Raw genomic sequence first — 142,686 nt, forward strand, 5'->3', positions numbered from 1 at the left:
CGCCCACTCACCCAGCCTGTCTATATCCCCTTGCAGGTTTTTTATGTCCTCCTCACTCTCTACTTTCCCTCCCATCTTTGTATCATCTGCAAATTTTGATATGTTGCACTCGGTCCCCTCCTCCAAATCGTTAATATAGATTGTAAAGAGTTGGGGACCCAGCACCGACCCCTGTGGAACACCACTGGTTACTGGTTGCCAGTCCGAAAATGAACCATTTATCCCAACTCTCTGCTTCCTGTTTGATAACCAATCCTCCACCCATGCCAGAATATTACCCCCAATCCCGTGATTTTTTATCTTAAGTAATAATCTTTTATGTGGCACCTTGTCGAATGCCTTCTGGAAGTCTAAATACACTACGTCCACTGGTTCCCCTTTATCCACCCTATACGTTATATCCTCGAAGAACTCAAGCAAATTTGTCAGACATGACTTCCCCTTCATAAAGCCATGCTGACTTTGTCTTATTAAATTATGCTTATCTAAATGTTCCGTTACTGTCTCCTTAATAATAGACTCCAAAATTTTACCCACCACAGATGTTAAGCTAACTGGCCTATAATTTCCAGCCTTCTGCCTACTACCCTTTTTAAATAACGGTGTTACATTAGCAGTTTTCCAATCTGCCGGGACCTCTCCTGAGTCCAGGGAATTTTGGAAAACTATCACCAAAGCATCCACAATCCCTACTGCCACTTCCCTCAAGACCCTAGGATGGAAGCCATCAGGTCCAGGGGATTTATCCGCCTTGAGTCCCATTATTTTACTGAGTACCATCTCTTGAGTGATTTTAATCGTATTTAGCTCCTCCCCCCCGAGAGTCCCCTGTTTGTCCAGTGTTGGGATATTCTTAGTGTCCTCTACTGTAAAGACTGAAACAAAATATTTGTTCAGCATTTTTGCCATCTCCATGTTTCCCACCATTAATTTCCCGGTCTCATCCTCTAAGGGACCTATGTTTGCCTTAGCCACCCTTTTTCTTTTTATATAACTATAGAAACTCTTGCTATCTGTTTTTATATTTTTTGCTAATTTCTTTTCATAATCTAACTTCCCTTTCTTAATCAATCCTTTAGTTACTTTTTGCTGTCTTTTGAAGAATTCCCAATCTTCTATCCTCCCACTAAGTTTGGCTACCTTATATGTCCTTGTTTTTAGTCGGATACTATCCTTGATTTCTTTACTTAGCCACGGGTGGCTGTCATTTCTTTTACACCCTTTTTTCCTCAGTGGAATATATTTATTTTGAAAGTTGTAAAATAACTCCCTAAATGAACACCACTGCTCATGTACCGTCTTACCCTTTAATCTATTTTCCCAGTCCACTTTAATCAATTCCGCTCTCATACCATCATAGTCTCCTTTATTCAAGCTCAGTACGCTTGTTTGAGAATCAACCTTCTCACCCTCTAATTGGATATGGAATTCAACCATGTTGTGGTCGCTCGTTCCAAGGGGATCCTTAACTAGGACATTATTAATTAATCCTGACTCATTACACAGGACCAGGTCCAAGGTTGCCTGCCCCCTTGTAGGATCAGTTACATACTGCTCAAGAAATCCATCCCTGATGCACTCAATGAACTCGTCCTCAAGGCTGCTCTGCCCAATTTGATTTGTCCAGTTAATATGATAATTAAAATCCCCCATAATTATGGCTGTTCCCTTATTACATGCCCCGACTATCTCCTGATTAATACTTCTTCCAGCAGAGTTGCAACTATTAGGAGGCCTATATACTACGCCCACTAATGTTTTTTTTCCCTTATTATTCCTTATCTCCACCCAAACTGTTTCATTATCTTGATGCTTTGTCCCAATATCATTTCTCTGTATTACAGTGATTCCTTCCTTTATTAACATAGCCACCCCACCTCCCCTTCCTTCCTGCCTGTCCTTCCTGATTGTTAAATACCCTGGCATATTTAATTCCCAGTCGTTGTCACCCTGCAGCCATGTTTCTGTAATGGCCACAAGATCATACCCATACGTAGTTATTTGTGCCGTTAACTCGTCCATTTTATTACGAATGCTACGTGCATTCAGATAAAGAACTTTCAAATCTGTTTTGTGACGCTTAGTTCCTGCTTTTTCCTTTTTTAACACTTTACCTATTACTCCATACCTTCTGTCCCTTCCTGTTACGCTTTCCTCTCTCTCCCTGCTCAGGTTCCCAACCCCCTGCCACTTTAGTTTAAACCCTCCCCAACAGCACTAGCAAACACTCCTCCTAGGACAGCGGTCCCGGCCCTGCCCAGGTGCAGACCGTCCGGTTTGTACTGGTCCCACCTCCCCCAGAACCGTTTCCAGTGTCCCAGGAATTTGAATCCCTCCCCCTTGCACCATTCCTCTAGCCACGTATTCATTTGAAATATCCTCCTATTTCTACTCTGACTAGCACGTGGCACTGGCAGCAATCCTGAGATTACTACCTTTGAGGTCCTATTTTTTAATTTACCTCCTAACTCCCTATATTCTGCTTTTAGGACCTCATCCCCTTTTTTACCTATATCGTTGGTGCCTATGTGCACCACGACAGCTGGCTGTTCGCCCTCCCCCTCCAAAATGTTCTGTAGCCGCTCCGAGACATCCTTGATCCTTGCACCAGGGAGGCAACACACCATCCTGGAGTCTCGGTTGCGGCCGCAGAAACGCCTGTCTATTCCCCTTACAATTGAGTCCCCTATCACTATAGCTCTGCCACTCTTTTTCCTCCCAGCCTGTGCAGCAGAGCTACCCGTGGTGCCAGGAAGTTGGCTGCTGCTGCCTTCCCCTGATAAGTCATCCCCCCCAACAGCATCCAAAGTGGCATATCTGTTTGAGAGGGGGATGGCCACAGGGGACCCCTGCACTACCTGCCTGCATCTCTTACTCTTCCTGGTGGTCACCCATTCACTTCCTGCCTGTATACCCTTTACCTGCGGTGTGACCAACTCGCTAAACGTGCTATCCACGAGTTTCTCTGCATCGCGGATGCTCCACAGTGAGTCCACCCGCAGCTCCAGCTCCGAGATACGATCGGTCAGTAGCTGCAGGTGGACACACTTCCCGCACACATGGTCGGCAGGGACACTGGTAGTGTCCATGACTTCCCACATCTTGCAGGAGGAGCATATCACGGGTGCGAGGTCTGCTGCCATGACTTGCCTTAGCTGAGTTGCCCCTTTTAAATTACGTTGGAGGAGGATGGTGTGGTCAACCGTGTCAAAGGCTGCAGACAGTTCGAGAAAGATGAGGTGGGATAGTTTACTACAGTTACAGCCACATGGGATGTCATATGTGACTTTGATAAGGGCCATTTCAGTGCTGTTGCAGGGGCGGAAACCTCATGTAAAGTTGGAAATGTAGTAAACAGTGAGGAGGATAGCTGCAGACTGCAGGAGGACATAAACAGACTGGTGAAATGGGAAGACACATGGGATATGAAATTGAACGCAGAGAAGTGTGAAGTGATGCATTTTGGAAGGAAGAATGAGAAGAGGTAATATAAAGTAAATGTACAATTTTAAAGCGGGTGCAGGAACAGAGAGATCTGTGGCTTCAAATACACAAATCTTTGAAGGTGGCAGGAAAAGTTGATAAAGTTGTTGTAGAAGCATACGGGATCCTGGGCTTTATAAATAGAGACAAAGAAGTTATGCTAAACCTTTATAAATAACTGGTTAGGCCTCAGCTGGATTATTGTATCCAATTGTGGGCACCACAGTTTCGGAGGGATGTCAAGGCCTTGGAGAGGGAGCATTGATTTACTAGAATAGTACCAGGGATAAGGAACTTCAGTCGTGTTGAGAGAACAGAGAAGGTTAAGAGGGGATTTAATAGAGGTGTTCAAAATTATGAAGGGTTTTGTTCGAGTCGGGGACCTGGAGAAGAGATCAGGGTGCCGGGGAGCACATACAGAGAATAAGCATACGACGTAAACTTGTACCCAAGTAAGAATTGTACATAAATAAAAACAGAAAATGCTGGAAATATTCAACAAGTCAGGGTGCATCTGTGGAGAAAGAAAGGGAGTTAACGTTTCAGGACAATGACCCTTCGTCAGAACTGGAAGAAGCTGAAGATTAAACAGTTTTTAAGCAAGTACAGAGCCAGGGAAAGTGGGGGGGAGCGGGGTGGGAGAGGAGGAAAGAACAAAAGGGAAGGTCTCTGATAAGGTGGAGGGCAGGAGTGATTAAATGACAAAGGGATGATGATGCAAGACAAGGAGGGTGGTAATGGGACAAGTAAAGAAACAAAGATGGGTCTCGAGGAGCTGTAAATGGAAACATCAGAACCATGACCAGCACTTGCTGTCCAAAAAAATGGGAGCAGTGGTTATGGTCTGAAATTATTGAAATCAGTGTTGAGTCCAGAAGGTTGTAAAGTGCCTAAACGAAAGATGAGGTGCTGTTCCTCGAGCTTAGGTTGAGCTTCAATGGAACAGTGTAAGAGGCCGAGGACAGAGAGGTCAGAGTGGGAGTGGGACGGGGAATTAAAATGGCAAGCGACCAGCAGGTCAGGGTCACACTTGCAGACTGAGCGGAGGTGTTTAGCAAAGCGATCACCCAGTCTGGGTTTGGTCTCCTCAATGTGGAAGAGACTATAAGACCATAAGACCATAAGAGATTGGAGCAGGAGTAGGCCATTCAACCCCTCGAGCCTGCTCCGCCATTTAATGAGATCATGGCTGATCTGATTTTTACCTCAACTCCACTTTCCCGCCCTTTCCCCATATCCCTTGCTGATCAAAAATCTGTCTAACTCAGCCTTTAATGTATTCAATGACTCAGCCTCCACAGCTTTTTGGGGTAAGAATTCCAAAGATTCATGACCCTCTGGGAGAAGAAATTCCTCCTCATTTCCGTCTTAAATTGGCGACCCCTTATTCTGAGACTATGCCCCCTCGTTTTAGATTCCCCCATGAGGGGTAACATCCTCTCAGCATCTACCCTATCGAGTCCCCTCAGAATCTTGTATGTTTCAACAAGATCTCCTCTCATTCTTCTAAACTCCAATGAGTATCGACCCAACCTGTACAATCTTTCCTCATAAGACAACCCTTCCATACCCGGAATCAACCTAGTGAACCTTCTCTGAACTGCCTCCAGTGTAAGTATGTCCTTCCTTAAATAAGGGCACCAGAACTGTACGCAGTACTCCAGGTGAGACTGCAGTGTGAGCAGCGAATACAGTTTCCTGAATTGAAAGAAGGACAAGTAAATCGCTGTTTCACCTGGAAGGAGTGTTTGGGGCCCTGGGCGGTGGGAATGGAAGAGGTGAAAGGCAGGTCGTGCATCTCCTGCGCTGGCACGGGAAGGTGCCATGGGGAGGAGAGCGGGTGTTGGAAGAGTGGACCAGGGTGTCGCACAGGGAGCGATCCCTTTGGAATGCTGAAAGGAGAGGGGAGGGGAAGATGTATTTGATGGTGGGATCGCGATGGAAATGACGGAAATGGTGGAGGATGATATGTTGAACGTGGAGGCTGGTGGGGAGGAAGGTGAGTATAATTGGTCCCTATCATGGTCTGGGAGGGAGGGGAAGGGGTGAGGGCCGAAGTGCGGGGAATAGGACGGACACGGTCGAGGACCCTGTCAACTACAGTGGAGGGGATTCCTCAGTTGAGGAAAAAGGAAGATGTATCGGAAGCACTGGTGTGGAAGGTGGCATCGTCAGAACAGATGTGACAGAGACAGAGAAGCTTGGAGATGGGAATATAATCCTTACAGGAAGCGGGTTGGGAGGAAGTGTAATGAAGGTAGCTGTGGGAGTCGGTGGGCTTATAATAGATATTGGTTGACAGTCTAACCCCAGAAATGGAGATAAGGAAGTTGAGGAAGGCAAGGGAAGAGTCAGAGATGGACCATGTGAAGGCGAGGGAAGGGTGGAAATTGGAAGCATAGTTGATGAAATTTTCCAGTTCGGGGTAAAAGCATGTAGCTGCTCCGATACAGTCATCAATGTATCGGAAAAAGAGGTGAGGGAGGGGACCTGAGCAGGACTGGAACAAGGAATGTTCCACATATCCCACAAAAAGGCAGGCATAGCTAGGACCCATACGGGTTCCCACAGCGACACCTTTTATTGTACACGTCACTGTAAACCCAGCCTCCACAAAGCTCAGAGCTCATTTACATACCCATAATGTTCTACATAGTACTTTGCAAAAAGGCAAAATAAACTTCAGGTTTGACTGTAGCTTTCACGGAGATTGAAGATTGTCATTACTTTTCCACTTGCTGTGTTGATCTGTGGTAATATGTTTTCTCTGGATCTTAGTTCTAGCGTCTTAGTACAATGTTAAAGAGGTATGTCATCGCTTAGGAGCAATGATCTGAGGTTGAGTCCTTACATTACTCTGTTTTCTCTTCAGATCGTATAAATCTTTCGCCTTTTGCTAAAGATTTCCGTGGAGAGGAGTGTTTGGAGTTTTAAATAATTTTTTGATGCCTTGCTTTTGTAGGGCTGAGTTATTGCTAAAAGAAAGATTTATCTTTAGTTGTGAATATGTAGCAGGTGTGCCCTGATTGTTATTGTGATGAGGTGGCCAAAGGTTCATTACTCAGGCTGGCAAGTGCTTGGGTTTTGGATAAATTCTGGAAGTGCAATATGTTATATATTTACATTTTTGGGACTAAGTCGTGCGTGTCTCAAATAATTGGCGTAGATGGGCTGGGTGGCGGCCTCCTGTGCTGTAAAACTGATTTTAGTAGGGCTGATGCACGAATGGTGGGGCAGAGGGAGAGGGGTGATTCACAGAGATTGGAGTCACAGTGCAGGATGAGATGTGAGGCTGGAGGAGTTATAAAAGTCGAGTGTGGTGATGCTGAGGTGGAGTTTGAAGATGACATTAAATTCTCATCCTCGTGTTCCATGGTCTCGCCCCCTCCCAATCACCATAACTTCCTCCAAATATACAATCCTCCGGGAACTCTGCGTTGCTCCAACTCTGGCCTTTTGCGCTCTGGAATTCTCTCCATAAACCTCTTCAACTCTCTCCTCTTTTAAGGCGCTCCTTTAAACTTACCTCTTTGACCAAGCTTTTGGTCACTTGTCCAATTGTCTCCTTCTTTGACTCGGTGTCTATTATTGTCTGTTTACGCTCCTGCGAAGCCCATAGAGACGTTTTCCTAAGTTAAAGGCACTATATAAATGTAAGTTGTTGTTGTGGTTGAATTTATTGTTTGTTAAGATATTATTTGTTTTAAAAGTGCCTGTATTTCACTCATTGTGAATGAAGATCGGAGGGACGGGAGGAAAATCGGTGGGGGCGTGGAAGAAGGTTGGGGGCCAGGAAGAATATTGATGGGGCCAAGGAGGAAGGTCGTGGGTCGGGAAGAAGGTCGGGGGCCGGGACGAAGGTCGGGGGGCCGGGAAGAAGATTGGGGAGTCAGGATGAAGATCGGAAGGTTGGAAAAGAGATCATACGGGGGGCTGGGTAAAATCCCGGAGGCCGGGAAGAACATTTGGGCGGTCAGGTAGGAGGTCAGGGGGCCGGGGAGGAGATTGGGGGGCTGGGACTTGGAGACCTGAGGCCGCTGGAGGTTGGGTGAAGAGTCTGAGGTCGGTGGGGGTCCACAATGGTGTGGGGGTGGGGCGTGGGGGTTGTCTAGTATCGGGGAGAGGGGGGCTCGTTTGATCACGGGGTTCCAGGTGAGCTTGTTGGGCTTGGATGAAGCATTCCTGCTCCTCCGGGCCCACAAACAGTGCAATAAAGGCACTCACCTCATGGATCCGGCCCTTCTCTCCTGCTTTCAGCTTACGTGTGATTCGGAAGTGATGAGAAACCCGAACAGGTAACGTTAAATTCATTTTAATGTTGTAATACATGATCTATTAAGTACCTCAAGTATCTCAATGAGGTAAAATGCCCTTTTAAGTATCGGTCTGCTGGCTTTAAGTGGCTGGCTTTAAGTGCTGGCTCTATCTAAGTCATTGATAAATACAGTGCATAGTTGAGGTCCCAACACAGATCCCAGTGGGACAACACTAGTCACATCCTGCCAATTTGAGTACCTGCCAATTTTCCCAACTCTCTGTTTCCTGCCCCTCAACCAATTTCCTAATCGGGTCAACAATTTATCCTCAATTCAACGAGCTTCAACTTTAGCTATCAGTCTCTTATGAGGGACTTTATCAAATGCCTTCTGGAAGTCCACATAAACAACATCCATAGACATTCCCCTGTCCACTACTTTAGTCACCTCTTCAAAAAATTGAATCAGGTTCGTCAGGCATGACCCACCCTTCACAAATCCATGCTGGCTCTGTCTGATCAGCTGAAATTTTTCAAGTTGTTAAATCACTCTATCCTTAATTATAGACTCTAGTAATTTCCCGACAACAGATGTTAGGCTAACTGGTCCATAATTCCTTGGTTTCCCTCTCTCACCTTTCTTAAATAGAGGAGTAACATGCAATTTTCCAATCTAAAGGAACAGTACCTGAATCAAGAGGACTTTGGAAGATTATAGTTCGGGCATCTGCAATGTTCTCACCTACTTCCTTTACAATCCTGGGATGGAAAGCACCTGGTCCTTGGGATTTGTCACTCTTTAGTGTCATTATTTTCTTCATTCCTGTCAATTTGCTTACGTTAATTATGGTGAGTCCCCATCCCTGTTTAAAAATTAGTTTCCTTGGGGTATGTGGCATGCTATCCTCTTCCTCTATTGTAAATACTGACGCAAAATAATTACTTAACATGTCCACCATTTCCTTATTTTCATTTACAATATCACCATTATCAGTTTTTGAGGGGCCCACATTGCTCTTGACCACCCTCTTTTTCCTAATATAATTGTAAAAATTCTTTGTGTTGATTTTGATATCCCTTGCAAGTTTCTTTTCATTCTCCCTTTTTGTAGCTCTTACTGTCTGTTTTGTCACCCTTTGATGTTCTTTATATCTCTCCCAGTCACCAGGATCTGTGCTTTTTTTTTCATTTTTGTATGCTTTTTCTTTTAGTTTTATGTTGTCCCTTACCTCTTTTATTGTCCATACCTTTTTTTTGGCAAGTAGAGCTCTTGCCCCTTAAGGGTATAAACTGGGGTTTTGTATCACATTAAATTCTTTTTTTAAATTTCAAAATATACCTTATTTCATGAAATTTAAGGATACACACAGTTCAATGTAAATGCGCAATTACAATTCAAAATAATACAATATGGATCATACAACCTCCGATCCCATCATTACAATTCAAAACAGAGTACATATCTTATAATACATTCTGTACAATACAAGGTGGGGTGGCCTTACACGGTGGCCTTTCCCCATACAGCCTTTGTGTAGGCCTCACCATGCTTCAGTGCATCCCGCAGCATGTACTCCTGGACCTTGGAGTGTGCCAATCGGCAACACTTGTTCTTGGGCAGCTCCTTCAGCTGGAAGACCAACAGGTTTCGGGTGGACCAAAGGGTCTCCTTCACGGAGTTGATGGTCTTCCAGCAGCAGTTGATATCTGTCTCTGTATGTGTTTCGGGGAACAACCCGTAGAACGCAGCGTCGTGTGTTACCAAGCTGTTTGGGATGAACCGGGACAGATACCAATGCATCTCACTCCACACCTTCTGCGCGAAGGGGCAATCCATGAAGACGTGGATGACGCTCTCGACCCTGCCGCAGCCTCGAGGGCGGCTCGCGCTGGCGCTGTGATTCCGTTTGTTTTGGAAAGACCACACTGGGAGGGCCCTTCTCACCACCACCCAAGCTACTGGTGCCTGTTGGTCAGTTCTGGCGACGAGACGTTCTGCCAAATGGCATCGACTGTCTGTTTGGGGAACTGCCCGATCGGATCCACGCTTGGGGTCCACATGCATGACCACTGCCGATAGTTGCTGAGGTGCGGGATTCCACATTCCTGCAAGAACAGCAGGTCCCTCTTGACCCTGGACAGGTAGTTCAGGGTCGCAGCGCATTGCGTAGTCGATTTAACACAATGCATGTTTATGGATGCAAATTTTAAAGCCATTTTAAAAATACTAAAAGGACAAACATTAAGGTCCTATAATTACATTAGTCCGGGTTCGACATTACTCTCCATTTCCATCCATTGGTCCTGATTCTGCATTTGTGTGGTGTGCACGAACTTCTGGACAGACCTAGGGCTGAGGAATGAGGCCTGTCCTCCATTGGAGGAGTGTCCGCACTCGGGGGTTGTCGACGGGGCCTCGTGGGGTGGTGCGTCTGTGAGATCCATGACCAGGTTCGGTTCCTCGGCCTTTGCCGGTTGTTCGTTCTCCGCGACTGTTGTGCTGCTCCTGGTTGCCCAGAGATGGGGGACATTGTTCTCCATGTCGCTTCGCCCTGTTGCCCGGAGTTGGGGGACTTCGCTCTCCATGTCGCTTCTCCCGGCGTCCTGGAGTTGGGGTGTGCTGGGCTCATTGCTGCTCCTGATGCCCTGGAGCTGCCAAATTCCTGGAACTGGAGCCTGCTGTCTGTGTCACTGGTTTCAGTTGTGTTTTGCCTATTCCTTTGAGGGTAGGTGGGACTCTCCCCTTTTCCTTTCTCGTCAGCTGAGGAGCAGCCACTGTCGTCCGTTGGTGGCTCTAAGCACCTGTTGCTGCTGGTTCCACCTTTGGCCGTCAGTTCCCCTGATTTCCGGGACTTCTTTTTCTTTTGCTGTGGATAAGACATAAGGAAAGGGCAAACAAAAAGGCAAAAAATGGCACAGATCCTGGCGAATGGGAAAGATACGAAGATCAACAAAGGGTCACAAAACAGATAGTAAGGGCTACAAAAAGAGAGTATGAAAAGAAACTCGCAAGGAATATCAAAACCAATACGAAGAACTTTTTCAGTTATATTAGGAACTGACCCTGACCTGCCGGTTGCTTGCCATTTTAATTCCCAGTGCTACTGCCACTCTGACCTCTCTGTCATCGGCCTCTTACACTATTCCAATGAAGCTCAACGAACAGCACCTCATCTTTCGATTAGGCACGTTACAACCTGCTGGACTCAACATTGATTTCAATGTATTTTTTTGAAATAAAAAAGAGACTACCCCCCTCCCCCACCAGCTCCTAGAGCTCTCCTCCGGCCTGTTACTATGCTCCCCTTCTCCCGACCTCTAACCCTGATCAAACATCACACCTCGCACCATTTCCCAGCCTCCTACCATGCTCTATACTCCCATTGCCCCTTGGGTGTCTAACCACTCTCTACCCTTTCTCTCCTGAAGTCTGCTACTATCCTCATGCTGTTTACCACATTTCCAAGATTTGTGTCATCTGGAAATTTTGAAATTTTGCCCCCTATACCCAAGCCCAGATAGTGAATTGTGAATGTTGGAAACATGTACGTTTGAAGTATTTTTTATATTTTGGTTTGCTTTATTTCACCCCAAAAGAATAAACGCGCCTTCATTTCTTGCTTTTGGTTATTTCCAAATAAATTCCGTAAATGAAAGTGGAATACAGATATTGAATGGATCAACAGTTAAAATTAACACCACAGATACATCAACAAGTTTAGTTTCTATGGCCAAATATAAATTTCAGTATAAACATTTGAGCACAATGAAATGGATACTAGATTTTGGAGTGGATCCCTCAATTGACTCCTTTCCATGCACGGCTCTGAGCTCTGTCTCTGCTCTCATTAAATCAATGGCTTCCTGTATGAACCAAAATACAGTTTGTTCACGAGCAGAAATTGCTGATTAAAATTTCTCATCTGAAAGTTCAAACACAGAGACAGTATAAACATATGAAGTAAACTTCGACCCAAGTAAGAATTGCACACGTCACTGTCAACCCAGCCTCCACAAAGCTCATAGCTCATTTACATACCCATAATGTTCTACATGGTACTTTGCAAAAAAGCAAAATAAACTTCAGGTTTGACCGTAGCTTTCACGGAGATTGAAGATTGTCATTACTTTTCCACTTGCTGTGTTGATCTTTGGTAATATGTTTTCTCTGGATCTCAGTGCTAGCATCTCAGTACAATGTTAAAGGGGTATGTCATCGCTTAGGAGCAAGGAGCTGAGGTTGAGTCTTTAGATTACTCTGCTTTCTCTTCAGATCGTATAAATCTTTCGCCTTTTACTAAAGATTTCCGTGGAGAGGAGCATTTGGAGTTTTTATATAATTTTTTGATGCCCTGCTTTTGTGGGGCTGATTTATTGCTGAAAGAAAGATTTATCTTTAGTTGTAGATGTGTCTTTAGGTTCATTAGTTAGGTTGCCAAGTGCTTGGGTATTGGATACTCTCTGAAATTGTAATCTGTTAAATATTTAAATTTTGGGGATTAGCTGTTGCGTGTTTCAAATAACTGGCCGAGATGGGCTGGGTGGTGGCCTCTGTGCTGTAAAACTGACTTTAGTAGGGCTCATGTGCCAGTGGTGGGGCAGAGGGAGAGGGGTGATGCACAGAGATTGGAGTCACAGTGCAGGATGAGATGTGAGGCTGGAGGAGTTATGAAAGTAGAGTGTGGTGATGCTGAGGTGGAGTTTGAAGATGACATTAAATTCTCATCCTCGTGTTCCATGGTCTTGCCCCCCTCCCTATCACCATAACTTCCTCCAAATATACAATCCTCCGGGAACTCTGCGTTGCTCCAACTCTGGCCTTTTGCGCTCTGGAATTCTCTCCATAAACCTCTTCAACTCTCTCCTCTTTTAAGGCGCTCCTTTAAACTTACCTCTTTGACCAAGCTTTTGGTCACTTGTCCGAATGTCTCCTTCTTTGACTTGGTGTCTATTATTGTCTGTTTACGCTCCTGCGAAGCCCCTCGAGACGTTTTACTAAGTTAAAGGCACTATATAAATGTAAGTTGTTGTTGTGGTTGAATTTATTGTTTCTTAAGATATTTTTTGTTTTTAAAGTGCCTGTATTTCACTCATTGTGAATGAAGATCGGAGGGACGGGAGGAAAATCGGGGGGGCCGTGGAAGAAGGTTGAGGGGCCAGGTAAGAAGGTTGGGGGCCAGGAAGAATATCGGTGGGGCCAAGGAGGAAGGTCGGGGGCTGGGAAGAAGGTCGGGGGCCGGGGGGAAGATTGGGGGGCCAGGATGAAGATCAGAAGGTTGGAACACAGATCATGCGGGGGGGCCGTGAAAAATCCCGGGGGCCGGGAAGAGCATTTGGGGGGTCAGGTAGGAGATCAGGGGGCCGGGGAGGAGATTGGGGGGCTGTGACTTGGAGACCTGAGGTCGCTGGAGGTTGGGTGAAGAGTCTGAGTTAGGTGGGGGTCCACAATGGTGTGGGGGTGGGGCGTGAGGGTTGACCAGTATCGGGGGTGGGGGGCTCGTTTGATCACGGGGTTCCAGGTGAGCTTGTTGGGCCTGGATGAAGCATTCCTGCTCCTCCGGGCCCACAAGCAGTGCAATAAAGGCACTCACCTCATGGATCCGGCCCTTCTCTCCTGCTTTCAGCTCACGTGATTCAGAAGTGATGACAAACCCGAACAGGTGAGGTTAAATTCATTTTTATGTTGTAATACATAATCTATTAAGTACCTCAAGTATCTCAATGAGGTAAAATGCCCTTTTAAGTATCGGTCTGCTGGCTTTAAGTGGGGGCGGGACTTCCTGGTGTCTGCTGGCTGCACACATCCAAGCCTGCCTGGATTAAACCCGGAAGTGGGCGAGTTCGAACCAGGATGCGGTCGTGCTCCAAAAAACTGTTATTTTAAACTCCCACCCGCCCCCAACCCACCCGTTCTTGGGGGTTAAAATTTACTCCTATATCTCTTTCCTCATAAAAAATTGCAGTTAAATTAGGTTAAAATTATATCACTATCCTAATTCGGAACATAGGAACAGGAGTCGGCCATTTAGCCCCTCGAGCCTGTTCAGCCACTCAATGAGTTCATGGCTGATCTGTGACCTAACTCCATATCCCTTAATACCTTTGGTTAACAAAAATCTATCAATCTCAGATTTAAAATTAACCATTGAGCTACATCGACTGCCACTTGCGGAAGAGAGTTCCAAACTTCTACCACCCTTTGTGTGTAGAAGTGTTTCCTAACTTCACTCCTGCAAGTCCTGGCTCTAATTTTTCGGCTCATTCCCCTAGTCTAAGACTCCCCAACCAGCGCAAATATTTTCTCTCTATCTACCCTATCAGTTCCCCTTAATATCTTGGAAATTTTGCTCAAATCAACCGTTAATCTTCTAAATTCCAGGGAATACAACCCTAGTTTGTGTAATGTCTCCTCGTAATTAAACCATTGGAGTCCAGGTATCATTCTGGTAAATCTACGCTGCACTCCGTCCAAGGCCAATATATCCTTCCTAAAGAGCGTGCCCAGAACTGAACACAGTACTCCAGGTGGTCTAACCAGGGCTTTGTATAACTGTAGCATAACTTCTACCCCCTTGTATTCTAGTCCTTTAGATATAAAGGCCAGCATTCCATTAGCCTTTTCGATTATTTTTTGGACCGGTCCATGGCATTTTAATGATCTGTGTACATGGACCCCGAAGTCTCTTTTGACCTCCACTGTGTCGAGCTGTTCATCATTTAGAAAGTGCTCTGGTCGATCTTTTCGGCCCAAAGTGGATGACCTCACACTTGCCTACATTGAAATCCATTTGCCATAGTTTTGCCCATTCAATTAATCTATTAATATCTCTTTGTAATTTTATGCTTCCATCTAGACTGATTACAATGCCGCCTAACTTTGTGTCATCGGCAAACTTGTTAATGTGGCTCTCTACCCCATCATCTAAGTCATTAATAAATACAGTGCATAGTTGAGGTCCCAACACAGATCCCAGTGGGACACCACTCGTCACATCCTGCCAATTTGAGTACCTGCCAATTTTCCCAACTCTCTGTTTCCTGCCCCTCAACCAATTTCCGAATCGGGTCAACAATTTATCCTCAATTCAACGAGCTTCAACTTTAGCTATCAGTCTCTTATGAGGGACTTTATCGAATGCCTTCTGGAAGTCCACATAAACAACATCCATAGACATTCCCCTGTCCACTACTTTAGTTACGTCTTCAAAAAATTCAATCAGGTTCGTCAGGCATGACCCACCCTTCACAAATCCATGCTGGCTCTGTCTGATCAGCTGAAATTTTTCAAGTTGTTATGTCACTCTATCCTTAATTATAGACTCTAGTAATTTCCTGACAACAGATGTTAGGCTAACTGGTCCATAATTCCTTGGTTTCCCTCTCTCACCTTTCTTAAATAGAGGAGTAACATGCAATTTTCCAATCTAAAGGAACAGTACCTGAATCAAGAGGACTTTGGAAGATTATAGTTCGGGCATCTGCAATGTTCTCACCTACTTCCTTTACAATCCTGGGATGGAAAGCACCTGGTCCTTGGGATTTGTCACTCTTTAGTGTCATTATTTTCTTCATTACTGTTAATTTGCTTACGTTAATTATGGTGAGTTCCCATCCCTGTTTAAAATTAGTTTCCTTGGGGTATGTGGCAAGCTATCCTCTTCCTCTATTGTAAATACTGACGCAAAATAATTATTTAACATGTCCATCATTTCCTTATTTTCATTTACAATATCACCATTATCAGTTTTTGAGGGGCCCACATTGCTCTTGACCACCCTCTTTTTCCTAATATAATTGTAAAAATTCTTTGTGTTGATTTTGATATCCCTTGCAAGTTTCTTTTCATTCTCCCTTTTTGTAGCTATTACTGTCTGTTTTGTCGCCCTTCGATGTTCTTTGTATCTCTCCCAGTCACCAGGATCTGTGCTATTTTTCTTCATTTTTGTATGCTTTTTCTTTTAGTTTTATGTTGTCCCTTACCTCTTTTATCGTCCATGCCTGTTTTTTTTTGCAAGTAGAGCTCTTGCCCCTTAAGGGTATAAACTGGGGTTTTGTATCACATCAAATTCTTTTTCAAATTTCAAAATATACCTTATTTCATGAAATTTAAGGATACACACCGTTCAATGTAAATGCGCAATTACAATTCAAAGTAATGCAATATGGATCATACAACCTCCGATCCCATCATTACAATTCAAAACAGAGTACATATCTTATAATACATTCTGTACAATACAAGGTGGGGTGGCCTTACACGGTGGCCTTTCCCCATACAGCCTTTGTGTAGGCCTCACCATGCTTCAGTGCATCCCGCAGCGTGTACTCCTGGACCTTGGAGTGTGCCAATCGGCAACACTTGTTCTTGGGCAGCTCCTTCAGCTGGAAGACCAACAGGTTTCGGGTGGACCAAAGGGTCTCCTTCACGGAGTTGATGGTCTTCCAGCAGCAGTTGATATCTGTCTCTGTATGTGTTTCGGGGAACAGCCCGTAGAACGCAGCGTCGTGTGTTCCCAAGCTGTTTGGGATGAACCGGGACAGATACCAATGCATCTCACTCCACATCTTCTGCACGAAGGGGCAATCCATGAAGACGTGGATGACGCTCTCGACCCTGCCGCAGCCTCGAGGGCGGTTCGCGGTGGCGCTGTGATTCCGTTTGTTTTGGAACGACCACACTGGGAGGCCCCTTCTCACCAACACCCAAGCTACTGGTGCCTGTTGGTCAGTTCTGGCGACGAGACGTTCTGCCAAATGGCATCGACTGTCTGGTTGGGGAACTGCCCGATCGGATCCACGCTTGGGGTCCACATGCATGACCACTGCCGATAGTTGCTGAGGTGCGGGATTCCACATTCCTGCAAGAACAGCAGGTCCCTCTTGACCCTGGACAGGTAGTTCAGGGTCGCAGCGCATTGCGTAGTCGATTTAACACAATGCATGTTTATGGATGCAAATTTTAAAGCCATTTTAAAAATACTAAAAGGACAAACATTAAGGTCCTATAATTACATTAGTCCGGGTTCACCATTACTCTCCATTTCCATCCATTGGTCCTGATTCTGCATTTGTGGAGTGTGCATGAACTTCTGGACAGTCCAAGGGCTGAGGAATGAGGCCTGTCCTCCGTTGGAGGAGTGTCCGCACTCGGGGGTTGTCGACGGGGCCTCGTGGGGTGGTGCGTCTGTGAGATCCATGACCAGGTTCGGTTCCTCGGCCTTTGCCGGTCGTTCGCTCTCTGCGACTGTTGTGCTGCTCCCGGTTGCCCAGAGATGGGGGACATTGTTCTCCATGTCGCTTCGCCCTGTTGCCCGGAGTTGGGGGACTTCGCTCTCCATGTCGCTTCTCCCGGCGTCCTGGAGTTGCGGTGTGCTGGGCTCATTGCTGCTCTTGATGCCCTGGAGCTGCCAAATTCCTGGAGCTGGAGCCTGCTGTCTGTGTCACTGGTTTCAGTTGTGTATTGCCTATTCCTTTGAGGGTCGGTGGGACTCTCCCCTTTTCCTTTTTCGTCAGCTGAGTAGCATCCACTGTCGTCCGTTGGTGGCTCTCAGCACCTGTTGCTGCTGGTTCCACCTTTGGCCGTCAGTTCCTCTGATTTTCGGGACTTCTTTTTCTTTTGCTGTGATATCCAACTTTCTTCTGCCGCTGGCTCACTTTCCATCGGCTCTGGTGCTCAGGGAGAGTCTCGGGGCTGAGTGTCGGGATTTGGTTGGTTTCCTCAACGCTCACTTCCTGCTCTTTGTCCTCCTCCTTGTCGTTGGCTCCTTCACGGGGTCCACGGCAGTGGGGAGGGATCTGGCCTCCTTTGGGGCAGCCACAACTGCTGCTCTCTTCTCCTTTATCACCTCGCCTCTCGCTGCCTGTGCATAGCTGTGTCTGGTTTGGGCAGGGCTTGTACAAATGAGCAGCCTCTCCAAACAGGTTGCAGCACTTGGCCTCCTGACAGTCCAGTGTCTGATGGCCCTCCTCCCTGCAGTTCCTGCAGATCATCGCCTTGCAGGAGGCCGCCTCATGCCCAGGTTTGCCGCAGGATCGACGCACTCTGGGCTGCCCCTGTTACACCGCGTATCCATGACTCATCCCAATCACGAAACTCGATGGGAAATGAATGATTTTGCCCTTGTCATCCACCCTCAGCATCACCTTGATGCTCCTCTTGCTCGTCCAGATCCTGAACATGTCCGCGATGTCGATGCTCCGATTTGCTCCTTCCGCTTATCTCTTGAGGAACATCAGCACATCAATTACTGGCACATGCGGGTTGAACGTGTGGGCCGTCAGCATCCGTTCCATCCCCTGCGGGAGCGTGAAGAGCATCTCCGCAGTGAGAAGTGACAATGGCGCTTCCTTCCCCTTCTCCTTGAAGGCCTGGAGTATCTTTAGGCATCCTGCGACATCCCTGAAGGTCACGTCGAAGTATCTGTCCTCGGGAAGTCCTGCGGGCAGGAGGTGTCCATGGCCGTGAATCCGCAGGCTTCGAGAAGTACTTTCTTCACGAAGATGTTTCGTTGCCACGGCGAGGTTCCTTCACCCGTCCTTGCGGTCAGCCTGACGGTGTTGCACACCCTGTGCCCAGGTGCTCGGGAAGCTCTGGCCGCTATGTCCGCTGCAAAAAAAAACTTTTTACCCTCCTGGAAAAAGGTGTTAGACCGGTCTCCGGCCAGCCTTAGGATCCAGCTCTACATCAGCAAAGCTCCAACTGGTTATAGCTGATTTTACTTGCTCGTCCTGGGGCCCGACCTTCGTGATCATTGAAGCGACCCTGCTCCCACTTTTTTTGGACAGCAGGTGCTGGTAATGGTTCTGATGATTCCATTTACAGCTCCTCTAGACCCATCTTTTGTTTCTTTACTTGTCCCATTACCACCCTCCTTGTCTTGCACCATCATCCCTTTGTCATTTAATCACTCCTGCCCTCCACCCTATCAGAGACCTTCCCTTTTGTTCTTTCCTCTCCTTCCTCTCCCTCCCCAACTTTCCCTGGCTCTGTACTTGCTTAAAAACTGTTTAATCTTCAACTTCTTCCAATTCTGACGAGGGGTCATCGACCTGAAATGTTAACTCTATTTCTTTCTCCACAGTTGCTGCCTGGCTCCCTGAGTATTTCCAGCATTTTCTGTTTTTATTTCAATCATATTATGATCACTTTTTTTTCAAAAAATATACTTTATTCATAAAATTTGCAGCAGTACATACAATACAGTTCTCATATCACATTCCAAATGTACACAATACAGATTATGCAATTTGCAGGTGACATCAAGTGCAGTTCAATGAAACACATTGCACATAATTACAGTTCATGACATTCTAGGGTGCCTCATTGCATCACAATCAATACAGGTGATTCATTACAGATACATTACAGATTTATTACGGGTACAATGGCGGGAAGGCTCTAAACGGTTGCCTTTCCCCACAGAGCCTTTGCGGCGGACGCACCCATCCTCAGTGCGTCCCTAAGCACTTAGTCCTGGACCTTGGAATGTGCCAGTCTGCAACACTCGGTCGAGGACAGCACCTTGCACTGGAAGACCAGCAAGTTTCGGGCAGACCAAAGGGCGTCTTTCACCGAGTTGATGGTCTTCCAGCAGCAGTTGATGTCCGTCTCAGTGTGCGTCCCCGAGAACAGCCCATAGAGCACAGAATGCTGTGTTACGGAACTGCTCGGGACGAACCTGGACAGATACCACTGCATCTCTCTCCAGACCTTCTTTGCAAAGGCACATTCCAGAAGGAGATGGGTGACGGTCTCGTCTCCACCGCAGCCTCCTCGGGGACAGTGTGCGGTGGTGCTGAGAGTCCAGGAGTGCATGAAAGATCTGACGGGAAGGGCCCTTCTCACCACCAGCCAAGGTCTTGGTGCTTGTTTGAAAGCTCTGGCGATGAGGCGTTCTGCCAAATGACATTGACAGACTGCTTGGGGAATCAACCGACAGGATCCACCATCTCCTTTTCTCGCAGGGTCTCGAGGACGTTATGTGCGGACCACTTGCTGATCACCTTGTGGTCAAAGGTGTTTTTCTGCACAAACTTTTCCACGAAGGACAGGTGGGGTGGACCGGTCCAACTGGACGGAGCGTTCCGTGGCAGTGTGGCCAGGCCCATCCTTCTCAACACCGGGGACAGGTAGAACCTCAGCACGTAGTGACACTATGTGTTTTTTGTACAGAGGGTCTACACACAGCTTGATGCAGCCGCACACAAAGGTGGCCATCAAGATGAGGGCCACGTTGGGCACGCCTTTCCCCCCTTTCTCCGGACATTTGTACATCGTGACCCTGCGGACACGGTCCATTTTTGATCTCCAGATAAAGCGGAAGATGGCTCGGGTGACTGTCACGGCGCAGGAGCGAGGTATGGGCCAGACCTGCACCACGTACAGCAACACCGAGAGCACCTCGCACCTGATGACCAGGCTCTTGCCCACGATCGAGAGGGATTGTCGATCCCACAGTCCCAGTTTCTGCTTAACCTTGGCAATACACTCTTCCCAGTTTTTGGTCCACGGCCCGGTCCCCTCGAACCAGATCCCCAGCACCTTCAGGTATTCCGACTTGACGGTGAAGGGGACAAAGAATTGGTCGGTCCAATTCCCAAAGAACATGGCCTCGTTCTTGGTGCGATTTACCCTGGCCCCCGAGGCCAGTTCGAACTGGTCGCAGATGCTCATCAATCTGTGGACCGACAGCTGATCTGAGCAAAAGACGGCAACGTCGTCCATGTGCAGGGAGGCCTTGACCTGAGTGCCTCCGCTGCCTGGGATCGTCACCCCTCTTATGTCCGCATCCATCCTGATGGACTCAGCAAAGGGCTCAATGCAACACACAAACAAGACGGAGGAGAGAGGACAGCCCTGACTGACTCCAGATTTGATCGGAAAGCTTTCTGATTCCCACCCGTTGATTGAAACGGTGCTACTGATGTTTGTGTAGAGCAGTTGGATCCAATTGCGGATTCCCTCCCCAAACCCCATTTTGGAGAGCATGTCCATCATGTACGTGTGGGATATTCTGTGAAAGGCCTTCTCCTGGTCCAGGCTGATCAGGCAGGTGTTCACCCCCCTGTCCTGTACGTAGGCGATCGTATCCCTGAGTAGCGCCAGGCTATCAGAGATCTTCCTGCCGGGTACGGTGCAGGTCTGATCGGGGTGGATCACCACTCTCCCGCTTGCTGTCGTCTAGAACCTCCGTGATAGACGACAAGAAGGACTGGGAGGCCGCGCTGTCTGTGGGCTTCGCGTCGTAGAGTCCGGCATAAAAGGATTTGCAGATCCTCAGTATGTCGGGCTGCGAGGACGTGACCGAGCCGTCCTCTTCCTTCTGGCTGCTGATCACAGAGCTCTCTCTGTGCACCTTTTGGAAGAAGAAACGCAAGCAAGTCTCGTCCTGCTCCACGGAGCGGACTCTGGACCGGAAAATGATCTTGGAGGCCTCGGAGGTAAAGAGCGAAGCTTGCTGGTCCTTCACCTCTCTGAGTTCCTCCCCGACATCGATCCCCATCGACTGCAGCAGGAGAAGATTCTGCATGCTTTTCTGGAGTCGGGACGTTTCCCTCTGCCTCTCTCTCGCCTTCTGAACACCTTTGAGGATGAAGAACCTCTTGATGATCGCCTTGATGGCTTCCCACCAGTGCACTGGGGAATCAAAGAGGGGCTTCCATGTCCCCCTGCCCACTCTCTGATCGTCCTGTAGGTGACAGTCGGCCAGGAGGAGGCAATGGTCAGAGAAGAACACCGGTGTGACCTTGATGGATCTGACCTTGAGCTTCCGGGACACAAACAGGAAGTCTATCCTGGAACGGATGGACCCATCTGGTCTGGACCAGGTGTATTGATGCGCCGCTCCATCTGCAGGGTTGCTGAAGACGTCGCACAGCTTGGCGTCTTTCACCGCTTCCATCAGGAGTTTGGACGTTGTGTCCAGTTTGTTGTTGGCTCTGCCGGATCGTCCAGCCGCATCGATGATGCAGTTGAAGTCACCGCCGAGAATGACCGGCTTGGACGTCGCCAGCAGCAGTGGGAGCTGCTGGAAGACGGCCAGCCACTCGCTCTTCAGAGCCGGGGCGTACACGTTGATCAGCCGGAGCGGAGCGTTTTTTGTGATCACTATTAGATAAATGTTCACGCACCATAAGGATGTTGACAAAATCTGGCTCATTTCTCATTATTAAATCTAATGTGGCCTGACCCCTTGTTGATTCTAGGGCATATTGTAGCAGAAAGATGTATTTTTTTGAAATAAAAAAGACACTACCCCCATCCCCCACCAGCCTCTAGAGCTGTCCTCCGGCCTGTTACTATGCTCCCCTTCTCCCGGCCTCTAACCCTGATCAAACATCACACCTCACACTATTTTCCAGCCTCCTACCATGCTCTATACTCCCATTGCCCCTTGGGTGTCTAACCACTCTCTACCCTTTCTCTCCTGAAGTCTGCTACTATCCTCATGTTGTTTACCACATTTCAAGATTTGTGTCATCTGGAAATTTTGAAATTTTGCCCCCTATACCCAAGCCCAGATAGTGAATTGTGAATGTTGTAAACATGTACGTTTGAAGTATTTTTAATATTTTGGTTTGCTTTATTTCACCCCAAAAGAATAAACACGCCTTCATTTCTTGCTTTTTGTCGTTTTCAAATATATTCCGTAAATGAAAGTGGAATACAGATATTGAATGGATCAACAGTTAAAATTAACACCACAGATACATCAACAAGTCTAGTTTCTATGTCAAATATACATTTAAATTCAAAAATTTGAGAGCAGTGAAATGGATGCTAGATTTTGGAGTGGATCCCTCAGTTGCCTCCTTTCCATACACGGCTCTGAGCTCTGTCTCTGCTCTCATTGTGTCAGTGGCTTCTTCTATGAACTAAAATACGGTTTGTTCACTAACGGAAACTGCTGATTAAAATTTCTCATCTGAAAGTTCAAACACAGAGAGAGAATAAACATATAAACTAAAGTTGTACCCAAGTGAGAATTGCACACGTCACTGTCAACTCAGCCTCCACAAAGCTCAGAGCTCATTTACATACCCATAATGTTCGACATGGTACTTTCAAAGCAAGCTTCAGGTTTGACTGTAATTTTCACGGAGATTGAAGATTGTCGTTACTTTTCCACTTGCTGTGTTGCTCTGTGATAATATGTTTTCTCTGGATGGTAGGTCTAGCATCTCAGTACAATGTTAAAGAGGTATGTCATCGCTTAGGAGCAATTGGCTGTGGTTATATCACTCTGGTTTCTCTTCAGATCGTATAAATCTTTCGTCTTTTACTAAAGATTTCCGTGGAGAGGAGCATTTGGAGTTTTAAATAATTTTTTGATGCCCTGCTTTTGTGGGGCTCATTTATTACTGAAAGAAAGATTTATCTTTAGTTGTGTATATGGCATAGGTGTGTCTTGGTAGAATTGTATTTGTTGTGATGAGGTGGCCTTATGTGTATTAGTCATGTAAGGAATCTTACAGCACCAGGTTATAGTCCAACAGTTTTTTTTGAAAATCACAAGCTTTCGGAGGCTTTCTCCTTCGTCAGGTGAGTGTCGGGTTCCTTGAAAATTGCTGCATATATAGTCACAGAACAATGCCTGGTGATTACAGATAATCTTTCCAACTGCCCGTTATCAAGGACATCAAATGAATTGAATAGTGTTCAGACAGAGAAACATGAGATACCAGACTACTGAATATACAAACAGCCAGAACCAAAGACAGAGAGGGAGAGAGAGAGAGAAACATCCGAAAGGAAGAGAAAGAGAGAGAATGACCAGTTGTATTAAAAACAGATAACTTTTTTTCCGCTGGTGGGGTTACGCGCAAAATCGTCAAGCAGAAATTGATCGCCAAGTTCCGCACCCATGAGGACGGCCTCAACGGGGATCTTGGGTTCATGTCGCGCTACACGTAACCCCCCCAGCGGAAAAAAAAGTTATCTGTTTTTAATACAACTGGTCATTCTCTCTCTTTCTCTTCCTTTCGGATGTTTCTCTCTCTCTCTCCCTCTCTGTCTGTGGTTCTGGCCGTTTGTATATTCAGTAGTCTGGTATCTAATGTTTCTCTGTCTGAACACTATTCAATTCATTTGATGGCCTTGATAACGGGCAGTTGGAAAGATTATCTGTAATCACAAGGCATTGTTCTGTGACTATATATGCAGTAATTTTCAAGGAACCCGACACTCACCTGACGAAGGAGAAAGCCTCCGAAAGCTTGTGATTTTCAAATAAAACTGTTGGACTATAACCTGGTGTTGTAAGATTCCTTACATTTGTACACCCCAGTCCAACACCGGCATCTCCACATCATGTGTATTAGTCAGGCAGCAAGTGCTTGGATTTTGGATAAATTGTGGAAGTGCAATGTGTGAAATATTTACATTTTTAGGATTAGGCAGTACGTGTTTCAAATAACTGGCACAGATGGGCTGGGTGGCAGCCTCCTGTGCTGTAAAACTGACTTCAGTAGGGCTCATGTACTATTGGTGGGGCAGAGGGAGGGGGGTGATTGGAGTCATAGTGCAGGATGAGATGTGAGGCTGGAGGAGTTGTAAAAGGTGGTGAGGCTGAGGTGGATTTTGAAGATGACATTAAATTCTCATCCTCATCTTTGAATCACTCCATACATTGCCCCCCTCCCTATCACCATAACTTCCTCCAGCCATAAAACCCTCCGAGAACTCTGCTCTGCTCCAACTCTGGCCTTTTTGCATCCATCACTTTCTGCGCCCACCATTGCTGGCCATGCCTCAGCCATCTCGGCCATAAATTCTGGAATTTCCTCCATAAAGCTCTCCACCTCCCTTCTCCTTTATGGCGTTCCTTAGAACCTATCGCTTTGAATAAGCTTTTGGTCACTTGTCCTAATGTCTCCTTCTTTGACTTGGTGTTAATTTTTGTCTGTTTACACTCCTGTAAGCCCATAGGGACGTTTTATTATGTCAAAGGTGCTATAAAAATGTAAGTTGTTGTCCCAAGGCCCTTCACAGGAGCGTTATCAAACAAAATTTGATACCGTATCACATAAGGGGATGTTAAGACAAAGCTTGGTCAAAGAGGTAGGTTTGAAGGAGTGTATTAAAGGAGGAGAAAGAGGCGAAGAGGTCTAGGCAGCTGAAGGCATGGTCACCAATGGTGGAGCGATTAAAATTGGGGATGTGCAAGCGGCTAGAGATGGAGGAGCGCAAAGGTCTTGGAAAGTCAAAGGATTGGAGGAGGTTACAGAGATAAGGAGGGACGAGGGCAAGGAAGGATTTGAAAAGAAGAATGAGAATTTTAAAATCGAGGCCTTGCCGGACTGGGAGCCATTTTAGGTCAGCGCGCACAGGTGTGATGGGTGAAGGGGACTTGGTGCGAGTTACGATACAGGCAGCAGAGTTTTGAATGAGCTCCAGTTTACGGAGGGTGGAATATGGGAGGCTGGCCAGGAGAACATTGGAATAGTCAAGCCTCGAGGTAACAAACGCATGCATGAGGGTTTCAGCAGCGAATGCGGTGAGGTAGTGGAGGAGACGGGCGATGTTACGTAGGTGGAAGTAGGCGGTCTTGGCGATGGAGTGGATCGGGGTTTGGAAGCTCATCTAAGGGTCAAATAGAACATGAAGGTTGCGAACGGTCTGATTCAGCCTGGAACTGTGGCCAGGGAGAGGGACAGAGTTGGTGGCGAGGGAACGGAGTTTGTGGCGGGAACCGAAGACAATTGCTTCGGTCTTGCTAATATTTAGGCTCAATACGAGGTCCTTTGCTTTGTGTGGTATATGGTAACAATTTGGACTTAAACGTAGGGGGCATGATTAAGAAATTTGCGGATGACATAAAGATAGGCCGTGTGGTTGATAGTGAGGAGGAAAGCTGTAGACTGCAGGAAGATTTCAATGGACTGGTCAGATGGGCAGAAAAGTGGCAAATGGAGTTCAATCTGGAGAAGTGTGAGGTCAAGCAGTTGGGGAGAGCAAACAAGGATTACACAATAAATGGGAGGATACTGCGAGGTGCAGACGAAGTGAGGGACCTTGGAGTGCATGTCCACAGATCCCTGAGCTAGCGGGACAGGTAGATAAGGTGTTAAGAAGGCATATGGAATGCTTTCCTTTATTAGCTGAGGCATAGATTATAAAAGCAGGGATGTTATGCTGGAACTGTATAAAACACTAGTTAGGCCACAGCTTGAGTACTGCGCACAGTTCTGGTCACCACATTACAGGAAGGATGTGATTGCACTACAGAGGGTGCAGAGGAGATTTACGAGGATGTTGCCAGGACTGGAGAATTTTAGCTATGATGACAGATTGGATAGGCTGGGATTGTTTTCCTTGGAACAGAGGAGGCTGAGGGGTGATTTGATTGAGGTATACAAAATTATGAGAGGCCTAGATAAAGTGACTAGGAAGGACCTATTTCCCTTACGGGAGGGGTCAATAACCAGGGGGCATCGATTTAAAGTGATTGGTAGAAGGATTAGAGCAGAAATTCGGAAAAAAATTTTCACCCAGAGGGTGGTGGGTGTTTGGAACTCACTGCCTGAGAGGGTGGTAGAGGCAGAAACCCTCAACTCATTTAAAAAATACCTGGATGTGCACCTGAAGAGCCGTGACCTGCAGGGCTACGGACCAAATGCGGGAAAGTGGGATTAGGCTGGGTGGCTCGTTTCTCATCCGGTGCGGACACGATGGGCTGAATGGCCTCCTTCTATGCGTAAATTTTCTATGATTCCATTTAGTTGGAGGAAATTTTTGCTCATCTGGATGTTGGACAAGCAACGTGACAAATCAAAGGCAGTGGGGGGGCGTAGAGCGAGGTGGTGGTGTGGTAGAGCTGGTTGTTGTCAACGTACATGTGGAACCAGACATGTTTTCGGATGATATTGCTGCGAGGCAGCATGTAGATGAGAAATAGGAGGGGGACAAGGATAGATCCTTGGGGGACTCCAGAGGTAACGGTGTGCGAGTGTGAGGAGAAGCCATAGCAGGTGATTCTCTGGCAATGACTGGATAGATAGGAATGGAATCAGGCATAGGCAGTTGAACCCAGATGGCCGATGGAGGAGAGGCGTTGGAGGAGGATGGTGTGGTCAACCGTGTCAAAGGCTGCAGACAGTTCGAGAAAGATGAGGTGGGATAGTTTACTACAGTTACAGCCACATGGGATGTCATATGTGACTTTGATAAGGGCCATTTCAGTGCTGTTGCAGGGGCAGAAACCTCATGTAAACTTGGAAATGTAGTAAACAGTGAGGAGGATAGCTGCAGACTGCAGGAGGACATAAACAGACTGGTGAAATGGGAAGACACATGGGATATGAAATTGAACGCAGAGAAGTGTGAAGTGATGCATTTTGGAAGGAAGAATGGGAAGAGGTAATATAAAGTAAATGTACAATTTTAAAGCGGGTGCAGGAACAGAGAGATCTGTGGCTTCAAATACACAAATCTTTGAAGGTGGCAGGAAAAGTTGATAAAGTTGTTGTAGAAGCATACGGGATCCTGGGCTTTATAAATAGAGACAAAGAAGTTATGCTAAACCTTTATAAATAACTGGTTAGGCCTCAGCTGGATTATTGTATCCAATTGTGGGCACCACAGTTTCGGAGGGATGTCAAGGCCTTGGTGAGGGAGCATTGATTTACTAGAATAGTACCAGGGATAAGGAACTTCAGTCGTGTTGAGAGAACAGAGAAGGTTAAGAGGGGATTTAATAGAGGTGTTCAAAATTATGAAGGGTTTTGTTCGAGTCGGGGACCTGGAGAAGAGATCAGGGTGCCGGGGAGCACATACAGAGAATAAGCATACGACGTAAACTTGTACCCAAGTAAGAATTGTACATAAATAAAAACAGAAAATGCTGGAAATATTCAACAAGTCAGGGTGCATCTGTGGAGAAAGAAAGGGAGTTAACGTTTCAGGACAATGACCCTTCGTCAGAACTGGAAGAAGCTGAAGATTAAACAGTTTTTAAGCAAGTACAGAGCCAGGGAAATTGGGGGGGAGCGGGGTGCGAGGGGAGGAAAGAACAAAAGGGAAGGTCTGTGATAGGGTGGAGGGCAGGAGTGATTAAATGACAAAGGGATGATGATGCAAGACAAGGAGGGTGGTAATGGGACAAGTAAAGAAACAAAGATGGGTCCAGAGGAGCTGTAAATGGAAACATCAGAACCATTACAAGCACTTGCTGTCCAAAAAAATGGGAGCAGTGGTTATGGTCTGAAATTATTGAAATCAGTGTTGAGTCCAGAAGGTTGTAAAGTGCCTAAACGAAAGATGAGGTGCTGTTCCTCGAGCTTAGGTTGAGCTTCAATGGAACAGTGTAAGAGGCCGAGGACAGAGAGGTCAGAGTGGGAGTGGGACGGGGAATTAAAATGGCAAGCGACCAGCAGGTCAGGGTCACACTTGCAGACTGAGCGGAGGTGTTTAGCAAAGCGATCACCCAGTCTGGGTTTAGTCTCCTCAATGTGGAAGAGACTATAAGACCATAAGACCATAAGAGATAGGAGCAGGAGTAGGCCATTCAACCCCTCGAGCCTGCTCCGCCATTTAATGAGATCATGGCTGATCTGATTTTTACCTCAACTCCACTTTCCCGTCCTTTCCCCATATCCCTTGCTGATCAAAAATTTGTCTAACTCAGCCTTTAATGTATTCAATGACTCAGCCTCCACAGCTTTTTGGGGTAAGAATTCCAAAGATTCATGACCCTCTGGGAGAAGAAATTCCTCCTCATTTCCGTCTAAAATGGGCGACCCCTTATTCTGAGACTATGCCCCCTAGTTTTAGATTCCCCCATGAGGGGTAACATCCTCTCAGCATCGACCCTATCGAGTCCCCTCAGAATCTTGTATCTTTCAATAAGATCTCCTCTCATTCTTCTAAACTCCAATGAGTATAGACCCAACCTGTTCAATCTTTCCTCATAAGACACCCCTTCCATACCCGGAATCAACCTAGTGAACCTTCTCTGAACTGCCTCCAGTGCAAGTATGTCCTTCCTTAAATAAGGGCACCAGAACTGTACGCAGTACTCCAGGTGAGACTGCAGCGTGAGCAGCGAATACAGTATATTAAATTGAAAGAAGGACAAGTAAATCGCTGTTTCACCTGGAAGGAGTGTATGGGGCCCTGGGCGGTGGGAATGGAAGAGGTGAAAGGCAGGTGTTGCATCTCCTGCGCTGGCACGGGAAGGTGCCATGGGGAGGAGAGCGGGTGTTGGAAGAGTGGACCAGGGTGTCGCGCAGGGAGCAATCCCTTTGGATTGCTGAAAGGAGAGGGAAGGGGAAGAAATGTTTGATGGTGGGATCGCGCTGGAAATGACGGAAATGGCGGAGGATGATATGTTGAACGTGGAGGCTGGTGGGGAGGAAGGTGAGTATAATTGGTCCCTATCATGGTCTGGGAGGGAGGGGAAGGGGTGAGGGCCGAAGTGCGGGAAATAGGACGGACACGGTCGAGGGCCCTGTCAACTACAGTGGAGGGTATTCCTCAGTTGAGGAAAAAGGAAGATGAATCGGAAGCACTGGTGTGGAAGGTGGCATCGTCAGAACAGATGTGACAGAGACAGAGAAGCTTGGAGATGGGAATATAATCCTTACAGGAAGCGGGTTGGGAGGAAGTGTAATGAAGGTAGCTGTGGCAGTCGGTGGGCTTATAATAGATATTGGTTGACAGTCTAACCCCAGAAATGGAGATAAGGAAGTTGAGGAAGGCAAGGGAAGAGTCAGAGATGGACCATGTGAAGGCGAGGGAAGGGTGGAAATTGGAAGCATGGGTGATGACATTTTCCAGTTCGGGGTAAAAGCATGTAGCTGCTCCGATACAGTCATCAATGTATCGGAAAAAGAGGTGAGGGAGGGGACCTGAGCAGGACTGGAACAAGGAATGTTCCACATATCCCACAAAAAGGCAGGCATAACTAGGACCCATACGGGTTCCCACAGCGACACCTTTTATTGTACACGTCACTGTAAACCCAGCCTCCACAAAGCTCAGAGCTCATTTACATACCCATAATGTTCTACATAGTACTTTGCAAAAAGGCAAAATAAACTTCAGGTTTGACCGTGGTTTTCACCGAGATTGAAGATTGTCATTACTTTTCCACTTGCTGTGTTGATCTGTGGTAATATGTTTTCTCTGGATCTTAGTTCTAGCGTCTTAGTACAATGTTAAAGAGGTATGTCATCGCTTAGGAGCAATGATCTGAGGTTGAGTCCTTACATTACTCTGTTTTCTCTTCAGATCGTATAAATCTTTCGCCTTTTACTAAAGATTTCCGTGGAGAGGAGTGTTTGGAGTTTTAAATAATTTTTTGATGCCTTGCTTTTGTAGGGCTGAGTTATTGCTAAAAGAAAGATTTATCTTTAGTTGTGAATATGTAGTAGGTGTGCCCTGATTGTTATTGTGATGAGGTGGCCAAAGGTTCATTACTCAGGCTGGCAAGTGCTTGGGTTTTGGATAAATTCTGGAAGTTCAATATGTTATATATTTACATTTTTGGGACTAAGTTGTGCGTGTCTCAAATAATTGGCGTAGATGGGCCTGGTGGCGGCCTCCTGTGCTGTAAAACTGATTTTAGTAGGGCTCATGCACGAATGGTGGGGCAGAGGGAGAAGGGTGATACACAAAGGTTGGAGTCATAGTGCAGGATGAGATGTGAGGCTGGAGGAGTTATAAAAGTCGAGTGTGGTGATGCTGAGGTGGAGTTTGAAGATGACATTAAATTCTCATCCTCGTATTCCATGGTCTCGCCCCCTCCCTATCACCATAACTTCCTCCAAATTTTCAATCCTCCGGGAACTCTGCGTTGCTCCAACTCTGGCCTTTTGCGCTCTGGAATTCTCTCCATAAACCACTTCAACTCTCTCCTCTTTTAAGGCGCTCCTTTAAACTTACCTCTTTGACCAAGCTTTTGGTCACTTGTCCAATTGTCTCCTTCTTTGACTTGGTGTCTATTATTGTCTGTTTACGCTCCTGCGAAGCACATAGAGACGTTTTCCTAAGTTAAAGGCACTATATAAATGTAAGTTGTTGTTGTGGTTGAATTCATTGTTTTTTAAGATATGATTTGTTTTAAAAGTGCCTGTATTTCACTCATTGTGAATGAAGATCGGAGGGACGGGAGGAAAATCGGGGGGCCGTGGAAGAAAGTTGGGGGGCCAGGAGGAAGGTCGGTGGGGCCAGTGAAGAAGGTTGGGGGCCAGGAAGAATATCGATGGGGCCAAGGAGGAAGGTCGGGGGCCGGGAAGAAGGTCGGGGGCCGGGAAGAAGATTGGGGAGCCAGGATGAAGATCAGAAGGTTGGAAAAGAGATCATACGGGGGGCCGGGAAAAATCCCGGGCCCGGGAAGAACATTTGGGGGGTCAGGTAGGAGATCAGGGGGCCGGGGAGGAGATTGGGGGGCTGGGACTTGGAGACCTGAGGCCGCTGGAGGTTGGGTGAAGAGTCTGAGTTAGGTGGGGGTCCACAATGGTGCGGGGGTGGGGCGTGGGGGTTGTCCAGTATCGGGGAGAGGGGGGCTCGTTTGATCACGGGGTTCCGGGTGAGCTTGTTGGGCTTGGATGAAGCATTCCTGCTCCTCCGGGCCCACAAACAGTGCAATAAAGGCACTCACCTCATGGATCCAGCCCTTCTCTCCTGCTTTCTGGTCACGTGATTCAGAAGTGATGTGAAACCCGAACAGGTAAGGTTAAATTCATTTTAATGTTGTAATACATGATCTATTAAGTACCTCAAGTATCTCAATGAGGTAAAATGCCCTTTTAAGTATCGGTCTGCTGGCTTTAAGTGGCTGGCTTTAAGTGCTGGCTCTATCCCGTCATCTAAGTCATTGATAAATACAGTGCATAGTTGAGGTCCCAACACAGATCACTGTGGGACAACACCAGTCACATCCTGCCAATTTGAGTACCTGCCAATTTTCCCTACTCTCTGTTTCCTGCCCCTCAACAAATTTCCTAATCGGATCAACAATTTGTCCTCAATTCAACGAGCTTCAACTTCAGCTAACAGTCTCTTATGAGGGACTTTATCGAATGCCTTCTGGAAGTCCACATAAACAACATCCATAGACATTCCCCTGTCCACTACTTTAGTCACCTCTTCAAAAAATTGAATCAGGTTCGTCAGGCACGACCCACCCTTCACAAATCCATGCTGGCTCTGTCTGATCAGCTGAAATTTTTGAAGTTGTTATGTCACTCTATCCTTAATTATACACTCTAGTAATTTCCCGACAACAGATGTTAGGCTAACTGGTCCATAATTCCTTGGTTTCCCTCTCTCACCTTTCTTAAATAGAGGAGTGACATGCAATTTTCCAATCTAAAGGAACAGTACCTGAATCAAGAGGACTTTGGAAGATTATAGTTCGGGCATCTGCAATGTTCTCACCTACTTCCTTTACAATCCTGGGATGGAAAGCACCTGGTCCTTGGGATTTGTCACTTTTTAGTGTCATTCTTTTCTTCATTACTGTTAATTTGCTTACGTTAATTATGGTGAGTCCCCATCCCTGTTTTAAAATTAGTTTCCTTGGGGTATGCGGCATGCTATCCTCTTCCTCTATTGTAAATACTGACGCAAAATAATTATTTAACATGTCCATCATTTCCTTATTTTCATTTACAATATCACCATTATCAGTTTTTAAGGGGCCCACATTGCTCTTGACCACCCTCTTTTTCCTAATATAATTGTAAAAATTCTTTGTGTTGATTTTGATATCCCTTGCAAGTTTCTTTTCATTCTCCCTTTTTGTAGCTCTTACTGTCTGTTTTGTCACCCTTCGATGTTCTTTGTATCTCTCCCAGTCACCAGGATCTGTGCTATTTTTTTCATTTTTGTATGCTTTTTCTTTTAGTTTTATGTTGTCCCTTACCTCTTTTATCGTCCATGCCTGTTTTTTTTTGCAAGTAGAGCTCTTGACCCTTAAGGGTATAAACTGGGGTTTTGCATCACATTAAATTCTTTTTTAAATTTCAAAATATACCTTATTTCATGAAATTTAAGGATACACACCGTTCAATGTAAATGCGCAATTACAATTCAAAATAATACAATATGGATCATACAACCTCCGATCCCATCATTACAATTCAAAACAGAGTACATATCTTATAATACATTCTGTACAATACAAGGTGGGGTGGCCTTACACGGTGGCCTTTCCCCATACAGCCTTTGTGTAGGCCTCACCATGCTTCAGTGCATCCCGCAGCATGTACTCCTGGACCTTGGAGTGTGCCAATCGGCAACACTTGTTCTTGGGCAGCTCCTTCAGCTGGAAGACCAACAGGTTTCGGGTGGACCAAAGGGTCTCCTTCACGGAGTTGATGGTCTTCCAGCAGCAGTTGATATCTGTCTCTGTATGTGTTTCGGGGAACAACCCGTAGAACGCAGCGTCGTGTGTTACCAAGCTGTTTGGGATGAACCGGGACAGATACCAATGCATCTCACTCCACACCTTCTGCGCGAAGGGGCAATCCATGAAGACGTGGATGACGCTCTCGACCCTGCCGCAGCCTCGAGGGCGGCTCGCGGTGGCGCTGTGATTCCGTTTGTTTTGGAAAGACCACACTGGGAGGGCCCTTCTCACCACCACCCAAGCTACTGTTGCCTGTTGGTCAGTTCTGGCGACGAGACGTTCTGCCAAATGGCATCGACTGTCTGGTTGGGGAACTGCCCGATCGGATCCACGCTTGGGGTCCACATGCATGACCACTGCCGATAGTTGCTGAGGTGCGGGATTCCACATTCCTGCAAGAACAGCAGGTCCCTCTTGACCCTGGACAGGTAGTTCAGGGTCGCAGCGCATTGCGTAGTCGATTTAACACAATGCATGTTTATGGATGCAAATTTTAAAGCCATTTTAAAAATACTAAAAGGACAAACATTAAGGTCCTATAATTACATTAGTCCGGGTTCTACATTACTCTCCATTTCCATCCATTGGTCCTGATTCCGCATTTGTGTGGTGTGCACGAACTTCTGGACAGTCCTCGGGCTGAGGAATGAGGCCTGTCCTCCATTGGAGGAGTGTCCGCACTCGGGGGTTGTCGACGGAGTCTCGTGGGGTGGTGCGTCTGTGAGATCCATGACCAGGTTCGGTTCCTCGACCTTTGCCGGTGGTTCGTTCTCCGCGACTGTTGTGCTGCTCCCGGTTGCCCAGAGATGGGGGACATTGTTCTCCATGTCACTTCACCCTGTTGCCCGGAGTTGGGGGACTTCGCTCTCCATGTCGCTTCTCCCGGCGTCCTGGAGTTGGGGTGTGCTGGGCTCATTGCTGCTCCTGATGCCCTGGAGCTGCCAAATTCCTGGAGCTGGAGCCTGCTGTCTGTGTCACTGGTTTCAGTTGTGTTTTGCCTGTTCCTTTGAGGGTAGGTGGGACTCTCCCTTTTCTATTCTCGTCAGCTGAGGAGTAGCCACTGTCGTCCGTTGGTGGCTCGAAGCACCTGTTGCCGCTGGTTCCACCTTTGGCCGTCAGTTCCCCTGATTTCCGGGACTTCTTTTTCTTTTGCTGTGTCTAAGACATAAGGAAAGGGCAAACAAAAAGGCAAAAAATGGCACAGTTGCTGGCAAATGGGAAAGATACAAAGATCAACAAAGGGTCACAAAACAGATAGTAAGGGCTACAAAAAGAGAGTAAGAAAAGAAACTCGCAAGGGATATCAAAACCAATACGAAGAACTTTGTTAGTTATATTAGGAACTGACCCTGACCTGCCGGTTGCTTGCCATTTTAATTCCCAGTGCTACTGCCACTCTGACCTCTCTGTCATCGGCCTCTTACACTATTCCAATGAAGCTCAACGAACAGCACCTCATCTTTCGATTAGGCTCTTTACAACCTGCTGGACTCAACATTGATTTCAATGTATTTTTTTGAAATAAAAAAGACACTACCCCCCCTCCCCCACCAGCTCCTAGAGCTCTCCTCCGGCCTGTTACTATGCTCCCCTTCTCCCGACCTCTAACCCTGATCAAACATCACACCTCACACCATTTCCCAGCCTCCTACCATGCTCTATACTCCCATTGCCCCTTGGGTGTCTAACCACTCTCTACCCTTTCTCTCCTGAAGTCTGCTACTATCCTCATGTTGTTTACCACATTTCCAAGATTTGTGTCATCTGGAAATTTTGAAATTTTGCCCCCTATACCCAAGCCCAGATAGTGAATTGTGAATGTTGTAATCATGTACGTTTGAAGTATTTTTTATATTTTGGTTTGCTTTATTTCACCCCAAAAGAATAAACGCGCCTTAATTTCTTGCTTTTGGTTATTTCCAAATAAATTCCGTAAATGAAAGTGGAATACAGATATTGAATGGATCAACAGTTAAAATTAACACCACAGATACATCAACAAGTCTAGTTTCTATGGCCAAATATAAATTTCAGTATAAACATCTGAGCACAATGAAATGGATACTAGATTTTGGAGTGAATCCCTCAGTTGCCTCCTTTCAATACACGGCTCTGAGCTCTGTCTCTGCTCTCATTAAATCAATGGCTTCCTGTATGAACCAAAATACAGTTTGTTCACTAGCAGAAATTGCTGATTAAAATTTCTCATATGAAAGTTCAAACACAGAGACAGTATAAACATATGAAGTAAACTTCTACCCAAGTAAGAATTGAACACGTCACTGGAAACCCAGCCTCCACAAAGATCAGAGCTCATTTACATACCCATAATGTTCTACATAGTACTTTGCAAAAAAGCAAAATAAACTTCAGGTTTGACCGTAGCTTTCACGGAGATTGAAGATTGTCATTACTTTTCCACTTGCTGTGTTGATCTGTGGTAATATGTTTTCTCTGGATCTTAGTGCGAGCATCTCAGTACAATGTTAAAGAGGTATGTCATCGCTTAGGAGCCATGAGCTGAGGTTGAGTCTTTAGATTTCTCTGCTTTCTCTTCAGATCGTATAAATCTTTCGCCTTTTACTAAAGATTTCCGTGGAGAGGAGCATTTGGAGTTTTTAAATAATTTTTTGATGCCCTGCTTTTGTGGGGCTGATTTATTGCTGAAAGAAAGATTTATCTTTAGTTGTAGATGTGTCTTTAGGTTCATTAGTTAGGCTGCCAAGTGCTTGGGTATTGGATACTCTCTGAAAAGGTAACCTGTTAAATATTTAAATTTTGGGGATTAGGTGTTCCGTGTTTCAAATAACTGGCGTACATGGGCTGGGTGGTGGCCTCTGTGCTGTAAAACTGACTTTAGTAGGGCTCATGTGCCAATGGTGGGGCAGAGGGAGAGGGGTGATGCAGAGAGATTGGAGTCACAGTGCAGGATTAGATGTGAGGCTGGAGGAGTTATGAAAGTAGAGTGTGGTGATGCTGAGGTGGAGTTTGAAGATGACATTAAATTCTCATCCTCGTGTTCCATGGTCTCGTCCCCTCCCTATCACCATAACTTCCTCCAAATATACAATCCTCCGTGATCTCTGCGTTGCTCCAACTCTGGCCTTTTGCGCTCTGGAATTCTCTCCATAAACCTCTTCAACTCTCTCCTCTTTTAAGGCGCTCCTTTAAACTTACCTCTTTGACCAAGCTTTTGGTCACTTGTCCGAATGTCTCCTTCTTTGACTTGGTGTCTATTATTGTCTGTTTACGCTCCTGCGAAGCACATAGTGACGTTTTATAGAATGTTGAGGGGCCGGGAGGAAGGTTGGTGGGGCCAGGTAAGAAGGTTGGGGGCCAGGAAGAATATCGGTGGGGCCAAGGAGGAAGGTCGGGGGCCGGGAAGAAGGTCGGGGGCCGGGAAGAAGATTGGGGAGCCAGGATGAAGATCAGAAGGTTGGAACACAGATCATGCGGGGGGGCCGTGAAAAATCCCGGGGGCCGGGAAGAGCATTTGGGGGGTCAAGTAGGAGATCAGGGGGCCGGGGAGGAGATTGGGGGGCTGGGACTTGGAGACCTGAGGTCGCTGGAGGTTGGGTGAAGAGTCTGAGTTAGGTGGGGGTCTACAATTGTGTGGGGGTGGGGCGTGAGGGTTGACCAGTATCGGGGGGAGGGGGGCTCGTTTGATCACGGGGTTCCAGGTGAGCTTGTTGGGCCTGGATGAAGCATTCCTGCTCCTCCGGGCCCACAAGCAGTGCAATAAAGGCACTCACCTCATGGATCCGGCCCTTCTCTCCTGCTTTCACCTCACGTGATTCAGAAGTGATGACAAACCCGAACAGGTAAGGTTAAATTCATTTTTATGTTGTAATACATAATCTATTAAGTACCTCAAGTATCTCAATGAGGTAAAATGCCCTTTTAAGTATCGGTCTGCTGGCTTTAAGTGGGGGCGGGACTTCCTGGTGTCTGCTGGCTGCACACATACAAGCCTGCCTGGATTAAACCCGGAAGTGGGCGAGTTGGAACCAGGATGTGGTCGTGCTCCAAAAAACTGTTATTTTAAACTCCCACCCGCCCCCAACCCACCCGTTCTTGGGGGTTAAAATTTACTCCTATATCTCTTTCCTCATAAAAAATTGCAGTTAAATTAGGTTAAAATTATATCACTATCCTAATTCGGAACAAAGGAACAGGAGTAGGCCATTTAGCCCCTCGAGCCTGTTCAGCCACTCAATGAGTTCATGGCTGATCTGTGACCTAACTCCATATCCCTTAATTCCTTTGGTTAACAAAAATCTATCAATCTCAGATTTAAAATTAACCATTGAGCTACATCGACTGCCACTTGCGGAAGAGAGTTCCAAACTTCTACCACCCTTTGTGTGTAGAAGTGTTTCCTAACTTCACTCCTGCAAGTCCTGGCTCTAATTTTTAGGCTCATTCCCCTAGTCTAAGACTCCCCAACCAGCGCAAATATTTTCTCTCTATCGACCCTATCAGTTCCCCTTAATATCTTGGAAATTTTGCTCAAATCAACCCTTAATCTTCTAAATTCCAGGGAATACAACCCTAGTTTGTGTAATGTCTCCTCGTAATTAAATCCTTGGAGTCCAGGTATCATTCTGGTAAATCTACGCTGCACTCCGTCCAAGGCCAATATATCCTTCCTAAGGAGCGTGCCCAGAACTGAACACAGTACTCCAGGTGGTCTAACCAGGGCTTTGTACAGCTGTAGCATAACTTCTACCCCCTTGTATTCTAGTCCTTTAGATGTAAAGGCCAGCATTGCATTAGCCTTTTCGATTATTTTCTGTACCTGTCCATGGCATTTTAATGATCTGTGTACATGGACCCTGAAGTCTCTTTTGACCTCCACTGTGTCGAGCTGTTCATCATTTAGAAAGTGCTCTGATCTATCTTTTCGGCCCAAAGTGGATGACCTCACACTTGCCTACATTGAAATCCATTTGCCATAGTTTTGCCCATTCAATTAATCTATTAATATCTCTTTGTAATTTTATGCTTCCATCTACACTGATTACAATGCCGCCTAACTTTGTGTCATCGGAAAACTTGTGAATGTGGCACTCTACCCCATCATCGAAGTCATTAATAAATACAGTGCATAGTTGAGATCCCAACACAGATCCCAGTGGGACACCACGAGTCACATCCTGCCAATTTCAGTACCTGCCATTTTTCCCAACTCTCTGTTTCCTGCCCCTCAACCAATTTCCTAATCGGATCAACAATTTATCCTCAATTCAACGAGCATCAACTTTAGCTATCAGTCTCTTATGAGGGACTTTATCGAATGCCTTCTGGAAGTCCACATAAACAACATCCATAGACATTCCCCTGTCCACTACTTTAGTTACCTCTTCAAAAAATTCAATCAGGTTCGTCAGGCATGACCCACCCTTCACAAATCCATGCTGGCTCTGTCTGATCAGCTGAAATTTTTCAAGTTGTTATGTCACTCTATCCTTAATTATAGACTCTAGTAATTTCCCGACAACAGATGTTCGGCTAACTGGTCCATAATTCCTTGGTTTCCCTCTCTCACCTTTCTTCAATAGAGGAGTAACATGCAATTTTCCAATCTAAAGGAACAGTACCTGAATCAAGAGGACTTTGGAAGATTATAGTTCGGGCATCTGCAATGTTCTCACCTACTTCCTTTACAATCCTGGGATGGAAAGCACCTGGTCCTTGGGATTTGTCACTCTTTAGTGTCATTATTTTCTTCATTCCTGTCAATTTGCTTACGTTAATTATGGTGAGTCCCCATCCCTGTTTTAAAATTAGTTTCCTTGGGGTATGCGGCATGCTATCCTCTTCCTCTATTGTAAATACTGACGCAAAATAATTATTTAACATGTCCATCATTTCCTTATTTTCATTTACAATATCACCATTATCAATTTTTAAGGGGCCCACATTGCTCTTGACCACCCTCTTTTTCCTAATATAATTGTAAAAATTCTTTGTGTTGATTTTGATATCCCTTGCAAGTTTCTTTTCATTCTCCCTTTTTGTAGCTATTACTGTCTGTTTTGTCGCCCTTTGATGTTCTTTGTATCTCTCCCAGTCAACAGGATCTGTGCTATTTTTCTTCATTTTTGTATGCTTTTTCTTTTAGTTTTATGTTGTCCCTTACCTCTTTTATCGTCCATGCCTGTTTTTTTTTGCAAGTAGAGCTCTTGACCCTTAAGGGTATAAACTGGGGTTTTGTATCACGTTAAATTCTTTTTTAAATTTCAAAATATACCTTATTTCATGAAATTTAAGGATACACACAGTTCAATGTAAATGCGCAATTACAATTCAAAATAATACAATATGGATCATACAACCTCCGATCCCATCATTACAATTCAAAACAGAGTACATATCTTATAATACATTCTGTACAATACAAGGTGGGGTGGCCTTACACGGTGGCCTTTCCCCATACAGCCTTTGTGTAGGCCTCACCATGCTTCAGTGCGTCCCGCAGCGTGTACTCCTGGACCTTGGAGTGTGCCAATCGGCAACACTTGTTCTTGGGCAACTCCTTCAGCTGGAAGACCAACAGGTTTCGGGTGGACCAAAGGGTCTCCTTCACGGAGTTGATGGTCTTCCAGCAGCAGTTGATATCTGTCTCTGTATGTGTTTCGGGGAACAACCCGTAGAACGCAGCGTCGTGTGTTCCCAAGCTGTTTGGGATGAACCGGGACAGATACCAATGCATCTCACTCCACACCTTCTGCGCGAAGGGGCAATCCATGAAGACGTGGATGACGCTCTCGACCCTGCCGCAGCCTCGAGGGAGGCTCGCGGTGGCGCTGTGATTCCGTTTGTTTTGGAAAGACCACACTGGGAAGGCCCTTCTCACCACCACCCAAGCTACTGTTGCCTGTTGGTCAGTTCTGGCGACGAGACGTTCTGCCAAATGGCATCGACTGTCTGGTTGGGGAACTGCCCGATCGGATCCACGCTTGGGGTCCACATGCATGACCACTGCCGATAGTTGCTGAGGTGCGGGATTCCACATTCCTGCAAGAACAGCAGGTCCCTCTTGACCCTGGACAGGTAGTTCAGGGTCGCAGCGCATTGCGTAGTCGATTTAACACAATGCATGTTTATGGATGCAAATTTTAAAGCCATTTTAAAAATACTAAAAGGACAAACATTAAGGTCCTATAATTACATTAGTCCGGGTTCTACATTACTCTCCATTTCCATCCATTGGTCCTGATTCTGCATTTGTGTGGTGTGCACGAACTTCTGGACAGTCCAAGGGCTGAGGAATGAGGCCTGTCCTCCGTTGGAGGAGTGTCCGCACTCGGGGGTTGTCGACGGGGCCTCGTGGGGTGGTGCGTCTGTGAGATCCATGACCAGGTTCGGTTCCTCGGCCTTTGCCGGTGGTTCGTTCTCCGCGACTGTTGTGCTGCTCCCGGTTGCCCAGAGATGGGGGACATTGTTCTCCATGTCGCTTCGCCCTGTTGCCCGGAGTTGGGGGACTTCGCTCTCCATGTCGCTTAACCCGGCGTCCTGGAGTTGGGGTGTGCTGGGCTCATTTCTGCTCCTGATGCCCTGGAGCTGCCAAATTCCTGGAGCTGGAGCCTGCTGTCTGTGTCACTGGTTTCAGTTGTGTTTTGCCTATTCCTTTGAGGGTAGGTGGGACTCTCCCCTTTTCCTTTTTCGTCAGCTGAGTAGCAGCCACTGTCATCTGTTGGTGGCTCTAAGCACCTGTTGCTGCTGGTTCCACCTTTGGCCGTCAGTTCCTCTGATTTTCGGGACTTCTTTTTCTTTTGCTGTGCCGTCCAACCTTCTTCTGCCGCTGGCTCACTTTCCATCGGCTCTGGTGCTCAGGGAGAGTCTCGGGGCTGAGTGTCGGGATTTGGTCGGTTTCCTCAACGCTCACTTCCTGCTCTTTGTCCTCTTCCTTGTCGTTGGCTCCTTCACTGGGGTATACGGCAGTGGGGAGGGATCTGGCCTCCTTTGGGGCAGCCACAACTGCTGCTCTCTTCTCTTTTATCACCTCGCCTCTCGCTGCCTGTGCATAGCTGTGTCTGGTTTGGGCAGGGCTTGTACAAATGAGCAGCCTCTCCAAACAGGTTGCAGCACTTGGCCTCCTGACAGTCCAGTGTCTGATGGCCCTCCTCCCTGCAGTTCCTGCAGATCATCGCCTTGCAGGAGGCCGCCTCATGCCCAGGTTTGCCGCAGGATCGACGCACTCTGGGCTGCCCCTGTTACACCGCGTATCCATGACTCATCCCAATCACGAAACTCGATGGGAAATGAATGATTTTTCCCTTGTCATCCACCCTCAGCGTCACCTTGATGCTCCTCTTGCTCGTCGAGATCCTGAACATGTCCGCGATGTCGATGCTCCGATTTGCTCCTTCCGCTTATCTCTTGAGGAGCATCAGCACATCAATTACTGGCACATGCGGGTTGAACGTGTGAGCTGTCAGCATCCGTTCCATCCCCTGTGGGAGCGTGAAGAGCGGCTCCGCAGTGAGAAGTGACAATGGCGCTTCCTTCCCCTTCTCCTTGAAGGCCTGGAGTATCTTTAGGCATCCTGCGACATCCCTGAAGGTCACGTCGAAGTATCTGTCCTTGGGAAGTCCTGCGGGCAGGAGGTGTCCATGGCCGTGAATCCGCAGGCTTCGAGAAGTACTTTCATCACGAAGGTGTTTCATTGCCACGGCGAGGTTCCTTCACCCGTCCTTGCGGTCAGCCTGACGGTGTTGCACACCCCGTGCCCAGGTGCTCGGGAAGCTCTGGCCGCCATGTCTGCTGCAAAAAAATACTTTTTACCCCACTGGAAAAAGGTGTTAGACCGGTCTCCGGCCAGCCTTAGGATCCAGTTCTACATCAGCAAAGCTCCAACTGGTTATAGCTGATTTTACTTGCTCGTCCTGGGGCCCGACCTTCGTGATCATTGAAGCGACCCTGCTCCCACTTTTTTTGGACAGCAGGTGCTGGTAATGGTTCTGATGTTTCCATTTACAGCTCCTCGAGACCCATCTTTTGTTTCTTTACTTGTCCCATTACCACCCTCCTTGTCTTGCACCATCATCCCTTTGTCATTTAATCACTCCTGCCCTCCACCCTATCAGAGACCTTCCCTTTTGTTCTTTCCTCTCCTTCCTCCCCCTCCCCAACTTTCCCTGGCTCTGTACTTGCTTAAAAACTGTTTAATCTTCAACTTCTTCCAATTCTGACGAGGGGTCATCGACCTGAAATGTTAACTCTATTTCTTTCTCCACAGTTGCTGCCTGGCTCCCTGAGTATTTCCAGCATTTTCTGTTTTTATTTCAATCATATTATGATCACTTTTTTTTCAAAAAATATACTTTATTCATAAAATTTGCAGCAGTACATACAATACAGTTCTCATATCACATTCCAAACGTACACAATACAGATTATGCAATTTGCAGGTGACATCAAGTGCAGTTCAATGAAACACATTGCACATAATTACAGTTCATGACATTCTCGGGTGCCTCATTGCATCACAATCAATACAGGTGATTCATTACAGATACATTACAGATTTATTACGGGTACAATGGCGGGAAGGCTCTAAACGGTTGCCTTTCCCCACAGAGCCTTTGCGGCGGACGCACCCATCCTCAGTGCGTCCCGAAGCACTTAGTCCTGGACCTTGGAATGTGCCAGTCTGCAACACTCGGTCGAGGACAGCTCCTTGCACTGGAAGACCAGCAAGTTTCGGGCAGACCAAAGGGCGTCTTTCACCGAGTTGATGGTCTTCCAGCAGCAGTTGATGTCCGTCTCAGTGTGCGTCCCCGGGAACAGCCCATAGAACACAGAATCCTGTGTTACGGAACTGCTCGGGACGAACCCAGACAGAGACCACTGCATCTCTCTCCAGACCTTCTTTGCAAAGGCACATTCCAGAAGGAGATGGGTGACGGTCTCGTCTCCACTGCAGCCTCCTCGGGGACAGTGTGCGGTGGCGCTGAGAGTCCAGGAGTGCATGAAGGATCTGACGGGAAGGGCCCTTCTCACCACCAGCCAAGCTAGGTCATGGTGCTTGTTTGAAAGCTCTGGCGATGAGGCGTTCTGCCAAATGACATTGACAGTCTGCTCGGGGAATCAACCGACAGGATCCACCATCTCCTTTTCCCGCAGGGTCTCGAGGACGTTATGTGCGGACCACTTGCTGATCGCCTTGTGGTCAAAGGTGTTTTTCTGCACAAACGTTTCCACGAAGGACAGGTGGGGCGGAACGATCCAACTGGACGGAGCTTTCCATGGCAGCGTGGCCAGGCCCATCCTTCACAACACCGGGGACAGGTAGAACCTCAGCACGTAGTGACACTATGTGTTTGCGTACCGAGGGTCTATGCACAGCTTGATGCAGCCGCACACAAAGGTGACCATCAGGATGAGGGCCACGTTGGGCACGCCTTTCCCCCCTTTCTCTGGAGATTTGTACATCGTGACCCTGCGGACATGGTCCATTTTTGATCTCCAGATAAAGCGGAAGATGGCTCGGGTGACTGTCGCGGCGCAGGAGTGAGGTATGGGCCAGACCTGCACCACGTACAGCAACACCGAGAGCACCTCGCACCTGATGACCAGGTTCTTGCCCACGATCGAGAGGGATCGTCGATCCCACAGTCCCAGTTTCTGCTTAACCTTGGCAATACACTCTTCCCAGTTTTTGGTGCACGACCCGGTCCCCTCGAACCAGATCCCCAGCACCTTCAGGTATTCCAACTTGACGGTGAAGGGGACAAAGGATCGGTCGGTCCAATTCCCAAAGAACATGGCCTCGTTCTTGGTGCGATTTACCCTGGCCCCCGAGGCCAGTTCGAACTGGTCGCAGATGCTCATCAATCTGTGGACCGACAGCTGATCTGAGCAAAAGACGGCAACGTCGTCCATGTACAGGGAGGCCTTGACCTGAGTGCCTCCGCTGCCTGGGATCGTCACCCCTCTTATGTCCGCAGCCCTCCTGATGGACTCAGCAAAGGGCTCCATGCAACACACAAACAAGACGGAGGAGAGAGGACAGCCCTGACTGACTCCAGATTTGATCGGAAATCTTTCTGATTCCCACCCGTTGATTGAAACGGTGCTACTGATGTTTGTGTAGAGCAGTTGGATCCAATTGCGGATTCCCTCCCCAAACCCCATTTTGGAGAGCACGTCCATCATGTACGTGTGGGATATTCTGTGAAAGGCCTTCTCCTGGTCCAGGCTGATCAGGCAGGTGTTCACCCCCCTGTCCTGTACGTAGGCGATCGTATCCCTGAGTAGCGCCAGGCTATCAGAGATCTTCCTGCCGGGTACGGTGCAGGTCTGATCGGGGTGGATCACCACCTCCAGGGCTGACTTGACCCGATTGGCAATGACCTTGGACAGAATTTTGTAGTCCACGTTAAGTAGTGAGATGGGTCGCCAATTTTTGATTTCTTCCCTCTCCCCCTTCCGCTTGTAGATGAGGGTGATGATACCTTTCCTCATGGCGTCTGACATGCTGCCTGCCAGGAGCATACCCCCGTACACTTCCAGCAGTTCTGGGCCTATCCAGTCCCAGAGAGCCGAGTACAACTCCACCGGTAAGCCGTCGCTTCCGGGAGTCTTACTCTTCTCGAAGGAACGGACGGCCTTTGTCAGTTCGTCCAGAGTTAGCGGGTGATCCAGACTCTCCCGCTTGCTGTCGTCTAGAACCTCCGTGATAGACGACAAGAAGGACTGGGAGGCCGCGCTGTCTGTGGGCTTCGCGTCGTAGAGTCCGGCATAAAAGAATTTGCAGATCCTCAGTATGTCGGGCTGCGAGGACGTGACCGAGCCGTCCTCTTCCTTCAGGCTGTTGATGACAGAGCTCTCTCTGTGCACCTTTTGGAAGAAGAAACGCAAGCAAGTCTCGTCCTGCTCCACGGAGCGGACTCTGGACCGGAAAATGATCTTGGAGGCCTCGGAGGTAAAGAGCGAAGCTTGCTGGTCCTTCACCTCTCTGAGTTCCTCCCCGACATCGATCCCCATCGACTGCAGCAGGAGAAGATTCTGCATGCTTTTCTGGAGTCGGGACGTTTCCCTCTGCCTCTCTCTCGCCTTCTGAACACCTTTGAGGATGAAGAAACTCTTGATGATCGCCTTGATGGCTTCCCACCAGTGCACTGGTGAATCAAAGAGGGGCTTTACGGTTCTCCAACCTTTGTAATCCCTCTTCAGTTCCTCAATGTTTCCCGGGGTCAACAGTTTCACGTTCAGCTTCCATGTCCCCCTGCCCACTCTCTGATCGTCCTGTAGGTGACAGTTGGCCAGGAGGAGGCAATGGTCAGAGAAGAACACCGGTGTGACCTTGATGGATCTGACCTTGAGCTTCCGGGACACAAACAGGAAGTCTATCCTGGAACGGACGGACCCATCTGGTCTGGACCAGGTGTATTGACGCGCCGCTCCATCTGCAGGGTTGCTGAAGACGTCGCACAGCTTGGCGTCTTTCACCGCTTCCATCAGGAGTTTGGACGTTGTGTCCAGTTTGTTGTTGGCTCTGCCGGATCGTCCAGCCACACCGATGATGCAGTTGAAGTCACCGCCGAGAATGACCGGCTTGGACGTCGCCAGCAGCAGTGGGAGCTGCTGGAAGACGGCTAGCCACTCGCTCTTCAGAGCCGGGGCGTACACGTTGATCAGCCGGAGCAGAGCGTTTTTTGTGATCACTATTAGATAAATGTTCACGCACCATAAGGATGTTGACAAAATCTGGCTCATTTCTCATTATTAAATCTAATGTGGCCTGACCCCTTGTTGATTCTAGGGCATATTGTAGCAGAAAGATGTATTTTTTTGAAATAAAAAAGAGACTACCCCCATCCCCCACCAGCCTCCGGAGCTGTCCTCCGGCCTGTTACTATGCTGCCCTCCTCCCGGCCTCTAACCCTGATCAAACATCACACCTCACACCATTTTCCAGCCTCCTACCATGCTCTATACTCCCATTGCCCCTTGGGTGTCTAACCACTCTCTACCCTTTCTCTCCTGTAGTCTGCTACTATCCTCATGCTGTTTACCACATTTCAAGATTTGTGTCATCTGGAAATTTTGCAATTTTGCCCACTATACCCAAGCCCAGATAGTGAATTGTGAATGTTGTAAACATGTACGTTTGAAGTATTTTTAATATTTTGGTTTGCTTTATTTCACCCCAAAAGAATAAACACGCCTTCATTTCTTGCTTTTTGTCGTTTTCAAATATATTCCGTAAATGAAAGTGGAATACAGATGTTGAATGGATCAACAGTTAAAATTAACACCACAGATACATCAACAAGTCTAGTTTCTATGTCAAATATACATTTAAGTTTAAAAATTTGAGCTCAGTGAAATGGATACTAGATTTTGGAGTGAATCCCTCAGTTGCCTCCTTTCCATACACGGCTCTGAGCTCTGTCTCTGCTCTCATTAAATCAATGGCTTCTTGTATGAACCAAAATACGGTTTGTTCACTAACGGAAACTGCTGATTAAAATTTCTCATCTGAAAGTTCAAACACAGAGAGAGAATAAACATCTCAACTAAACTTGTACCCAAGTGAGAATTGCACACGTCACTGTCAACTCAGCCTCCACAAAGCTCAGAGCTCATTTACATACCCATAATGTTCGACATGGTACTTTCAAAGCAAGCTTCAGGTTTGACTGTAATTTTCACGGAGATTGAAGATTGTCATTACTTTTCCACTTGCTGTGTTGCTCTGTGATAATATGTTTTCTCTGGATGGTAGGTCTAGCATCTCAGTACAATGTTAAAGAGGTATGTCATCGCTTAGGAGCAATTGGCTGTGGTTACATCTTTACATCACTCTGGTTTCTCTTCAGATCGTATAAATCTTTCGCCTTTTACTAAAGATTTCCGTGGAGAGGAGCATTTGGAGTTTTAAATAATTTTTTGATGCCCTGCTTTTGTGGGGCTCATTTGTTACTGAAAGAAAGATTTATCTTTAGTTGTGTATATGGCATAGGTGTGTCTTGGTAGAATTGTATTTGTTGTGATGAGGTGGCCTTATGTATATTAGTCATGTAAGGAATCTTACAACACCAGGTTATAGTCCAACAGTTTTTTTTGAAAATCACAAGCTTTCGGAGGCTTTCTCCTTCGTCAGGTGAGTGTCGGGTTCCTTGAAAATTGCTGCATAGATAGTCACAGAACAATGCCCGGTGATTACAGATAATCTTTCTAACTGCCCGTTATCAAGGCCATCAAATGAATTGAATAGTGTTCAGACAGAGAAACATTAGATACCAGACTACTGAATATACAAACAGCCAGAACCAAAGACAGAGAGGGAGAGAGAGAAACATCCGAAAGGAAGAGAAAGAGAGAGAATGACCAGTTGTATTAAAAACAGATAACTTTTTTTCCGCTGGTGGGGTTACGCGCAAAATCGTCAAGCAGAAATTGATCGCCAAGTTCCGCACCCATGAGGACGGCCTCAACGGGGATCTTGGGTTCATGTCGCGCTACACGTAACCCCCCCAGCGGAAAAAAAAAGTTATCTGTTTTTAATACAACTGGTCATTCTCTCTCTTTCTCTTCCTTTCGGATGTTTCTCTCTCTCTCTCCCTCTCTGTCTTTGGTTCTGGCCGTTTGTATATTCAGTAGTCTGGTATCTAATGTTTCTCTGTCTGAACACTATTCAATTCATTTGATGGCCTTGATAACGGGCAGTTGGAAAGATTATCTGGAATCACAAGGCATTGTTCTGTGACTATATATGCAGTAATTTTCAAGGAACCCGACACTCACCTGACGAAGGAGAAAGCCTCCGAAAGCTTGTGATTTTCAAATAAAACTGTTGGACTATAACCTGGTGTTGTAAGATTCCTTACATTTGTACACCCCAGTCCAACACCGGCATCTCCACATCATGTGTATTACTCAGGCAGCAAGTGCTTGGATTTTGGATAAATTATGGAAGTGCAATGTGTGAAATATTTACATTTTTAGGATTAGGCAGTACGTGTTTCAAATAACTGGCACAGATGGGCTGGGTGGCAGCCTCCTGTGCTGTAAAACTGACTTTAGTAGGGCTCATGTACTATTGGTGGGGCAGAGGGAGGGGGGTGATGCACAGAAATTGGAGTCATTGTGCAGGATGAGATGTGAGGCTGGAGGAGTTGTAAAAGGTGGTGAGGCTGAGGTGGATTTTGAAGATGACATTAAATTCTCATCCTCATCTTTGAATCACTCCATACATTGCCCCCCTCCCTATCACCATAACTTCCTCCAGCCATAAAACCCTCCAAGAACTCTGCTCTGCTCCAACTCTGGCCTTTTTGCATTCATCACTTTCTGCGCCCACCATTGCTGGCCATGCCTCAGCCATCTAGGCCGTAAATTCTGGAATTTCCTCCATAAAGCTCTCCACCTCCCTTCTCCTTTATGGCGTTCCTTAGAACCTATCGCTTTGAATAAGCTTTTGGTCACTTGTCCTAATGTCTCCTTCATTGACTTGGTGTTAATTTTTGTCTGTTTACACTCCTGTAAGCCCATAGGGACGTTTTACTATGTTAAAGGTGCTATAAAAATGTAAGTTGTTGTCCCAAGGCCCTTCACAGGAGCGTTATCAAACAAAATTTGATACTGAGTCACATAAGGGGATGTTAAGACAAAGCTTGGTCAAAGAGGTAGGTTTTAAGGAGTGTATTAAAGGAGGAGGAAGAGGCGGAGAGGTCTAGGCAGCTGAAGGCATGGTCACCAATGGTGGAGCGATTAAAATTGGGGATGTGCAAGCGGCTAGAGATGGAGGAGCGCAAAGGTCTTGGAAAGTCGTAGGATTGGAGGAGGTTACAGAGATAAGGAAGGACGAGGGCAAGGAAGGATTTGAAAAGAAGAATGAGAATTTTAAAATCGAGGCCTTGCCGGACTGGGAGCCATTTTAGGTCAGCGAGCACAGGGGTGATGGGTGAAGGGGACTTGGTGCGAGTTACGATACAGGCAGCAGAGTTTTGAATGAGCTCCAGTTTACGGAGGGTGGAATATGGGAGGCCGGCCAGGAGAACATTGGAATAGTCAAGTCCAGAGGTAACAAACGCATGCATGAGGGTTTCAGCAGCGAATGCGGTGAGGGAGCGGAGGAGACGGGCGATGTTACGTAGGTGGAAGTAGGCGGTCTTGGCGATGGAGCGGATAGGGGGTTGGAAGCTCATCTAAGAGTCAAATAGAACATGAAGGTTGCGAACGGTCTGATTCAGCCTGAAACTGTGGCCAGGGAGAGGGACAGAGTTGATGGCTAGGGAACGGAGATTGTGGCGGGAACCGAAGACAATGGCTTCGGTCTTGCTAATATTTAGGCTCAATACTAGTTGCTTTGCTTTTTGTGGTATATGGTAACAATTTGGACTTAAACGTAGGGGTCATGATTAAGAAATTTGCGGATGACATAAAGATAGGCCGTGTGGTTGATAGTGAGGAGGAAAGCTGTAGACTGCAGGAAGATATCAATGGACTGGTCAGATGGGCAGAAAAGTGGCAAATGGAGTTCAATCTGGAGAAGTGTGAGGTCAAGCATTTGGGGAGAGCAAACAAGGCAAGGGATTACACAATAATTGGGAGGATACTGAGAGGTGTAGACGAAGTGAGGGACCTTGGAGTGCATGTCCACAGATCCCTGAGGTAGCGGGACAGGTAGATAAGGTGTTAAGAAGGCATATGGAATGCTTTCCTTTATTAGCTGAGGCATAGATTATAAAAGCAGGGATGTTATGCTGGAACTGTATAAAACATTAGTTAGGCCACAGCTTGAGTACTGCGCACAGTTCTGGTTACCACATTACAGGAAGGATGTAATTGCACGACAGAGGGTGCAGAGGAGATTTACGAGGATGTTGCCAGGACTGGAGAATTTTAGCTATGATGACAGATTGGATAGGCTGGGATTGTTTTCCTTGGAACAGAGGAGGCTGAGGGGTGATTTGATTGAGGTATACAAAATTATGAGAGGCCTAGATAAAGTGGCTAGGAAGGACCTATTTCCCTTACGGGAGGGGTCAATAACCAGGGGGCATCGATTTAAAATGATTGGTAGAAGGATTAGAGCAGAAATGAGGAAACAAATTTTCACCCGGAGGGTGGTGGGAGTTTGGAACTCACTGCCTGAGAGGGTGGTAGAGGCAGAAACCCTCAACTCATTTAAAAAATACCTGGATGTGCACCTGAAGAGCTGTGACCTGCAGGGCTACGGACCAAAAGTGGGAAAGTGGGATTACGCTGGGTGGCTCGTTCCTCATCCGGTGCGGACACGATGGGCTGAATGGCCTCCTTCTATGCGTAAATTTTCTATGATTCTATGATTCCATTTAGTTGGAGGAAATTTTTGCTCATCTGGATGTTGGACAAGCAACGTGACAAATCAAAGGCAGTGGGGGGGGGGGTGGAGCGAGGTGGTGGTGTGGTAGAGCTGGTTGTTGTCAACGTACATGTGGAACCAGACATGTTTTCGGATGATGTTGCTGCGAGGCAGCATGTAGATGAGAAATAGGAGGGGGACAAGGATAGATCCTTGGGGGACTCCAGAGGTAACGGTGTGCGAGTGTGAGGAGAAGCCATAGCAGGTGATTCTCTGGCAATGACTGGATAGATAGGAATGGAATCAGGCAAGGGCAGTTGAACCCAGATGGCCGATGGAGGAGAGGCGTTGGAGGAGGATGGTGTGGTCAACCGTGTCAAAGGCTGCAGACAGTTCGAGAAAGATGAGGTGGGATAGTTTACTACAGTTACAGCCACATGGGATGTCATATGTGACTTTGATAAGGGCCATTTCAGTGCTGTTGCAGGGGCGGAAACCTCATGTAAAGTTGGAAATGTAGTAAACAGTGAGGAGGATAGCTGCAGACTGCAGGAGGACATAAACAGACTGGTGAAATGGGAAGACACATGGGATATGAAATTGAACGCAGAGAAGTGTGAAGTGATGCATTTTGGAAGGAAGAATGGGAAGAGGTAATATAAAGTAAATGTACAATTTTAAAGCGGGTGCAGGAACAGAGAGATCTGTGGCTTCAAATACACAAATCTTTGAAGGTGGCAGGAAAAGTTGATAAAGTTGTTGTAGAAGCATACGGGATCCTGGGCTTTATAAATAGAGACAAAGAAGTTATGCTAAACCTTTATAAATAACTGGTTAGGCCTCAGCTGGATTATTGTATCCAATTGTGGGCACCACAGTTTCGGAGGGATGTCAAGGCCTTGGAGAGGGAGCATTGATTTACTAGAATAGTACCAGGGATAAGGAACTTCAGTCGTGTTGAGAGAACAGAGAAGGTTAAGAGGGGATTTAATAGAGGTGTTCAAAATTATGAAGGGTTTTGTTCGAGTCGGGGACCTGGAGAAGAGATCAGGGTGCCGGGGAGCACATACAGAGAATAAGCATACGACGTAAACTTGTACCCAAGTAAGAATTGTACATAAATAAAAACAGAAAATGCTGGAAATATTCAACAAGTCAGGGTGCATCTGTGGAGAAAGAAAGGGAGTTAACGTTTCAGGACAATGACCCTTCGTCAGAACTGGAAGAAGCTGAAGATTAAACAGTTTTTAAGCAAGTACAGAGCCAGGGAAAGTGGGGGGGAGCGGGGTGGGAGAGGAGGAAAGAACAAAAGGGAAGGTCTCTGATAAGGTGGAGGGCAGGAGTGATTAAATGACAAAGGGATAATGATGCAAGACAAGGAGGGTGGTAATGGGACAAGTAAAGAAACAAAGATGGGTCTCGAGGAGCTGTAAATGGAAACATCAGAACCATGACCAGCACTTGCTGTCCAAAAAAATGGGAGCAGTGGTTATGGTCTGAAATTATTGAAATCAGTGTTGAGTCCAGAAGGTTGTAAAGTGCCTAAACGAAAGATGAGGTGCTGTTCCTCGAGCTTAGGTTGAGCTTCAATGGAACAGTGTAAGAGGCCGAGGACAGAGAGGTCAGAGTGGGAGTGGGACGGGGAATTAAAATGGCAAGCGACCAGCAGGTCAGGGTCACACTTGCAGACTGAGCGGAGGTGTTTAGCAAAGCGATCACCCAGTCTGGGTTTGGTCTCCTCAATGTGGAAGAGACTATAAGACCATAAGACCATAAGAGATTGGAGCAGGAGTAGGCCATTCAACCCCTCGAGCCTGCTCCGCCATTTAATGAGATCATGGCTGATCTGATTTTTACCTCAACTCCACTTTCCCGCCCTTTCCCCATATCCCTTGCTGATCAAAAATTTGTCTAACTCAGCCTTTAATGTATTCAATGACTCAGCCTCCACAGCTTTTTGGGGTAAGAATTCCAAAGATTCATGACCCTCTGGGAGAAGAAATTCCTCCTCATTTCCGTCTTAAATGGGCGACCCCTTATTCTGAGACTATGCCCCCTCGTTTTAGATTCCCCCATGAGGGGTAACATCCTCTCAGCATCTACCCTATCGAGTCCCCTCAGAATCTTGTATGTTTCAACAAGATCTCCTCTCATTCTTCTAAACTCCAATGAGTATAGACCCAACCTGTACAATCTTTCCTCATAAGACAACCCTTCCATACCCGGAATCAACCTAGTGAACCTTCTCTGAACTGCCTCCAGTGTAAGTATGTCCTTCCTTAAATAAGGGCACCAGAACTGTACGCAGTACTCCAGGTGAGACTGCAGTGTGAGCAGCGAATACAGTTTCCTGAATTGAAAGAAGGACAAGTAAATCGCTGTTTCACCTGGAAGGAGTGTTTGGGGCCCTGGGCGGTGAGAATGGAAGAGGTGAAAGGCAGGTGTTGCATCTCCTGCGCTGGCATGGGAAGGTGCCATGGGGAGGAGAGCGGGTGTTGGAAGAGTGGACCAGGGTGTCGCACAGGGAGCGATCCCTTTGGAATGCTGAAAGGAGAGGGGAGGGGAAGATGTGTTTGATGGTGGGATCGTGCTGGAAATGACGGAAATGGTGGAGGATGATATGTTGAACGTGGAGGCTGGTGGGGAGGAAGGTGAGTATAATTGGTCCCTATCATGGTCTGGGAGGGAGGGGAAGGGGTGAGGGCCGAAGTGCGGGAAATAGGACGGACACGGTCGAGGACCCTGTCAACTACAGTGGAGGGGATTCCTCAGTTGAGGAAAAAGGAAGATGTATCGGAAGCACTGGTGTGGAAGGTGGCATCGTCAGAACAGATGTGACAGAGACAGAGAAACTTGGAGATGGGAATATAATCCTTACAGGAAGCGGGTTGGGAGGAAGTGTAATGAAGGTAGCTGTGCGAGTCGGTGGGCTTATAATAGATATTGGTTGACAGTCTAACCCCAGAAATGGAGATAAGGAAGTTGAGGAAGGCAAGGGAAGAGTCAGAGATGGACCATGTGAAGGCGAGGGTAGGGTGGAAATTGGAAGCATAGTTGATGAAATTTTCCAGTTCGGGGTAAAAGCATGTAGCTGCTCCGATACAGTCATCAATGTATCGGAAAAAGAGGTGAGGGAGGGGACCTGAGCAGGACTGGAACAAGGAATGTTCCACATATCCCACAAAAAGGCAGGCATAGCTAGGACCCATACGGGTTCCCACAGCGACACCTTTTATTGTACACGTCACTGTAAACCCAGCCTCCACAAAGCTCAGAGCTCATTTACATACCCATAATGTTCTACATAGTACTTTGCAAAAAGGCAAAATAAACTTCAGGTTTGACTGTAGCTTTCACGGAGATTGAAGATTGTCATTACATTTCCACTTGCTGTGTTGATCTGTGGTAATATGTTTTCTCTGGATCTTAGTTCTAGCGTCTTAGTACAATGTTAAAGAGGTATGTCATCGCTTAGGAGCAATGAGCTGAGGTTGAGTCCTTACATTACTCTGTTTTCTCTTCAGATCGTATAAATCTTTCGCCTTTTACTAAAGATTTCCGTGGAGAGGAGTGTTTGGAGTTTTAAATAATTTTTTGATGCCTTGCTTTTGTAGGGCTGAGTTATTGCTAAAAGAAAGATTTATCTTTAGTTGTGAATATGTCGTAGGTGTGCCCTGATTGTTATTGTGATGAGGTGGCCAAAGGTTCATTACTCAGGCTGGCAAGTGCTTGGGTTTTGGATAAATTCTGGAAGTGCAATATGTTATATATTTACATTTTTGGGACTAAGTCGTGCGTGTCTCAAATAATTGGCGTAGATGGGCTGGGTGGCGGCCTCCTGTGCTGTAAAACTGATTTTAGTAGGGCTGATGCACGAATGGTGGGGCAGAGGGAGAAGGGTGATTCACAAAGGTTGGAGTCACAGTGCAGGATGAGATGTGAGGCTGGAGGAGTTATAAAAGTCGAGTGTGGTGATGCTGAGGTGGAGTTTGAAGATGACATTAAATTCTCATCCTCGCCCACTCCCTATCACCATAACTTCCTCCAAATATACAATCCTCCGGGAACTCTGCGTTGCTCCAACTCTGGCCTTTTGCGCTCTGGAATTCTCTCCATAAACCACTTCAACTCTCTCCTCTTTTAAGGCGCTCCTTTAAACTTACCTCTTTGACCAAGCTTTTGGTCACTTGTCCAATTGTCTCCTTCTTTGACTCGGTGTCTATTATTGTCTGTTTACGCTCCTGCGAAGCCCATAGAGACGTTTTACTAAGTTAAAGGCACTATATAAATGTAAGTTGTTGTTGTGGTTGAATTTATTGTTTGTTAAGATATTATTTGTTTTAAAAGTGCCTGTATTTCACTCATTGTGAATGAAGATCGGAGGGACGGGAGGAAAATCGGTGGGCCGTGGAAGAAGGTTGGGGGCCAGGAAGAATATTGATGGGGCCAAGGAAGAAGGTCGTGGGTCGGGACGAAGGTTGGGGGCTGGAAAGAAGATTGGGGAGTCAGGATGAAGATCAGAAGGTTGGAAAAGAGATCATACGGGGGGCTGGGTAAAATCCCGGAGGCCGGGAAGAACATTTGGGCGGTCAGGTAGGAGGTCAGGGGGCCGGGGAGGAGATTGGGGGGCTGGGACTTGGAGACCTGAGGCCGCTGGAGGTTGGGTGAAGAGTCTGAGGTCGGTGGGGGTCCACAATGGTGCGGGGGTGGGGCGTGGGGGTTGTCTAGTATCGGGGAGAGGGGGGCTCGTTTGATCACGGGGTTCCAGGTGAGCTTGTTGGGCCTGGATGAAGCATTCCTGCTCCTCCGGGCCCACAAACAGTGCAATAAAGGCACTCACCTCATGGATCCGGCCCTTCTCTCCTGCTTTCAGCTTACGTGTGATTCGGAAGTGATGAGAAACCCGAACAGGTAACGTTAAATTCATTTTAATGTTGTAATACATGATCTATTAAGTACCTCAAGTATCTCAATGAGGTAAAATGCCCTTTTAAGTATCGGTCTGCTGGCTTTAAGTGGCTGGCTTTAAGTGCTGGCTCTATCCCATTATCTAAGTCATTGATAAATACAGTGCATAGTTGAGGTCCCAACACAGATCCCAGTGGGACAACACTAGTCACATCCTGCCAATTTGAGTACCTGCCAATTTTCCCAACTCTCTGTTTCCTGCCCCTCAACCAATTTCCTAATCGGGTCAACAATTTATCCTCAATTCAACGAGCTTCAACTTTAGCTATCAGTCTCTTATGAGGGACTTTATCGAATGCCTTCTGGAAGTCCACATAAACAACATCCATAGACATTCCCCTGTCCACTACTTTAGTCACCTCTTCAAAAAATTGAATCAGGTTCGTCAGGCATGACCCACCCTTCACAAATCCATGCTGGCTCTGTCTGATCAGCTGAAATTTTTCAAGTTGTTAAATCACTCTATCCTTAATTATAGACTCTTGTAATTTCCCGACAACAGATGTTAGGCTAACTGGTCCATAATTCCTTGGTTTCCCTCTCTCACCTTTCTTAAATAGAGGAGTAACATGCAATTTTCCAATCTAAAGGAACAGTACCTGAATCAAGAGGACTTTGGAAGATTATAGTTCGGGCATCTGCAATGTTCTCACCTACTTCCTTTACAATCCTGGGATGGAAAGCACCTGGTCCTTGGGATTTGTCACTCTTTAGTGTCATTATTTTCTTCATTCCTGTCAATTTGCTTACGTTAATTATGGTGAGTCCCCATCCCTGTTTAAAAATTAGTTTCCTTGGGGTATGTGGCATGCTATCCTCTTCCTTACTGTAAATACTGACGCAAAATAATTACTGACCATGTCCACCATTTCCTTATTTTCATTTACAATATCACCATTATCAGTTTTTGAGGGGCCCACATTGCTCTTGACCACCCTCTTTTTCCTAATATAATTGTAAAAATTCTTTGTGTTGATTTTGATATCCCTTGCAAGTTTCTTTTCATTCTCCCTTTTTGTAGCTCTTACTGTCTGTTTTGTCACCCTTTGATGTTCTTTATATCTCTCCCAGTCACCAGGATCTGTGCTTTTTTTTTCATTTTTGTATGCTTTTTCTTTTAGTTTTATGTTGTCCCTTACCTCTTTTATTGTCCATACCTTTTTTTTGGCAAGTAGAGCTCTTGCCCCTTAAGGGTATAAACTGGGGTTTTGTATCACATTAAATTCCTTTTTTAAATTTCAAAATATACCTTATTTCATGAAATTTAAGGATACACACCGTTCAATGTAAATGCGCAATTACAATTCAAAATAATACAATATGGATCATAGAACCTCCGATCCCATCATTACAATTCAAAACAGAGTACATATCTTATAATACATTCTGTACAATACAAGGTGGGGTGGCCTTACACGGTGGCCTTTCCCCATACAGCCTTTGTGTAGGCCTCACCATGCTTCAGTGCATCCCGCAGCATGTACTCCTGGACCTTGGAGTGTGCCAATCGGCAACACTTGTTCTTGGGCAGCTCCTTCAGCTGGAAGACCAACAGGTTTCGGGTGGACCAAAGGGTCTCCTTCACGGAGTTGATGGTCTTCCAGCAGCAGTTGATATCTGTCTCTGTATGTGTTTCGGGGAACAGCCCGTAGAACGCAGCGTCGTGTGTTACCGAGCTGTTTGGGATGAACCGGGACAGATACCAATGCATCTCACTCCACACCTTCTGCACGAAGGGGCAATCCATGAAGACGTGGATGACGCTCTCGACCCTGCCGCAGCCTCGAGGGAGGCTCGCGGTGGTGCTGTGATTCCGTTTGTTTTGGAACGACCACACTGGGAGGGCCCTTCTCACCACCACCCAAGCTACTGTTGCCTGTTGGTCAGTTCTGGTGACGAGACGTTCTGCCAAATGGCATCGACTGTCTGGTTGGGGAACTGCCCGATCGGATCCACGCTTGGGGTCCACATGCATGACCACTGCCGATAGTTGCTGAGGTGCAGGATTCCACATTGCTGCAAGAACAGCAGGTCCCTCTTGACCCTGGACAGGTAGTTCAGGGTCGCAGCGCATTGCGTAGTCGATTTAACACAATGCATGTTTATGGATGCAAATTTTAAAGCCATTTTAAAAATACTAAAAGGACAAACATTAAGGTCCTATAATTACATTAGTCCGGGTTCTACATTACTCTCCATTTCCATCCATTGGTCCTGATTCTGCATTTGTGTGGTGTGCACGAACTTCTGGACAGTCCAAGGGCTGAAGAATGAGGTCTGTCCTCCGTTGGAGGAGTGTCCGCGCTCGGGGATTGTCGACGGGGTCTCGTGGGGTGGTGCGTCTGGGAGATCCATGACCAGGTTCGGTTCCTCGGCCTTTGCCGGTGGTTCGTTCTCCGCGACTGTTGTGCTGCTCCCGGTTGCCCAGAGATGGGGGACATTGTTCTCCATGTCGCTTCGCCCTGTTGCCCGGAGTTGGGGGACTTCGCTCTCCATGTCGCTTCTCCCAGCGTCCTGGAGTTGGGGTGTGCTGGGCTCATTGCTGCTCCTGATGCCCTGGAGCTGCCAAATTCCTGGAGCTGGAGCCTGCTGTCTGTGTCATTGGTTACAGTTGTGTTTTGCCTATTCCTTTGAGGGTAGGTGGGACTCTACCTTTTCCTTTTTCGTCAGCTGAGGAGTAGCCACTGTCGTCCGTTGGTGGCTCTAAGCACCTGTTGCTGCTGGTTCCACCTTTGGCCGTCAGTTCCTCTGATTTTCGGGACTTCTTTTTCTTTTGCTGTGCCGTCCAACCTTCTTCTGCCGCTGGCTCACTTTCCATCGGCTCTCGTGCTCAGGGAGAGTCTCGGGGCTGAGTGTCGGGATTTGGTTGGTTTCCTCGACGCTCACTTCCTGTTCTTTGTCCTCCTCCTTGTCGTTGGCTCCTTCACGGGGTCCACGGCAGTGGGGAGGGATCTGGCCTCCTTTGGGGCAGCCACAACTGCTGCTCTCTTCTCCTTTATCACCTCGCCTCTCGCTGCCTGTGCATAGCTGTGTCTGCAGTTTGGGCAGGTACTTTCACTTTAGCATCCTGTATTCACTGCTCACGATGTGGTCTCCACTACATTGGGAAGACCAGACCCATATTGGGTGATTGCTTTGCTGAACACCTTCCCTCAGTCCACAAGCGTGACCCTGACCTGCCGGTTGCTTGCCATTTTAATTCCCTGTCCTACTGCCACTCTGACCTCTCTGTCATTGGCCTCTTACACTATTCCAATGAAGCTCAACGAACAGCACCTCATCTTTCGATGAGGCACTTTACAACCTGCTGGACTCAACATTGATTTCAATGTATTTTTTTGAAATAAAAAAGACACTACCCCCCTCCCCCACCAGCCTCTAGAGCTTTCCTCCGGCCTGTTACTATGCTCCCCTCCTCCCGGCCTCTAACCCTGATCAAACATCACACCTCACACCATTTCCCAGCCTCCTACCATGCTCTATACTCCCATTGCCCCTTGGGTGTCTAACCACTCTCTACCCTTTCTCTCCTGAAGTCTGCTACTGTCCTCACGCTGTTTACCACATTTCCAAGATTTGTGTCATCTGGAAATTTTGCAATTTTGCCCACTATACCCAAGCCCAGATAGTGAATTGTGAATGTTGTAAACATGTACGTTTGAAGTATTTTTTATATTTTGGTTTGCTTTATTTCACCCCAAAAGAATAAATGGCGCCTTCATTTCTTGCTTTTGGTTATTTCCAAATAAATTCCGTAAATGAAAGTGGAATACAGATATTTAATGGATCAACAGTTAAAATTAACACCACAGATACATCAACAAGTCTAGTTTCTATGGCCAAATATAAATTTCAGTATTAACATTTGAGCACAATGAAATGGATACTAGATTTTGGAGTGGATCCCTCAATTGACTCCTTTCCATGCACGGCTCTGAGCTCTGTCTCTGCTCTCATCAAATCAATGGCTTCCTGTATGAACCAAAATACAGTTTGATCACTAGCAGAAATTGCTGATTAAAATTTCTCATCTGAAAGTTCAAACACAGAGACAGTATAAACATACAAACTAAACTTGTACCCAAGTAAGAATTGAACACGTCACTGGAAACCCAGCCTCCACAAAGCTCAGAGCTCATTTACATACCCATAATGTTCTACATGGTACTTTGCAAAAAAGCAAAATAAACTTCAGGTTTGACTGTAGCTTTCATGGAGATTGAAGATTGTCATTACTTTTCCACTTGCTGTGTTGATCTGTGGTAATATGTTTTCTCTGGATCTTAGTGTTAGCATCTCAGTACAATGTTAAAGGGGTATGTCATCGCTAAGGAGCAAGGAGCTGAGGTTGAGTCTTGAGATTACTCTGCTTTCTCTTCAGATCGTATAAATCTTTCGCCTTTTACTAAAGATTTCCGTGGAGAGGAGCATTTGGAGTTTTTAAATAATTTTTTGATGCCCTGCTTTTGTGGGGCTGATTTATTGCTGAAAGAAAGATTTATTTTTTGTTTTAGATGTGTCTTTAGGTTCATTCGTTAGGCTGCCAAGTGCTTGGGTATTGGATACTCTCTGAAGTTGCAATATGTTAGATATTTAAATTTTTGGGATTAGGTGTTCCGTGTTTCAAATAACTGGCGTACATGGGCTGGGTGGTGGCGTCTGTGCTGTAAAACTGACTTGAGTCGGGCTCATGTGCCAGTGGTGGGGCAGAGGGAGAGGGGTGATGCACAGAGATTGGAGTCACAGTGCAGGATGAGATGTGAGGCTGGAGGAGTTATAAAAGTCGAGTGTGGTGATGCTGAGGTGGAGTTTGAAGATGACATTAAATTCTCATCCTCGTGTTCCATGGTCTCGCCCCCTCCCTATCACCATAACTTCCTCCAAATATACAATCCTCCGGGAACTCTGCGTTGCTCCAACTCTGGCCTTTTGCGCTCTGGAATTCTCTCCATAAACCTCTTCAACTCTCTCCTCTTTTAAGGCGCTCCTTTAAACTTACCTCTTTGACCAAGCTTTTGGTCACTTGTCCAATTGTCTCCTTCTTTGACTTGGTGTCTATTATTGTCTGTTTACGCTCCTGCGAAGCACATAGTGACGTTTTACTAAGTTAAAGGCACTATATAAATGTAAGTTGTTGTTGTGGTTGAATTTATTGTTTGTTAAGATATTTTTTGTTTTAAAAGTGCCTGTATTTCACTCATTGTGAATGAAGATCGGAGGGACGGGAGGAAAATCGGGAGGGCCGTGGAAGAAGGTCGGGGGCCGGGAAGAAGGTCGGGGAGTCAGGATGAAGATCAGAAGGTTGCAAAAGAGATCATACAGGGGGCCGGGAAGAACATTTGGGCGGTCAGGTAGGAGATCAGGGTGCCGGGGAGGAGATTGGGGGGCTGGGACTTGGAGACCTGAGGTCGCTGGAGGTTGGGTGAAGAGTCTGAGGTCGGTGGGGGTCCACAATGGTGCGGGGGTGGGGCGTGGGGTTTGTCCAGTATCGGGGGGAGGGGGGCTCGTTTGATGACGGGGTTCCAGGTGAGCTTGTTGGGCCTGGATGAAGCATTCCTGCTCCTTCGGGCCCACAAGCAGTGCAATAAAGGCACTCACCTCATGGATCCGGCCCTTCTCTCCTGCTTTCAGCTCACGTGATTCGAAAGTGATGACAAACCCGAACAGGTGAGGTTAAATTCATTTTAATGTTGTAATACATGATCTATTAAGTACCTCAAGTATCTCAATGAGGTAAAATGCCCTTTTAAGTATCGGTCTGCTGGCTTTAAGTGGGGGCGGGACTTCCTGGTGTCTGCTGGCTGCACACATCCAAGCCTGCCTGGATTAAACCCGGAAGTGGGCGAGTTGGAACCAGGATGTGGTCGTGCTCCAAAAAACTGTTATTTTAAACTCCCACCCGCCCCCAACCCACCCGTTCTTGGGGGTTAAAATTTACTCCTATATCTCTTTCCTCATAAAAAATTGCAGTTAAATTAGGTTAAAATTATATCACTATCCTCATTAGGAACAAAGGAACAGGAGTAGGCCATTTAGCCCCTCGAGCCTGTTTGGCCACTCAATGAGTTCATGGCTGATCTGTGACCTAACTCCATATCCCTTAATGCCTTTGGTTAACAAAAATCTATCAATCTCAGATTTAAAATTAACCATTGAGCGACATCGACTGCCACTTGCGGAAGAGAATTCCAAACTTCCACCACCCTTTGTGTGTAGAAGTGTTTCCTAACTTCACTCCTGCAAGTCCTGGCTCTAATTTTTAGGCTCATTCCCCAACCAGCGCAAATATTTTCTGTCTATCGAACCTATCAGTTCCCCTTAATATCTTGAAAACTTTGATCAAATCACCCCTTAATCTTCTAAATTCCAGGGAATACAACCCTAGTTTGTGTAATCTCTCCTCGGAATTAAATCCTTGGAGTCCAGGTATCATTCTGGTAAATCTACGCTGCACTCCCTCCAAGGCCAATATATCCTTCCTAAGGAGCGTGCCCAGAACTGAACACAGTACTCCAGGTGGTCTAATCAGGGCTTTGTACAGCTGTAGCATAACTTCTACCCCCTTGTATTCTAGTCCTTTAGATATAAAGGCCAGCATTCCATTAGCCTTTTCGATTATTTTCTGTACCTGTCCATGACATTTTAATGATCTGTGTACATGGACCCCTAAGTCTCTTTTGACCTCCACTGTTTCGAGCTGTTCATCACTTAGAAAGTACTCTGACCTATCTTTTTTAGGCCCAAAGTGGATGACCTCATACTTGCCTACATTCAAATCCATTTGGCATAGTTTTGCCAATTCACTTGATCTATTAATATCTCTCTGTAATTTCATGCTTCCATCTACACTGCTTACAATGCCACCTAACTTTGTGTCATCGGCAAACTTGTTAATGTGGCTCTCTATCCTATCATCTAAGTCATTGATAAATACAGTGCATAGTTGAGGTCCCAACACAGATCCCAGTGGGACACCACTGGTCACATCCTGCCAATTCGAGTACCTGCCAATTTTCCCGACTCTCTGTTTCCTGCCCCTCAACAAATTTCCTAATCGGATCAACAATTTGTCCTCAATTCAACGAGCTTCAACTTTAGCTATCAGTCTCTTATGAGGGACTTTATCGAATGCCTTCTGGAAGTCCACATAAACAACATCCATAGACATTCCCCTGCCCACTTCATCAGTCACCTCTTCAAAAAATTCAATCAGGTTCGTCAGGCATGACCCACCCTTCACAAATCCATGCTGGCTCTGTCTGATCAGCTGAAATTTTTCAAGTTGTTAAGTCACTCTATCCTTAATTATAGACTCTAGTAATTTCCTGACAACAGATGTTAGGCTAACTGGTCCATAATTCCTTGGTTTCCCTCTCTCACCTTTCTTAAATAGAGGAGTAACATGCAATTTTCCAATCTAAAGGAACAGTACCTGAATCAAGAGGACTTTGGAAGATTATAGTTCGGGCATCTGCAATGTTCTCACCTACTTCCTTTACAATCCTGGGATGGAAAGCACCTGGTCCTTGGGATTTGTCACTCTTTAGTGTCATTATTTTCTTCATTCCTGTCAATTTGCTTACGTTAATTATGGTGAGTCCCCATCCCTGTTTAAAAATTAGTTTCCTTGGGGTATGTGGCATGCTATCCTCTTCCTTACTGTAAATACTGACGCAAAATAATTACTTAACATGTCCACCATTTCCTTATTTTCATTTACAATATCACCATTATCAGTTTTTGAGGGGCCCACATTGCTCTTGACCACCCTCTTTTTCCTAATATAATTGTAAAAATTCTTTGTGTTGATTTTGATATCCCTTGCAAGTTTCTTTTCATTCTCCCTTTTTGTAGCTCTTACTGTCTGTTTTGTCACCCTTTGATGTTCTTTATATCTCTCCCAGTCACCAGGATCTGTGCTTTTTTTTTCATTTTTGTATGCTTTTTCTTTTAGTTTTATGTTGTCCCTTACCTCTTTTATTGTCCATGCCTTTTTTTTTGGCAAGTAGAACTCTTGCCCCTTAAGGGTATAAACTGGGGTTTTGTATCACATTAAATTCTTTTTTTAAATTTCAAAATATACCTTATTTCATGAAATTTAAGGATACACACAGTTCAATGTAAATGCGCAATTACAATTCAAAATAATGCAATATGGATCATACAACCTCCGATCCCATCATTACAATTCAAAACAGAGTACATATCTTATAATACATTCTGTACAATACAAGGTAGGGTGGCCTTACACGGTGGCCTTTCCCCATACAGCCTTTGTGTAGGCCTCACCATGCTTCAGTGCGTCCCGCAGCGTGTACTCCTGGACGTTGGAGTGTGCCAATCGGCAACACTTGTTCTTGGGCAGCTCCTTCAGCTGGAAGACCAACAGGTTTCGGGTGGACCAAAGGGTCTCCTTCACGGAGTTGATGGTCTTCCAGCAGCAGTTGATATCTGTCTCTGTATGTGTTTCGGGGAACAGCCCGTAGAACGCAGCGTCGTGTGTTACCGAGCTGTTTGGGATGAACCGGGACAGATACCAATGCATCTCACTCCACACCTTCTGCGCGAAGGGGCAATCCATGAAGACGTGGATGACGCTCTCGACCCTGCCGCAGCCTCGAGGGCGGCTCGCGGTGGCGCTGTGATTCCGTTTGTTTTGGAAAGACCACACTGGGAGGGCCCTTCTCACCACCACCCAAGCTACTGGTGCCTGTTGGTCAGTTCTGGCGACGAGACGTTCTGCCAAATGGCATCGACTGTCTGGTTGGGGAACTGCCCGATCGGATCCACGCTTGGGGTCCACATGCATGACCACTGCCGATAGTTGCTGAGGTGCGGGATTCCACATTCCTGCAAGAACAGCAGGTCCCTCTTGACCCTGGACAGGTAGTTCAGGGTCACAGCGCATTGCGTAGTCGATTTAACACAATGCATGTTTATGGATGCAAATTTTAAAGCCATTTTAAAAATACATTAAGGTCCTATAATTACATTAGTCCGGGTTCTACATTACTCTCCATTTCCATCCATTGGTCCTGATTCTGCATTTGTGGAGTGTGCATGAACTTCTGGACAGTCCAAGGGCTGAGGAATGAGGCCTGTCCTCCGTTGGAGGAGTGTCCGCACTCGGGGGTTGTCGACGGGGCCTCGTGGGGTGGTGCGTCTGTGAGATCCATGACCAGGTTCGGTTCCTCGGCCTTTGCCGGTGGTTCGTTCTCCGCGACTGTTGTGCTGCTCCCGGTTGCCCAGAGTTGGGGGACTTCGCTCTCCATGTCGCTTCTCCCGGCGTCCTGGAGTTGGGGTGTGCTGGGCTCATTGCTGCTCTTGATGCCCTGGAGCTGCCAAATTCCTGGAGCTGGAGCCTGCTGTCTGTGTCATTGGTTACAGTTGTGTTTTGCCTATTCCTTTGAGGGTAGGTGGGACTCTCCCCTTTTCCTTTTTCGTCAGCTGAGTAGCAGCCACTGTCGTCTGTTGGTGGCTCTCAGCCCCTGTTGCTGCTGGTTCCACCTTTGGCCGTCAGTTCCTCTGATTTTCGGGACTTCTTTTTCTTTTGCTGTGCCGTCCAACCTTCTTCTGCCGCTGGCTCACTTTCCATCGGCTCTGGTGCTCAGGGAGAGTCTCGGGGCTGAGTGTCGGGATTTGGTCGGTTTCCTCAATGCTCACTTCCTGCTCTTTGTCCTCCTCCTTGTCGTTGGCTCCTTCACGGGGGTCCACGGCAGTGGGGAGGGATCTGGCCTCCTTTGGGGCAGCCACAACTGCTGCTCTCTTCTCCTTTATCACCTCGCCTCTCGCTGCCTGTGCATAGCTGTGTCTGGTTTGGGCAGGGCATGTACAAATGAGTAGCCTCTCCAAACAGGTTGCAGCACTTGGCCTCCTGACAGTCCAGTGTCTGATGGCCCTCCTCCCTGCAGTTCCTGCAGATCATCGCCTTGCAGGAGGCCGCCTCATGCCCAGGTTTGCCGCAGGATCGACGCACTCTGGGCTGCCCCTGTTACACCGCGTATCCATGACTCATCCCAATCACGAAACTCGATGGGAAATGAATGATTTTTCCCTTGTCATCCACCCTCAGCGTCACCTTGATGCTCCTCTTGCTCGTCTAGATCCTGAACATGTCCGCGATGTCGATGCTCCGATTTGCTCCTTCCGCTTATCTCTTGAGGAGCATCAGCACATCAATTACTGGCACATGCGGGTTGAACGTGTGAGCTGTTAGCATCCGTTCCATCCCCGCGGGAGCGTGAAGAGCGGCTCCGCAGTGAGAAGTGACAATGGCGCTTCCTTCCCCTTCTCCTTGAAGGCCTGGAGTATCTTTAGGCATCCTGCGACATCCCTGAAGGTCACGTCGAAGTATCTGTCCTCGGGAAGTCCTGCGGGCAGGAGGTGTCCATGGCCGCAAATCCGCAGGCTTCGAGAAGTACTTTCATCACAAAGATGTTTCGTTGCCACGGCGAGGTTCCTTCACCCGTCCTTGCGGTCAGCCTGACAGTGTTGCACACCCCATGCCCAGGTGCTCGGGAAGCTCTGGCCGCCATGTCTGCTGCAAAAAAATACTTTTTACCCCACTGGAAAAAGGTGTTAGATCGGTCTCCGGCCAGCCTTAGGATCCAGCTCGACATCAGCAAAGCTCCAACTGGTTATAGCTGATTTTACTTGCTCGTCCTGGGGCCCGACCTTCGTGATCATTGAAGCGACCCTGCTCCCACTTTTTTTGGACAGCAGGTGCTGGTAATGGTTCTGATGTTTCCATTTACAGCTCCTCTAGACCCATCTTTTGTTTCTTTACTTGTCCCATTACCACCCTCCTTGTCTTGCACCATCATCCCTTTGTCATTTAATCACTCCTGCCCTCCACCCTATCAGAGACCTTCCCTTTTGTTCTTTCCTCTCCTTCCTCCCCCTCCCCAACTTTCCCTGGCTCTGTACTTGCTTAAAAACTGTTTAATCTTCAACTTCTTCCAATTCTGACGAGGGGTCATCGACCTGAAATGTTAACTCTATTTCTTTCTCCACAGTTGCTGCCTGGCTCGCTGAGTATTTCCAGCATTTTCTGTTTTTATTTCAATCATATTATGATCACTTTTTTTTCAAATAATTTACTTTATTCATAAAATTTGCAGCAGTACATACAATACAGTTCTCATATCACATTCCAAACGTACACAATACAGATTATGCAATTTGCAGGTTACATCAAGTGCAGTTCAATGAAACACATTGAACATAATTACAGTTCATGACATTCTCGGGTGCCTCATTGCATCACAATCAATACAGGTGATTCATTACAGATACATTACAGATTTATTACGGGTACAATGGCGGGAAGGCTCTAAACGGTTGCCTTTCCCCACAGAGCCTTTGCGGCGGACGCACCCATCCTCAGTGCGTCCCTAAGCACTTAGTCCTGGACCTTGGAATGTGCCAGTCTGCAACACTCGGTCGAGGACAGCACCTTGCACTGGAAGACCAGCAAGTTTCGGGCAGACCAAAGGGCGTCTTTCACCGAGTTGATGGTCTTCCAGCAGCAGTTGATGTCCGTCTCAGTGTGCGTCCCCGGGAACAGCCCATAGAGCACAGAATGCTGTGTTACGGAACTGCTCGGGACGAACCCAGACAGATACCACTGCATCTCTCTCCAGACCTTCTTTGCAAAGGCACATTCCAGAAGGAGATGGGTGACGGTCTCGTCTCCACTGCAGCCTCCTCGGGGACAGTGTGCGGTGGTGCTGAGAGTCCAGGAGTGCATGAAGGATCTGACGGGAAGGGCCCTTCTCACCACCAGCCAAGCTAGGTCTTGGTGCTTGTTTGAAAGCTCTGGCGATGAGGCGTTCTGCCAAATGACATTGACAGTCTGCTTGGGGAATCAACCGACAGGATCCACCATCTCCTTTTCCCGCAGGGTCTCGAGGACGTTATGTGCGGACCACTTGCTGATCGCCTTGTGGTCAAAGGTGTTTTTCTGCACAAACGTTTCCACGAAGGACAGGTGGGGCGGAACGGTCCAACTGGACGGAGCGTTCCGTGGCAGCGTGGCCAGGCCCATCCTTCACAACACCGGGGACAGGTAGAACCTCAGCACGTAGTGACACTATGTGTTTGCGTACAGAGGGTCTACACACAGCTTGATGCAGCCGCTCACAAAGGTGACCATCAGGATGAGGGCCACGTTGGGCACGCCTTTCCCCCCTTTCTCTGGAGATTTGTACATCGTGACCCTGCGGACATGGTCCATTTTTGATCTCCAGATAAAGCGGAAGATGGCTCGGGTGACTGTCGCGGCGCAGGAGTGAGGTATGGGCCAGACCTGCACCACGTACAGCAACACCGAGAGCACCTCGCACCTGATGACCAGGTTCTTGCCCACGATCGAGAGGGATCGTCGATCCCACAGTCCCAGTTTCTGCTTAACCTTGGCAATACACTCTTCCCAGTTTTTGGTGCACGCCCCGGTCCCCTCGAACCAGATCCCCAGCACCTTCAGGTATTCCGACTTGACGGTGAAGGGGACAAAGGATCGGTCGGTCCAATTCCCAAAGAACATGGCCTCGTTCTTGGTGCGATTTACCCTGGCCCCCGAGGCCAGTTCGAACTGGTCGCAGATGCTCATCAATCTGTGGACCGACAGCTGATCTGAGCAAAAGACGGCAACGTCGTCCATGTACAGGGAGGCCTTGACCTGAGTGCCTCCGCTGCCTGGGATCGTCACCCCTCTTATGTCCGCATCCCTCTTGATGGACTCAGCAAAGGGCTCGATGCAACACACAAACAAGACGGAGGAGAGAGGACAGCCCTGACTGACTCCAGATTTGATCGGAAATCTTTCTGATTCCCACCCGTTGATTGAAACGGTGCTACTGATGTTTGTGTAGAGCAGTTGGATCCAATTGCGGATTCCCTCCCCAAACCCTATTTTGGAGCATGTCCATCATGTACGTGTGGGATATTCTGTGAAAGGCCTTCTCCTGGTCCAGGCTGATCAGGCAGGTGTTCACCCCCCTGTCCTGTACGTAGGCGATCGTATCCCTGAGTAGCGCCAGGCTATCAGAGATCTTCCTGCCGGGTACGGTGCAGGTCTGATCGGGGTGGATCACCACCTCCAGGGCTGACTTGACCCGATTGGCGATGACCTTGGACAGAATTTTGTAGTCCACGTTAAGTAGTGAGATGGGTCGCCAATTTTTGATTTCTTCCCTCTCCCCCTTCCGCTTGTAGATGAGGGTGATGATGCCTTTCCTCATGGCGTCTGACATGCTGCCTGCCAGGAGCATACCCCCGTACACTTCCAGCAGGTCTGGGCCAATCCAGTCACACAGAGCCGAGCACAACTCCACCGGTAAGCCGTCGCTTCCGGGAGTCTTACTCTTCTCGAAGGAACGGACGGCCTTTGTCAGTTCGTCCAGAGTTAGCGGGTGATCCAGACTCTCCCGCTTGCTGTCGTCTCGAACCTCCGTGATAGACGACAAGAAGGACTGGGAGGCCGCGCTGTCTGTGGGCTTCGCGTCGTAGAGTCCGGCATAAAAGGATTTGCAGATCCTCAGTATGTCGGGCTGCGAGGACGTGACCGAGCCGTCCTCTTCCTTCAGGCTGCTGATGACAGAGCTCTCTCTGTGCACCTTTTGGAAGAAGAAACGCAAGCAAGTCTCGTCCTGCTCCACGGAGCGGACTCTGGACCGGAAAATGATCTTGGAGGCCTCGGAGGTAAAGAGCGAAACTTGCTGGTCCTTCACCTCTCTGAGTTCCTCCCCGACATCGATCCCCATCGACTGCAGCAGGAGAAGATTCTGCATGCTTTTCTGGAGTCGGGACGTTTCCCTCTGCCTCTCTCTCGCCTTCTGAACACCTTTGAGGATGAAGAAACTCTTGATGATCGCCTTGATGGCTTCCCACCAGTGCACTGGGGAATCAAAGAGGGGCTTTACGGTTCTCCAACCTTTGTAATCCCTCTTCAGTTCCTCAATGTTTCCCGGGGTCAACAGTTTCACGTTCAGCTTCCATGTCCCCCTGCCCATTCTCTGATCGTCCTGTAGGTGACAGTCGGCCAGGAGGAGCAATGGTCAGAGAAGAACACCGGTGTGACCTTGATGGATCTGACCTTGAGCTTCCGGGACACAAACAGGAAGTCTATCCTGGAACGGACGGACCCATCTGGTCTGGACCAGGTGTATTGACGCGCCGCTCCATCTGCAGGGTTGCTGAAGACGTCGCACAGCTTGGCGTCTTTCACCGCTTCCATCAGGAGTTTGGACGTTGTGTCCAGTTTGTTGTTGGCTCTGCCGGATCGTCCAGCCGCACCGATGATGCAGTTGAAGTCACCGCCGAGAATGACCGGCTTGGACGTCGCCAGCAGCAGTGGGAGCTGCTGGAAGACGGCCAGCCACTCGCTCTTCAGAGCCGGGGCGTACACGTTGATCAGCCGGAGCGGAGCGTTTTTTGTGATCTCTATTTGATAAATGTTCACGCACCATAAGGATGTTGACAAAATCTGGCTCATTTCTCATTATTAAATCTAATGTGGCCTGACCCCTTGTTGATTCTAGGGCATATTGTAGCAGAAAGATGTATTTTTTTGAAATAAAAAAGAGACTACCCCCATCCCCCACCAGCCTCCAGAGCTGTCCTCCGGCCTGTTACTATGCTGCCCTCCTCCCGGCCTCTAACCCTGATCAAACATCACACCTCACACCATTTTCCAGCCTCCTACCATGCTCTATACTCCCATTGCCCCTTGGGTGTCTAACCACTCTCTACCCTTTCTCTCCTGAAGTCTGCTACTATCCTCACGCTGTTTACCACATTTCAAGATTTGTGTCATCTGGAAATTTTGCAATTTTGCCCACGATACCCAAGCCCAGATAGTGAATTGTGAATGTTGTAAACATGTACGTTTGAAGTATTTTTAATATTTTGGTTTGCTTTATTTCACCCCAAAAGAATAAACACGCCTTCATTTCTTGCTCTTTGTCGTTTTCAAATATATTCCGTAAATGAAAGTGGAATACAGATGTTGAATGGATCAACAGTTAAAATTAACACCACAGATACATCAACAAGTCTAGTTTCTATGTCAAATATACATTTAAGTTTAAAAATTTGAGCGCAGTGAAATGGATACTAGATTTTGGAGTGAATCCCTCAGTTGCCTCCTTTCCATACACGGCTCTGAGCTCTGTCTCTGCTCTCATTAAATCAATGGCTTCTTGTATGAACTAAAATACGGTTTGTTCACTCACGGAAACTGCTGATTAAAATTTCTCATCTGAAAGTTCAAACACAGAGAGAGAATAAACATATAAACTAAACTTGTACACAAGTGAGAATTGCACACGTCACTGTCAACCCAGCCTCCACAAAGCTCAGAGCTCATTTACATACCCATAATGTTCGACATGGTACTTTCAAAGCAAGCTTCAGGTTTGACTGTAATTTTCACGGAGATTGAAGATTGTCGTTACTTTTCCACTTGCTGTGTTGCTCTGTGATAATATGTTTTCTCTGGATGGTAGGTCTAGCATCTCAGTACAATGTTAAAGAGGTATGTCATCGCTTAGGAGCAATTGGCTGTGGTTACATCTTTACATCACTCTGGTTTCTCTTCAGATCGTATAAATCTTTCGCCTTTTACTAAAGATTTCCGTGGAGAGGAGCATTTGGAGTTTTAACTCATTTTTTGATGCCCTGCTTTTGTGGCGCTCATTTATTACTGAAAGAAAGATTTATCTTTAGTTGTGTATATGGCATAAGTGTGTCTTGGTAGAATTGTATTTGTTGTGATGAGGTGGCCTTATGTGTATTAGTCATGTAAGGAATCTTACAGCACCAGGTTATAGTCCAAAAGTTTTTTTTGAAAATCACAAGCTTTCGGAGGCTTTCTCCTTCGTCAGGTGAGTGTCGGGTTCCTTGAAAATTGCTGCATAAGATAGTCACAGAACAATGCCCGGTGATTACAGATAATCTTTCCAACTGCCTGTTATCAAGGCCATCATATGAATTGAATAGTGTTCAGACAGAGAAACATGAGATACCAGACTACTGAATATACAAACAGCCAGAACCAAAGACAGAGAGGGAGAGAGAGAAACATCCGAAAGGAAGAGAAAGAGAGAGAATGACCAGTTGTATTAAAAACAGATAACTTTTTTTCCGCTGGTGGGGTTACGCGCAAAATCGTCAAGCAGAAATTGATCGCCAAGTTCCGCACCCATGAGGACGGCCTCAACTGGGATCTTGGGTTCATGTCGCGCTACACGTAACCCCCCCAGCGGAAAAAAAAGTTATCTGTTTTTAATACAACTGGTCATTCTCTCTCTTTCTCTTCCTTTCGGATGTTTCTCTCTCTCTCTCCCTCTCTGTCTTTGGTTCTGGCCGTTTGTATATTCAGTAGTCTGGTATCTAATGTTTCTCTGTCTGAACACTATTCAATTCATTTGATGGCCTTGATAACGGGCAGTTGGAAAGATTATCTGTAATCACAAGGCATTGTTCTGTGACTATATATGCAGTAATTTTCAAGGAACCCGACACTCACCTGACGAAGGAGAAAGCCTCCGAAAGCTTGTGATTTTCAAATAAAACTGTTGGACTATAACCTGGTGTTGTAAGATTCCTTACATTTGTACACCCCAGTCCAACACCGGCATCTCCACATCATGTGTATTAGTCAGGCAGCAAGTGCTTGGATTTTGGATAAATTGTGGAAGTGCAATGTGTGAAATATTTACATTTTTAAGATTAGGCAGTACGTGTTTCAAATAACTGGCACAGATGGGCTGGGTGGCAGCCTCCTGTGCTGTAAAACTGACTTTAGTAGGGCTCATGTACTATTGGTGGGGCAGAGGGAGGGGGGTGATGCACAGAGATTGGAGTCATAGTGCAGGATGAGATGTGAGGCTGGAGGAGTTGTAAAAGGTGGTGAGGCTGAGGTGGATTTTGAAGATGACATTAAATTCTCATCCTCATCTTTGAATCACTCCATACATTGCCCCCCTCCCTATCACCATAACTTCCTCCAGCCATAAAACCCTCCGAGAACTCTGCTCTGCTCCAACTCTGGCCTTTTTGCATCCATCACTTTCTGCGCCCACCATTGCTGGCCATGCCTCAGCCATCTAGGCCGTAAACTCTGGAATTTCCTCCATAAAGCTCTCCACCTCCCTTCTCCTTTATGGCGTTCCTTAGAACCTATTGCTTTGAATAAGCTTTTGGTCACTTGTCCTAATGTCTCCTTCATTGACTTGGTGTTAATTTTTGTCTGTTTACACTCCTGTAAGCCCATAGGGACGTTTTACTATGTTAAAGGTGCTATAAAAATGTAAGTTGTTGTCCCAAGGCCTTTCAGAGGAGCATTATCAAACAAAATTTGATACCGAGTCACATAAGGGGATGTTAAGACAAAGCTTGGTCAAAGAGGTAGGTTTTAAGGAGTGTATTAAAGGAGGAGAAAGAGGCGGAGAGGTCCAGGGAGAGAATTCCAGAACTTACTGCCGAGGCAGCTGAAGGCATGGTCACCAATGGTGGAGCGATTAAAATTGGGGATGTGCAAGCGGCTCGAGATAGAGGAGCGCAAAGGTCTTGGAAAGTCGTAGGATTGGAGGAGGTTTCAGAGATAAGGAGGGACGAGGGCAAGGAAGGATTTGAAAAGAAGAATGAGAATTTTAAAATCGAGGCCTTGCCGGACTGGGAGCCATTTTAGGTCAGCGAGCACATGGGTGATGGGTGAAGGTGACTTGGTGCGAGTTACGATACAGGCAGCAGAGTTTTGAATGAGCTCCAGTTTACGGAGGGTGGAATATGGGAGGCCGGCCAGGAGAACATTGGAATAGTCAAGTCTGGAGGTAACAAACGCATGCATGAGGGTTTCAGCAGCGAATGCGGTGAGGTAGCGGAGGAGACGGGCGATGTTACGTAGGTGGAAGTAGGCGGTCTTGGCGATGGAGCGGATAGGGGGTTGGAAGCTCATCTAAGAGTCAAATAGAACATGAAGGTTGTGAACGGTCTGATTCAGCCTGAAACTGTGGCCAGGGAGAGGGACAGAGTTGGTGGCTAGGGAACGGAGTTTGTGGCGGGAACCGAAGACAATGGCTTCGGTCTTGCTAATATTTAGGCTCAATACGAGGTCCTTTGCTTTTTGTGGTATATGGTAACAATTTGGACTTAAACGTAGGGGGCATGATTAAGAAATTTGCGGATGACATAAAGATAGGCCGTGTGGTTGATAGTGAGGAGGAAAGCTGTAGACTGCAGGAAGATATCAATGGACTGGTCAGATGGGCAGAAAAGTGGCAAATGGAGTTCAATCTGGAGAAGTGTGAGGTCAAGCATTTGGGGAGAGCAAACAAGGCAAGGGATTACACAATAATTGGGAGGATACTGAGAGGTGTAGACGAAGTGAGGGACCTTGGAGTGCATGTCCACAGATCCCTGAGGTAGCGGGACAGAGAGATAAGGTGTTAAGAAGGCATATGGAATGCTTTCCTTTATTAGCTGAGGCATAGATTATAAAAGCAGGGATGTTATGCTGGAACTGTACAAAACACTAGTTAGGCCACAGCTTGAGTACTGCGCACAGTTCTGGTCACCACATTACAGGAAGGATGTGATTGCACTACAGAGGGTGCAGAAGAGATTTACGAGCATGTTGCCAGGACTGGAGAATTTTAGCTGTGATGACAGATTGGATAGGCTGGGATTGTTTTCCTTGGAACAGAGGAGGCTGAGGGGTGATTTGATTGAGGTATACAAAATTATGAGAGGCCTAGATAAAGTGGCGAGGAAGGACCTATTTCCCTTACAGGAGGGGTCAATAACCAGGGGGCATCGATTTAAAGTGATTGGTAGAAGGATTAGAGCAGAAATGAGGAAAAGAATTTTCACCCGGAGGGTGGTGGGAGTTTGGAACTCACTGCCTGAGAGGGTGGTAGAGGCAGAAACCCTCAACTCATTTAAAAAATACCTGGATGTGCACCTGAAGAGCTGTGACCTGCAGGGCTACGGACCAAATGTGGGAAAGTGGGATTAGGCTGGGTGGCTCGTTTCTCATCCGGTGCGGACACGATGGGCTGAATGGCCTCCTTCTATGCGTAAATTTTCTATGATTCTATGATTCCATTTAGTTGGAGGAAATTTTTGCTCATCTGGATGTTGGACAAGCAACGTGACAATTCAAAGGCAGTGGGGGGGGGGGTGGAGCGAGGTGGTGGTGTGGTAGAGCTGGTTGTTGTCAACGTACATGTGGAACCAGACATGTTTTCGGATGATGTTGCTGCGAGGCAGCATGTAGATGAGAAATAGGAGGGGGACAAGGATAGATCCTTGGGGGACTCCAGAGGTAACGGTGTGCGAGTGTGAGGAGAAGCCATAGCAGGTGATTCTCTGGCAATGACTGGATAGATAGGAATGGAATCAGGCAAGGGCAGTTGAACCCAGATGGACGATGGAGGAGAGGCGTTGGAGGAGGATGGTGTGGTCAACCGTGTCAAAGGCTGCAGACAGTTCGAGAAAGATGAGGTGGGATAGTTTACTACAGTTACAGCCACATGGGATGTCATATGTGACTTTGATAAGGGCCATTTCAGTGCTGTTGCAGGGGCAGAAACCTCATGTAAACTTGGAAATGTCGTAAACAGTGAGGAGGATAGCTGCAGACTGCAGGAGGACATAAACAGACTGGTGAAATGGGAAGACACATGGGATATGAAATTGAACGCAGAGAAGTGTGAAGTGATGCATTTTGGAAGGAAGAATGAGAAGAGGTAATATAAAGTAAATGTACAATTTTAAAGCGGGTGCAGGAACAGAGAGATCTGTGGCTTCAAATACACAAATCTTTGAAGGTGGCAGGAAAAGTTGATAAAGTTGTTGTAGAAGCATACGGGATCCTGGGCTTTATAAATAGAGACAAAGAAGTTATGCTAAACCTTTATAAATAACTGGTTAGGCCTCAGCTGGATTATTGTATCCAATTGTGGGCACCACAGTTTCGGAGGGATGTCAAGGCCTTGGAGAGGGAGCATTGATTTACTAGAATAGTACCAGGGATAAGGAACTTCAGTCGTGTTGAGAGAACAGAGAAGGTTAAGAGGGGATTTAATAGAGGTGTTCAAAATTATGAAGGGTTTTGTTCGAGTCGGGGACCTGGGGAAGAGATCAGGGTGCCGGGGAGCACATACAGAGAATAAGCATACGACGTAAACTTGTACCCAAGTAAGAATTGTACATAAATAAAAACAGAAAATGCTGGAAATATTCAACAAGTCAGGGTGCATCTGTGGAGAAAGAAAGGGAGTTAACGTTTCAGGACAATGACCCTTCGTCAGAACTGGAAGAAGCTGAAGATTAAACAGTTTTTAAGCAAGTACAGAGCCAGGGAAAGTGGGGGGGAGCGGGTTGGGAGAGGAGGAAAGAACAAAAGGGAAGGTCTCTGATAGGGTGGAGGGCAGGAGTGATTAAATGACATAGGGATGATGATGCAAGACAAGGAGGGTGGTAATGGGACAAGTAAAGAAACAAAGATGGGTCTCGAGGAGCTGTAAATGGAAACATCAGAACCATGACCAGCACTTGCTGTCCAAAAAAATGGGAGCAGTGGTTATGGTCTGAAATTATTGAAATCAGTGTTGAGTCCAGAAGGTTGTAAAGTGCCTAAACGAAAGATGAGGTGCTGTTCCTCGAGCTTAGGTTGAGCTTCAATGGAACAGTGTAAGAGGCCGAGGACAGAGAGGTCAGAGTGGGAGTGGGACGGGGAATTAAAATGGCAAGCGACCAGCAGGTCAGGGTCACACTTGCAGACTGAGCGGAGGTGTTTAGCAAAGCGATCACCCAGTCTGGGTTTGGTCTCCTCAATGTGGAAGAGACTATAAGACCATAAGACCATAAGAGATAGGAGCAGGAGTAGGACATTCAACCCCTCGAGCCTGCTCCGCCATTTCATGAGATCATGGCTGATCTGATTTTTACCTCAACTCCACTTTCCCGTCCTTTCCCCATATCCCTTGCTGATCAAAAATTTGTCTAACTCAGCCTTTAATGTATTCAATGACTCAGCCTCCACAGCTTTTTGGGTAAGAATTCCAAAGATTCATGACCCTCTGGGAGAAGAAATTCCTCCTCATTTCCGTCTAAAATGGGCGACCCCTTATTCTGAGACTATGCCCCCTAGTTTTAGATTCCCCCATGAGGGGTAACATCCTCTCAGCATCTACCCTATCGAGTCCCCTCAGAATCTTGTATCTTTCAATAAGATCTCCTCTCATTCTTCTAAACTCCAATGAGTATCGACCCAACCTGTTCAATCTTTCCTCATAAGACAACCCTTCCATACCCGGAATCAACCTAGTGAACCTTCTCTGAACTGCCTCCAGTGCAAGTATGTCCTTCCTTAAATAAGGGCACCAGAACTGTACGCAGTACTCCAGGTGAGACTGCAGCGTGAGCAGCGAATACAGTATATTAAATTGAAAGAAGGACAAGTAAATCGCTGTTTCACCTGGAAGGAGTGTTTGGGACCCTGGGCAGTGAGAATGGAAGAGGTGAAAGGCAGGTGTTGCATCTCCTGCGCTGGCACGGGAAGGTGCCATGGGGAGGAGAGCGGGTGTTGGAAGAGTGGACCAGGGTGTCGCGCAGGGAGCAATCCCTTTGGATTGCTGAAAGGAGAGGGGAGGGGAAGAAATGTTTGATGGTGGGATCGCGCTGGAAATGACGGAAATGGCGGAGGATGATATGTTGAACGTGGAGGCTGGTGGGGAGGAAGGTGAGTATAATTGGTCCCTATCATGGTCTGGGAGGGAGGGGAAGGGGTGAGGGCCGAAGTGCGGGAAATAGGACGGACACGGTCGAGGGCCCTGTCAACTACAGTGGAGGGTATTCCTCAGTTGAGGAAAAAGGAAGATGTATCGGAAGCACTGGTGTGGAAGGTGGCATCGTCAGAACAGATGTGACAGAGACAGAGAAGCTTGGAGATGGGAATATAATCCTTACAGGAAGCGGGTTGGGAGGAAGTGTAATGAAGGTAGCTGTTGCAGTCGGTGGGCTTATAATAGATATTGGTTGACAGTCCAACCCCAGAAATGGAGATAAGGAAGTTGAGGAAGGCAAGGGAAGAGTCAGAGATGGACCATGTGAAGGCGAGGTAAGGGTGGAAATTGGAAGCATGGGTGATGAAATTTTCCAGTTCGGGGTAAAAGCATGTAGCTGCTCCAATACAGTCATCAATGTATCGGAAAAAGAGGTGAGGGAGGGGACCTGAGCAGGACTGGAACAAGGAATGTTCCACATATCCCACAAAAAGGCAGGCATAACTAGGACCCATACGGGTTCCCACAGCGACACCTTTTATTGTACACGTCACTGTAAACCCAGCCTCCACAAAGCTCAGAGCTCATTTACATACCCATAATGTTCTACATAGTACTTTGCAAAAAGGCAAAATAAACTTCAGGTTTGACCGTGGTTTTCACCGAGATTGAAGATTGTCATTACTTTTCCACTTGCTGTGTTGATCTGTGGTAATATGTTTTCTCTGGATCTTAGTTCTAGCGTCTTAGTACAATGTTAAAGAGGTATGTCATCGCTTAGGAGCAATGAGCTGAGGTTGAGTCCTTACATTACTCTATTTTCTCTTCAGATCGTATAAATCTTTCGCCTTTTACTAAAGATTTCCGTGGAGAGGAGTGTTTGGAGTTTTAAATAATTTTTTGATGCCTTGCTTTTGTAGGGCTGAGTTATTGCTAAAAGAAAGATTTATCTTTGACCAAGCTTTTGGTCACTTGTCCAATTGTCTCCTTCTTTGACTTGGTGTCTATTATTGTCTGTTTACGCTCCTGGGAAGCACATAGAGACGTTTTCCTAAGTTAAAGGCACTATATAAATGTAAGTTGTTGTTGTGGTTGAATTTATTGTTTTTTAAGATATGATTTGTTTTAAAAGTGCCTGTATTTCACTCATTGTGAATGAAGATCGGAGGGACGGGAGGAAAATCTGGCGGGCGTGGAAAAAGTTTGGGGGGCCAGGAGGAAGGTCGGTGGGGCCAGGGAAGAAGGTTAGGGGCCAGGAAGAATATCGATGGGGCCAAGGAGGAAGGTCGGGGGCCGGGAAGAAGGTCAGGGGCCGGGAAGAAGGTCGGGGGCCGGGAAGAAGATTGGGGGCCGGGAAGAAGATTGGGGGCCGGGAAGAAGATTGGGGAGCCAGGATGAAGATCAGAAGGTTGGAAAAGAGATCATACGGGGGGCCGGGAAAAATCCCGGGGGCCGGGAAGAACACTTCGGGGGGTCAGGTAGGAGATCAGGGGGCCGGGGAGGAGATTGGGGGGCTGGGACTTGGAGACCTGAGGCCGCTGGAGGTTGGGTGAAGAGTCTGAGTTAGGTGGGGGTCCACAATGGTGCGGGGGTGGGGCGTGGGGGTTGTCCAGTATCGGGGGGAGGGGGCTCGTTTGATCACGGGGTTCCGGGTGAGCTTGTTGGGCTTGGATGAAGCATTCCTGCTCCTCCGGGCCCACAAACAGTGCAATAAAGGCACTCACCTCATGGATCCAGCCCTTCTCTCCTGCTTTCTGGTCACGTGTTTCGGAAGTGATGCGAAACCCGAACAGGTAAGGTTAAATTCATTTTAATGTTGTAATACATGATCTATTAAGTACCTCAAGTATTTCAATGAGGTCAAATGCCCTTTTAAGTATCGGTCTGCTGGCTTTAAGTGGCTGGCTTTAAGTGCTGGCTCTATCCCGTCATCTAAGTCATTGATAAATACAGTGCATAGTTGAGGTCCCAACACAGATTACTGTGGGACAACACCAGTCACATCCTGCCAATTTGAGTACCTGCCAATTTTCCCTACTCTCTGTTTCCTGCCCCTCAACAAATTTCCTAATCGGATCAACAATTTGTCCTCAATTCAACGAGCTTCAACTTCAGCTAACAGTCTCTTATGAGGGACTTTATCGAATGCCTTCTGGAAGTCCACATAAACAACATCCATAGACATTCCCCTGCCCACTTCATCAGTCACCTCTTCAAAAAATTCAATCAGGTTCGTCAGGCATGACCCACCCTTCACAAATCCATGCTGGCTCTGTCTGATCAGCTGAAATTTTTCAAGTTGTTAAATTACTCTATCCTTAATTATAGACTCTAGTAATTTCCCGACAACAGATGTTAGGCTAACTGGTCCATAATTCCTTGGTTTCCCTCTCTCACCTTTCTTAAATAGAGGAGTAACATGCAATTTTCCAATCTAAAGGAACAGTACCTGAATCAAGAGGACTTTGGAAGATTATAGTTCGGGCATCTGCAATGTTCTCACCTACTTCCTTTACAATCCTGGGATGGAAAGCACCTGGTCCTTGGGATTTGTCACTTTTTAGTGTCATTATTTTCTTCATTCCTGTCAATTTGCTTATGTTAATAATGGTGAGTCCCCATCCCTGTTTAAAAATTAGTTTCCTTGGGGTACGTGGCATGCTATCCTCTTCCTTACTGTAAATACTGACGCAAAATAATTACTTAACATGTCCACCATTTCCTTATTTTCATTTACAATATCACCATTATCAGTTTTTGAGGGGCCCACATTGCTCTTGACCACCCTCTTTTTCCTAATATAATTGTAAAAATTCTTTGTGTTGATTTTGATATCCCTTGCAAGTTTCTTTTCATTCTCCCTTTTTGTAGCTTTTACTGTCTGTTTTGTCACCCTTTGATGTTCTTTGTATCTCTCCCAGTCACCAGGATCTGTGCTTTTTTTTTCATTTTTGTATGCTTTTTCTTTTAGTTTTATGTTGTCCCTTACCTCTTTTATCGTCCATGCCTTTTTTTTTGGCAAGTAGAGCTCATGCCCCTCAAGGGTATAAACTGGGGTTTTGTATCACATTAAATTCTTTTTTTAAATTTCAAAATATACCTTATTTCATGAAATTTAAGGATACACACAGTTCAATGTAAATGCGCAATTACAATTCAAAATAATACAATATGGATCATACAACCTCCGATCCCATCATTACAATTCAAAACAGAGTACATATCTTATAATACATTCTGTACAATACAAGGTGGGGTGGCCTTACACGGAGGCCTTTCCCCATACAGCCTTTGTGTAGGCCTCACCATGCTTCAGTGCGTCCCGCAGCGTGTACTCCTGGACCTTGGAGTGTGCCAATCGGCAACACTTGTTCTTGGGCAGCTCCTTCAGCTGGAAGACCAACAGGTTTCGGGTGGACCAAAGGGTCTCCTTCACGGAGTTGATGGTCTTCCAGCAGCAGGTGATATCTGTCTCTGTATGTGTTTCGGGGAACAGCCCGTAGAACGCAGCGTCGTGTGTTACCAAGCTGTTTGGGATGAACCGGGACAGATACCAATGCATCTCACTCCACACCTTCTGTGCGAAGGGGCAATCCATGAAGACGTGGATGACGCTCTCGACCCTGCCGCAGCCTCGAGGGCGGCTCGCGGTGGCGCTGTGATTCCGTTTGTTTTGGAAAGACCACACTGGGAGGGCCCTTCTCACCACCACCCAAGCTACTGGTGCCTGTTGGTCAGTTCTGGCGACGAGACGTTCTGCCAAATGGCATCGACTGTCTGGTTGGGGAACTGCCCGATCGGATCCACGCTTGGGGTCCACATGCATGACCACTGCCGATAGTTGCTGAGGTGCGGGATTCCACATTCCTGCAAGAACAGCAGGTCCCTCTTGACCCTGGACAGGTAGTTCAGGGTCGCCGCGCATTGCGTAGTCGATTTAACACAATGCATGTTTGTGGATGCAAATTTTAAAGCCATTTTAAAAATACTAAAAGGACAAACATTAAGGTCCTATAATTACATTAGTCCGGGTTCTACATTACTCTCCATTTCCATCCATTGGTCCTGATTCTGCATTTGTGTGGTGTGCACGAACTTCTGGACAGTCCTAGGGCTGAGGAATGAGGCCTGTCCTCCATTGGCGGAGTGTCCGCACTCGGGGGTTGTCGACGGGGTCTCGTGGGGTGGTGCGTCTGTGAGATCCATGACCAGGTTCGGTTCCTCGGCCTTTGCCGGTGGTTCGTTCTCCGCGACTGTTGTGCTGCTCCCGGTTGCCCAGAGATGGAGGACATTGTTCTCCATGTCGCTTCGCCCTGTTGCCCGGAGTTGGGGGACTTCGCTCTCCATGTCGCTTCTCCCAGCGTCCTGGAGTTGCGGTGTGCTGGGCTCATTGCTGCTCCTGATGCCCTGGAGCTGCCAAATTCCTGGAACTGGAGCCTGCTGTCTGTGTCATTGGTTCCAGTTGTGTTTTTCCTATTCCTTTGAGGGTAGGTGGGACTCTCCCCTTTTCCTTTCTCATCAGCTGAGGAGCAGCCACTGTCGTCCGTTGGTATCTCTCAGCACCTGTTGACGCTGGTTCCACCTTTGGCCGTCAGTTCCTCTGATTTCCGGGACTTCTTTTTCTTTTGCTGTGCATAAGACATAAGGAAAGGGCAAACAAAAATGCAAAAAATGGCACAGATCCTGGCGAATGGGAAAGATACGAAGATCAACAAAGGGTCACAAAACAGATAGTAAGGGCTACAAAAAGAGAGTATGAAAAGAAACTCGCAAGGGATATCAAAACCAATCCGAAGAACTTTTTTAGTTATATTAGGAACTGACCCTGACCTGCTGGTTGCTTGCCATTTTAATTCCCAGTTCTACTGCCACTCTGACCTCTCTGTCATCGGCCTCTTACACTATTCCAATGAAGCTCAACGAACAGCACCTCATCTTTCGATTAGGCTCTCGCTTCTCGGCCTTTTGGCTAAGATCAAGTGTGTTCCTTTTCGGGCTTATTTGGATCTGAGCGGACTGGAACGCTGGCCGCGACCTCGTGCGCTCGCAAAGTGCGGACTTTGCTGTGATTGGTCGTTTGTGTGCTGGCTCCGCCCCTAAATTTGCATAAGGACCACATCAACACTGCAATGGCAGGGAAGGGCACCCGGGCAGTCGGCCATGGTGTGCCAAACACCGTCAGGGTGACGGTAACCACAGTCGAATGTGTTTCGCCGGTGGATCGGGAGCTTTTCGTCAAACGCGTTCTGCTCGACTGCTGTGGATTCAAAGCGACGGACATCTTCTGCCTCCAGGATTTCCCTCGAAGCGGACATTTTGACGTCACCTTCAAGACCGTCGCTGGATGCCAGAAGCTTCTTCAAGTCTTCAAGGAGAAGGGGAGCGTCGGACTGCTAGCCATGCTCGCTGCGGAGCCGCTTTTCACCCTCCCAACGCAGAGGAATCGCAAGCTCATTGTACACATGTACAACCCACACGTCCCGGTCGCCGATGTGCTGACGTTCCTCGCCAGATACGTCGACGGGGCGCAGAACAGCGTCGACGTCACCGACCAGTTTGGGATCTGGACCAGCAAGAGGGAGGTCACGGCAACGTTGAGACTGGACGCCCACGGCAACATCGTCCACCCCCCCTCCAGCTTCGCCATCGGAGGAAGTCGAGGATACATCACGTACGTGGGGCAGCCCAGAGTCTGTCGCACCTGCGGCAAATCCGGCCATTTGGCGAACACCTGCACTGCAACCGTCTGCAAGAACTGCAAGCAGGAAGGACACCAGACTAAGGACTGCAAGGAGAGCAAGCGCTGCAACCTGTGCGGGCTGGAAGGCCATCTCTACAGGGTCTGCCCCGAACGCAACCTCAGCTACGCCCAGGCGGCCAAGAACAACACAGCGGAGGAGGAGGGGGCAACAAGCAAGGATGCCCCAAAGAAGGCCAAGAGTCAGCGCCCGGCCGCGACCTCCTCCAAGAAGCCCCTAGCCCAGGAAAACAATGAACGAGGAAAGGGTCAAGCCGAAAACTGCCAGACCCCGACACCCAGCTCCGAGCCTCCCCAACAGACGACAGAGTCCATGGACGAGGAGGCAGCAGAGGGAGGATGGCAGCTGGTGGTCAATAAAACCAAAAAGAAGAAGCCAGAGAAAAGGAAACAAGCCCCTGCCGACACTACACCAGGGGCCAAAAGAGCACTCGAGTCGCAGTCGGACTGCAACGACTACCCCGAGTCTGACGAGGAGGGACGACAGGAGCGAAGTGGTCAGCCGTCCCACCGAAAGCGGCAAAATACCCAAGGTGACCCCGACGCGATCGGCAGCCCCCATCTCCAGAACACTGGGAGCGACAACGCCTCCAGTGCCCTCCAGCTCCGGGAAGCCGGCAGCATCGTAGTGCCCAGCGCACACCAGCTCCGAGACACCGGGAGCAGCACTGCAGAGAGCGAAGACCAGCTCCGGGAAACCGGGAGAAGCGACAACGAGGAGCCCCAACCGATCGAGGATCGCACGGACTCTTCACCCGACACCAGGCCGCCGATGTCACCCCGGCGGAACGACGACCCCCTCTCTGAGGCAGAACAGAACTCGTACCTCAGCTCAGGGATCGTGGAACACTTTACACAGATCACCTATATGCAGAAACACGGCCAAGAGCTGGAAACAGCAAACGGACTGACGGGTGAGACTTTAAACAGTTGTTAAAATGGGTCTGAAAGTCGCATCCATTAACGTGCGTAGCGTTAAAAGCACTACGCGATGTGTGTCGACCTTGGACTACCTGGCCAAGGTCAAGAGCGACCTGCTGTTCTCACAGGAGTGCGGCCTGCCGCATCTCAGCAATTACAGGCAATGGTCGCAGCGCTGGGCCCACGGGCCGTCTATCTGGTCGGGAGGCAACGATAACCGTGCCTCCGGCCTGGGAATTCTGCTGCGGGGGGGCAACTTCACCATCACCGAAGTAAAGGAGGTGGTGGGGGGCCGTCTCCTCGTAGCAGATGTAATGTACAAAAACGCTCCGCTCCGGCTGATCAACGTGTACGCCCCGGCTCTGAAGAGCGAGTGGCTGGCCGTCTTCCAGCAGCTCCCACTGCTGCTGGCGACGTCCAAGCCGGTCATTCTCGGCGGTGACTTCAACTGCATCATCGATGCGGCTGGACGATCCGGCAGAGCCGACAGCAAACTGGACGCCACGTCCAAACTCCTGATGGAAGCGGTGAAAGACGCCAAGCTGTGCGACGTCTTCAGCAACCCTGCAGACGGAGCGGCGCGTCAATACACCTGGTCCAGACCAGACGGGTCCGTCCGTTCCAGGATAGACTTCTTGTTTGTATCCCCGAAGCTCAAGGTCAGATCCACCAAGGTCACACCGGTGTTCTTCTCTGACCACTGCCTCCTCCTGGCCGACTGTCACCTACAGGACGATCAGAGAGTGGGCAGGGGGACATGGAAGCTGAACGTGAAACTGTTGACCCCGGGAAACATTGAGGAACTGACGAGGGATTACAAAGGTTGGAGAACCGTAAAGCCCCTCTTTGACTCCCCAATGCACTGGTGGGAAGCCATCAAGGCGAACATCAAGAGGTTCTTCATCCTCAAAGGTGTTCAGAAGGCGAGAGAGAGGCAGAGGGAAACGTCCCGACTCCAGAAAAGCATGCAGAATCTTCTCCTGCTGCAGTCGATGGGGATCGATGTCGGGGAGGAACTCAGAGAGGTGAAGGACCAGCAAGCCTCGCTCTTTGCCTCCGAGGCCTCCAAGATCATCTTCCGGTCCAGAGTCCGCTCCGTGGAGCAGGACGAGACTTGCTCGCGCTTCTTCTTCCGAAAGGTGCACAGAGAGAGCTCTGTGATCAACAGCCTGAAGGAAGAGAAAGGCTCGGTCACGTCCTCGCAGCCCGACATACTGAGGATCTGCAAATCCTTTTATGCCGGACTGTACGACGCGAAGCCCACAGACAGCGCGGCCTCCCAGTCCTTCTTGTCGTCTATCACGGAGGTTCTAGACGACAGCAAGCGGGAGAGTCTGGATCACCCGCTAACTCTGGACGAACTGACAAAGGCCGTCCGATCCTTCGAGAAGAGTAAGACTCCCGGAAGCGACGGCTTACCGATGGAGTTGTACTCGGCTCTGTGGGACTGGATAGGCCCAGACCTGCTGGAAGTGTACGGGGGTATGCTTCTGGCAGGCAGCATGTCAGACTCCATGAGGAAAGGCATCATCACCCTCATCTACAAACGGAAGGGGGAGAGGGAAGAAATCAAAAATTGGCGACCCATCTCACTACTTAACGTGGACTACAAAATTCTGTCCAAGGTCATCGCCAATCGGGTCAAGTCAGCCCTGGAGGTGGTGATCCACCCCGATCAGACCTGCGCCGTACCCGGCAGGAAGATCTCTGACAGCCTGGCGCGACTCAGGGATACGATTGCCTACGTACAGGACAGGGGGGTGAACACCTGCCTGATCAGCCTGGACCAGGAGAAGGCCTTTGACAGAATATCCCACACGTACATGATGGACGTGCTCTCCAAAATGGGGTTTGGGGAGGGAATCCGCAATTGGATCCAACTGCTCTACACAAACATCAGTAGCGCAGTTTCAATCAACGGGTGGGAATCAGAAAGCTTTCCGATCAAATCTGGAGTCAGGCAGGGCTGTCCTCTCTCCTCCGTCTTGTTCGTGTGTTGCATCGAACCCTTTGCCGAGTCCATCAGGAGGGATGCGGGCATAAGAGGGGTGACGATCCCAGGCAGCGGAGGCACTCAGGTCAAGGCCTCCCTGTACATGGATGACGTCGCCGTCTTTTGCTCGGATCAGCTGTCGGTCCGCAGATTGATGAGCATCTGCGACCGTTTCGAACTGGCCTCGGGGGCCAGGGTAAATCGTAGCAAGAGCGAGGCCATGTTCTTTGGGAACTGGACCGACCGATCCTTTGTCCCCTTCACTGTCAGGTCGGATTACCTGAAGGTGCTGGGGATCTGGTTCGGGGGGGCCGGGGCGTGCACCAAAAACTGGGAGGAGCGTATCTCCAAGGTTAAGCAGAAACTGGGACTGTGGCATCAACGATCCCTCTCGATCGTGGGCAAGAACCTGGTCATCAGGTGCGAGGTGCTCTCGGTGTTGCTGTACGTGGCGCAGGTCTGGCCCATACCTCGCTCCTGCGCCGCGACAGTCACCCGAGCCATCTTCCACTTTGTCTGGAGATCAAAAATGGACCGTGTCCGCAGGGTCACGATGTACAAATCTCCAGAGAAAGGAGGGAAAGGCGTGCCCAACGTGGCCCTCATCCTGATGGCCACCTTTGTGTGCGGCTGCATCAAGCTGTGCATAGACCCTCAGTACGCAAACACAAAGTGTCACTACGTGCTGAGGTTCTACCTGTCCCCGGTGTTGAGAAGGATGGGCCTGGCCACGCTGCCACGGAACGCTCCGTCCAGTTGGACCGTTCCGCCCCACCTGTCCTTCGTGGAAAGGTTTGTGCAGGAAAACACCTTTGACCACAAGGCGATCAGCAAGTGGTCCGCACGTAACGTCCTCGAGACCCTGAGGGAAAAGGAGATGGTGGATCCTGTCGGTTGGTTCCCCGAGCAGACTGTCAATGTCATTTGGCAGAACGCCTCATCGCCAGAGCTTTCAAACAAGCACCAAGACCTAGCTTGGCTGGTGGTGAGAAGGGCCCTTCCCGTCAGATCCTTCATGCACTCCTGGACTCTCAGCGCCACCGCACACTGTCCCCGAGGAGGCTGCGGTGGAGACGAGACCGTCACCCATCTCCTTATGGAATGTGCCTTTGCAAAGAAGGTCTGGAGAGAGATGCAGTGGTATCTGTCCAGGTTCGTCCCGAGCAGTTCCGTAACACAGGTTTCTGTGCTCTACGGGCTGTTCCCGGGGACGCACACTGAGACGGACATCAGCTGCTGCTGGAAGACCATCAACTCGGTGAAAGACGCCCTTTGGTCTGCCCGAAACTTGCTGGTCTTCCAGCACAAGGAGCTGTCCTCGACCGAGTGTTGCAGACTGGCACATTCCAAGGTCCAGGACTACGTGCTGAGGGATGCACTGAGGATGGGTGCGGCCGTCGCAAAGGCCCTGTGGGGAAAGGCAACCGTTTAGAGCCTTCCCGCCATTGAAAACCGAGGGGCTGCAATCAGGGAAAAACCCCCTCGGGCAGAATGTAAAATTCAAATTGCTGTAATGTACCTGTAATGAATCTGAAATGAATCTGTAAGCAATAATCTGTGTTGAGTATGATGCAATGAGACACCCAAGAGTGTCATAAACTGTAATTATGTCCAATGTGTTCATTGAACTGTACTTGACGTAACCTGCAAATTGTATAATCTGTATTGTGTACGTTTGGAAAGTGATATGACAACTGTATTGTATGTACTGCTGCAAATTTTATGAATAAAGTATATTTTTTGAAAAAAAAAACCAACAGCACCTCATCTTTCGATTAGGCACTTTACAACCTGCTGGACTCAACATTGATTTCAATGTATTTTTTTGAAATAAAAAAGACACTACCGCCCTCCCCCACCAGCTCCTAGAGCTCTCCTCCGGCCTGTTACTATGCTCCCCTCCTCCCGGCCTCTTACCCTGATCAAACATCACACCTCACACCATTTCCCAGCCTCCTACCATGCTCTATACTCCCATTGCCCCTTGGGTGTCTAACCACTCTCTACCCTTTCTCTCCTGAAGTCTGCTACTATCCTCATGCTGTTTACTACATTTCCAAGGTTTGTGTCATCTGGAAATTTTGAAATTTTGCCCACTATACCCAAGCCCAGATAGTGAATTGTGAATGTTGTAAACATGTACGTTTGAAGTATTTTTAATATTTTGGTTTGCTTTATTTCACCCCAAAAGAATAAACGCGCCTTCCTTTCTTGCTTTTAGTTGTTTCCAAATAAATTCCGTAAATGAAAGTGGAATACAGATATTGAATGGATCAACAGTTAAAATTAACACCACAGTTACATCAACAAGTCTAGTTTCTATGGCCAAATATAAATTTCAGTATAAACATTTGAGCACAATGAAATGGATACTAGATTTTGGAGTGAATCCCTCAATTGACTCCTTTCCATGCACGGCTCTGAGCTCTGTCTCTGCTCTCATTAAATCAATGGCTTCCTGTATGAACCAAAATACACTGTGTTCACTAGCAGAAATTGCTGATTAAAATTTCTCATCTGAAAGTTCAAACACAGAGACAGTATAAACATATGAAGTAAACTTCTCCCCAAGTAAGAATTGAACACGTCACTGGAAACCCAGCCTCCACAAAGCTCAGAGCTCATTTACATACCCATAATGTTCGGTATGGTACTTTGCAAAAAAGCAAAATAAACTTCAGGTTTGACCGTAGCTTTCACGGAGATTGAAGATTGTCATTACTTTTCCACTTGCTGTGTTGATCTGTGGTAATATGTTTTCTCTGGATCTCAGTGCTCGCATCTCAGTACAATGTTAAAGAGGTATGTCATCGCTTAGGAGCAAGGAGCTGAGGTTGAGTCTTTAGATTACTCTGCTTTCTCTTCAGATCGTATAAATCTTTCGCCTTTTACTAAAGATTTCCGTGGAGAGGAGCATTTGGAGTTTTTATATAATTTTTTGATGCCCTGCTTTTGTGGGGCTGATTTATTGCTGAAAGAAAGATTTATCTTTAGTTGTCGATGTGTCTTTAGGTTCATTTGTTCGGCTGCCAAGTGCTTGGGTATTGGATACTCTCTGAAATTGTAATCTGTTAAATATTTAAATTTTGGGGATCAGGTGTTACGTGTTTCAAATAACTGGCGCACATGGGCTGGGTGGTGGCCTCTGTGCTGTAAAACTGACTTTAGTAGGGCTCATTTCCAGTGGTGGGGCAGAGGGAGAGGGGTGATGCACAGAGATTGGAGTCACAGTGCAGGATGAGATGTGAGGCTGGAGGAGTTATGAAAGTAGAGTGTGGTGATGCTGAGGTGGAGTTTGAAGATGACATTAAATTCTCATCCTCGTGTTCCATGGTCTCGCCCCCTCCCTATCACGATAATTTCCTCCAAATATACAATCCTCCGGGAACTCTGCGTTGCTCCAACTCTGGCCTTTTGCGCTCTGGAATTCTCTCCATAAACCTCTTCAACTCTCTCCTCTTTTAAGGCGCTCCTTTAAACTTACCTCTTTGACCAAGCTTTTGGTCACTTGTCCGAATGTCTCCTTCTTTGACTTGGTGTCTATTATTGTCTGTTTACGCTCCTGCGAAGCACATAGTGACGTTTTACTAAGTTAAAGGCACTATATAAATGTAAGTTGTTGTTGTGGTTGAATTTATTGTTTCTTAAGATATTTTTTGTTTTAAAAGTGCCTGTATTTCACTCATTGTGAATGAAGATCGGAGGGACGGGAGGAAAATCGGGGGGCCGTGGAAGAAGGTTGAGGGGTCAGGTAAGAAGGTTGGGGGCCAGGAAGAATATCGGTGGGGCCAAGGAGGAAGGTCGGGGGCTGGGAAGAAGGTCGGGGGTCGGGAAGAAGATTGGGGAGCCAGGATGAAGATCAGAAGGTTGGAACACAGATCATGCGGGGGGGCCGTGAAAAATCCCGGGGGCCGGGAAGAGCATTAGGGGGGTCAGGTAGGAGATCAGGGGGCCGGGGAGGAGATTGGGGGGCTGGGACTTGGAGACCTGAGGTCGCTGCAGGTTGGGTGAAGAGTCTGAGGTAGGTGGGGGTCCACAATGGTGTGGGGGTGGGGCGTGAGGGTTGACCAGTATCGGGGGGAGGGGGGCTCGTTTGATCACGGGGTTCCAGGTGAGCTTGTTGGGCCTGGATGAAGCATTCCTGCTCCTCCGGGCCCACAAGCAGTGCAATAAAGGCACTCACCTCATGGATCCGGCCCTTCTCTCCTGCTTTCAGCTCACGTGATTCAGAAGTGATGACAAACCCGAACAGGTAAGGTTAAATTCATTTTTATGTTGTAATACATAATCTATTAAGTACCTCAAGTATCTCAATGAGGTAAAATGCCCTTTTAAGTATCGGTCTGCTGGCTTTAAGTGGGGGCGGGACTTCCTGGTGTCTGCTGGCTGCACACATACAAGCCTGCCTGGATTAAACCCGGAAGTGGGCGAGTTGGAACCAGGATGTGGTCGTGCTCCAAAAAACTGTTATTTTAAACTCCCACCCGCCCCCAACCCACCCGTTCTTGGGGGTTAAAATTTACTCCTATATCTCTTTCCTCATAAAAAATTGCAGTTAAATTAGGTTAAAATTATATTACTATCCTAATTCGGAACATAGGAACAGGAGTAGGCCATTTAGCCCCTCGAGCCTGTTCGGCCACTCAATGAGTTCATGGCTGATCTGTGACCTAACTCCATATCCCTTAATTCCTTTGGTTAACAAAAATCTATCAATCTCAGATTTAAAATTAACCATTGAGCTACATCGACTGCCACTTGCGGAAGAGAGTTCCAAACTTCTACCACCCTTTGTGTGTAGAAGTGTTTCCTAACTTCACTCCTGCAAGTCCTGGCTCTAATTTTTAGGCTCATTCCCCTAGTCTTAGACTCCCCAAACAGCGCAAATATTTTCTCTCTATCTACCCTATCAGTTCCCCTTAATATCTTGGAAATTTTGCTCAAATCAACCCTTAATCTTCTAAATTCCAGGGAATACAACCCTAGTTTGTGTAATGTCTCCTCGTAATTAAATCCTTGGAGTCCAGGTATCATTCTGGTAAATCTACGCTGCACTCCGTCCAAGGCCAATATATCCTTCCTAAGGAGCGTGCCCAGAACTGAACACAGTACTCCAGGTGGTCTAACCAGGGCTTTGTATAGCTGTAGCATAACTTCTACCCCCTTGTATTCTAGTCCTTTAGATATAAAGGCCAGCATTCCATTAGCCTTTTCGATTATTTTCTGTACCTGTCCATGGCATTTTAATGATCTGTGTACATGGACCCCTAAGTCTCTTTTGACCTCCACTGTGTCGAGCTGTTCATCATTTAGAAAGTACTGTGATCTATCTTTTCGGCCCAAAGTGGATGACCTCACACTTGCCTACATTGAAATCCATTTGCCATAGTTTTGCCCATTCAATTAATCTATTAATATCTCTTTGTAATTTTATGCTTCCATCTACACTGATTACAATGCCGCCTAACTTTGTGTCATCGGAAAACTTGTTAATGTGGCACTCTACCCCATCATCTAAGTCATTAATAAATACAGTGCATAGTTGAGATCCCAACACAGATCCCAGTGGGACACCACTAGTCACATCCTGCCAATTCGAGTACCTGCCAATTTTCCCAACTCTCTGTTTCCTGCCCCTCAACCAATTTCCTAATCGGGTCAACAATTTATCCTCAATTCAACGAGCATCAACTTTAGCTATCAGTCTCTTATGAGGGACTTTATCGAATGCCTTCTGGAAGTCCACATAAACAACATCCACAGACATTCCCCTGCCCACTACTTTAGTTACCTCTTCAAAAAATTCAATCAGGTTCGTCAGGCATGACCCACCCTTCACAAATCCATGCTGGCTCTGTCTGATCAGCTGAAATTTTTCAAGTTGTTATGTCACTCTATCCTTAATTATAGACTCTAGTAATTTCCCGACAACAGATGTTAGGCTAACTGGTCCATAATTCCTTGGTTTCCCTCTCTCACCTTTCTTCAATAGAGGAGTAACATGCAATTTTCCAATCTAAAGGAACAGTACCTGAATCAAGAGGACTTTGGAAGATTATAGTTCGGGCATCTGCAATGTTCTCACCTACTTCCTTTACAATCCTGGGATGGAAAGCACCTGGTCCTTGGGATTTGTCACTCTTTAGTGTCATTATTTTCTTCATTACTGTTAATTTGCTTACGTTAATTATGGTGAGTCCCCATCCCTGTTTTAAAATTAGTTTCCTTGGGGTATGCGGCATGCTATCCTCTTCCTCTATTGTAAATACTGACGCAAAATAATTATTTAACATGTCCATCATTTCCTTATTTTCATTTACAATATCACCATTATCAATTTTTAAGGGGCCCACATTGCTCTTGACCACCCTCTTTTTCCTAATATAATTGTAAAAATTCTTTGTGTTGATTTTGATATCCCTTGCAAGTTTCTTTTCATTCTCCCTTTTTGTAGCTCTTACTGTCTGTTTTGTCACCCTTTGATGTTCTTTGTATCTCTCCCAGTGACCAGGATCTGTGCTATTTTTCTTCATTTTTGTATGCTTTTTCTTTTAGTTTTATGTTGTCCCTTACCTCTTTTATCGTCCATGCCTGTTTTTTTTTGCAAGTAGAGCTCTTGCCCCTTAAGGGTATAAACTGGGGTTTTGTATCACGTTAAATTCTTTTTTAAATTTCAAAATATACCTTATTTCATGAAATTTAAGGATACACACCGTTCAATGTAAATGCGCAATTACAATTCAAAATAATACAATATGGATCATACAACCTCCGATCCCATCATTACAATTCAAAACAGAGTACATATCTTATAATACATTCTGTACAATACAAGGTGGGGTGGCCTTACACGGTGGCCTTTCCCCATACAGCCTTTGTGTAGGCCTCACCATGCTTCAGTGCATCCCGCAGCATGTACTCCTGGACCTTGGAGTGTGCCAATCGGCAACACTTGTTCTTGGGCAGCTCCTTCAGCTGGAAGACCAACAGGTTTCGGGTGGACCAAAGGGTCTCCTTCACGGAGTTGATGGTCTTCCAGCAGCAGTTGATATCTGTCTCTGTATGTGTTTCGGGGAACAGCCCGTAGAACGCAGCGTTGTGTGTTACCGAGCTGTTTGGGATGAACCGGGACAGATACCAATGCATCTCACTCCACACCTTCTGTGTGAAGGGGCAATCCATGAAGACGTGGATGACGCTCTCGACCCTGCCGCAGCCTAGAGGGAGGCTCGCGGTGGCGCTGTGATTCCGTTTGTTTTGGAAAGACCACACTGGGAGGGCCCTTCTCACCACCACCCAAGCTACTGGTGCCTGTTGGTCAGTTCTGGCGACGAGACGTTCTGCCAAATGGCATCGACTGTCTGGTTGGGGAACTGCCCGATCGGATCCACGCTTGGGGTCCACATGCATGACCACTGCCGATAGTTGCTGAGGTGCGGGATTCCACATTCCTGCAAGAACAGCAGGTCCCTCTTGACCCTGGACAGGTAGTTCAGGGTCGCAGCGCATTGCGTAGTCGATTTAACACAATGCATGTTTATGGATGCAAATTTTAAAGCCATTTTAAAAATACTAAAAGGACAAACATTAAGGTCCTATAATTACATTAGTCCGGGTTCTACATTACTCTCCATTTCCATCCATTGGTCCTGATTCTGCATTTGTGTGGTGTGCACGAACTTCTGGACAGTCCAAGGGCTGAGGAATGAGGCCTGTCCTCCGTTGGAGGAGTGTCCGCACTCGGGGGTTGTCGACGGGGCCTCGTGGGGTGGTGCGTCTGTGAGATCCATGACCAGGTTCGGTTCCTCGGCCTTTGCCGGTGGTTCGTTCTCCGCGACTGTTGTGCTGCTCCCGGTTGCCCAGAGATGGGGGACATTGTTCTCCATGTCGCTTCGCCCTGTTGCCCGGAGTTGGGGGACTTCGCTCTCCATGTCGCTTAACCCGGCGTCCTGGAGTTGGGGTGTGCTGGGCTCATTTCTGCTCCTGATGCCCTGGAGCTGCCAAATTCCTGGAGCTGGAGCCTGCTGTCTGTGTCACTGGTTTCAGTTGTGTTTTGCCTATTCCTTTGAGGGTAGGTGGGACTCTCCCCTTTTCCTTTTTCGTCAGCTGAGTAGCAGCCACTGTCGTCTGTTGGTGGCTCTCAGCACCTGTTGCTGCTGGTTCCACCTTTGGCCGTCAGTTCCTCTGATTTTCGGGACTTCTTTTTCTTTTGCTGTGCCGTCCAACCTTCTTCTGCCGCTGGCTCACTTTCCATCGGCTCTGGTGCTCAGGGAGAGTCTCGGGGCTGAGTGTCGGGATTTGGTCGGTTTCCTCAATGCTCACTTCCTGCTCTTTGTCCTCCTCCTTGTCGTTGGCTCCTTCACGGGGGTCCACGGCAGTGGGGAGGGATCTGGCCTCCTTTGGGGCAGCCACAACTGCTGCTCTCTTCTCCTTTATCACCTCGCCTCTCGCTGCCTGTGCATAGCTGTGTCTGGTTTGGGCAGGGCATGTACAAATGAGTAGCCTCTCCAAACAGGTTGCAGCACTTGGCCTCCTGACAGTCCAGTGTCTGATGGCCCTCCTCCCTGCAGTTCCTGCAGATCATCGCCTTGCAGGAGGCCGCCTCATGCCCAGGTTTGCCGCAGGATCGACGCACTCTGGGCTGCCCCTGTTACACCGCGTATCCATGACTCATCCCAATCACGAAACTCGATGGGAAATGAATGATTTTTCCCTTGTCATCCACCCTCAGCGTCACCTTGATGCTCATCTTGCTCGTCTAGATCCTGAACATGTCCACGATGTCGATGCTCCGATTTGCTCCTTCCGCTTATCTCTTGAGGAGCATCAGCACATCAATTACTGGCACATGCGGGTTGAACGTGTGGGCCGTCAGCATCCGTTCCATCCCCTGCGGGAGCGTGCAGAGCATCTCCGCAGTGAGAAGTGACAATGGCGCTTCCTTCCCCTTCTCCTTGAAGGCCTGGAGTATCTTTAGGCATCCTGCGACATCCCTGAAGGTCACGTCGAAGTATCTGTCCTCGGGAAGTCCTGCGGGCAGGAGGTGTCCAATGCCGCAAATCCGCAGGCTTCGAGAAGTACTTTCATCACAAAGATGTTTCGTTGCCACGGCGAGGTTCCTTCACCCGTCCTTGCGGTCAGCCTGACGGTGTTGCACACCCCGTGCCCAGGTGCTCGGGAAGCTCTGGCCGCCATGTCTGCTGCAAAAAAATACTTTTTACCCCACTGAAAAAAGGTGTTAGACCGGTCTCCGGCCAGCCTTAGGATCCAGCTCTACATCAGCAAAGCTCCAACTGGTTATAGCTGATTTTACTTGCTCGTCCTGGGGCCCGACCTTCATGATCATTGAAGCGACCCTGCTCCCACTTTTTTTGGACAGCAGGTGCTGGTAATGGTTCTGATGTTTCCATTTACAGCTCCTCTAGACCCATCTTTTGTTTCTTTACTTGTCCCATTACCACCCTCCTTGTCTTGCACCATCATCCCTTTGTCATTTAATCACTCCTGCCCTCCACCCTATCAGAGACCTTCCCTTTTGTTCTTTCCTCTCCTTCCTCTCCCTCCCCAACTTTCCCTGGCTCTGTACTTGCTTAAAAACTGTTTAATCTTCAACTTCTTCCAATTCTGACGAGGGGTCATCGACCTGAAATGTTAACTCTATTTCTTTCTCCACAGTTGCTGCCTGGCTCGCTGAGTATTTCCAGCATTTTCTGTTTTTATTTCAATCATATTATGATCACTTTTTTTTCAAAAAATATGCTTTATTCATAAAATTTGCAGCAGTACATACAATACAGTTCTCATATCACATTCCAAACGTACACAATACAGATTATGCAATTTGCAGGTGACATCAAGTGCAGTTCAATGAAACACATTGAACATAATTACAGTTCATGACATTCTAGGGTGCCTCATTGCATCACAATCAATACAGGTGATTCATTGCAGATACATTACAGATTTATTACGGGTACAATGGCGGGAAGGCTCTAAACGGTTGCCTTTCCCCACAGAGCCTTTGCGGCGGACGCACCCATCCTCAGTGCGTCCCTAAGCACTTAGTCCTGGACCTTGGAATGTGCCAGTCTGCAACACTCGGTCGAGGACAGCTCCTTGCACTGGAAGACCAGCAAGTTTCGGGCAGACCAAAGGGCGTCTTTCACCGAGTTGATGGTCTTCCAGCAGCAGTTGATGTCCGTCTCAGTGTGCGTCCCCGGGAACAGCCCATAGAACACAGAATCCTGTGTTACGGAACTGCTCGGGACGAACCCAGACAGAGACCACTGCATCTCTCTCCAGACCTTCTTTGCAAAGGCACATTCCAGAAGGAGATGGGTGACGGTCTCGTCTCCACTGCAGCCTCCTCGGGGACAGTGTGCGGTGGCGCTGAGAGTCCAGGAGTGCATGAAGGATCTGACGGGAAGGGCCCTTCTCACCACCAGCCAAGCTAGGTCTTGGTGCTTGTTTGAAAGCTCTGGCGATGAGGCGTTCTGCCAAATGACATTGACAGTCTGCTTGGGGAATCAACCGACAGGATCCACCATCTCCTTTTCCCGCAGGGTCTCGAGGACGTTATGTGCGGACCACTTGCTGATCGCCTTGTGGTCAAAGGTGTTTTTCTGCACAAACGTTTCCACGAAGGACAGGTGGGGCGGAACGATCCAACTGGACGGAGCTTTCCGTGGCAGCGTGGCCAGGCCCATCCTTCACAACACCGGGGACAGGTAGAACCTCAGCACGTAGTGACACTATGTGTTTGCGTACCGAGGGTCTATGCACAGCTTGATGCAGCCGCACACAAAGGTGACCATCAGGATGAGGGCCACGTTGGGCACGCCTTTCCCCCCTTTCTCTGGAGATTTGTACATCGTGACCCTGCGGACATGGTCCATTTTTGATCTCCAGATAAAGCGGAAGATGGCTCGGGTGACTGTCGCGGCGCAGGAGTGAGGTATGGGCCAGACCTGCACCACGTACAGCAACACCGAGAGCACCTCGCACCTGATGACCAGGTTCTTGCCCACGATCGAGAGGGATCGTCGATCCCACAGTCCCAGTTTCTGCTTAACCTTGGCAATACACTCTTCCCAGTTTTTGGTGCACGACCCGGTCCCCTCGAACCAGATCCCCAGCACCTTCAGGTATTCCAACTTGACGGTGAAGGGGACAAAGGATCGGGCGGTCCAATTCCCAAAGAACATGGCCTCGTTCTTGGTGCGATTTACCCTGGCCCCCGAGGCCAGTTCGAACTGGTCGCAGATGCTCATCAATCTGTGGACCGACAGCTGATCTGAGCAAAAGACGGCAACGTCGTCCATGTACAGGGAGGCCTTGACCTGAGTGCCTCCGCTGCCTGGGATCGTCACCCCTCTTATGTCCGCATCCCTCCTGATGGACTCAGCAAAGGGCTCCATGCAACACACAAACAAGACGGAGGAGAGAGGACAGCCCTGACTGACTCCAGATTTGATCGGAAAGCTTTCTGATTCCCACCCGTTGATTGAAACGGTGCTACTGATGTTTGTGTAGAGCAGTTGGATCCAATTGCGGATTCCCTCCCCAAACCCCATTTTGGAGAGCATGTTCATCATGTACGTGTGGGATATTCTGTGAAAGGCCTTCTCCTGGTCCAGGCTGATCAGGCAGGTGTTCACCCCCCTGTCCTGTACGTAGGCGATCGTATCCCTGAGTAGCGCCAGGCTATCAGAGATCTTCCTGCCGGGTACGGTGCAGGTCTGATCGGGGTGGATCACCACCTCCAGGGCTGACTTGACCCGATTGGCGATGACCTTGGACAGAATTTTGTAGTCCACGTTAAGTAGTGAGATGGGTCGCCAATTTTTGATTTCTTCCCTCACCCCCTTCCGCTTGTAGATGAGGGTGATGATGCCTTTCCTCATGGCGTCTGACATGCTGCCTGCCAGGAGCATACCCCCATACACTTCCAGCAGGTCTGGGCCTATCCAGTCCCACAGAGCCGAGTACAACTCCACCGGTAAGCCGTCGCTTCCGGGAGTCTTACTCTTCTCGAAGGAACGGACGGCCTTTGTCAGTTCGTCCAGAGTTAGCGGGTGATCCAGACTCTCCCGCTTGCTGTCGTCTAGAACCTCCGTGATAGACGACAAGAAGGACTGGGAGGCCGCGCTGTCTGTGGGCTTCGCGTCGTAGAGTCCGGCATAAAAGAATTTGCAGATCCTCAGTATGTCGGGCTGCGAGGACGTGACCGAGCCGTCCTCTTCCTTCAGGCTGTTGATGACAGAGCTCTCTCTGTGCACCTTTTGGAAGAAGAAACGCAAGCAAGTCTCGTCCTGCTCCACGGAGCGGACTCTGGACCGGAAAATGATCTTGGAGGCCTCGGAGGTAAAGAGCGAAGCTTGCTGGTCCTTCACCTCTCTGTGTTCCTCCCCGACATCGATCCCCATCGACTGCAGCAGGAGAAGATTCTGCATGCTTTTCTGGAGTCGGGACGTTTCCCTCTGCCTCTCTCTCGCCTTCTGAACACCTTTGAGGATGAAGAAACTCTTGATGATCGCCTTGATGGCTTCCCACCAGTGCACTGGTGAATCAAAGAGGGGCTTTACGGTTCTCCAACCTTTGTAATCCCTCTTCAGTTCCTCAATGTTTCCCGGGGTCAACAGTTTCACGTTCAGCTTCCATGTCCCCCTGCCCACTCTCTGATCGTCCTGTAGGTGACAGTTGGCCAGGAGGAGGCAATGGTCAGAGAAGAACACTGGTGTGACCTTGATGGATCTGACCTTGAGCTTCCGGGACACAAACAGGAAGTCTATCCTGGAACGGACGGACCCATCTGGTCTGGACCAGGTGTATTGACGCGCCGCTCCATCTGCAGGGTTGCTGAAGACGTCGCACAGCTTGGCGTCTTTCACCGCTTCCATCAGGAGTTTGGACGTTGTGTCCAGTTTGTTGTTGGCTCTGCCGGATCGTCCAGCCGCACCGATGATGCAGTTGAAGTCACCGCCGAGAATGACCGGCTTGGACGTCGCCAGCAGCAGTGGGAGCTGCTGGAAGACGGCCAGCCACTCGCTCTTCAGAGCCGGGGCGTACACGTTGATCAGCCGGAGCAGAGCGTTTTTTGTGATCACTATTAGATAAATGTTCACGCACCATAAGGATGTTGACAAAATCTGGCTCATTTCTCATTATTAAATCTAATGTGGCCTGACCCCTTGTTGATTCTAGGGCATATTGTAGCAGAAAGATGTATTTTTTTGAAATAAAAAAGAGACTACCCCCATCCCCCACCAGCCTCGAGAGCTGTCCTCCGGCCTGTTACTATGCTCCCCTCCTCCCGGCCTCTGACCCTGATCAAACATCACACCTCACACTATTTTCCAGACTCCTACCATGCTCTATACTCCCATTGCCCCTTGGGTGTCTAACCACTCTCTACCCTTTCTCTCCTGAAGTCTGCTACTATCCTCATGCTGTTTACCACATTTCAAGATTTGTGTCATCTGGAAATTTTGAAATTTTGCCCCCTATACCCAAGTCCAGATAGTGAATTGTGAATGTTGTAAACATGTACGTTTGAAGTATTTTTAATATTTTGGTTTGCTTTATTTCACCCCAAAAGAATAAACACGCCTTCATTTCTTGCTTTTTGTCGTTTTCAAATATATTCCGTAAATGAAAGTGGAATACAGATGTTGAATGGATCAACAGTTAAAATTAACACCACATATACATCAACAAGTCTAGTTTCTATGTCAAATATACATTTAAATTTAAAAATTTGAGAGCAGTGAAATGGATGCTAGATTTTGGAGTGAATCCCTCAGTTGCCTCCTTTCCATACACGGCTCTGAGCTCTGTCTCTGCTCTCATTGTGTCAGTGGCTTCTTGTATGAACTAAAATACGGTTTGTTCACTAACGGAAACTGCTGATTAAAATTTCTCATCTGAAAGTTCAAACACAGAGAGAGAATAAACATATAAACTAAACTTGTCCCCAAGTGAGAATTGCACACGTCACTGTGAACCCAGCCTCCACAAAGCTCAGAGCTCATTTACATACCCATAATGTTCGACATGGTACTTTCAAAGCAAGCTTCAGGTTTGACTGTAATTTTCACGGAGATTGAAGATTGTCGTTACTTTTCCACTTGCTGTGTTGCTCTGTGATAATATGTTTTCTCTGGATGGTAGGTCTAGCATCTCAGTACAATGTTAAAGAGGTATGTCATCGCTTAGGAGCAATTGGCTGTGGTTACATCTTTACATCACTCTGGTTTCTCTTCAGATCGTATAAATCTTTCGCCTTTTACTAAAGATTTCCGTGGAGAGGAGCATTTGGAGTTCTAACTAATTTTTTGATGCCCTGCTTTTGTGGGGCTCATTTATTACTGAAAGAAAGATTTATCTTTAGTTGTGTATATGGCATAGGTGTGTCTTGGTAGAATTGTATTTGTTGTGATGAGGTGGCCTTATGTATATTAGTCATGTAAGGAATCTTACAACACCAGGTTATAGTCCAACAGTTTTTTTTGAAAATCACAAGCTTTCGGAGGCTTTCTCCTTCATCAGGTGAGTGTCGGGTTCCTTGAAAATTGCTGCATAGATAGTCACAGAACAATGCCCGGTGATTACAGATAATCTTTCCAACTGCCCGTTATCAAGGCCATCAAATGAATTGAATAGTGTTCAGACAGAGAAACATTAGATACCAGACTACTGAATATACAAACAGCCAGAACCAAAGACAGAGAGGGAGAGAGAGAAACATCCGAAAGGAAGAGAAAGAGAGAGAATGACCAGTTGTATTAAAAACAGATAACTTTTTTTCCGCTGGTGGGGTTACGCGCAAAATCGTCAAGCAGAAATTGATCGCCAAGTTCCGCACCCATGAGGACGGCCTCAACGGGGATCTTAGGTTCATGTCGCGCTACACGTAACCCCCCCAGCGGAAAAAAAAAGTTATCTGTTTTTAATACAACTGGTCATTCTCTCTCTTTCTCTTCCTTTCGGATGTTTCTCTCTCTCTCTCCCTCTCTGTCTTTGGTTCTGGCCGTTTGTATATTCAGTAGTCTGGTATCTAATGTTTCTCTGTCTGAACACTATTCAATTCATTTGATGGCCTTGATAACGGGCAGTTGGAAAGATTATCTGAAATCACAAGGCATTGTTCTGTGACTATATATGCAGTAATTTTCAAGGAACCCGACACTCACCTGACGAAGGAGAAAGCCTCCGAAAGCTTGTGATTTTCAAATAAAACTGTTGGACTATAACCTGGTGTTGTAAGATTCCTTACATTTGTACACCCCAGTCCAACACCGGCATCTCCACATCATGTGTATTAGTCAGGCAGCAAGTGCTTGGATTTTGGATAAATTATGGAAGTGCAATGTGTGAAATATTTACATTTTTAGGATAAGGCAGTACGTGTTTGAAATAACTGGCACAGATGGGCTGGGTGGCAGCCTCCTGTGCTGTAAAACTGACTTTAGTAGGGCTCATGTACTATTGGTGGGGCAGAGGGAGGGGGGTGATGCACAGAGATTGGAGTCATTGTGCAGGATGAGATGTGAGGCTGGAGGAGTTGTAAAAGGTGGTGAGGCTGAGGTGGATTTTGAAGATGACATTAAATTCTCATCCTCATCTTTGAATCACTCCATACATTGCCCCCCTCCCTATCACCATAACTTCCTCCAGCCATAAAACCCTCCAAGAACTCTGCTCTGCTCCAACTCTGGCCTTTTTGCATTCATCACTTTCTGCACCCACCATTGCTGGCCATGCCTCAGCCATCTAGGCCGTAAATTCTGGAATTTCCTCCATAAAGCTCTCCACCTCCCTTCTCCTTTATGGCGTTCCTTAGAACCTATCGCTTTGAATAAGCTTTTGGTCACTTGTCCTAATGTCTCCTTCATTGACTTGGTGTTGATTTTTGTCTGTTTACACTCCTGTAAGCCCATAGGGACGTTTTACTATGTTAAAGGTGCTATAAAAATGTAAGTTGTTGTCCCAAGGCCCTTCACAGGAGCGTTATCAAACAAAATTTGATACTGAGTCACATAAGGGGATGTTAAGACAAAGCTTGGTCAAAGAGGTAGGTTTTAAGGAGTGTATTAAAGGAGGAGAAAGAGGCGGAGAGGTCTAGGCAGCTGAAGGCATGGTCACCAATGGTGGAGCGATTAAAATTGGGGATGTGCAAGCGGCTAGAGATGGAGGAGCGCAAAGGTCTTGGAAAGTCAAAGGATTGGAGGAGGTTACAGAGATAAGGAGGGACGAGGGCAAGGAAGGATTTGAAAAGAAGAATGAGAATTTTAAAATCGAGGCCTTGCCGGACTGGGAGCCATTTTAGGTCAGCGAGCACAGGGGTGATGGGTGAAGGGGACTTGGTGCGAGTTACGATACAGGCAGCAGAGTTTTGAATGAGCTCCAGTTTACGGAGGGTGGAATATGGGAGGCCGGCCAGGAGAACATTGGAATAGTCAAGTCCAGAGGTAACAAACGCATGCATGAGGGTTTCAGCAGCGAATGCGGTGAGGTAGCGGAGGAGACGGGCGATGTTACGTAGGTGGAAGTAGGCGGTCTTGGCGATGGAGCGGATAGGGGGTTGGAAGCTCATCTAAGAGTCAAATAGAACATGAAGGTTGCGAACGGTCTGATTCAGCCTGAAACTGTGGCCAGGGAGAGGGACAGAGTTGATGGCTAGGGAACGGAGTTTGTGGCGGGAACCGAAGACAATGGCTTCGGTCTTGCTAATATTTAGGCTCAATACTAGTTGCTTTGCTTTTTGTGGTATATGGTAACAATTTGGACTTAAACGTAGGGGTCATGATTAAGAAATTTGCGGATGACATAAAGATAGGCCGTGTGGTTGATAGTGAGGAGGAAAGCTGTAGACTGCAGGAAGATATCAATGGACTGGTCAGATGGGCAGAAAAGTGGCAAATGGAGTTCAACCTGGAGAAGTGTGAGGTCAAGCATTTGGGGAGAGCAAACAAGGCAAGGGATTACACAATAATTGGGAGGATACTGACAGGTGTAGACGAAGTGAGGGACCTTGGAGTGCATGTCCACAGATCCCTGAAGGTAGCGGGACAGGTAGATAAGGTGTTAAGAAGGCATATGGAATGCTTTCCTTTATTAGCTGAGGCATAGATTATAAAAGCAGGGATGTTATGCTGGAACTGTATAAAACATTAGTTAGGCCACAGCTTGAGTACTGCGCACAGTTCTGGTTACCACATTACAGGAAGGATGTAATTGTACGACAGAGGGTGCAGAGGAGATTTACGAGGATGTTGCCAGGACTGGAGAATTTTAGCTATGATGACAGATTGGATAGGCTGGGATTGTTTTCCTTGGAACAGAGGAGGCTGAGGGGTGATTTGATTGAGGTATACAAAATTATGAGAGGCCTAGATAAAGTGGCTAGGAAGGACCTATTTCCCTTACGGGAGGGGTCAATAACCAGGGGGCATCGATTTAAAATGATTGGTAGAAGGATTAGAGCAGAAATGAGGAAACAAATTTTCACCCGGAGGGTGGTGGGAGTTTGGAACTCACTGCCTGAGAGGGTGGTAGAGGCAGAAACCCTCAACTCATTTAAAAAATACCTGGATGTGCACCTGAAGAGCTGTGACCTGCAGGGCTACGGACCAAATGTGGGAAAGTGGGATTAGGCTGGGTGGCTCGTTCCTCATCCGGTGCGGGCACGATGGGCTGAATGGCCTCCTTCTATGCGTAAATTTTCTATGATTCTATGATTCCATTTAGTTGGAGGAAATTTTTGCTCATCTGGATGTTGGACAAGCAACGTGACAATTCAAAGGCAGTGGGGGGGCGTAGAGCGAGGTGGTGGTGTGGTAGAGCTGGTTGTTGTCAACGTACATGTGGAACCAGACATGTTTTCGGATGATGTTGCTGCGAGGCAGCATGTAGATGAGAAATAGGAGGGGGTCAAGGATAGATCCTTGGGGGACTCCAGAGGTAACGGTGTGCGAGTGTGAGGAGAAGCCATAGCAGGTGATTCTCTGGCAATGACTGGATAGATAGGAATGGAATCAGGCAAGGGCAGTTGAACCCAGATGGCCGATGGAGGAGAGGCGTTGGAGGAGGATGGTGTGGTCAACCGTGTCAAAGGCTGCAGACAGTTCGAGAAAGATGAGGTGGGATAGTTTACTACAGTTACAGCCACATGGGATGTCATATGTGACTTTGATAAGGGCCATTTCAGTGCTGTTGCAGGGGCGGAAACCTCATGTAAACTTGGAAATGTAGTAAACAGTGAGGAGGATAGCTGCAGACTGCAGGAGGACATAAACAGACTGGTGAAATGGGAAGACACATGGGATATGAAATTGAACGCAGAGAAGTGTGAAGTGATGCATTTTGGAAGGAAGAATGGGAAGAGGTAATATAAAGTAAATGTACAATTTTAAAGCGGGTGCAGGAACAGAGAGATCTGTGGCTTCAAATACACAAATCTTTGAAGGTGGCAGGAAAAGTTGATAAAGTTGTTGTAGAAGCATACGGGATCCTGGGCTTTATAAATAGAGACAAAGAAGTTATGCTAAACCTTTATAAATAACTGGTTAGGCCTCAGCTGGATTATTGTATCCAATTGTGGGCACCACAGTTTCGGAGGGATGTCAAGGCCTTGGAGAGGGAGCATTGATTTACTAGAATAGTACCAGGAATAAGGAACTTCAGTCGTGTTGAGAGAACAGAGAAGGTTAAGAGGGGATTTAATAGAGGTGTTCAAAATTATGAAGGGTTTTGTTCGAGTCGGGGACCTGGAGAAGAGATCAGGGTGCCGGGGAGCACATACAGAGAATAAGCATACGACGTAAACTTGTACCCAAGTAAGAATTGTACATAAATAAAAACAGAAAATGCTGGAAATATTCAACAAGTCAGGGTGCATCTGTGGAGAAAGAAAGGGAGTTAACGTTTCAGGACAATGACCCTTCGTCAGAACTGGAAGAAGCTGAAGATTAAACAGTTTTTAAGCAAGTACAGAGCCAGGGAAAGTGGGGGGGAGCGGGGTGGGAGAGGAGGAAAGAACAAAAGGGAAGGTCTCTGATAAGGTGGAGGGCAGGAGTGATTAAATGACAAAGGGATGATGATGCAAGACAAGGAGGGTGGTAATGGGACAAGTAAAGAAACAAAGATGGGTCTCGAGGAGCTGTAAATGGAAACATCAGAACCATGACCAGCACTTGCTGTCCAAAAAAATGGGAGCAGTGGTTATGGTCTGAAATTATTGAAATCAGTGTTGAGTCCAGAAGGTTGTAAAGTGCCTAAACGAAAGATGAGGTGCTGTTCCTCGAGCTTAGGTTGAGCTTCAATGGAACAGTGTAAGAGGCAGAGGACAGAGAGGTCAGAGTGGGAGTGGGACGGGGAATTAAAATGGCAAGCGACCAGCAGGTCAGGGTCACACTTGCAGACTGAGCGGAGGTGTTTAGCAAAGCGATCACCCAGTCTGGGTTTGGTCTCCTCAATGTGGAAGAGACTATAAGACCATAAGACCATAAGAGATTGGAGCAGGAGTAGGCCATTCAACCCCTCGAGCCTGCTCCGCCATTTAATGAGATCATGGCTGATCTGATTATTACCTCAACTCCACTTTCCCGCCCTTTCCCCATATCCCTTGCTGATCAAAAATTTGTCTAACTCAGCCTTTAATGTATTCAATGACTCAGCCTCCACAGCTTTTTGGGTAAGAATTCCAAAGATTCATGACCCTCTGGGAGAAGAAATTCCTCCTCATTTCCGTCTTAAATGGGCGACTCCTTATTCTGAGACTATGCCCCCTCGTTTTAGATTCCCCCATGAGGGGTAACATCCTCTCAGCATCTACCCTATCGAGTCCCCTCAGAATCTTGTATGTTTCAACAAGATCTCCTCTCATTCTTCTAAACTCCAATGAGTATAGACCCAACCTGTACAATCTTTCCTCATAAGACAACCCTTCCATACCCGGAATCAACCTAGTGAACCTTCTCTGAACTGCCTCCAGTGTAAGTATGTCCTTCCTTAAATAAGGGCACCAGAACTGTACGCAGTACTCCAGGTGAGACTGCAGTGTGAGCAGCGAATACAGTTTCCTGAATTGAAAGAAGGACAAGTAAATCGCTGTTTCACCTGGAAGGAGTGTTTGGGGCCCTGGGCGGTGGGAATGGAAGAGGTGAAAGGCAGGTGTTGCATCTCCTGCGCTGGCACGGGAAGGTGCCATGGGGAGGAGAGCGGGTGTTGGAAGAGTGGACCAGGGTGTCGCGCAGGGAGCAATCCCTTTGGATTGCTGAAAGGAGAGGGAAGGGGAAGAAATGTTTGATGGTGGGATCGCGCTGGAAATGACGGAAATGGTGGAGGATGATATGTTGAACGTGGAGGCTGGTGGGGAGGAAGGTGAGTATAATTGGTCCCTATCATGGTCTGGGAGGGAGGGGAAGGGGTGAGGGCCGAAGTGCGGGGAATAGGACGGACACGGTCGAGGACCCTGTCAACTACAGTGGAGGGGATTCCTCAGTTGAGGAAAAAGGAAGATGTATCGGAAGCACTGGTGTGGAAGGTGGCATCGTCAGAACAGATGTGACAGAGACAGAGAAGCTTGGAGATGGGAATATAATCCTTACAGGAAGCGGGTTGGGAGGAAGTGTAATGAAGGTAGCTGTGGGAGTCGGTGGGCTTATAATAGATATTGGTTGACAGTCTAACCCCAGAAATGGAGATAAGGAAGTTGAGGAAGGCAAGGGAAGAGTCAGAGATGGACCATGTGAAGGCGAGGGAAGGGTGGAAATTGGAAGCATAGTTGATGAAATTTTCCAGTTCGGGGTAAAAGCATGAAGCTGCTCCGATACAGTCATCAATGTATCGGAAAAAGAGGTGAGGGAGGGGACCTGAGCAGGACTGGAACAAGGAATGTTCCACATATCCCACAAAAAGGCAGGCATAGCTAGGACCCATACGGGTTCCCACAGCGACACCTTTTATTGTACACGTCACTGTAAACCCAGCCTCCACAAAGCTCAGAGCTCATTTACATACCCATAATGTTCTACATAGTACTTTGCAAAAAGGCAAAATAAACTTCAGGTTTGACTGTAGCTTTCACGGAGATTGAAGATTGTCATTACATTTCCACTTGCTGTGTTGATCTGTGGTAATATGTTTTCTCTGGATCTTAGTTCTAGCGTCTTAGTACAATGTTAAAGAGGTATGTCATCGCTTAGGAGCAATGAGCTGAGGTTGAGTCCTTACATTACTCTGTTTTCTCTTCAGATCGTATAAATCTTTCGCCTTTTGCTAAAGATTTCCGTGGAGAGGAGTGTTTGGAGTTTTAAATAATTTTTTGATGCCTTGCTTTTGTAGGGCTGAGTTATTGCTAAAAGAAAGATTTATCTTTAGTTGTGAATATGTAGCAGGTGTGCCCTGATTGTTATTGTGATGAGGTGGCCAAAGGTTCATTACTCAGGCTGGCAAGTGCTTGGGTTTTGGATAAATTCTGGAAGTGCAATATGTTATATATTTACATTTTTGGGACTAAGTCGTGCGTGTCTCAAATAATTGGCGTAGATGGGCTGGGTGGTGGCCTCCTGTGCTGTAAAACTGATTTTAGTAGGGCTGATGCACGAATGGTGGGGCAGAGGGAGAGGGGTGATTCACAAAGGTTGGAGTCACAGTGCAGGATGAGATGTGAGGCTGGAGGAGTTATAAAAGTCGAGTGTGGTGATGCTGAGGTGGAGTTTGAAGATGACATTAAATTCTCATCCTCGTGTTCCATGGTCTCGCCCACTCCCTATCACCATAACTTCCTCCAAATATACAATCCTCCGGGAACTCTGCGTTGCTCCAACTCTGGCCTTTTGCGCTCTGGAATTCTCTCCATAAACCACTTCAACTCTCTCCTCTTTTAAGGCGCTCCTTTAAACTTACCTCTTTGACCAAGCTTTTGGTCACTTGTCCAATTGTCTCCTTCTTTGACTTGGTGTCTATTATTGTCTGTTTACGCTCCTGCGAAGCACATAGAGACGTTTTCCTAAGTTAAAGGCACTATATAAATGTAAGTTGTTGTTGTGGTTGAATTTATTGTTTGTTAAGATATTATTTGTTTTAAAAGTGCCTGTATTTCACTCATTGTGAATGAAGATCGGAGGGACGGGAGGAAAATCGGGGGGGCCGTGGAAGAAGGTTGGGGGGCCAGGAAGAATATCGATGGGGCCAAGGAGGAAGGTCGTGGGTCGGGAAGAAGGTCGGGGGGCCGGGAAGAAGGTTGGGGGCTGGAAAGAAGATTGGGGAGTCAGGATGAAGATCGGAAGGTTGGAAAAGAGATCATACGGGGGGCTGGGTAAAATCCCGGAGGCCGGGAAGAACATTTGGGCGGTCAGGTAGGAGGTCAGGGGGCCGGGGAGGAGATTGGGGGGCTGGGACTTGGAGACCTGAGGCCGCTGGAGGTTGGGTGAAGAGTCTGAGGTCGGTGGGGTTCCACAATGGTGCGGGGGTGGGGCGTGGGGGTTGTCTAGTATCGGGGAGAGGGGGGCTCGTTTGATCACGGGGTTCCAGGTGAGCTTGTTGGGCTTGGATGAAGCATTCCTGCTCCTCCGGGCCCACAAACAGTGCAATAAAGGCACTCACCTCATGGATCCGGCCCTTCTCTCCTGCTTTCAGCTTACGTGTGATTCGGAAGTGATGAGAAACCCGAACAGGTAACGTTAAATTCATTTTAATGTTGTAATACATGATCTATTAAGTACCTCAAGTATCTCAATGAGGTAAAATGCCCTTTTAAGTATCGGTCTGCTGGCTTTAAGTGGCTGGCTTTAAGTGCTGGCTCTATCCCATCATCTAAGTCATTAATAAATACAGTGCATAGTTGAGGTCCCAACACAGATCCCAGTGGGACAACACTAGTCACATCCTGCCAATTTGAGTACCTGCCAATTTTCCCAACTCTCTGTTTCCTGCCCCTCAACAAATTTCCTAATCGGGTCAACAATTTATCCTCAATTCAACGAGCTTCAACTTCAGCTAACAGTCTCTTATGAGGGACTTTATCGAATGCCTTCTGGAAGTCCACATAAACAACATCCATAGACATTCCCCTGTCCACTACTTTAGTCACCTCTTCAAAAAATTCAATCAGGTTCGTCAGGCATGACCCACCCTTCACAAATCCATGCTGGCTCTGTCTGATCAGCTGAAATTTTTCAAGTTGTTATGTCACTCTATCCTTAATTATAGACTCTTGTAATTTCCCGACAACAGATGTTAGGCTAACTGGTCCATAATTCCTTGGTTTCCCTCTCTCACCTTTCTTCAATAGAGGAGTAACATGCAATTTTCCAATCTAAAGGAACAGTACCTGAATCAAGAGGACTTTGGAAGATTATAGTTCGGGCATCTGCAATGTTCTCACCTACTTCCTTTACAATCCTGGGATGGAAAGCACCTGGTCCTTGGGATTTGTCACTCTTTAGTGTCATTATTTTCTTCATTCCTGTCAATTTGCTTACGTTAATTATGGTGAGTCCCCATCCCTGTTTAAAAATTAGTTTCCTTGGGGTATGTGGCATGCTATCCTCTTCCTCTATTGTAAATACTGACGCAAAATAATTACTTAACATGTCCACCATTTCCTTATTTTCATTTACAATATCACCATTATCAGTTTTTGAGGGGCCCACATTGCTCTTGACCACCCTCTTTTTCCGAATAGAATTGTAAAAATTCTTTGTGTTGATTTTGATATCCCTTGCAAGTTTCTTTTCATTCTCCCTTTTTGTAGCTCTTACTGTCCGTTTTGTCACCCTTTGATGTTCTTTGTATCTCTCCCAGTCACCAGGATCTGTGCTTTTTTTTTCATTTTTGTATGCTTTTTCTTTTAGTTTTATGTTGTCCCTTAACTCTTTTATCGTCCATGCCTGTTTTTTTTTGCAAGTAGAGCTCTTGCCCCTTAAGGGTATAAACTGGGGTTTTGTATCACATTAAATTCTTTTTTTAAATTTCAAAATATACCTTATTTCATGAAATTTAAGGATACACACCGTTCAATGTAAATGCGCAATTACAATTCAAAATAATACAATATGGATCATACAACCTCCGATCCCATCATTACAATTCAAAACAGAGTACATATCTTATAATACATTCTGTACAATACAAGGTGGGGTGGCCTTACACGGTGGCCTTTCCCCATACAGCCTTTGTGTAGGCCTCACCATGCTTCAGTGCGTCCCGCAGCATGTACTCCTGGACCTTGGAGTGTGCCAATCGGCAACACTTGTTCTTGGGCAGCTCCTTCAGCTGGAAGACCAACAGGTTTCGGGTGGACCAAAGGGTCTCCTTCACGGAGTTGATGGTCTTCCAGCAGCAGTTGATATCTGTCTCTGTATGTGTTTCGGGGAACAGCCCGTAGAACGCAGCGTCTTGTGTTACCGAGCTGTTTGGGATGAACCGGGACAGATACCAATGCATCTCACTCCACACCTTCTGCACGAAGGGGCAATCCATGAAGACGTGGATGACGCTCTCGACCCTGCCGCAGCCTCGAGGGCGGCTCGCGGTGGCGCTGTGATTCCGTTTGTTTTGGAAAGACCACACTGGGAGGGCCCTTCTCACCACCACCCAAGCTACTGGTGCCTGCTGGCCAGTTCTGGCGACGAGACGTTCTGCCAAATGGCATCGACTGTCTGGTTGGGGAACTGCCCGATCGGATCCACGCTTGGGGTCCACATGCATGACCACTGCCGATAGTTGCTGAGGTGCGGGATTCCACATTCCTGCAAGAACAGCAGGTCCCTCTTGACCCTGGACAGGTAGTTCAGGGTCGCAGCGCATTGCGTAGTCGATTTAACACAATGCATGTTTATGGATACAAATTTTAAAGCCATTTTAAAAATACTAAAAGGACAAACATTAAGGTCCTATAATTACATTAGTCCGGGTTCTACATTACTCTCCATTTCCATCCATTGGTCCTGATTCTGCATTTGTGTGGTGTGCACGAGCTTCTGGACAGTCCAAGGGCTGAGGAATGAGGTCTGTCCTCCGTTGGAGGAGTGTCCCGCTGGGGGTTGTCGACGGGGTCTCGTGGGGTGGTGCGTCTGTGAGATCCATGACCAGGTTCGGTTCCTCGGCCTTTGCCGGTGGTTCGTTCTCTGCGACTGTTGTGCTGCTCCCGGTTGCCCAGAGATGGGGGACATTGTTCTCCATGTCACTTCGCCCTGTTGCCCGGAGTTGGGGGACTTCGCTCTCCATGTCGCTTCTCCCAGCGTCCTGGAGTTGCGGTGTGCTGGACTATTTTGCTGCCCCTGGTACCCTGGAGCTGCCAAATTCCTGGAGCTGGAGCCTGCTGTCTGTGTCACTGGTTACAGTTGTGTTTTGCCTATTCCTTTGAGGGTAGGTGGGACTCTCCCCTTTTCCTTTTTCGTCAGCTGAGGAGCAGCCACTGTCGTCTGTTGGTGGCTCTAAGCACCTGTTGCTGCTGGTTCCACCTTTGGCCGTCAGTTCCTCTGATTTTCGGGACTTCTTTTTCTTTTGCTGTGCCGTCCAACCTTCTTCTGCCGCTGGCTCACTTTCCATCGGCTCTGGTGCTCAGGGAGAGTCTCGGGGCTGAGTGTCGGGATTTGGTTGGTTTCCTCGACGCTCACTTCCTGTTCTTTGTCCTCCTCCTTGTCTTTGGCTCCTTCACGGGGTCCACGGCAGTGGGGAGGGATCTGGCCTCCTTTGGGGCAGCCACAACTGCTGCTCTCTTCTCCTTTATCACCTCGCCTCTCGCTGCCTGTGCATAGCTGTGTCTGCGGTTTGGGCAGGTACTTTCACTTTAGCATCCTGTATTCACTGCTCACGATGTGGTCTCCACTACATTGGGAAGACCAGACCCATATTGGGTGATTGCTTTGCTGAACACCTTCCCTCAGTCCACAAGCGTGACCCTGACCTGCCGGTTGCTTGCCATTTTAATTCCCTGTCCTACTGCCACTCTGACCTCTCTGTCATCGGCCTCTTACACTATTCCAATGAAGCTCAACGAACAGCACCTCATCTTTCGATTAGGCTCTTTACAACCTGCTGGACTCAACATTGATTTCAATGTATTTTTTTGAAATAAAAAAGACACTACCCCCCTCCCCCACCAGCTCCTCGAGCTCTCCTCCGGCCTGTTACTATGCTCCCCTTCTCCCGGCCTCTTACCCTGATCAAACATCACACCTCACACCATTTCCCAGCCTCCTACCATGCTCTATACTCCCATTGCCCCTTGGGTGTCTAACCACTCTCTACCCTTTCTCTCCTGAAGTCTGCTTCTATCCTCACACTGTTTACTACAGTTCCAAGATTTGTGTCATCTGGAAATTTTGCAATTTTGCCCACTATACCCAAGCCCAGATAGTGAATTGTGAATGTTGTAAACATGTACGTTTGAAGTATTTTTTATATTTTGGTTTGCTTTATTTCACCCCAAAAGAATAAATGGCGCCTTCATTTCTTGCTTTTGGTTATTTCCAAATAAATTCCGTAAATGAAAGTGGAATACAGATATTGAATGGATCAACAGTTAAAATTAACACCACAGATACATCAACAAGTCTAGTTTCTATGGCCAAATATAAATTTCAGTATAAACATTTGAACACAATGAAATGGATACTAGATTTTGGAGTGGATCCCTCAATTGACTCCTTTCCATGCACGGCTCTGAGCTCTGTCTCTGCTCTCATTAAATCAATGGCTTCCTGTATGAACCAAAATACACTGTGTTCACTAGCAGAAATTGCTGATTAAAATTTCTCATATGAAAGTTCAAACACAGAGACAGTATGAACATATGAAGTGAAGTTCCATCCAAGTAAGAATTGCACACGTCACTGCAAACCCAGCCTCCACAAAGCTCAGAGCTCATTTACATACCCATAATGTTCTACATGGTACTTTGCAAAAAAGCAAAATAAACTTCAGGTTTGACCGTAGCTTTCACGGAGATTGAAGATTGTCATTACTTTTCCACTTGCTGTGTTGATCTGTGGTAATATGTTTTCTCTGGATCTTAGTGTTAGCATCTCAGTACAGTGTTAAAGAGGTATGTCATCACTTAGGAGCAAGGAGCTGAGGTTGAGTCTTTAGATTACTCTGCTTTCTCTTCAGATCGTATAAATCTTTCGCCTTTTACTAAAGATTTCCGTGGAGAGGAGCATTTGGAGTTTTTAAATAATTTTTTGATGCCCTGCTTTTGTGGGGCTGATTTATTGCTGAAAGAAAGATTTATCTTTAGTTGTAGATGTGTCTTTAGGTTCATTAGTTAGGCTGCCAAGTGCTTGGGTATTGGATACTCTCTGAAAAGGTAACCTGTTAAATATTTAAATTTTGGGGATTAGGTGTTCCGTGTTTCAAATAACTGGCCTAGATGGGCTGGGTGGTGGTCTCTGTGCTGTAAAACTGACTTTAGTAGGGCTCATTTCCAGTGGTGGGGCAGAGGGAGAGGGGTGATGCACAGAGATTGGAGTCACAGTGCAGGATGAGATGTGAGGCTGGAGGAGTTATAAAAGTAGAGTGTGGTGATGCTGAGGTGGAGTTTGAAGATGACATTAAATTCTCATCCTCGTGTTCCATGGTCTCGCCCCCTCCCTATCACTATAACTTCCTCCAAATATACAATCCTCCGGGATCTCTGCGTTGCTCCAACTCTGGCCTTTTGCGCTCTGGAATTCTCTCCATAAACCTCTTCAACTCTCTCCTCTTTTAAGGCGCTCCTTTAAACTTACCTCTTTGAACAAGCTTTTGGTCACTTGTCCGAATGTCTCCTTCTTTGACTTGGTGGCTATTATTGTCTGTTGACGCTCCTGCGAAGCACATAGTGACGTTTTACTAAGTTAAAGGCACTATATAAATGTAAGTTGTTGTTGTGGTTGAATTTATTGTTTCTTAAGATATTTTTTGTTTTAAAAGTGCCTGTATTTCACTCATTGTGAATGAAGATCGGAGGGACGGGAGGAAAATCGGGGGGCCGTGGAAGAAGGTTGAGGGGCCGGGAGGAAGGTTGGTGGGGCCAGGTAAGAAGGTTGGGGGCCAGGAAGAATATCGGTGGGGCCAAGGAGGAAGGTCGGGGGCTGGGAAGAAGGTCGGGGGCCGGGAAGAAGATTGGGGAGTCAGGATGAAGATCAGAAGGTTGGAACACAGATCATGCGGGGGGGCCGTGAAAAATCCCGGGGGCCGGGAAGAACACTTGGGGGGTCAGGTAGGAGATCAGGGGGCCGGGGAGGAGATTGGGGGGCTGGGACTTGGAGACCTGAGGTCGCTGGAGGTTGGGTGAAGAGTCTGAGTTAGGTGGGGGTCCACAATGGTGCGGGGGTGGGGCGTGGGGGTTGTCCAGTATCGGGGAGAGGGGGGCTCGTTTGATCACGGGGTTCCGGGTGAGCTTGTTGGGCTTGGATGAAGCATTCCTGCTCCTCCGGGCCCACAAACAGTGCAATAAAGGCACTCACCTCATGGATCCAGCCCTTCTCTCCTGCTTTCAGCTCACGTGATTCGGAAGTGATGCGAAACCCGAACAGGTAAGGTTAAATTCATTTTAATGTTGTAATACATGATCTATTAAGTACCTCAAGTATCTCAATGAGGTAAAATGCCCTTTTAAGTATCGGTCTGCTGGCTTTAAGTGGCTGGCTTTAAGTGCTGTCTCTATCCCGTCATCTAAGTCATTGATAAATACAGTGCATAGTTGAGGTCCCAACACAGATCACTGTGGGACAACACCAGTCACATCCTGCCAATTTGAGTACCTGCAATTTTCCCTACTCTCTGTTTCCTGCCCCTCAACAAATTTCCAAATCGGATCAACAATTTATCCTCAATTCAACGAGCTTCAACTTCAGCTAACAGTCTCTTATGAGGGACTTTATCGAATGCCTTCTGGAAGTCCACATAAACAACATCCATAGACATTCCCCTGTCCACTACTTTAGTCACCTCTTCAAAAAATTCAATCAGGTTCGTCAGGCATGACCCACCCTTCACAAATCCATGCTGGCTCTGTCTGATCAGCTGAAATTTTTCAAGTTGTTAAGTCACTCTATCCTTAATTATAGACTCTAGTAATTTCCCGACAACAGATGTTAGGCTAACTGGTCCATAATTCCTTGGTTTCCCTCTCTCACCTTTCTTAAATAGAGGAGTAACATGCAATTTTCCAATCTAAAGGAACAGTACCTGAATCAAGAGGACTTTGGAAGATTATAGTTCGGGCATCTGCAATGTTCTCACCTACTTCCTTTAAAATGCTGGGATGGAAAGCACCTGGTCCTTGGGATTTGTCACTTTTTAGTGTCATTATTTTCTTCATTCCTGTCAATTTGCTTATGTTAATTATGGTGAGTCCCCATCCCTGTTTAAAAATTAGTTTCCTTGGGGTGTGTGGCATGCTATCCTCTTCCTTACTGTAAATACTGACGCAAAATAATTACTTAACATGTCCACCATTTCCTTATTTTCATTTACAATATCACCATTATCAGTTTTTGAGGGGCCCACATTGCTATTGACCACCCTCTTTTTCCGAATATAATTGTAAAAATTCTTTGTGTTGATTTTGATATCCTTTGCAAGTTTCTTTTCATTCTCCCTTTTTGTAGCTTTTACTGTCTGTTTTGTCACCCTTTGATGTTCTTTGTATCTCTCCCAGTCACCAGGATCTGTGCTTTTTTTTTCATTTTTGTATGCTTTTTCTTTTAGTTTTATGTTGTCCCTTAACTCTTTTATCGTCCATGCCTGTTTTTTTGGCAAGTAGAGCTCTTGCCCCTTAAGGGTATAAACTGGGGTTTTGCATCACATTAAATTCTTTTTTAAATTTCAAAATATACCTTATTTCATGAAATTTAAGGATACACACCGTTCAATGTAAATGCGCAATTACAATTCAAAATAATACAATATGGATCATACAACCTCCGATCCCATCATTACAATTCAAAACAGAGTACATATCTTATAATACATTCTGTACAATACAAGGTGGGGTGGCCTTACACGGTGGCCTTTCCCCATACAGCCTTTGTGTAGGCCTCACCATGCTTCAGTGCATCCCGCAGCATGTACTCCTGGACCTTGGAGTGTGCCAATCGGCAACACTTGTTCTTGGGCAGCTCCTTCAGCTGGAAGACCAACAGGTTTCGGGTGGACCAAAGGGTCTCCTTCACGGAGTTGATGGTCTTCCAGCAGCAGTTGATATCTGTCTCTGTATGTGTTTCGGGGAACAGCCCGTAGAACGCAGCGTCGTGTGTTACCGAGCTGTTTGGGATGAACCGGGACAGATACCAATGCATCTCACTCCACACCTTCAGCACGAAGGGGCAATCCATGAAGACGTGGATGACGCTCTCGACCCTGCCGCAGCCTCGAGGGCGGCTCGCGGTGGCGCTGTGATTCCGTTTGTTTTGGAAAGACCACACTGGGAGGGCCCTTCTCACCACCACCCAAGCTACTGTTGCCTGTTGGTCAGTTCTGGTGACGAGACGTTCTGCCAAATGGCATCGACTGTCTGGTTGGGGAACTGCCCGATCGGATCCACGCTTGGGGTCCACATGCATGACCACTGCCGATAGTTGCTGAGGTGCGGGATTCCACATTCCTGCAAGAACAGCAGGTCCCTCTTGACCCTGGACAGGTAGTTCAGGGTCGCAGTGCATTGCGTAGTCGATTTAACACAATGCATGTTTATGGATGCAAATTTTAAAGCCATTTTAAAAATACTAAAAGGACAAACATTAAGGTCCTATAATTACATTAGTCTGGGTTCTACATTACTCTCCATTTCCATCCATTGGTCCTGATTCCGCATTTGTGTGGTGTGCACGAATTTCTGGACAGTCCTAGGGCTGAGGAATGAGGCCTGTCCTCCATTGGAGGAGTGTCCGCACTCGGGGGTTGTCGACGGGGTCTCGTGGGGTGGTGCGTCTGTGAGATCCATGACCAGGTTCGGTTCCTCGGCCTTTGCCGGTGGTTCGTTCTCCGCGACTGTTGTGCTGCTCCCGATTGCCCAGAGATGGGGGACATTGTTCTCCATGTCGCTTCTCCCTGTTGCCCGGAGTTGGGGGACTTCGCTCTCCATGTCGCTTCTCCCGGCGTCCTGGAGTTGGGGTGTGCTGGGCTCATTGCTGCTCCTGATGCCCTGGAGCTGCCAAATTCCTGGAGCTGGAGCCTGCTGTCTGTGTCACTGGTTACAGTTGTGTTTTGCCTATTCCTTTGAGGGTAGGTGGGACTCTCCCCTTTTCCCTTTTCGTCAGCTGAGGAGCAGCCACTGTCGTCCGTTGGTGGCTCTAAGCACCTGTTGCTGCTGGTTCCACCTTTGGCCGTCAGTTCCTCTGATTTTCGGGACTTCTTTTTCTTTTGCTGTGTATAAGACATGAGGAAAGGGCAAGCAAAAAGGCAAAAAATGGCACAGATCCTGGCGAATGGGAAAGATACAAAGATCAACAAAGGGTCACAAAACAGATGGTAAGGGCTACAAAAAGAGAGTATGAAAAGAAACTCGCAAGGGATATCAAAACCAATACGAAGAACTTTTTTAGTTATAATAGGAACTGACCCTGACCTGCCGGTTGCTTGCCATTTTAATTCCCAGTTCTACTGCCACTCTGACCTCTCTGTCATCGGCCTCTTACACTATTCCAATGAAGCTCAACGAACAGCACCTCATCTTTCGATTAGGCACTTTACAACCTGCTGGACTCAACATTGATTTCAATGTATTTTTTTGAAATAAAAAAGACACTACCCCCTCCCCCAACAGCTCCTAGAGCTGTCCTCCGGCCTGTTACTATGCTCCCCTTCTCCCGGCCTCTTACCCTGATCAAACATCACACCTCGCACCATTTCCCAGCCTCCTACCATGCTCTATACTCCCATTGCCCCTTGGGTGTCTAACCACTCTCTACCCTTTCTCTCCTGAAGTCTGCTACTATCCTCACGCTGTTTACCACATTTCCAAGATTTGTGTCATCTGGAAATTTTGAAATTTTGCCCCCTATACCCAAGACCAGATAGTGAATTGTGAATGTTGGAAACATGTACGTTTGAAGTATTTTTAATATTTTGGTTTGCTTTATTTCACCCCAAAAGAATAAACGCGCCTTCATTTCTTGCTTTTGGTTATTTCCAAATAAATTCCGTAAATGAAAGTGGAATACAGATATTTAATGGATCAACAGTTAAAATTAACACCACAGATACATCAACAAGTCTAGTTTCTATGGCCAAATATAAATTTCAGTATAAACATTTGAACACAATGAAATGGATACTAGATTTTGGAGTGGATCCCTCAATTGACTCCTTTCCATGCACGGATCTGAGCTCTGTCTCTGCTCTCATTAAATCAATGGCTTTCTGTATGAACCAAAATACAGTTTGTTCACTAGCAGAAATTGCTGATTAAAATTTCTCATATGAAAGTTCAAACACAGAGACAATATAAACTTACAAACTAAACTTGTAACCAAGTAAGAATTGCACACGTCACTGTCAACAACAGCCTCCACAAAGCTCAGAGCTCATTTACATACCCATAATGTTCTACATGGTACTTTGCAAAAAAGCAAAATAAACTTCAGGTTTGACCGTAGCTTTCACGGAGATTGAAGATTGTCATTACTTTTCCACTTGCTGTGTTGATCTTTGGTAATATGTTTTCTCTGGATCTTAGTGCTAGCATCTCAGTACAATGTTAAAGAGGTATGTCATCGCTTCGGACCCATGAGCTGAGGCTGAATCTTGAGATTACTCTGCTTTCTCTTCAGATCGTATAAATCTTTCGCCTTTTACTAAAGATTTCCGTGGAGAGGAGCATTTGGAGTTTTTCAATAATTTTTTGATGCCCTGCTTTTGTGGGGCTGCTTTATTGCTGAAAGAAAGATTTATCTTTAGTTGTAGATGTGTCTTTAGGTTCATGAGTTAGGCTGCCAAGTGCTTGGGTATTGGATACTCTCTGAAATTGTAATTTGTTAAATATTTAAATTTTGGGGATTAGGTGTTACGTGTTTCAAATAACTGGCGTACATGGGCTGGGTGGTGGCGTCTGTGCTGTAAAACTGACTTTAGTCGAGCTCATGTGCCAGTGGTGGGGCAGAGGGAGAGGGGTGATGCACAGAGATTGGAGTCACAGTGCAGGATGAGATGTGAGGCTGGAGGAGTTATAAAAGTCGAGTGTGGTGATGCTGAGGTGGAGTTTGAAGATGACATTAAATTCTCATCCTCGTGTTCCATGGTCTTGCCCACTCCCTATCACCATAACTTCCTCCAAATATACAATCCTCCGGGAACTCTGGCCTTTTGCGCTCTGGAATTCTCTCCATAAACCTCTTCAACTCTCTCCTCTTTTAAGGCGCTCCTTTAAACTTACCTCTTTGACCAAGCTTTTGGTCACTTGTCCGAATGTCTCCTTCTTTGACTTGGTGTCTATTATTGTCTGTTTACGCTCCTGCGAAGCACATAGTGACGTTTTACTAAGTTAAAGGCACTACATAAATGTAAGTTGTTGTTGTGGTTGAATTTATTGTTTCTTAAGATTTTTTTTGTTTTAAAAGTGCCTGTATTTCACTCATTGTGAATGAAGATCGGAGGGACGGGAGGAAAATCGGGGGGCCGTGGAAGAATGTTGAGGGGCCGGGAGGAAGGTTGGTGGGGCCAGTTAAGAAGGTTGGGGGCCAGGAAGAATATCGGTGGGGCCAAGGAGGAAGGTCGGGGGCCGGGAAGAAGATTGGGGAGTCAGGATGAAGATCAGAAGGTTGGAACACAGATCATGCGGGGGGGCCGTGAAAAATCCCGGGGGCCGGGAAGAGCATTTGGGGGGTCAGGTAGGAGATCAGGGGGCCGGGGAGGAGATTGGGGGACTGGGACTTGGAGACCTGAGGCCGCTAGAGGTTGGGTGAAGAGTCTGAGGTAGGTGGGGGTCTACAATGATGTGGGGGTGGGGAGTGGGGGTTGTCCAGTATCGGGAGGAGGGGGGCTCGTTTGATCACCGGGTTCCAGGTGAGCTTGTTGGGCCTGGATGAAGCATTCCTGCTCCTCCGGGCCCACAAGCAGTGCAATAAAGGCACTCACCTCATGGATCCGGCCCTTCTCTCCTGCTTTCACCTCACGTGATTCAGAAGTGATGACAAACCCGAACAGGTAAGGTTAAATTCATTTTAATGTTGTAATACATAATCTATTAAGTACCTCAAGTATCTCAATGAGGTAAAATGCCCTTTTAAGTATCGGTCTGCTTGCTTTAAGTGGGGGCGGGACTTCCTGGTGTCTGCTGGCTGCACACATCCAAGCCTGCCTGGATTAAACCCGGAAGTGGGCGAGTTGGAACCAGGATGTGGTCGTGCTCCAAAAAACTGTTATTTTAAACTCCCACCCGCCCCCAACCCACCCGTTCTTGGGGGTTAAAATTTACTCCTATATCTCTTTCCTCATAAAAAATTGCAGTTAAATTAGGTTAAAATTATATTACTATCCTAATTCGGAACATAGGAACAGGAGTCGGCCATTTAGCCCCTCGAGCCTGTTCAGCCACTCAATGAGTTCATGGCTGATCTGTGACCTAACTCCATATCCCTTAATACCTTTGGTTAACAAAAATCTATCAATCTCAGATTTAAAATTAACCATTGAGCTACATCGACTGCCACTTGCGGAAGAGAGTTCCAAACTTCTACCACCCTTTGTCTATAGAAGTGTTTCCTAACTTCACTCCTGCAAGTCCTGGCTCTAATTTTTCGGCTCATTCCCCTAGTCTAAGACTCCCCAACCAGCGCAAATATTTTCTCTCTATCTACCCTATCAGTTCCCCTTAATATCTTGGAAATTTTGCTCAAATCAACCCATAATCTTCTAAATTCCAGGGAATACATCCCTAGTTTGTGTAATGTCTCCTCGTAATTAAATCCTTGGAGTCCAGGTATCATTCTGGTAAATCTACGCTGCACTCCGTCCAAGGCCAATATATCCTTCCTAAGGAGCGTGCCCAGAACTGAACACAGTACTCCAGGTGGTCTAACCAGGGCTTTGTATAGCTGTAGCATAACTTCTACCCCCTTGTATTCTAGTCCTTTAGATATAAAGGCCAGCATTCCATTAGCCTTTTCGATTATTTTCTGTACCTGTCCATGGCATTTTAATGATCTGTGTACATGGACCCCTAAGTCTCTTTTGACCTCCACTGTGTCGAGCTGTTCATCATTTAGAAAGTACTGTGATCTATCTTTTCGGCCCAAAGTGGATGACCTCACACTTGCCTACATTGAAATCCATTTGCCATAGTTTTGCCCATTCAATTAATCTATTAATATCTCTTTGTAATTTTATGCTTCCATCTACACTGATTACAATGCCGCCTAACTTTGTGTCATCGGAAAACTTGTTAATGTGGCACTCTACCCCATCATCTAAGTCATTAATAAATACAGTGCATAGTTGAGATCCCAACACAGATCCCAGTGGGACACCACTAGTCACATCCTGCCAATTCGAGTACCTGCCAATTTTCCCAACTCTCTGTTTCCTGCCCCTCAACCAATTTCCTAATCGGGTCAACAATTTATCCTCAATTCAACGAGCATCAACTTTAGCTATCAGTCTCTTATGAGGGACTTTATCGAATGCCTTCTGGAAGTCCACATAAACAACATCCACAGACATTCCCCTGCCCACTACTTTAGTTACCTCTTCAAAAAATTCAATCAGGTTCGTCAGGCATGACCCACCCTTCACAAATCCATGCTGGCTCTGTCTGATCAGCTGAAATTTTTCAAGTTGTTATGTCACTCTATCCTTAATTATAGACTCTAGTAATTTCCCGACAACAGATGTTAGGCTAACTGGTCCATAATTCCTTGGTTTCCCTCTCTCACCTTTCTTCAATAGAGGAGTAACATGCAATTTTCCAATCTAAAGGAACAGTACCTGAATCAAGAGGACTTTGGAAGATTATAGTTCGGGCATCTGCAATGTTCTCACCTACTTCCTTTACAATCCTGGGATGGAAAGCACCTGGTCCTTGGGATTTGTCACTCTTTAGTGTCATTATTTTCTTCATTACTGTTAATTTGCTTACGTTAATTATGGTGAGTCCCCATCCCTGTTTTAAAATTAGTTTCCTTGGGGTATGCGGCATGCTATCCTCTTCCTCTATTGTAAATACTGACGCAAAATAATTATTTAACATGTCCATCATTTCCTTATTTTCATTTACAATATCACCATTATCAATTTTTAAGGGGCCCACATTGCTCTTGACCACCCTCTTTTTCCTAATATAATTGTAAAAATTCTTTGTGTTGATTTTGATATCCCTTGCAAGTTTCTTTTCATTCTCCCTTTTTGTAGCTCTTACTGTCTGTTTTGTCACCCTTTGATGTTCTTTGTATCTCTCCCAGTGACCAGGATCTGTGCTATTTTTCTTCATTTTTGTATGCTTTTTCTTTTAGTTTTATGTTGTCCCTTACCTCTTTTATCGTCCATGCCTGTTTTTTTTTGCAAGTAGAGCTCTTGCCCCTTAAGGGTATAAACTGGGGTTTTGTATCACGTTAAATTCTTTTTTAAATTTCAAAATATACCTTATTTCATGAAATTTAAGGATACACACCGTTCAATGTAAATGCGCAATTACAATTCAAAATAATACAATATGGATCATACAACCTCCGATCCCATCATTACAATTCAAAACAGAGTACATATCTTATAATACATTCTGTACAATACAAGGTGGGGTGGCCTTACACGGTGGCCTTTCCCCATACAGCCTTTGTGTAGGCCTCACCATGCTTCAGTGCATCCCGCAGCATGTACTCCTGGACCTTGGAGTGTGCCAATCGGCAACACTTGTTCTTGGGCAGCTCCTTCAGCTGGAAGACCAACAGGTTTCGGGTGGACCAAAGGGTCTCCTTCACGGAGTTGATGGTCTTCCAGCAGCAGTTGATATCTGTCTCTGTATGTGTTTCGGGGAACAGCCCGTAGAACGCAGCGTTGTGTGTTACCGAGCTGTTTGGGATGAACCGGGACAGATACCAATGCATCTCACTCCACACCTTCTGTGTGAAGGGGCAATCCATGAAGACGTGGATGACGCTCTCGACCCTGCCGCAGCCTAGAGGGAGGCTCGCGGTGGCGCTGTGATTCCGTTTGTTTTGGAAAGACCACACTGGGAGGGCCCTTCTCACCACCACCCAAGCTACTGGTGCCTGTTGGTCAGTTCTGGCGACGAGACGTTCTGCCAAATGGCATCGACTGTCTGGTTGGGGAACTGCCCGATCGGATCCACGCTTGGGGTCCACATGCATGACCACTGCCGATAGTTGCTGAGGTGCGGGATTCCACATTCCTGCAAGAACAGCAGGTCCCTCTTGACCCTGGACAGGTAGTTCAGGGTCGCAGCGCATTGCGTAGTCGATTTAACACAATGCATGTTTATGGATGCAAATTTTAAAGCCATTTTAAAAATACTAAAAGGACAAACATTAAGGTCCTATAATTACATTAGTCCGGGTTCTACATTACTCTCCATTTCCATCCATTGGTCCTGATTCTGCATTTGTGTGGTGTGCACGAACTTCTGGACAGTCCAAGGGCTGAGGAATGAGGCCTGTCCTCCGTTGGAGGAGTGTCCGCACTCGGGGGTTGTCGACGGGGCCTCGTGGGGTGGTGCGTCTGTGAGATCCATCACCAGGTTCGGTTCCTCGGCCTTTGCCGGTGGTTCGTTCTCCGCGACTGTTGTGCTGCTCCCGGTTGCCCAGAGATGGGGGACATTGTTCTCCATGTCGCTTCGCCCTGTTGCCCGGAGTTGGGGGACTTCGCTCTCCATGTCGCTTAACCCGGCGTCCTGGAGTTGGGGTGTGCTGGGCTCATTTCTGCTCCTGATGCCCTGGAGCTGCCAAATTCCTGGAGCTGGAGCCTGCTGTCTGTGTCACTGGTTTCAGTTGTGTTTTGCCTATTCCTTTGAGGGTAGGTGGGACTCTCCCCTTTTCCTTTTTCGTCAGCTGAGTAGCAGCCACTGTCGTCTGTTGGTGGCTCTCAGCACCTGTTGCTGCTGGTTCCACCTTTGGCCGTCAGTTCCTCTGATTTTCGGGACTTCTTTTTCTTTTGCTGTGCCGTCCAACCTTCTTCTGCCGCTGGCTCACTTTCCATCGGCTCTGGTGCTCAGGGAGAGTCTCGGGGCTGAGTGTCGGGATTTGGTCGGTTTCCTCAATGCTCACTTCCTGCTCTTTGTCCTCCTCCTTGTCGTTGGCTCCTTCACGGGGGTCCACGGCAGTGGGGAGGGATCTGGCCTCCTTTGGGGCAGCCACAACTGCTGCTCTCTTCTCCTTTATCACCTCGCCTCTCGCTGCCTGTGCATAGCTGTGTCTGGTTTGGGCAGGGCATGTACAAATGAGTAGCCTCTCCAAACAGGTTGCAGCACTTGGCCTCCTGACAGTCCAGTGTCTGATGGCCCTCCTCCCTGCAGTTCCTGCAGATCATCGCCTTGCAGGAGGCCGCCTCATGCCCAGGTTTGCCGCAGGATCGACGCACTCTGGGCTGCCCCTGTTACACCGCGTATCCATGACTCATCCCAATCACGAAACTCGATGGGAAATGAATGATTTTTCCCTTGTCATCCACCCTCAGCGTCACCTTGATGCTCATCTTGCTCGTCTAGATCCTGAACATGTCCACGATGTCGATGCTCCGATTTGCTCCTTCCGCTTATCTCTTGAGGAGCATCAGCACATCAATTACTGGCACATGCGGGTTGAACGTGTGGGCCGTCAGCATCCGTTCCATCCCCTGCGGGAGCGTGCAGAGCATCTCCGCAGTGAGAAGTGACAATGGCGCTTCCTTCCCCTTCTCCTTGAAGGCCTGGAGTATCTTTAGGCATCCTGCGACATCCCTGAAGGTCACGTCGAAGTATCTGTCCTCGGGAAGTCCTGCGGGCAGGAGGTGTCCAATGCCGCAAATCCGCAGGCTTCGAGAAGTACTTTCATCACAAAGATGTTTCGTTGCCACGGCGAGGTTCCTTCACCCGTCCTTGCGGTCAGCCTGACGGTGTTGCACACCCCGTGCCCAGGTGCTCGGGAAGCTCTGGCCGCCATGTCTGCTGCAAAAAAATACTTTTTACCCCACTGAAAAAAGGTGTTAGACCGGTCTCCGGCCAGCCTTAGGATCCAGCTCTACATCAGCAAAGCTCCAACTGGTTATAGCTGATTTTACTTGCTCGTCCTGGGGCCCGACCTTCATGATCATTGAAGCGACCCTGCTCCCACTTTTTTTGGACAGCAGGTGCTGGTAATGGTTCTGATGTTTCCATTTACAGCTCCTCTAGACCCATCTTTTGTTTCTTTACTTGTCCCATTACCACCCTCCTTGTCTTGCACCATCATCCCTTTGTCATTTAATCACTCCTGCCCTCCACCCTATCAGAGACCTTCCCTTTTGTTCTTTCCTCTCCTTCCTCTCCCTCCCCAACTTTCCCTGGCTCTGTACTTGCTTAAAAACTGTTTAATCTTCAACTTCTTCCAATTCTGACGAGGGGTCATCGACCTGAAATGTTAACTCTATTTCTTTCTCCACAGTTGCTGCCTGGCTCGCTGAGTATTTCCAGCATTTTCTGTTTTTATTTCAATCATATTATGATCACTTTTTTTTCAAAAAATATGCTTTATTCATAAAATTTGCAGCAGTACATACAATACAGTTCTCATATCACATTCCAAACGTACACAATACAGATTATGCAATTTGCAGGTGACATCAAGTGCAGTTCAATGAAACACATTGAACATAATTACAGTTCATGACATTCTAGGGTGCCTCATTGCATCACAATCAATACAGGTGATTCATTGCAGATACATTACAGATTTATTACGGGTACAATGGCGGGAAGGCTCTAAACGGTTGCCTTTCCCCACAGAGCCTTTGCGGCGGACGCACCCATCCTCAGTGCGTCCCTAAGCACTTAGTCCTGGACCTTGGAATGTGCCAGTCTGCAACACTCGGTCGAGGACAGCTCCTTGCACTGGAAGACCAGCAAGTTTCGGGCAGACCAAAGGGCGTCTTTCACCGAGTTGATGGTCTTCCAGCAGCAGTTGATGTCCGTCTCAGTGTGCGTCCCCGGGAACAGCCCATAGAACACAGAATCCTGTGTTACGGAACTGCTCGGGACGAACCCAGACAGAGACCACTGCATCTCTCTCCAGACCTTCTTTGCAAAGGCACATTCCAGAAGGAGATGGGTGACGGTCTCGTCTCCACTGCAGCCTCCTCGGGGACAGTGTGCGGTGGCGCTGAGAGTCCAGGAGTGCATGAAGGATCTGACGGGAAGGGCCCTTCTCACCACCAGCCAAGCTAGGTCTTGGTGCTTGTTTGAAAGCTCTGGCGATGAGGCGTTCTGCCAAATGACATTGACAGTCTGCTTGGGGAATCAACCGACAGGATCCACCATCTCCTTTTCCCGCAGGGTCTCGAGGACGTTATGTGCGGACCACTTGCTGATCGCCTTGTGGTCAAAGGTGTTTTTCTGCACAAACGTTTCCACGAAGGACAGGTGGGGCGGAACGATCCAACTGGACGGAGCTTTCCGTGGCAGCGTGGCCAGGCCCATCCTTCACAACACCGGGGACAGGTAGAACCTCAGCACGTAGTGACACTATGTGTTTGCGTACCGAGGGTCTATGCACAGCTTGATGCAGCCGCACACAAAGGTGACCATCAGGATGAGGGCCACGTTGGGCACGCCTTTCCCCCCTTTCTCTGGAGATTTGTACATCGTGACCCTGCGGACATGGTCCATTTTTGATCTCCAGATAAAGCGGAAGATGGCTCGGGTGACTGTCGCGGCGCAGGAGTGAGGTATGGGCCAGACCTGCACCACGTACAGCAACACCGAGAGCACCTCGCACCTGATGACCAGGTTCTTGCCCACGATCGAGAGGGATCGTCGATCCCACAGTCCCAGTTTCTGCTTAACCTTGGCAATACACTCTTCCCAGTTTTTGGTGCACGACCCGGTCCCCTCGAACCAGATCCCCAGCACCTTCAGGTATTCCAACTTGACGGTGAAGGGGACAAAGGATCGGGCGGTCCAATTCCCAAAGAACATGGCCTCGTTCTTGGTGCGATTTACCCTGGCCCCCGAGGCCAGTTCGAACTGGTCGCAGATGCTCATCAATCTGTGGACCGACAGCTGATCTGAGCAAAAGACGGCAACGTCGTCCATGTACAGGGAGGCCTTGACCTGAGTGCCTCCGCTGCCTGGGATCGTCACCCCTCTTATGTCCGCATCCCTCCTGATGGACTCAGCAAAGGGCTCCATGCAACACACAAACAAGACGGAGGAGAGAGGACAGCCCTGACTGACTCCAGATTTGATCGGAAAGCTTTCTGATTCCCACCCGTTGATTGAAACGGTGCTACTGATGTTTGTGTAGAGCAGTTGGATCCAATTGCGGATTCCCTCCCCAAACCCCATTTTGGAGAGCATGTTCATCATGTACGTGTGGGATATTCTGTGAAAGGCCTTCTCCTGGTCCAGGCTGATCAGGCAGGTGTTCACCCCCCTGTCCTGTACGTAGGCGATCGTATCCCTGAGTAGCGCCAGGCTATCAGAGATCTTCCTGCCGGGTACGGTGCAGGTCTGATCGGGGTGGATCACCACCTCCAGGGCTGACTTGACCCGATTGGCGATGACCTTGGACAGAATTTTGTAGTCCACGTTAAGTAGTGAGATGGGTCGCCAATTTTTGATTTCTTCCCTCACCCCCTTCCGCTTGTAGATGAGGGTGATGATGCCTTTCCTCATGGCGTCTGACATGCTGCCTGCCAGGAGCATACCCCCATACACTTCCAGCAGGTCTGGGCCTATCCAGTCCCACAGAGCCGAGTACAACTCCACCGGTAAGCCGTCGCTTCCGGGAGTCTTACTCTTCTCGAAGGAACGGACGGCCTTTGTCAGTTCGTCCAGAGTTAGCGGGTGATCCAGACTCTCCCGCTTGCTGTCGTCTAGAACCTCCGTGATAGACGACAAGAAGGACTGGGAGGCCGCGCTGTCTGTGGGCTTCGCGTCGTAGAGTCCGGCATAAAAGAATTTGCAGATCCTCAGTATGTCGGGCTGCGAGGACGTGACCGAGCCGTCCTCTTCCTTCAGGCTGTTGATGACAGAGCTCTCTCTGTGCACCTTTTGGAAGAAGAAACGCAAGCAAGTCTCGTCCTGCTCCACGGAGCGGACTCTGGACCGGAAAATGATCTTGGAGGCCTCGGAGGTAAAGAGCGAAGCTTGCTGGTCCTTCACCTCTCTGTGTTCCTCCCCGACATCGATCCCCATCGACTGCAGCAGGAGAAGATTCTGCATGCTTTTCTGGAGTCGGGACGTTTCCCTCTGCCTCTCTCTCGCCTTCTGAACACCTTTGAGGATGAAGAAACTCTTGATGATCGCCTTGATGGCTTCCCACCAGTGCACTGGTGAATCAAAGAGGGGCTTTACGGTTCTCCAACCTTTGTAATCCCTCTTCAGTTCCTCAATGTTTCCCGGGGTCAACAGTTTCACGTTCAGCTTCCATGTCCCCCTGCCCACTCTCTGATCGTCCTGTAGGTGACAGTTGGCCAGGAGGAGGCAATGGTCAGAGAAGAACACTGGTGTGACCTTGATGGATCTGACCTTGAGCTTCCGGGACACAAACAGGAAGTCTATCCTGGAACGGACGGACCCATCTGGTCTGGACCAGGTGTATTGACGCGCCGCTCCATCTGCAGGGTTGCTGAAGACGTCGCACAGCTTGGCGTCTTTCACCGCTTCCATCAGGAGTTTGGACGTTGTGTCCAGTTTGTTGTTGGCTCTGCCGGATCGTCCAGCCGCACCGATGATGCAGTTGAAGTCACCGCCGAGAATGACCGGCTTGGACGTCGCCAGCAGCAGTGGGAGCTGCTGGAAGACGGCCAGCCACTCGCTCTTCAGAGCCGGGGCGTACACGTTGATCAGCCGGAGCAGAGCGTTTTTTGTGATCACTATTAGATAAATGTTCACGCACCATAAGGATGTTGACAAAATCTGGCTCATTTCTCATTATTAAATCTAATGTGGCCTGACCCCTTGTTGATTCTAGGGCATATTGTAGCAGAAAGATGTATTTTTTTGAAATAAAAAAGAGACTACCCCCATCCCCCACCAGCCTCGAGAGCTGTCCTCCGGCCTGTTACTATGCTCCCCTCCTCCCGGCCTCTGACCCTGATCAAACATCACACCTCACACTATTTTCCAGACTCCTACCATGCTCTATACTCCCATTGCCCCTTGGGTGTCTAACCACTCTCTACCCTTTCTCTCCTGAAGTCTGCTACTATCCTCATGCTGTTTACCACATTTCAAGATTTGTGTCATCTGGAAATTTTGAAATTTTGCCCCCTATACCCAAGTCCAGATAGTGAATTGTGAATGTTGTAAACATGTACGTTTGAAGTATTTTTAATATTTTGGTTTGCTTTATTTCACCCCAAAAGAATAAACACGCCTTCATTTCTTGCTTTTTGTCGTTTTCAAATATATTCCGTAAATGAAAGTGGAATACAGATGTTGAATGGATCAACAGTTAAAATTAACACCACATATACATCAACAAGTCTAGTTTCTATGTCAAATATACATTTAAATTTAAAAATTTGAGAGCAGTGAAATGGATGCTAGATTTTGGAGTGAATCCCTCAGTTGCCTCCTTTCCATACACGGCTCTGAGCTCTGTCTCTGCTCTCATTGTGTCAGTGGCTTCTTGTATGAACTAAAATACGGTTTGTTCACTAACGGAAACTGCTGATTAAAATTTCTCATCTGAAAGTTCAAACACAGAGAGAGAATAAACATATAAACTAAACTTGTCCCCAAGTGAGAATTGCACACGTCACTGTGAACCCAGCCTCCACAAAGCTCAGAGCTCATTTACATACCCATAATGTTCGACATGGTACTTTCAAAGCAAGCTTCAGGTTTGACTGTAATTTTCACGGAGATTGAAGATTGTCGTTACTTTTCCACTTGCTGTGTTGCTCTGTGATAATATGTTTTCTCTGGATGGTAGGTCTAGCATCTCAGTACAATGTTAAAGAGGTATGTCATCGCTTAGGAGCAATTGGCTGTGGTTACATCTTTACATCACTCTGGTTTCTCTTCAGATCGTATAAATCTTTCGCCTTTTACTAAAGATTTCCGTGGAGAGGAGCATTTGGAGTTCTAACTAATTTTTTGATGCCCTGCTTTTGTGGGGCTCATTTATTACTGAAAGAAAGATTTATCTTTAGTTGTGTATATGGCATAGGTGTGTCTTGGTAGAATTGTATTTGTTGTGATGAGGTGGCCTTATGTATATTAGTCATGTAAGGAATCTTACAACACCAGGTTATAGTCCAACAGTTTTTTTTGAAAATCACAAGCTTTCGGAGGCTTTCTCCTTCATCAGGTGAGTGTCGGGTTCCTTGAAAATTGCTGCATAGATAGTCACAGAACAATGCCCGGTGATTACAGATAATCTTTCTAACTGCCCGTTATCAAGGCCATCAAATGAATTGAATAGTGTTCAGACAGAGAAACATTAGATACCAGACTACTGAATATACAAACAGCCAGAACCAAAGACAGAGAGGGAGAGAGAGAAACATCCGAAAGGAAGAGAAAGAGAGAGAATGACCAGTTGTATTAAAAACAGATAACTTTTTTTCCGCTGGTGGGGTTACGCGCAAAATCGTCAAGCAGAAATTGATCGCCAAGTTCCGCACCCATGAGGACGGCCTCAACGGGGATCTTAGGTTCATGTCGCGCTACACGTAACCCCCCCAGCGGAAAAAAAAAGTTATCTGTTTTTAATACAACTGGTCATTCTCTCTCTTTCTCTTCCTTTCGGATGTTTCTCTCTCTCTCTCCCTCTCTGTCTTTGGTTCTGGCCGTTTGTATATTCAGTAGTCTGGTATCTAATGTTTCTCTGTCTGAACACTATTCAATTCATTTGATGGCCTTGATAACGGGCAGTTGGAAAGATTATCTGAAATCACAAGGCATTGTTCTGTGACTATATATGCAGTAATTTTCAAGGAACCCGACACTCACCTGACGAAGGAGAAAGCCTCCGAAAGCTTGTGATTTTCAAATAAAACTGTTGGACTATAACCTGGTGTTGTAAGATTCCTTACATTTGTACACCCCAGTCCAACACCGGCATCTCCACATCATGTGTATTAGTCAGGCAGCAAGTGCTTGGATTTTGGATAAATTATGGAAGTGCAATGTGTGAAATATTTACATTTTTAGGATAAGGCAGTACGTGTTTGAAATAACTGACACAGATGGGCTGGGTGGCAGCCTCCTGTGCTGTAAAACTGACTTTAGTAGGGCTCATGTACTATTGGTGGGGCAGAGGGAGGGGGGTGATGCACAGAGATTGGAGTCATTGTGCAGGATGAGATGTGAGGCTGGAGGAGTTGTAAAAGGTGGTGAGGCTGAGGTGGATTTTGAAGATGACATTAAATTCTCATCCTCATCTTTGAATCACTCCATACATTGCCCCCCTCCCTATCACCATAACTTCCTCCAGCCATAAAACCCTCCAAGAACTCTGCTCTGCTCCAACTCTGGCCTTTTTGCATTCATCACTTTCTGCACCCACCATTGCTGGCCATGCCTCAGCCATCTAGGCCGTAAATTCTGGAATTTCCTCCATAAAGCTCTCCACCTCCCTTCTCCTTTATGGCGTTCCTTAGAACCTATCGCTTTGAATAAGCTTTTGGTCACTTGTCCTAATGTCTCCTTCATTGACTTGGTGTTGATTTTTGTCTGTTTACACTCCTGTAAGCCCATAGGGACGTTTTACTATGTTAAAGGTGCTATAAAAATGTAAGTTGTTGTCCCAAGGCCCTTCACAGGAGCGTTATCAAACAAAATTTGATACTGAGTCACATAAGGGGATGTTAAGACAAAGCTTGGTCAAAGAGGTAGGTTTTAAGGAGTGTATTAAAGGAGGAGAAAGAGGCGGAGAGGTCTAGGCAGCTGAAGGCATGGTCACCAATGGTGGAGCGATTAAAATTGGGGATGTGCAAGCGGCTAGAGATGGAGGAGCGCAAAGGTCTTGGAAAGTCAAAGGATTGGAGGAGGTTACAGAGATAAGGAGGGACGAGGGCAAGGAAGGATTTGAAAAGAAGAATGAGAATTTTAAAATCGAGGCCTTGCCGGACTGGGAGCCATTTTAGGTCAGCGAGCACAGGGGTGATGGGTGAAGGGGACTTGGTGCGAGTTACGATACAGGCAGCAGAGTTTTGAATGAGCTCCAGTTTACGGAGGGTGGAATATGGGAGGCCGGCCAGGAGAACATTGGAATAGTCAAGTCCAGAGGTAACAAACGCATGCATGAGGGTTTCAGCAGCGAATGCGGTGAGGTAGCGGAGGAGACGGGCGATGTTACGTAGGTGGAAGTAGGCGGTCTTGGCGATGGAGCGGATAGGGGGTTGGAAGCTCATCTAAGAGTCAAATAGAACATGAAGGTTGCGAACGGTCTGATTCAGCCTGAAACTGTGGCCAGGGAGAGGGACAGAGTTGATGGCTAGGGAACGGAGTTTGTGGCGGGAACCGAAGACAATGGCTTCGGTCTTGCTAATATTTAGGCTCAATACTAGTTGCTTTGCTTTTTGTGGTATATGGTAACAATTTGGACTTAAACGTAGGGGTCATGATTAAGAAATTTGCGGATGACATAAAGATAGGCCGTGTGGTTGATAGTGAGGAGGAAAGCTGTAGACTGCAGGAAGATATCAATGGACTGGTCAGATGGGCAGAAAAGTGGCAAATGGAGTTCAACCTGGAGAAGTGTGAGGTCAAGCATTTGGGGAGAGCAAACAAGGCAAGGGATTACACAATAATTGGGAGGATACTGACAGGTGTAGACGAAGTGAGGGACCTTGGAGTGCATGTCCACAGATCCCTGAAGGTAGCGGGACAGGTAGATAAGGTGTTAAGAAGGCATATGGAATGCTTTCCTTTATTAGCTGAGGCACAGATTATAAAAGCAGGGATGTTATGCTGGAACTGTATAAAACATTAGTTAGGCCACAGCTTGAGTACTGCGCACAGTTCTGGTTACCACATTACAGGAAGGATGTAATTGTACGACAGAGGGTGCAGAGGAGATTTACGAGGATGTTGCCAGGACTGGAGAATTTTAGCTATGATGACAGATTGGATAGGCTGGGATTGTTTTCCTTGGAACAGAGGAGGCTGAGGGGTGATTTGATTGAGGTATACAAAATTATGAGAGGCCTAGATAAAGTGGCTAGGAAGGACCTATTTCCCTTACGGGAGGGGTCAATAACCAGGGGGCATCGATTTAAAATGATTGGTAGAAGGATTAGAGCAGAAATGAGGAAACAAATTTTCACCCGGAGGGTGGTGGGAGTTTGGAACTCACTGCCTGAGAGGGTGGTAGAGGCAGAAACCCTCAACTCATTTAAAAAATACCTGGATGTGCACCTGAAGAGCTGTGACCTGCAGGGCTACGGACCAAATGTGGGAAAGTGGGATTAGGCTGGGTGGCTCGTTCCTCATCCGGTGCGGGCACGATGGGCTGAATGGCCTCCTTCTATGCGTAAATTTTCTATGATTCTATGATTCCATTTAGTTGGAGGAAATTTTTGCTCATCTGGATGTTGGACAAGCAACGTGACAATTCAAAGGCAGTGGGGGGGCGTAGAGCGAGGTGGTGGTGTGGTAGAGCTGGTTGTTGTCAACGTACATGTGGAACCAGACATGTTTTCGGATGATGTTGCTGCGAGGCAGCATGTAGATGAGAAATAGGAGGGGGTCAAGGATAGATCCTTGGGGGACTCCAGAGGTAACGGTGTGCGAGTGTGAGGAGAAGCCATAGCAGGTGATTCTCTGGCAATGACTGGATAGATAGGAATGGAATCAGGCAAGGGCAGTTGAACCCAGATGGCCGATGGAGGAGAGGCGTTGGAGGAGGATGGTGTGGTCAACCGTGTTAAAGGCTGCAGACAGTTCGAGAAAGATGAGGTGGGATAGTTTACTACAGTTACAGCCACATGGGATGTCATATGTGACTTTGATAAGGGCCATTTCAGTGCTGTTGCAGGGGCGGAAACCTCATGTAAACTTGGAAATGTAGTAAACAGTGAGGAGGATAGCTGCAGACTGCAGGAGGACATAAACAGACTGGTGAAATGGGAAGACACATGGGATATGAAATTGAACGCAGAGAAGTGTGAAGTGATGCATTTTGGAAGGAAGAATGGGAAGAGGTAATATAAAGTAAATGTACAATTTTAAAGCGGGTGCAGGAACAGAGAGATCTGTGGCTTCAAATACACAAATCTTTGAAGGTGGCAGGAAAAGTTGATAAAGTTGTTGTAGAAGCATACGGGATCCTGGGCTTTATAAATAGAGACAAAGAAGTTATGCTAAACCTTTATAAATAACTGGTTAGGCCTCAGCTGGATTATTGTATCCAATTGTGGGCACCACAGTTTCGGAGGGATGTCAAGGCCTTGGAGAGGGAGCATTGATTTACTAGAATAGTACCAGGAATAAGGAACTTCAGTCGTGTTGAGAGAACAGAGAAGGTTAAGAGGGGATTTAATAGAGGTGTTCAAAATTATGAAGGGTTTTGTTCGAGTCGGGGACCTGGAGAAGAGATCAGGGTGCCGGGGAGCACATACAGAGAATAAGCATACGACGTAAACTTGTACCCAAGTAAGAATTGTACATAAATAAAAACAGAAAATGCTGGAAATATTCAACAAGTCAGGGTGCATCTGTGGAGAAAGAAAGGGAGTTAACGTTTCAGGACAATGACCCTTCGTCAGAACTGGAAGAAGCTGAAGATTAAACAGTTTTTAAGCAAGTACAGAGCCAGGGAAAGTGGGGGGGAGCGGGGTGGGAGAGGAGGAAAGAACAAAAGGGAAGGTCTCTGATAAGGTGGAGGGCAGGAGTGATTAAATGACAAAGGGATGATGATGCAAGACAAGGAGGGTGGTAATGGGACAAGTAAAGAAACAAAGATGGGTCTCGAGGAGCTGTAAATGGAAACATCAGAACCATGACCAGCACTTGCTGTCCAAAAAAATGGGAGCAGTGGTTATGGTCTGAAATTATTGAAATCAGTGTTGAGTCCAGAAGGTTGTAAAGTGCCTAAACGAAAGATGAGGTGCTGTTCCTCGAGCTTAGGTTGAGCTTCAATGGAACAGTGTAAGAGGCAGAGGACAGAGAGGTCAGAGTGGGAGTGGGACGGGGAATTAAAATGGCAAGCGACCAGCAGGTCAGGGTCACACTTGCAGACTGAGCGGAGGTGTTTAGCAAAGCGATCACCCAGTCTGGGTTTGGTCTCCTCAATGTGGAAGAGACTATAAGACCATAAGACCATAAGAGATTGGAGCAGGAGTAGGCCATTCAACCCCTCGAGCCTGCTCCGCCATTTAATGAGATCATGGCTGATCTGATTATTACCTCAACTCCACTTTCCCGCCCTTTCCCCATATCCCTTGCTGATCAAAAATTTGTCTAACTCAGCCTTTAATGTATTCAATGACTCAGCCTCCACAGCTTTTTGGGTAAGAATTCCAAAGATTCATGACCCTCTGGGAGAAGAAATTCCTCCTCATTTCCGTCTTAAATGGGCGACTCCTTATTCTGAGACTATGCCCCCTCGTTTTAGATTCCCCCATGAGGGGTAACATCCTCTCAGCATCTACCCTATCGAGTCCCCTCAGAATCTTGTATGTTTCAACAAGATCTCCTCTCATTCTTCTAAACTCCAATGAGTATAGACCCAACCTGTACAATCTTTCCTCATAAGACAACCCTTCCATACCCGGAATCAACCTAGTGAACCTTCTCTGAACTGCCTCCAGTGTAAGTATGTCCTTCCTTAAATAAGGGCACCAGAACTGTACGCAGTACTCCAGGTGAGACTGCAGTGTGAGCAGCGAATACAGTTTCCTGAATTGAAAGAAGGACAAGTAAATCGCTGTTTCACCTGGAAGGAGTGTTTGGGGCCCTGGGCGGTGGGAATGGAAGAGGTGAAAGGCAGGTGTTGCATCTCCTGCGCTGGCACGGGAAGGTGCCATGGGGAGGAGAGCGGGTGTTGGAAGAGTGGACCAGGGTGTCGCGCAGGGAGCAATCCCTTTGGATTGCTGAAAGGAGAGGGAAGGGGAAGAAATGTTTGATGGTGGGATCGCGCTGGAAATGACGGAAATGGTGGAGGATGATATGTTGAACGTGGAGGCTGGTGGGGAGGAAGGTGAGTATAATTGGTCCCTATCATGGTCTGGGAGGGAGGGGAAGGGGTGAGGGCCGAAGTGCGGGGAATAGGACGGACACGGTCGAGGACCCTGTCAACTACAGTGGAGGGGATTCCTCAGTTGAGGAAAAAGGAAGATGTATCGGAAGCACTGGTGTGGAAGGTGGCATCGTCAGAACAGATGTGACAGAGACAGAGAAGCTTGGAGATGGGAATATAATCCTTACAGGAAGCGGGTTGGGAGGAAGTGTAATGAAGGTAGCTGTGGGAGTCGGTGGGCTTATAATAGATATTGGTTGACAGTCTAACCCCAGAAATGGAGATAAGGAAGTTGAGGAAGGCAAGGGAAGAGTCAGAGATGGACCATGTGAAGGCGAGGGAAGGGTGGAAATTGGAAGCATAGTTGATGAAATTTTCCAGTTCGGGGTAAAAGCATGAAGCTGCTCCGATACAGTCATCAATGTATCGGAAAAAGAGGTGAGGGAGGGGACCTGAGCAGGACTGGAACAAGGAATGTTCCACATATCCCACAAAAAGGCAGGCATAGCTAGGACCCATACGGGTTCCCACAGCGACACCTTTTATTGTACACGTCACTGTAAACCCAGCCTCCACAAAGCTCAGAGCTCATTTACATACCCATAATGTTCTACATAGTACTTTGCAAAAAGGCAAAATAAACTTCAGGTTTGACTGTAGCTTTCACGGAGATTGAAGATTGTCATTACATTTCCACTTGCTGTGTTGATCTGTGGTAATATGTTTTCTCTGGATCTTAGTTCTAGCGTCTTAGTACAATGTTAAAGAGGTATGTCATCGCTTAGGAGCAATGAGCTGAGGTTGAGTCCTTACATTACTCTGTTTTCTCTTCAGATCGTATAAATCTTTCGCCTTTTGCTAAAGATTTCCGTGGAGAGGAGTGTTTGGAGTTTTAAATAATTTTTTGATGCCTTGCTTTTGTAGGGCTGAGTTATTGCTAAAAGAAAGATTTATCTTTAGTTGTGAATATGTAGCAGGTGTGCCCTGATTGTTATTGTGATGAGGTGGCCAAAGGTTCATTACTCAGGCTGGCAAGTGCTTGGGTTTTGGATAAATTCTGGAAGTGCAATATGTTATATATTTACATTTTTGGGACTAAGTCGTGCGTGTCTCAAATAATTGGCGTAGATGGGCTGGGTGGTGGCCTCCTGTGCTGTAAAACTGATTTTAGTAGGGCTGATGCACGAATGGTGGGGCAGAGGGAGAGGGGTGATGCACAGAGATTGGAGTCACAGTGCAGGATGAGATGTGAGGCTGGAGGAGTTATAAAAGTCGAGTGTGGTGATGCTGAGGTGGAGTTTGAAGATGACATTAAATTCTCATCCTCGCCCACTCCCTATCACCATAACTTCCTCCAAATATACAATCCTCCGGGAACTCTGCGTTGCTCCAACTCTGGCCTTTTGCGCTCTGGAATTCTCTCCATAAACCTCTTCAACTCTCTCCTCTTTTAAGGCGCTCCTTTAAACTTACCTCTTTGACCAAGCTTTTGGTCACTTGTCCAATTGTCTCCTTCTTTGACTTGGTGTCTATTATTGTCTGTTTACGCTCCTGCGAAGCCCATAGAGACGTTTTCCTAAGTTAAAGGCACTATATAAATGTAAGTTGTTGTTGTGGTTGAATTTATTGTTTGTTAAGATATTATTTGTTTTAAAAGTGCCTGTATTTCACTCATTGTGAATGAAGATCGGAGGGACGGGAGGAAAATCGGTGGGCCGTGGAAGAAGGTTGGGGGCCAGGAAGAATATCGATGGGGCCAAGGAGGAAGGTCGTGGGTCGGGAAGAAGGTCGGGGGCCGGGACGAAGGTCGGGGGGCCGGGAAGAAGGTTGGGGGCTGGAAAGAAGATTGGGGAGTCAGGATGAAGATCGGAAGGTTGGAAAAGAGATCATACGGGGGGCTGGGTAAAATCCCGGAGGCCGGGAAGAACATTTGGGCGGTCAGGTAGGAGGTCAGGGGGCCGGGGAGGAGATTGGGGGGCTGGGACTTGGAGACCTGAGGCCGCTGGAGGTTGGGTGAAGAGTCTGAGTTAGGTGGGGGTCCACAATGGTGCGGGGGTGGGGCGTGGGGGTTGTCTAGTATCGGGGAGAGGGGGGCTCGTTTGATCACGGGGTTCCAGGTGAGCTTGTTGGGCTTGGATGAAGCATTCCTGCTCCTCCGGGCCCACAAACAGTGCAATAAAGGCACTCACCTCATGGATCCGGCCCTTCTCTCCTGCTTTCAGCTTACGTGTGATTCGGAAGTGATGAGAAACCCGAACAGGTAAGGTTAAATTCATTTTAATGTTGTAATACATGATCTATTAAGTACCTCAAGTATCTCAATGAGGTAAAATGCCCTTTTAAGTATCGGTCTGCTGGCTTTAAGTGGCTGGCTTTAAGTGCTGGCTCTATCCCATCATCTAAGTCATTAATAAATACAGTGCATAGTTGAGGTCCCAACACAGATCCCAGTGGGACAACACTAGTCACATCCTGCCAATTTGAGTACCTGCCAATTTTCCCAACTCTCTGTTTCCTGCCCCTCAACAAATTTCCTAATCGGGTCAACAATTTATCCTCAATTCAACGAGCTTCAACTTCAGCTAACAGTCTCTTATGAGGGACTTTATCGAATGCCTTCTGGAAGTCCACATAAACAACATCCATAGACATTCCCCTGTCCACTACTTTAGTCACCTCTTCAAAAAATTCAATCAGGTTCGTCAGGCATGACCCACCCTTCACAAATCCATGCTGGCTCTGTCTGATCAGCTGAAATTTTTCAAGTTGTTATGTCACTCTATCCTTAATTATAGACTCTAGTAATTTCCCGACAACAGATGTTAGGCTAACTGGTCCATAATTCCTTGGTTTCCCTCTCTCACCTTTCTTCAATAGAGGAGTAACATGCAATTTTCCAATCTAAAGGAACAGTACCTGAATCAAGAGGACTTTGGAAGATTATAGTTCGGGCATCTGCAATGTTCTCACCTACTTCCTTTACAATCCTGGGATGGAAAGCACCTGGTCCTTGGGATTTGTCACTCTTTAGTGTCATTATTTTCTTCATTCCTGTCAATTTGCTTACGTTAATTATGGTGAGTCCCCATCCCTGTTTAAAAATTAGTTTCCTTGGGGTATGTGGCATGCTATCCTCTTCCTCTATTGTAAATACTGACGCAAAATAATTACTTAACATGTCCACCATTTCCTTATTTTCATTTACAATATCACCATTATCAGTTTTTGAGGGGCCCACATTGCTCTTGACCACCCTCTTTTTCCGAATAGAATTGTAAAAATTCTTTGTGTTGATTTTGATATCCCTTGCAAGTTTCTTTTCATTCTCCCTTTTTGTAGCTCTTACTGTCCGTTTTGTCACCCTTTGATGTTCTTTGTATCTCTCCCAGTCACCAGGATCTGTGCTTTTTTTTTCATTTTTGTATGCTTTTTCTTTTAGTTTTATGTTGTCCCTTAACTCTTTTATCGTCCATGCCTGTTTTTTTTTGCAAGTAGAGCTCTTGCCCCTTAAGGGTATAAACTGGGGTTTTGTATCACATTAAATTCTTTTTTTAAATTTCAAAATATACCTTATTTCATGAAATTTAAGGATACACACCGTTCAATGTAAATGCGCAATTACAATTCAAAATAATACAATATGGATCATACAACCTCCGATCCCATCATTACAATTCAAAACAGAGTACATATCTTATAATACATTCTGTACAATACAAGGTGGGGTGGCCTTACACGGTGGCCTTTCCCCATACAGCCTTTGTGTAGGCCTCACCATGCTTCAGTGCGTCCCGCAGCATGTACTCCTGGACCTTGGAGTGTGCCAATCGGCAACACTTGTTCTTGGGCAGCTCCTTCAGCTGGAAGACCAACAGGTTTCGGGTGGACCAAAGGGTCTCCTTCACGGAGTTGATGGTCTTCCAGCAGCAGTTGATATCTGTCTCTGTATGTGTTTCGGGGAACAGCCCGTAGAACGCAGCGTCTTGTGTTACCGAGCTGTTTGGGATGAACCGGGACAGATACCAATGCATCTCACTCCACACCTTCTGCACGAAGGGGCAATCCATGAAGACGTGGATGACGCTCTCGACCCTGCCGCAGCCTCGAGGGCGGCTCGCGGTGGCGCTGTGATTCCGTTTGTTTTGGAAAGACCACACTGGGAGGGCCCTTCTCACCACCACCCAAGCTACTGGTGCCTGTTGGTCAGTTCTGGCGACGAGACGTTCTGCCAAATGGCATCGACTGTCTGGTTGGGGAACTGCCCGATCGGATCCACGCTTGGGGTCCACATGCATGACCACTGCCGATAGTTGCTGAGGTGCGGGATTCCACATTCCTGCAAGAACAGCAGGTCCCTCTTGACCCTGGACAGGTAGTTCAGGGTCGCAGCGCATTGCGTAGTCGATTTAACACAATGCATGTTTATGGATACAAATTTTAAAGCCATTTTAAAAATACTAAAAGGACAAACATTAAGGTCCTATAATTACATTAGTCCGGGTTCTACATTACTCTCCATTTCCATCCATTGGTCCTGATTCTGCATTTGTGTGGTGTGCACGAGCTTCTGGACAGTCCAAGGGCTGAGGAATGAGGTCTGTCCTCCGTTGGAGGAGTGTCCGCGCTGGGGGTTGTCGACGGGGTCTCGTGGGGTGGTGCGTCTGTGAGATCCATGACCAGGTTCGGTTCCTCGGCCTTTGCCGGTGGTTCGTTCTCTGCGACTGTTGTGCTGCTCCCGGTTGCCCAGAGATGGGGGACATTGTTCTCCATGTCACTTCGCCCTGTTGCCCGGAGTTGGGGGACTTCGCTCTCCATGTCGCTTCTCCCAGCGTCCTGGAGTTGCGGTGTGCTGGACTATTTTGCTGCCCCTGGTACCCTGGAGCTGCCAAATTCCTGGAGCTGGAGCCTGCTGTCTGTGTCACTGGTTACAGTTGTGTTTTGCCTATTCCTTTGAGGGTAGGTGGGACTCTCCCCTTTTCCTTTTTCGTCAGCTGAGGAGCAGCCACTGTCGTCTGTTGGTGGCTCTAAGCACCTGTTGCTGCTGGTTCCACCTTTGGCCGTCAGTTCCTCCGATTTTCGGGACTTCTTTTTCTTTTGCTGTGCCGTCCAACCTTCTTCTGCCGCTGGCTCACTTTCCATCGGCTCTGGTGCTCAGGGAGAGTCTCGGGGCTGAGTGTCGGGATTTGGTCGGTTTCCTCGACGCTCACTTCCTGTTCTTTGTCCTCCTCCTTGTCTTTGGCTCCTTCACGGGGTCCACGGCAGTGGGGAGGGATCTGGCCTCCTTTGGGGCAGCCACAACTGCTGCTCTCTTCTCCTTTATCACCTCGCCTCTCGCTGCCTGTGCATAGCTGTGTCTGCGGTTTGGGCAGGTACTTTCACTTTAGCATCCTGTATTCACTGCTCACGATGTGGTCTCCACTACATTGGGAAGACCAGACCCATATTGGGTGATTGCTTTGCTGAACACCTTCCCTCAGTCCACAAGCGTGACCCTGACCTGCCGGTTGCTTGCCATTTTAATTCCCTGTCCTACTGCCACTCTGACCTCTCTGTCATCGGCCTCTTACACTATTCCAATGAAGCTCAACGAACAGCACCTCATCTTTCGATTAGGCTCTTTACAACCTGCTGGACTCAACATTGATTTCAATGTATTTTTTTGAAATAAAAAAGACACTACCCCCCTCCCCCACCAGCTCCTCGAGCTCTCCTCCGGCCTGTTACTATGCTCCCCTTCTCCCGGCCTCTTACCCTGATCAAACATCACACCTCACACCATTTCCCAGCCTCCTACCATGCTCTATACTCCCATTGCCCCTTGGGTGTCTAACCACTCTCTACCCTTTCTCTCCTGAAGTCTGCTTCTATCCTCACACTGTTTACTACAGTTCCAAGATTTGTGTCATCTGGAAATTTTGCAATTTTGCCCACTATACCCAAGCCCAGATAGTGAATTGTGAATGTTGTAAACATGTACGTTTGAAGTATTTTTTATATTTTGGTTTGCTTTATTTCACCCCAAAAGAATAAATGGCGCCTTCATTTCTTGCTTTTGGTTATTTCCAAATAAATTCCGTAAATGAAAGTGGAATACAGATATTGAATGGATCAACAGTTAAAATTAACACCACAGATACATCAACAAGTCTAGTTTCTATGGCCAAATATAAATTTCAGTATAAACATTTGAACACAATGAAATGGATACTAGATTTTGGAGTGGATCCCTCAATTGACTCCTTTCCATGCACGGCTCTGAGCTCTGTCTCTGCTCTCATTAAATCAATGGCTTCCTGTATGAACCAAAATACACTGTGTTCACTAGCAGAAATTGCTGATTAAAATTTCTCATATGAAAGTTCAAACACAGAGACAGTATGAACATATGAAGTGAAGTTCCATCCAAGTAAGAATTGCACACGTCACTGCAAACCCAGCCTCCACAAAGCTCAGAGCTCATTTACATACCCATAATGTTCTACATGGTACTTTGCAAAAAAGCAAAATAAACTTCAGGTTTGACCGTAGCTTTCACGGAGATTGAAGATTGTCATTAC

At 47.3% G+C, this 142,686-nt stretch overlaps 17 non-coding genes across 17 annotated transcripts; all 17 read left to right on the forward strand.

Moving 5' to 3' along the window:
• The first annotated feature begins 6,335 nt into the window (after nucleotides 1–6,335).
• Nucleotides 6,336–6,449, forward strand: LOC137320292 (U5 spliceosomal RNA). Its single transcript, XR_010962453.1, has one exon. It is a non-coding gene; the product is annotated as a U5 spliceosomal RNA (small nuclear RNA).
• A 5,542-nt stretch (nucleotides 6,450–11,991) lies between these two features.
• On the forward strand, nucleotides 11,992–12,106 carry LOC137320313 (U5 spliceosomal RNA). The gene has a single exon (XR_010962472.1). It is a non-coding gene; the product is annotated as a U5 spliceosomal RNA (small nuclear RNA).
• A 10,869-nt stretch (nucleotides 12,107–22,975) lies between these two features.
• Nucleotides 22,976–23,089, forward strand: LOC137320339 (U5 spliceosomal RNA). The gene has a single exon (XR_010962495.1). It is a non-coding gene; the product is annotated as a U5 spliceosomal RNA (small nuclear RNA).
• Nucleotides 23,090–29,946: 6,857 nt separating this feature from the next.
• LOC137320345 (U5 spliceosomal RNA) lies at nucleotides 29,947–30,060 on the forward strand. Its single transcript, XR_010962500.1, has one exon. It is a non-coding gene; the product is annotated as a U5 spliceosomal RNA (small nuclear RNA).
• A 5,569-nt stretch (nucleotides 30,061–35,629) lies between these two features.
• Nucleotides 35,630–35,744, forward strand: LOC137320327 (U5 spliceosomal RNA). The gene has a single exon (XR_010962484.1). It is a non-coding gene; the product is annotated as a U5 spliceosomal RNA (small nuclear RNA).
• An 11,158-nt stretch (nucleotides 35,745–46,902) lies between these two features.
• Nucleotides 46,903–47,016, forward strand: LOC137320323 (U5 spliceosomal RNA). The gene has a single exon (XR_010962480.1). It is a non-coding gene; the product is annotated as a U5 spliceosomal RNA (small nuclear RNA).
• Nucleotides 47,017–53,896: 6,880 nt separating this feature from the next.
• Nucleotides 53,897–54,010, forward strand: LOC137320346 (U5 spliceosomal RNA). The gene has a single exon (XR_010962501.1). It is a non-coding gene; the product is annotated as a U5 spliceosomal RNA (small nuclear RNA).
• A 5,711-nt stretch (nucleotides 54,011–59,721) lies between these two features.
• Nucleotides 59,722–59,836, forward strand: LOC137320303 (U5 spliceosomal RNA). The gene has a single exon (XR_010962462.1). It is a non-coding gene; the product is annotated as a U5 spliceosomal RNA (small nuclear RNA).
• Nucleotides 59,837–70,940: 11,104 nt separating this feature from the next.
• LOC137320288 (U5 spliceosomal RNA) lies at nucleotides 70,941–71,053 on the forward strand. The gene has a single exon (XR_010962450.1). It is a non-coding gene; the product is annotated as a U5 spliceosomal RNA (small nuclear RNA).
• A 6,908-nt stretch (nucleotides 71,054–77,961) lies between these two features.
• On the forward strand, nucleotides 77,962–78,075 carry LOC137320287 (U5 spliceosomal RNA). Its single transcript, XR_010962449.1, has one exon. It is a non-coding gene; the product is annotated as a U5 spliceosomal RNA (small nuclear RNA).
• A 10,595-nt stretch (nucleotides 78,076–88,670) lies between these two features.
• Nucleotides 88,671–88,785, forward strand: LOC137320314 (U5 spliceosomal RNA). Its single transcript, XR_010962473.1, has one exon. It is a non-coding gene; the product is annotated as a U5 spliceosomal RNA (small nuclear RNA).
• An 11,281-nt stretch (nucleotides 88,786–100,066) lies between these two features.
• LOC137320328 (U5 spliceosomal RNA) lies at nucleotides 100,067–100,180 on the forward strand. The gene has a single exon (XR_010962485.1). It is a non-coding gene; the product is annotated as a U5 spliceosomal RNA (small nuclear RNA).
• A 6,878-nt stretch (nucleotides 100,181–107,058) lies between these two features.
• On the forward strand, nucleotides 107,059–107,172 carry LOC137320293 (U5 spliceosomal RNA). Its single transcript, XR_010962454.1, has one exon. It is a non-coding gene; the product is annotated as a U5 spliceosomal RNA (small nuclear RNA).
• A 5,751-nt stretch (nucleotides 107,173–112,923) lies between these two features.
• Nucleotides 112,924–113,038, forward strand: LOC137320304 (U5 spliceosomal RNA). Its single transcript, XR_010962463.1, has one exon. It is a non-coding gene; the product is annotated as a U5 spliceosomal RNA (small nuclear RNA).
• A 5,530-nt stretch (nucleotides 113,039–118,568) lies between these two features.
• On the forward strand, nucleotides 118,569–118,683 carry LOC137320307 (U5 spliceosomal RNA). The gene has a single exon (XR_010962466.1). It is a non-coding gene; the product is annotated as a U5 spliceosomal RNA (small nuclear RNA).
• Nucleotides 118,684–129,951: 11,268 nt separating this feature from the next.
• On the forward strand, nucleotides 129,952–130,065 carry LOC137320329 (U5 spliceosomal RNA). The gene has a single exon (XR_010962486.1). It is a non-coding gene; the product is annotated as a U5 spliceosomal RNA (small nuclear RNA).
• A 6,878-nt stretch (nucleotides 130,066–136,943) lies between these two features.
• On the forward strand, nucleotides 136,944–137,057 carry LOC137320294 (U5 spliceosomal RNA). The gene has a single exon (XR_010962455.1). It is a non-coding gene; the product is annotated as a U5 spliceosomal RNA (small nuclear RNA).
• Nucleotides 137,058–142,686: the final 5,629 nt, after the last annotated feature.

Source organism: Heptranchias perlo, chromosome 3 (assembly GCF_035084215.1).
Source record: "Heptranchias perlo isolate sHepPer1 chromosome 3, sHepPer1.hap1, whole genome shotgun sequence".
In the NCBI taxonomy this organism is placed as follows: Eukaryota; Metazoa; Chordata; class Chondrichthyes; order Hexanchiformes; family Hexanchidae; genus Heptranchias; species Heptranchias perlo.